Raw genomic sequence first — 144,179 nt, forward strand, 5'->3', positions numbered from 1 at the left:
CTCTCCTCTGGGAGTGGCCTCTCCCAGTCCGTGAACATATGTGTTGGCACCTTGGAGTTGCATCTGTATTATCCATTATTTGCTCCGGCCCCGGCCAGGCCGCCTCCTCCCCACTCACTGAGTTCCCTTTGGTCTGTGTTCTGCCCCCGGGCGTAGGGCCCAGTCGGGCCAGCCTGTCCTCCTTCCGAGTCATCTGAGTCACTCCTGTTGTTTCCCGCCCCGTCTCCGAACAGGTCCCGTACCAGGGTGTTCCACGCCAGTATTCTGGCTCCGCTATTGCCTTCTCCCCTCTGTGTGGCTCTCATCCAGACGGTCGTTTCCGCTATCGCCCATTTTTGTAGATCTGCCCACCAGCCCTCTGCCGAGGGTCCTTCACTCGTGTTCCATGCCATTGCTATGCGGCGCTTCGCCAGTATTGTCATCAGGTCTTTCATTTTTGCCACGTGTGCCATCTGCCTGTCCCCCCTCGGGAACAGGCCCAGTATATAAGACCTAGGTGACCATGCTTGCATATGGATTCCTGCCGTCCTCGCCTTACTCTTCACCATATTCCAGAACTCTGTTATTTTGGGGCACGACCAGAACATGTGCACCATGTCCGCTTGTTCTTCCCGGCAGCGTGGGCAGCTGGAAGTTTGTCCTTTTCTTATCTTCATCATTCTTTTGGGAGTTAGGTATGCTCTGTGGACTATGTAGATTTGCAGCTGCCTGAACCTGGCATTCCTAGAAACTTTTTTAGTGTATTGGAGGGTTCTATTCCATTCTCCTTCTTGGAAGGGCTGCTGGAGCTCCTCTTCCCATTTTGCTCGCACGTTCAGTGTCTTCCTATTAGTGGTACCCAGTAGTTGCTCATAGAGCCTGGACACCGTGTGTCCTCCTTCAGAAATGTCATACCAGGTATCCAGCGCTCCCCCAGTATTCTCTGCCTCCGCCTCTCGCATGGTTCCCCACCTCTTCTTCATTGCTTGCACTAAGCTGTTATACAGGATGAACTGGCCCTTGTGCACCTCTTGCTCCTCCACTAAGGACTGGAATCCGACCCACTGTCCTTCTTGCCACAGGTCCCCTATTTGGGCTACCCCCTTGTCCTCCCATTGTGCCCTGTACGTGGCCAGGCTTGTTATGCGGGTATCTACCAGACCCGCCAAGGGGATCTGTCTTGAGCAGGGGTCCTGCATGCCTTGCGTTTTCCAGGCTCTTTCCCATAGCGTTCGGCCTAGCAGGGCCATGCTAGGAAGAGACCTAGCCTGGGCAGCTGGCATCCAGAGGAGTTCCCTCAGGTAATATTGCCTGAGTGCTGGTCGGAGGAGAATTGCGTCGATGGAGGTGTCCTCCCCCAGCCATCTCACCACAAATTGGAGTTGTGCCGCTAGGTAGTAATGCAAAAAGTCCGGGAGTTTGATGCCCCCCCCACTCGTGGCTCCTCTGTAATGTAGTCAGTGCTACCCTGTTTCTCCCCCCTCCCCACAGGAAGGTCCTCACCAGGTTGTGCAGGCGTTTAAAGAAAGCTCCCGGGATGTTATAAGGGATATTGGTAAAGTAATATAGGAGCCGGGGCAGGACCGTCATCTTCAATAAGGCCGCTCGGCCTATCATCCCCAGTGGTAGGGTCTTCCAGAACTGCATAGCGTGCTCAATTTTATTCAGGGCCGCCTGCGTGTTGGCTATGTGTGTGTCCGCGGTATCGTGGTGAATGTTCACCCCCAGGTATCTAAAGGTGGTCGGGGACCATGTGAGGCCCAGGTGCGGCAGTTGATCTGGTGGTACTTTTCGCAGGCCCGCCAGGGGGAACAGTGAGGATTTCTCCCTGTTGACAGTGATTCCCGATAGTCTACCGAATGCTCCCAGTGCCTCGAGTAAATCTCGTAAGTGGGTGCGTGGGTCCTGGACGTAGAGCAGTATGTCGTCTGCGTAGATCGATATCTGGTGTGTCACCCCGTCAATTGCTATGCCCGTGTCCATATAATCCGTTCTTAGGAAGACCGCGAATGGCTCCAAAGCTAGGATATATAACATTGGTGACAGCGGGCACCCTTGTTTCGTACCTCGCCCGAAGCTCCATTCCCCGGAGACCACCCTACCCGTCTTGACCCTTGCTCTCGGGTCTTTGTAGAGCAACTTTATCCATTGAAGGAACCCCTGCCCTATCCCAAAGTGGGCGAGTGCTCCCAAAAGCCAGTCCCAGCTCACCGAATCAAATGCTTTAATCGCATCTAGGGAAGCTACTGCGCACTCCCGGTCTGCTTGGTTAGTCCTATCAATGACGTAATGGAGTCTCCGGAGATTCCACGTCGTGTTTCGTTCAGGTACATACCCTGTCTGATCAGTGTGGATCAGGGTGGGTAGCACTCTCTTGAGCCGGTTAGCTAATGCCGCTGTCAGGATCTTGGAGTCCTGGTTTATCAGGGAAATTGGTCTATAGGACCCACACTCGAGGGGTGGTTTCCCTGGTTTAAGTATCGGCACTATAATGGATTCCGACATGCTATTCGGGAGCCTCCCCGTCTCATATGCCTCCTCCAGTGTTTCCAGCAATCTAGGGGCTAAACTGTCTCTGTACTTCTTATAGAATTCCCCCGGTAGCCCGTCTGGCCCCGGGGTCTTCCCTGTCGGCAGTTGGGTGATTACTTCCGCCAGTTCCTCCACTGTGAGGGGAGCATCCAGCATTTGGGCCTGTTCCTCAGTGAGTTGCGGGAGCCTGATTTCCGCAAAGGCGTCCTCTAGGTCCCCCTCCTCCCCCTCTTGGACTTTTGTGTACAGTTTCTCGTAAAATTGCGAGAACACCTCGTTTATACCTTCCTGGGACCTTACCTCCTCCCCTTGACTATTCTGGATTGCATTAATTGGTTCCCGCTTGGCCTCCTGTTTGGTTAGCCAGGCCAGGAGCCTGCCGGGCTTATCCCCCTCTGCATGCAGCCTCTGTATGTACTTCCCGTAATCTAGGCGCCCCAGTCTTTCCCAAGTCTCCATGCACTGTTGCCGCAGGGTGGTGAGGTCATCCTGATCTCCTCCGTTCTCCCCTGCCCATTTCTCGGCCCTCTCAATCTTTCTTTCTAACGCGTCCAGTTGGGTCAGGGTTTCCCTCCTGAGTCCTCCCGTCTTCCCCATTGCCGCACCTCTGACCACAACCTTAAGGGCCTCCCAGATCGTCACCATGCTGTCCACACTACCCGAGTTATGCTCAAAGTAGTCTTCTATCGTGCTTTGGATATGTTCCTGGAATTCCCCGTCCAGCAGTGCTTCTGCCCTTAGTTTCCATGTGGGCGTGGGGGCCCCTCTGTGTGTATGTGCCCATGTGACTCTCAAGGGGGCGTGATCAGACAGGGTTCGTGCATGTATATGTGCCCCAGTGAATTCACCTAATGTTTCCCTTCCCGTGAAAAGGTAATCAATCCGCGTGAATGTCCCATGCGGAGCACTGTAGTGTGTGTATCCCCTTTCCCCCTCATGTACCTTCCTCCAGATGTCCTCCAATTCCAGCTGGTCCAGTATCTTCCGCAACCTCCGTGCTGGTGGCGCTGGTCGTCTGTGCTTATCGTCCGACCTGTCTAGTCGGGGGTCCAGTGTGCAATTGTGGTCTCCAGCCCAGATGATCGTAGCGTTCCTGTACGGGGCCAGCCGGGGCGTGAGTGACTCAAAGAAGGCTGTTGCGTCATGATTGGGGGCATAGGTGTTCACCAGGCACACCTCCCGGTTCTCCAGCATTCCGTGGACGATCAGGACCCTACCCTCAGCGTCCTTTTCCTGGTTGATGAGCTGGAATGGGGTGCCCGGGGCGATCCAGGTCATCACCCCCCTTGCATAATTAGAGTACGATGAGCTGTACATCTGACCTCCCCATTTTTTGGCCACCTTGGTTTGTTTTTCGACCGTCAGGTGCGTCTCTTGCAGCATTGCAACGTGAGCTTTCGTTTTGTTTAACCAGGTGTAGACCCTCAGCCTCTTGACGTATGCATTTAGCCCTCTAACATTCCATGTGACGATGTTTAGGTCATCTCGGTTCTTATGGGGCAGGTGTTAGTGGCCCTCTCCGTCCCATGGGCCCGTTCACTTTCATGTCCTTTTGACATGTCTCTTTCCGGGGGTCCTCATCCCGCGTCTCTCCCGTGGTACTTTGTGCGGTTCCCGCATCCTCCATCTTCCGCGTTTCCCAGGGGTGTAGCTGCTCTTGCGGTTCTTGGATCCGTTTTTTCCTGGTGTTTTCCTTCAGTACGCTTCGCTGACCCCTGGCGCCCGGGGTCCGCCTCGCGTGTCCGCCTTCCGTGCCTCTGCCGTGGTTTCTCAGTCTGTCATGTCCTTTTTCCCTAGTGCCTTCACCCCACAAACTTAACCTCCTAACAACTGTAACTAAAAACAACACTAACAAACGCCCAGCCTCCCTCCCCCTGCTCGGGCCCCACCGCTCTCCAGGTGTCGCCTTCCTTTCCTCAGGCTTACTTGTCGCGGCGTAGTGCCTTAGAACTGGCACTATAAACATTGTCTCTGCTTGGGGTTCCTACTGTGGGTCTTGGCGGTCCAGTTCCGGAAGTCTTGTGCTCCCAGTTTATTCTTGGTTTAGGCCTTGAACTCGTGAGCTGTTGGTTATCCTGCTCCTTCACTTTTCCATTGGGAGTATCCCTGTGTCTTTAAGTTAGTTGCAGTGAAGTGGTGTAGCAACCTGCGGTTCGCTGCAGTGTTCCTCAGATTTTTTCCCCCATCTTCAATCTCCTTCTCTGTCTCGTCGGGGGGCTTCTCTGTTCCGTCTGTTCCCCTCTTCCGGCTGTGGGAACCCCTGTTGGTCCATCCACAGTTGGGCGTCCGCTGTGGTCTCAAAGATCTGTGTCCTTCCGTTATGTAGCACTTTGAGTTTTGCCGGGTACAGCAGCATGAACTTCACGCCCGCTGCTCGAAGGCGGTCTTTGGTCGGCCAGAACTGAGCTCTCTGCCTTTGCACTAGCGCCGTGTAGTCGGGGTAGATGGTTATCCTGGCTCCATTCCGGGTTATGACTCCTCCGTCTCTCGAGAACGCCAGGATTTTTTCCCTGTCTTTAAAGTTCATGATCTTTGCGATCATTGGCCTCGGTGGTGCCCCCGGGCGTGGTCTCTTTGTTAATGCCCTATGTGCCCTTTCCACAACGAAACCCTGGGACAGGGTCCCGGCACCCACCGCTTGGATTAGTAGGTTCTCGATGTAGTCCGTGGGATCTCTGCCTTCCTCCCCCTCCGGCAGCCCCACTATGCGTACATTGTTGCGTCTAGCCCTGCTTTCCGCGTCTTCGGCTCTGCGTTCTAGCGTTCTGATGCGTTCCAGTGCCTCTGACATTTGAGTTTGGGAGGCGGTCATGTCCGCTGTATTGCTCTGTACCTGTTGTTCTACCGTTGTCACTCTCTCTGCCAGGTTTCTCGTGTCCTGCCGAAGGAGCCCCACGTCTACGATCACTGCATCTAGCTTGCCTTCTATCGAAGTCTTTAGTGCTTCTATGGCGTCCAGGATGCTCCCTTCCACCTGTTTGATCTCTCCCTGCGCCACATGTGACGTTACCGTGTCCATTTCAGCCGCCTCAGGCTGCTGATCCTCATTCTTGCGGGCAAATGACTCCATGACCGTCTGCCTCCCCCTACCACCTCTTGGTTTGTCTGGCATGTTGGTTCCAATTGCTGTGTGCCAGTGCGCGGGTCCTGCTCATGCAGTTTCGTGGTAGTAGCCTTGGGCCGGGGTCTGTATTATGGTCCTCCTCTCGTGCGGTTAGCTTCACCCCGTCTTCCGTGGGGTGGTGTACCCTGGCTGTTTCTTCCGTGCGGGTGTATGTGGGAGTAGGCCCGCCGGTAGGCCCCCGCCAGTTGTGTGACTCGTGGCTCTTCTAGGGTCTCTGTCAAAGCTGTTTGAGTGGGCTGTATCCTCTTACGTATGTCCTGTGACCCCCCAGGGCGGGCGTTCGGCCCACCTCTCTGGTGTGGCTCTGCCGTCTATCGCCGTCCGCCCCAGCATATGTCGGTGGAAACTGGCCTCCCGCAGGGGCCCGTCACAGACGCATCACCCTCCTCTTCAAGTGAGTGTTCCGGTCCCCAGGTCGGGGTCGGACACTCCGTTCATCCCCTTCGTCCTCTGGCCTCGGGGGTCTCGGGGTCTCCTTTCCTTACCCCGGCCGGGGCTCTCAGCGCCCGACTACCAGTCTTCGTTCGGGCTCCGCCACCCGTGCCTGCTGTGTGCCTGTCCTAGCACGGCGTTACGGTGCGTCCTCTGGCCTCCTTCTGCGGTGTTCCGTCCCCCGCAGCTGCCAGTCCTCCAGGGCGCTCCCGGCTGGTGCTCTCCACGTCCTCACCTCCAGCCCCCCTTTGCTGTCTATCGGGGGGGGGCGCACCCTCCAGTCCTCCGGCGCCGCTGCTGCCGCCTGGTCCTTTCCCGCTCTGCCACGGCTTGTGCTGCGGTCCGTGGGCGTCCGCGCCTCCTCCGTCTGTCTCGGCACAGCGCTGCGGCGCTTCTCTCGATCTCCTCCCTTCCCCCGGGCGGCTCGGTGGTCTTCGCTAGGCTGGCTGTCCGCCAGCGGCGCCGCAGGGTCCTGTTTTCCTTCCTCCCGCGCCCGCCTTCTTCTTGGTGGCGAGCGGCTAACTCAGCGAGGCGCGTCCGCCATTTTGCGTGGCGGAGTCGCGTATCTCGCACTCTCCGTTTTCAGCCTTCTCGGTCCCGATTTTCCTCGGACTTTCTCCTGCGTGTTCTCTGGGCGTTCCGATGCCTTCCCTAGCTCTTCCTCTGTCGTTTTCCTTCACTTTTTGGCCTTTTCCAGGATCTATCTCCGGATCGAGCGGGAGCTCCTGAAGACTAGCTCACGCTCGCATGGCCGCCAAGCCACGCCCCTCAGCAGCAGCAGCTTGTGAAGGCTGTCCGTGTGTGGATTACATGTCTGGCAAATACAATAAAATGCATCACATGCCTATGTCAGTAACAGTGAATCGCATAATTGCTGCACCGGCTTCCCTCTAAAAGGTAGACACGAGTACTCATGGAGCATGTGATGCTCACTTCGCCTGGATGAGGCAAGCCTAAACTGGAGCCAATTCAAGCTCTTCACACAGCCATTGCAAATACCATCAGGATTTCAGTAGTAATTTTGGGATGATTTGTTGCTTGCAGTGCTGGGAGCCTCTACTGATCCCTTCTCTGACAGCCGTTCACGTGTAAGGTGTCACTATTGACCTGGCAACTCAATTCCTGCTGGATGGGTAGGCATGCCTGAATGTGAAGATCTCCCTTGCCCTGACCTGCCGTACCAGCCTCGATGGTGGCCATCTTGGTGTGTAGTACATGTAACACCTGCATCAACAAGTGACTCCATGGTTGATATAGAACATTACTCATGGGATTCAAATAGTGGTCAGTTAGCAATGGAACTTAGGACAGAGCAGACCCTGGGGTGGCCTTACTCTTGTTTCAACACCTGTAAATGTACTTACAAGTGTAGCGCAGCTCCATAATTTGTGTTCAAGGAAGATCACTGGGGTGGACAAAACATTCAGTCTCTTCTAAATGGCGGTGGTACCATTATGCTCTAGTGGTTTGGTCTTCCCCCTCAGTCAACGCTGCATGTGGTGAACTGCTGGTGTTCAGCAGAGGAGCACAATGCAATAGATATCCAATGTGAGCCCCCATTCTACCAATAGTGCTGAATTTCCTTGAAGATCATTAGGGTCTGGACAAAGGTATGTCTGTCCTGGTTAGGCAATTAGGACCGACCATTGGATCTCATCATTTGAGCCATTAACATGAGTCCTTAAGCAATGGATCCAAGTTTGGCATGGTGAGGGGAAACAAAATGTGTTTTTCAAACAATGCAGTGTTCAACGTTTTTCAGAAAAAAAAAAACAATAAAGTATGTTAGTTCTGTGAAACAGTACAGGGGTTTATCTATTGATATTGATTGGACCTCCATTTTGGATCTTTTAGTACCTCTGCCCAACCTTTTTTAGGACACAGCCAAACACGAACAATACGTCCACCAAAGCAAAGGAGAGAAAACAGGGTTTCCAGGGAGACTGAATTATTTCAAAACACGCAGGAGGAACTACACAACCAACCCAATCTTCAACCTCACCAATATCTCACTTACCAAAGCACAGTTGAGTGTTCTGTCGAAAGGCCTACATTTTGTGCCCACACAAGTGTCCTTTAACCAGATCAAATTGGAACTTAGAAAGCCTTGAGTCGTATAGACCTATACAAATCTTTGAGCAAGGAGACATGGAAGACACTGCAATTACCAGTTTCAGCACCAAGTCCAAGTTTGTTCCCAAAGATTCATATATTCCACCACAGATTCTCTTTTCAGAAGATGGTGCTGAAGGAGTTACCAGCCGGCTATTGCAATTTGGGCAGGTACTGCAACATGTCCAGGCATGAGCATGGCTGCAAACAAAGATTAGGTAATCAAACCTGCAGATAAGGGCAGTGGTATCGTCCTAGTACGTAATGAATGGTTGGAGCACAGGTGGAGAATGATGCCCACTACGCACAAGTTACAACAGATACCACAGAACACCTTTGGTCTGCTATATATTGGAACTTTACAAGCAAGGCTTAGCAGAGGGCTCACCCAAGGAAGGTATTTGAATGTTTAACTCCCAGTGTAGAGTTCCCATGATCTATGCACTCCCAAAACGCATAAATCAGCCACCAATCCTCCAGGGAGACCAATGAAGTCACTTTGTGGCTCTATTCTGGAATGATTGGCCAGTATATAGATTTTTGCGACCAATATCAGGTCATACTCAAGAGATTCAACATCTGTCAATACTCTTGAAGGAATTACTTTACACCAACAATCTTTGTCACTCTTCATATTGCAGCATTGTACACCAACATCCCGCAGAACTAAGCAATTGAGGGTTATGCAGAATAGATTGAATGCCAGACCTCTGCCACAAGAGATTCCAACCACTTGCATTCCTGTACTTTAAATCGCCCTTTGCAAAAATGTGTTAGTCTTCAACACATTGTTCCTCCAGAAGGAAGGCACTGCCAGGGGAGCCTCATTTGCCCAGTTTGTCAAATCTCTGTATGGCAGAGGTTTAAGAACTAAGTCTTCCACAACGAACCATATTTAACTTCCATAACCTACAGGCAGCAATATATAGAGATTCTTTATTTGGGTGGTCAGAAAGAAGGGTTGTCGGTGCCATCCAGATTTGGACGTCACAATTTCAGTACACAAATACCATTCCTGAATCTGACCATAAGCCACAGGGAAGGTGTAATTTACACCAATCTGTTCTACAAACCAATGACAGAAATACACTGCTGCTCTAGGGCAGTCACCATCCAAGGACATTGCGTGACAGCCTACCTTATGGACAATTTCTCAGATTACGATGGAATTACACACATCTAAGTGATTTCAAGGACCAGGCTCAGGACCTGGCAGAGAGATTGGGACAGAGCAGGCACCCCCACAAGATCGTGAAATGTGCAGCAAAAAAAGGGCCCGTTTTCCAACCGCAATTTACTTTTGGCCCCTAAAGACCCCTTATAACCCAGAGACAAATTTGCGTGACTACCTTTTCATCCCAAACAAATAAAATACAGAAATTGATCAGGAAATGTTGGTGACTGCTCACAGACAGGATGTACATCACAAATGCCACTGTTTGCCCCTTATATTTGGGCTCTGCTTAATTGCAAAGTGGTACACTCTAGATTTCGATCTAGAGATGGTGCAGTACAAGCTACTCTTACCACATACAAATGCCCCACACCAGGTTATCAGGGCACTGCCCATGCAGCAACTGCACTTTGCGCCTTCACCAAGAGAACTACCCTTTCCACACACCACCAAGTCAACTGGGCCGTATGCCAGTTTACCAATTGTAATTCTAAAAACATGATTCACATTACCTCATGCCTTTGTAATTTGCTTTATGTGGGCAGGACTATGAGAAAGATCGGAACTCTGACTGGGGAACATCACAGTAGGATCAGAAACTCAGCCAATGCACCCTTGGTACAACATTTCCAGGAACATGATCAGACCCGGTGACATGAAAGGATAGATCAATTGAAACCAGGCCCGTTTTGCAAACCCTGCTAAACTTTTAAAACTGGAGCAGGCTTGGATCACTACTTTAGGACTCATTAATGGCCTGAATGATGGGATCCAATGGTCAGCCTTGATTACCCAATCAGGATAGATAAATACCTTTGTCCAGACCCTGATCTTCATTGAATCTTAAGAAATTCAATACCATTGGTAGAATGGGCCTCTCATACTGGATTTCTATTACATCATGCTCCTGGGCTGGACACCAGTGGGTGCCCCACATGTCAATGACCAAGGAGGGGAAATACTACCAACTAGAACATAAGGGTACCACCATTTAGAAGGGAGCAAGTTTTTCAGCCACCCCTGTGATCTTTTTGACCACGGAAATGAAGGAGCCGCAGACTGGCTCCCTCAGATGTGGACATTTTACATGCACTATGCACCTCTGCTTGCACTAACAGAGCTACACTTGTTTCTACATTTACAGGTGTCAAACAATGGGAAGAGTAAGGCCCCCTCAGTTATAAGTTCCATTGCCCAACTGACAACTACTTGAACCCCACGTGTGATGTTACATATTCATCATGGGGTCTTGTTGATGCGGGTGGTCAATTTATACCATCCCTACACCACCTCGGGATGGCCAGAATGGAGGCCGGTAGTCCAGGTCTGGGCAAGCAGAGGAGATCTTAACTTTCAGCCCCCCCCCCCCCTCCTCGCACAGATTCCCATCCAAATGAAACTGCATTGCCAGGACATCTCATTGCATGCAAACAGCCATCCAGCATCAAGGGCAACAAATCCCAAAGTCACTGCCGAAACCCAGATAGTATTTGCAACAGTCACATAGGTTGCAGAGCCTGAATTGGCTCCCGTTTAGGCTCACTTCCGCCAGAAGGACCAAGCATCATAAGCTCCATGAGTACCGACATGTACTTAAAGATCCTTGTTTGGTGTGGGCGCTGGCAGTTGTTGGTAGTCCAATATTTGATATTCTTGATACTTATTCAAAGTTATTGACAATTCAGTCTTGAGTTGTTGTACAAGGTATTTTAATGTTCTGATATAGCATGACAATTCTGGCATCTTGTGGCATGTGTGGTGATACAAAAAGCCAACACACTTTTCAACCGTAGTCTTTATCAAGGCAAAAAAAGATGGTCGAGCAGGCTTGTGATGGAGCAGGTAGGCAAGTCACCCAAATAGGGTACTGGGTTGAGGCTTGTTAGCTCATGTATCTGGTTGTAGCTACAACTAGTCGTAACGCGCCAGAATTGTCATGCTATATCAGAACATTAAAATACCATGTACAACAACTCAAGACTGAATTGCCAATAAGTATCAAATATTGGACTACCAATAACTGCCAGCACCCACACTAAACAAGGATTTGTCACCCCACCTAGTACCAAACCTCTTGGGAACCCTGGAGTTTGGTTCCCAGAGAAACGATGTGCCAGGCTGCAGGCAAGACCCTTACCTTGGACTTAACTTGTGCGCATAGGACCGGCTGTCCAGACAAAACTCCAAACCCTTTGAAACCATGTACCTAAAGATGTGAGCCTGTACAACAATTATGCAATCCATGCATTACAGGCACATAAGCGAGATGTGACATTGTTAGGTTTTACTGCAGTACCCAACATGTAGTCCACAAATGGGTAGCCTTCACATGCCGCTACTGCTGGCTGATAAAGCACATTTAACAACTTAACAGGCTTGGTCTGTTGCCTGATCCAGTACCAAACCAAGTTCAGGTGAAGCTGTTTGTGCCCAGGGGAAGACAAGTCACAGCAGCATGTAGGTCTTTGGACAATCACATTTGTCTGGTATGACTTTAGTTGCAGAACTGGCTGGTCCTCGTCACTGGTGTGCAACCTAGATTGGTAACTGACAGAACATGAATTGATACACCCAAATCTTAATTGTCCTCTATACCGTCTTGTTTTTGGCAAACATCCCTGACTGTATCCCAGACCATCTTCCATGCTTCCTTTCTTGCCCTGGAAAAAGCCTTGTGACCCATATAGTTGTTAGTGACAGCAGATAGTTGGCACAAGTCAACCGGTCTTTGCAATTCGAACTATGAGACATTTTTATTTACAAACTATAGTGACATGTGGTAAACTCACTCACCCCCAGGTTTAACAGAAATGGCAGTGTTCCAGTCCTTGCTGGATTTGTATTTCAGATAATGGGAGCTGATCAGTTTTGAGCCTCCAATGTGGTTCCTGTTTTGGATTAGTTTCATTTGTATGTAGGTTTGTTTCACCATGTGTTCATACGAGTGGTTGCGTGAATGATGGATAGCTGCACTACCCCCTCAAGACAGATTGCGAGGGCAGGGAATAAAAATCAAAATTGAAGTGTCCCCCCCCCCCATTTGTGTGGATTGGCCTTACATTTTGAGTTTGTACAATAATTTTAGTAAAACTGTCTCAAAACAATGCAGTGTTTAACATTTTTGATAACATGTAGTAAGTTAGTTCTGTGAAACAGTACAGGGGTTTATCCTATTCTGTTTGTTTCTTGGCCCCTGTCCTTCAATAGTGGGTTGACCTACATTTTGTAGGTTAGAGCATACCAGCCTGTCATCAAGGAGAGAAGGATGTGGTGGTCAACTGCTGAACACAGCCAAGAGGACAAAGAGGCATTACTCACCCTTACAGCTCCATTGTGCCTACCACCTGACTTCTAGCACACGTAGACTGCTGCAACAGAAACCTTTAGTAAAGACAGTCTAGTGTGTAAAGAAACCAGGCTGAAGTGGCCCCATGCCCTCCCTCTGGCTCTGTTAACAATGATAAACAACTCACAGCATAAAGCGATCACAAAACCCTAACAGGACACCCAATGAGAATGGGGACTGCTCCACCCAGAGCTCCGAGCCAAGAGCTTAATGCTAGAATGACACATTGAACAGTTTAAATTTTAACAGTACTGGATCAATCTCACCACGCGAAGGTCCATGAGGTCATGCCACCCTCTGCAGCCAGGACACTGGATCCTGGTGAAGATGCATCAGCAGGAGTCAGTGATCAGCAGTTTCCAGTTCTCACTATGAACTCTGCTGTCAAGCAGGATGGGATCCTGGCTTGGAGCCACATCGCACTACTGCAAAGTCCCCACTCCAGGGATTATCACCCCCAATTTTCTTTGGCCACTCCAGAGTTGCTGAGACCATGAACACCCAATCTGACACCTCCAGCCCAGTGCAGAACCATCCCGTGTTTTTGGAGCAGATCTATACCAGAGAGCAATGGCCCGACCCACAATCAACCTGTATGTTCACATGCTGCAACAAAACCCACAACTAAGTCTTCACCGCTGTGACAGCACTACAGGAGCTACTGAACTCCTTTACCAGGCGTCTCAGCACCAGCGGGAACTACCCCCAATCTAATTTCCCTTGCTGTCACAATTTTCAGAGTTTGTTGTGGTAGCTTGGATATTGTCTTGGAATCTGGAACGTGGGGAGGGATCTATGAAAGGAGGAACAGTTGGTAGGGTAGTTGAAGGAAGGAGCTGTGACTGCTGTTGGTAAGGTTTAAGTCACAAGAGCCGGTGACTTACCTCAATTTGGCAACAAGCACTAGCAGAGCAGACCCACGTAGTGTTGCCTGCAGCAGGATTTCAAATCTGAAGATCTGTTGTAAGAGCCTCACCCTTTTTGAACTGATGGTAGGCAGAGCAAAACAAGACTGAGGGGATCAAGTCAGGCGCAGCGGAAGCCCCTTCATCCCTACAGGCGCTCAGTTCATGTGTACAGATATTTGAATTAGAGATACATGACACGCGCACAAGGCGCTGCCAGTAAAGGCAGCAACACTGTACGAAGGGCATTAGAAGAAAGGACCTTACAGCATCAATTTACACAATGCCATTTTGGAAAACTAAGAAAATATTAAGTCACTTTGCTCTTCCTCGCCTCAGTGGAAAAATAAATATTTGGGAGGGGGGGTGAGCCATACCAGGATTACACACAGAAGTACAATGGCAATGCAGGGGATTACCGTTCATCCCCCCCAGAGAGTTTTCTTCCAATGTAGGATAGCTGACTGAGCCAGGACTAGAATACTGGCAAAATTGTGGCACGCGATCTTTCTGAAGAAAAAAAAGAAACTACTACATCCGTTAGGTCCCAAGGAACAACAGAAACAGAATTGCCAGTACTGACTGATTTAGATGCCTGGGACATGAAAGCACAGACAATGTACTGGAAACTAATGCTGCCATAGATTTAATTTTATACCAGGTACAGAGAAGAAATGGAATATTATGTTTCAGCAATGAATAAATGGGCATTGACCTGTGGGGCTTGGCACTGGTATAACAGAAGAATTGATATGTGATCAAATACACACCAAGGGTTCAACAAGGACAGATTGGATGATGGAAGACCCATCTTTACAAGCAGCTGTGCAATCGTGAAGAGAATTGAACACTCAGATGTTCAAGAGAAATAAGACAAAGAAATAAGCAAAAACAGGTAGATGAAAATAAGGAAGAAGTGCCAGGTGGAAAGGAGCAGCCACAGGTGGCAGTTAAGAGAACCACAAGATTGAGAAAACGGGGTTTAATTCCAAGAATAGGACCCGAGAAAGCAACAGTTTGAAGAAATAAGGTTCACCATGAAAAACATACAATAGACAAGATGGCAGTGATGGAGATAGATGTTTCAGATGTGGAAGGCTAGGACATGACACATCTAGAAATTGTCCTGCAATTAACAAGATATGCACAGCATGTAAAGGCAGGGAGCATTTTGCAGTAGCAGGTAGAAGCAAGAAAAGAATCAGAAATTCAAGAAGATTCAGACTCCAAATAAGAGGGTAGTAGTTGTGCTTGCCTCAAGATGTAATGACCAACAATGATTTAAAGTGTCCCAAGTGTGATATAATAGAAAATTGGGCGTTGAGTTGGTGGATAGTTCGCCATATACAATCACAGAAAGCAAGTGGTGAATGTTAAGCTCTGAGGGTTTAAAAAGTCACCGAACCCAGGAGGTTTTGAAGCATCAAGGATACATTTGAATGGATATTTTATAAGTAATGTGCAGTTCAAAGAACGCTGAGCCAATATCAAAATGTGGCCAATAAAGCAGTGACTGTTTTAGGATGGAAAGGCTACGTTTGGACCCATGCGAAAGGGAGTCAGTGCTATATGTAAGACACAAGGCGGTGAGGTTGTCTAGACGAAGTTGGGGTTACTAAGGATATGTCCATAAGATCATTGGAAAGCCTAATGTGATACCAGTAGTACAGGCAAAACCTGTTCCTTTTCTAATCTCTCCAACTCTGCTCCCAACTTGTCCAACGCAAATGGAAGATGTGATTAAGAAGGTAGCATCATAATGATGAGCTAATAGTAGCAGTGAAGAATGGCAAAGAGTTTGTGTAGACTTGAGATCTAAACAAACATATCCAGGTGGATAATTACCCAATGCCTGTTATAGGCGAGATGTTGAACTAGAGGGAGCAGATGCATTTGCCACATTGGATTGATCTAACACATCTAATCAATTTGACAGACGATTCTAGAGATTAGATGGCTTTCATTACTGTTTAGATATATGCTGTTTGAGCTCACTTCAGCAGCTGTGTTTCAAAGAGCGATGACCCAGGTGTTAAGAGATCTCAAATGAACATTAGTAGATCAGGGCAATAATTGTATTCGGAAAGGGATCTAAAGAACATGAGATTGAATTTGGTGCTAGACATTAGCCAGGAAGGGTCTTAAAAAGCAAGCGTAAATTCAGAGAAAGTGGAGCACTTCTGTCATAGTAAGTGGAAAAGGGCATCAAAAGTACATGCATTGAATGCCATAAAAAATGCTCCCAGCACAGTAGACCAGGGGAGTGCGAGTCAATAAGGTTCCAAGTAGTACTTGTATGACTGCCAACCCTCTCCCCTCCGCATGGCAGCACTTATTGCTTTTATTTATTCCATTTATTTTCTTTACTGTCGTTCCAATGTACTGCTCGGCCCTCTTTCCCCATGCACAATCTCAATGTCACCTGGCCTAATAAGATTGTGGTCCATCTTCCTTCTGTTCACCTCCCTTGCCTCGTGCTGCCTTGAAACACTTGTGTATAGGCACGTTATAAATGCCATATCGTGGAACCTATAAAGAGGCCATTAAAAGGACCAACGTTTGATTGGAATGAAAGGTGTATGGAAGCTTGAGACATTAAGGATAGAATTTGTAATGCCATTAACTTCGGTGGGTTTGTTGGAAGAAAGCAGTACTCGCTGTAGATGCAAGTAGTGTAGGATTGGGTGCATGTTGACTCAGATGGAAGATAAAGGTAATTTGTTATGCGTCAGGGCAGTGAGGGAAGTGTAAGGAAGATATTCAGTAATTGAGAGAGCTTTTGGCATGTGAATGGGGCATAATGACTTCAAAACGTTTGGGGAAATAGGCTTATTTTGTGTACAGATCACAAGCCTTCGTAGAATTGTTGACAGTGATAGGTTTGTCTAAGGCCACACCAAGGTTAGCGAGACTTAAGGTTATGATTTCACAGTCAGGTATGCTCCAGTAGCAGATTTTTCACAATTGAGAATTAAGAAATCAAAGTAGAAGAGGACGTAGTGGTAGCAACTGTTAAAGATGTTTTATCAAGGAGTGAGTGGTTGAGTAGTTTACACAAAGATGAAGTACTCAAAGTAAAGGCGTTTACGGTTAGATGTTGGCCACCTAGGAATGTTCTTTAGAAGGTGGAGTTATAAAGGTGACACATGGTGCCACCAGAAGAATTGGTGTCATGTTTGATAGAAAAGGCTTGTGAGGGGCCTCCAGGGCTTACTATAACTAAACATAATGTAAGAGCAAAGTACTGGGGGTCAGGCATGGATTTAATGGTGGAGTTGAAGAAATTGTTGTGTCAGAATTCTGGTAAGAGCTGCAAAGCATGGAAACTACAACCCTCGAAAGAAAATAAAAGCATGCTAAGGGATATCTATCCTCTATAAAAAGGAAATACTGACGGCTAAACAGGAAACTTACAACACTAGAATAGCCCAAGCCAACTCTAGTATGAAGGAACTCTTCTTCTCCTATCCCAGTGCCAGACAATTGTGTCAAAGACATTATGGTGCACTAATATTCAGCAAGCCTTGGCTAACGAAGCGACTACACTCCAGTCCAAAATTGCCAAGAAAAATCCTCACTTAGTCTGGATACCATGCCTAAAATAACTACCGCCCCTCCTAAAAATAACACTCCTCGCTTCAAGTTCTCTAAAGTATCCATTATTGAGACTGAAAAAATCATACTGTCACTCAATCCATCAAATTGCCAGGGAGACCAATGCCCAGCCCAATTGATAAAAGGACGCAGCTAGAGACAAGGCTCCCTTCATCTCAAAACTTAATGCCTCATTCGCAACAGGGTCTATACCAAGTAACCTAAAAAGAATCCTGGGTACTCCCACTGCTTAAAACAGACCCTAGACCCAGTCATTCCCACAAATTACCGCCCAATTACCACCGTGCCATTCCTCCTAAAAATCATAAAGTGGCATACTCACGAATACAGACACCTAGAAACCAACCACCTGCTAGGAGTACGGCAGTCTGGCTTCCGTCCACAGCACGGGATCGAAACAGCCCTTTTAGACCTAAAGGCACAAATTGACAAGCTAAGGGATCAAGGGAAACCAGCCCTACTCCTCCTCCTGGACCTATCCGCTGCAGTCGACCTCGTCGACCACAAGGTCCTTTGTAGGCACCTGGCTGCGCACTTCTCTGAAGCTACAGCATGGATCCAGTCCTTCCTCAATAATAGGAGGATGAGAGTCTCAGCGGCAGCAGACCCCATCCCCATTACATGCGGCGTGCCCCAAGGATCATGTGTCTCTCCTACACTCTACAATATCTTCACGAAGCCCCTTTTCGATGATCTGGACCTGCTTGGTATCACCTACACCAACTATGCAGATGATACTCAGATTCTCCTACCACTTAGAGATTATGACAAGGATTTGGCCTTGGTGAACAGGGTGTATCTCATCATCCAGGCATGGATGGCCACTCACGGACTATGCCTGAATGACGACAAAACTGAAATCATCCTTGGCACACCCTCTACCCTAAAAAACTGGGCCCCAACTATTCCTCTTTCAACCGTGATAACAATCAAATCACCTCCGCTCACGCAGTCAAAACTCTGGGTTTCTATCTGGACTCCACCCCATCTTTCAACAAGCAGGTCAATGCAATGGCCTCCGCCACCGCTTACACCTGCAAATTGGTAAGAGCAGGCAAACCCTTCCTATCCAACAATAGCTGCATCACACTTGCTAGAGCTCTCGTTTTATCAAAGCTGGACTATTGCAACTCGCTCTACATTGGGGCCAATAAGGAAGTTATCAAAAGAATTCAAATCCTGCAGAACGCGCTTAGAGCAGAATTAGGTAGTCCCAGAAGAGCCCACATCATTGAATATAGAAGAGCCAATAATTGGCTTTCAACTCATGAGAAGATCCAGCTAAAAGTAGCCTCCCTTGTTTACAAATGTCTAAAGAATGCCGCACCTCGATACCTCTCCACGAGAATAAATCCTACAAGACTCACCAGGTCCTCAAACACTAATAACATCACAACACCCAGATTCAAGTTGTCCAGAGTTGGTGGCTGTAGCAACCAGGTCAAAGCAGCTCAACTTTGGAACTCCCTACCATCCACCTTGCGGACAGATCAACCATACCCCACTTTCCGACACAACCTTACAAAGTGGATCAAAGACACGGATAAACAATAGACTACCAACTGCCCTGACCTATTCCACATGCCCTGCCACCATTTGCATGTTTGCACATACCTACCTCTCAGCACTTACCGCCCGAGTAGGGTTGTAAATACTTGTGCCATTATTTCTTTGCCTGTATATACTTTTGTCCTCTCATTTGCCCTGTGTTCTGTAACTAAGCTGTTAGCTGTAACTAAGCTGTAGGTTGTCATATGCAATGCACCCGGTTACCCCTGGGTCTGGTGCGCAATACAAGTAATAAAACAAACAATCTTCAATTCAGAAAGTAGAAACTCGGTGGCCAAACCTAATGTAGTTTGGGAACAGTTGGGGATAGATAGTGGGAGGATATTGCAGAATTGGGAGAGGAATGAGATCTAGTAGTGATAATTGTTCAGGGTGGATTGAGGCCAAATAAGAACAAGTTTTCAAAAGGGTCTGTCATCCAAGGAAAATAGTGAGTGACTGGTGTACAGGTCAAGAGCATGGAAATGCATGTAAAGATGGGAGTTGAAATGTGTCACTTTTTCACGCCCAAACAAAAGGAGTGGAAAGATGCAACAGGGTGATGGTAGAAGCATTGGCGCACGCAGTGAAATGTGAAAAAAAGCAATGGAGCAGAAACTATGGTGTGTGAGAACATCAGTATGTAAGGATTCTGGAAATTCACCATTCGCCATTATGAGGGACAGGGAACCCAACACTAGTTTAAACACTGAACGGGTCAATATGCGAAGATTTGAAGGAATTTCAAGATTCCAGTAAAAGGAGTTCTAATGATTGCAGGTTTAAACCAGGAGACTATGTAAGTGTAACACAAGGGTGCGCCTCCCAGGAAAAGGGGGGAGGTTCTACATTTTCTGATCCAGTAAGGATAAGGTATTTGGGCAGGTCTGTTAGAATCAAAGACTGGGCAGATTAAGTAGATGGGAGATGGAATGAGAAACAGATGAAGTCAGATTGTTTAAAAAGGAATACAAGGATGGTAGAAGATATGGACGAAGTGGTGAGAAATGTGGGTAGCAATAGGTTTGAGAGTGACCAATTATGGTAGCATAAGAGGGAAGCAAATGGTTGGAACAGAGTAGGTTATGAAAAATATCCCATTTGTTATGCTGGATTGCATAGAATATTGTGGCGATTTTGATGCAGACCTCCTGCATGGACCTAGAATGTATTGTTCATGATTTTCAGATAGTATTCCACATTCATGTACGCCATGTTCGGTTTTAATTTTTTCCAGAAACATTGTGTTTTAGGTTCATTTTTGTCATTTTGTTTGTGATGAGGGAATGTTGTGGTAGCTTGGATATTGTAACATGGGTAGGGTTCTGTGAGGGACAGTTTGAGCTGGGGAGTTGTAAGGCACTGACAGCCGCTGTGTTTAAAAGGTTTAATTAAGTCACAAAAGTCAGTGACTTCAGTTTGTCACCCCTGAATCGTGCACTCTGGTACCGCCTGGTATCCTTCATTGGTATTGCAAAGTTTTGAACAAATGGCGACTGGTCAAGTTACTCACCACTGTGTCTTACTCAGACTATGAATTCACTGATGTTTTTGCCCCTGCTGCTCTCACAAGTTACCTTTTCGCTTAGCGACTATAACCCTCAGTCTGGCTCTAGTGCTTGTAGATGTTCTACCAGTATATGCACTACAAAGTTCTGTGCTCCTTGAAGACTACGTCAGTGACCCTGATCAAAATGACTGGCCGTACCAAAGCTTCTACCCCCTGCATTCCACCGCCCGAGTTGAACATTGTCCAAATAGCTCCCACTGTCATCGTAGGGAAGTCTGAAGAGCCTCACCAGAAGAGCAAAAGAGAAGCCTCACAGACAGTACCTAGTCTGGATCTATTTCAGTCATGCTAGTGATACACAATTTACATTAATATCACATTTTTGTACTCTATGCCATGAGGGCCACAGAGCGCATCCCAGGACAAACCCCACATTTGAACCTCTTGGCAGTACACCTGCCTTTTCAAGCCGATAGCACACCCCCTGCAATCTGTAGTCCCAGTTTCCCAGCTCACCCATTCCTAGCAAGTGGGGAAGATCTTGGATCTTAACGACCCAGTCCATAGTCTCACCCCCACACTGTTGGCCCACTGTCACAGAGGGCTTACTGGAAACCTAAGGTTTCCCCCAGACCATGTACAGGTCAATCCAGCCACACTTCACCCATCCTCTGCAGCAACTTGTCTCCTAGGCTATACCAATCCACCAACTCTATGTCACTTTTGGCTTTGACTGCAGAATCTCACCCAATCCGAGTACTCAATTATTCCAGAACTATCTGCAGAAAAAGAGGCTTCCCCTCGTTTGCCTGAGGGAGATTTTTTATTTTTCATTTATAACCTGCTTAATACCAGTGAGTGGTTTCTAAGCGTGGGATCGGGATTCAAACCCATGTGCCGCATTGTGTCTTACTTACAAGACAAACATTGCCTTCGGGCTATCCTTCCTCCAGTTACATGGGGCATATTCTGCCCGCAGTAAGTCACACCCCACTCTCCCTGCTGTACCCCATTCTAAGGGGATGACAGATTGAGAGTCCATCAGAGTGAAAATAAACCAGAATAGATTTGATTCCGTCCCAGCTGGTTGAGGGCATGCCAATGCTGCATCATTGCTGTTGTCCCACAAACATCCAGCCATCTGAACTCGGTACTCCAGAACAGTATGGCTCTAGATAACATGCAGGCCTCACAGGGAATGAGTGTAGTTGTATAAAAGCACTGCACATTTATACCACATTACACAAGCAATATCACAGATTCGACAGAACAATGAATCCACAGGGTCATTTGGGTACTGGATTTTTGTGTTATTACAACCTTTCGACACATAGCAGATCCTGCTCTCAGCTGTGTCATACTTAGGGTTGTCCTGCCCATCAATAGTTCTGATCAAGAACATGCACGTTGCGACATTTACAAACTGTAACTGTTTGTGTGAGGTTACTGAAGACACCATTTGCCATGCCCAGATGTTAGGTGCTCCATTAAAAAAAAATGGAGGTAATGAGACTGGAGTGAAGGTCTCATCGGTGGTGACTGGAGGGAAAATGAGCAATAAAGTATAATCATGTATCCCCGTTAATGTCACCATTATATTCAGTTTGCCATTCACCAGGTATAAACCAATGTCTCTAGCCTGCATGGAACATGGTACACTGCACATGCCACCTTTACAAAAAGCCCATGCCCACCACTAAGGAAAAGACTATTTGTCCTAGTAAAGCACATTCTCTGCCCTCACCTTTTACTGAAAGGCAGCTTTAGCTGTCATGCCAACCCATTACAAGGCCTCTGAGCATTGTCATGGATACAAATCTTAGGCAGTATATTCACCTTTAACTGTATTACCACATGCTGCCCTGTGTTCGAGATACCGTAGAAGGGTTTCTCAGTCCACAAATTTGCAAGGTGTGACCTTTCCCGGCTGAGATCTCACCCTGCCCCCTTCAATTGAAACGGGGGACCACCAGAATTGTGAACAGTCATTTCCGACCACAATCCTCTCTCTTGCCTGCACCAGGGCAGGCAAGTGTCTGTGACCAGACAAGCCAACCACTTTAATCATTGCCTCACCTCCACTAATATTACTATTCACAGAAATTGGTTCATATTGTCCACAATGGGTTGTAACCTGCAGTACTGTCCAAATTATTGGGGTTGTCCCTGATTTGGGAACTTTCACCAATGTCTTAAGGTCCCATGGTGTCAAGGGACATTAATCGCAACGAGAAGACGATGTTCTCCATCCTCATGCCCAGATGGAATCGGTCTGATGGGAGCTTGGAGATGCTATGGGTCCTTCCCATACACTACCATCCCTGGTTATAGATTGGGCATATGAGGGAGACTGCCCCATGGATGCCTGGACCCCGCCCACTAGGCACTGCCGACATGGGGCACAGGCTGTGCCTCAACCTGCCTAGGACCTCAAACTAGTGAAACATTTCATTATATCTTCTGTTGTCTCACTAGCCTGATCTTCAGTTCTCCCATCTTTGTCACCCCTCTTAAATTACACATGATCTCCCTCCTGCCTCTTTGGTCCTCAGTTGCTTCTTCCAATCATGTGGCAAATGCCCACCCCCCCCCCGCCCCCCCGACATGCACACTACAGATTAGCTTTGTGCCTTCTGCCTCCAAAGCCCAGTCCATAATATTGGAAATTGGGTCCTCTTACATAAATACATCTAGTTAATATATTCACAAGGCCTACTAAACTGCATGTAAATTGTGGACATAACTGTTGAAATCACAAAAATGTGATTTTTTTTAATCAATCCAATATGTTATGTTCTTCCTCTGAATTTAAATAGTAGGTCCATTTTAAAGTTCAATGACTGAGCACTGCGTGTCTTCAGTTTGGAGTGGAAGAGCTTTAGATTGAAGCTCAATTCAGAATCAATTCTGAAATATAATCCCTCATTCAATTTTGGATAATTTTATATCAAAAACCTAAGAACCAAGCAGAATTATATATTGAAATAAGACCACTGACCTTCCAAAAATAGCTGGTAGGCGTATTAGTGTACATGACACGACTGCCATTTATAAATTAAATTTCAGAGTATAGTATAAAAATTGTCCAAGATCCTGGTCAATTAAAAACAGGAAAATTGTGCTTGCAGCACTCCCTCTATTTACAAATCAAGGTCAAGAAATTTAGGAAAAGTAATCCAAGAGTTCTGAATAAAGCAAATGTTCACAATATTTATACAAATTTAAATTCCATTGTGTAAGTCATTAAACATTACAGAAAATATTCACTCAAAGATGTTGAGATCCTGGGTAGAGAATACCTGTCAATGTTCAAGGGTTCCCCACTTACCAAGAAGCCCCTTTCAATATGAACTCCTGGATTGAAGTCCTCATTCATCCTTCAGGGGTACATAGGTCTATCTAGACCAGTTCACATTGCATTCATTTTCTAGTCATGAGCATTGTACCACAAAAGGACTGAATATCAATTGGACTAAGGTATTCAGGTTCTGATTTGTATTCAGTCCATCTTTCTCACATTTGGGCAATGTTCGGCCTAAACAATATTGGTCACAAGAGTAAACAATACACGTTTTACAAGTAGCATAATGATTCAGATATAGCCTTGAGGGTGGCAGATATTGCAAGGCATGGGCACATGTGTCCGTTAACTTGAACCAATTGGTGCTTTTATGCAATCATAGGCGGTTTAGGAAATCATCATGAGGGTCCAATTAAATGATATTCAAATTCTAGAAAGGAGACAGATACAATCTCACCACATTGTAGAGGAGCAGGTGAATGCAGGGAATCGCCTACCTCCTATATGTTAGAAGTCTGAGTCTGCACCATGCTTAACACCAGCAGTTGTGACCATACCAATATTTGAAAGATACCCACTGAGAAATCCCCTGAAGAGATGACAATCTGGGGGAGGAACTCCATGAAGGAATATGAAAAAGAGCAAAGTGGGAAAGACTAGCGTGACACCCTGAGAAGATTAAGAGAATGTATGTATCTCATGGAAACTGATGAAGTTAAAGTAAACTTCATATGCGAGAATATTGCATGTGACATAACTGTACAGATGCAGCAACGCAAGTAATCTTAGCTATATGTAGTGAATAGCCCACAGGTGGAGCTGCCAATGCACAGAAACTGGACATCGGTGCTGAATGCTGAATAGTCCAAAAATGTGGTCTCCCGTCACATGGAACAAGGATGGATATAGGAGTTCCAGAAATGGTGCGTGCTCGCACTCATTCCCAGAGACAATATTCTGCAAGGCCAAGGTATCTTCATGGCAGAAGGCATGGTGATGAGACAATGGGCTAATTGGGTGGGGCGGTAGTCAAGTCCACCTCCCGACACCTGGATATGAGCTACGTGAACCGAATTTTCTAGACATAACACGAGCATGCCAAACAATAGAGGGCCATATAAGGAGGGCCTTCTAGTTTGAGAGCCAATGATACACTGTACTATTGTACAAGATGACATGTTTTAGAGGTAGAAGTTGTCCACCTGACAGAATCCCAATCAACCCCACCCCTTATACGTTCCCCTTGAGCCTATCACAACCCTTGCCATGTAGTACACATTTATTGTATAAAGTATATTTTATAGAGAACTCAAGCAAACATCTGTTGATGTCCATTGTAACTCCGTTTAAGATATTGCTATTAAAACAGCAAACCTTAACCATCTTCCCGAGTTGGCTCGATTATTTGGTGCCAGGATTATTCTGCATCCCAGCCATTGCATGCATGTTATCCAAAGGGCTCCAAGATCAGCATGAAAATGCTGAGTCAAGCTCTTGCCCTCATAAAGCTTAGTGGATAACTTCTAGTATGGACAGTCCGATAGTTTCATCTCTTTTGTTGAAAATGAGACCAGAGACATGAATTGGCTGTAGGTCAAGTTATTTTTTACCCGTAATAGGAGGCAAGTATGTACATTTTTCATGTGGGTGTGACATTGTATAAATCATTTTAACATCTAGAAAGTTAAACATGGGGTGTCAATTTTCAGAGTGAAGTACACACCGAAATTAAGAAATTAAGTTAAAATCACATATCCCAACTAACTCCTTAATTCTGAAACTGTAGCACCTTCTCCATGCCAATAGTTTGTGGCCAACATTCAAAATTCCAGAGTGGTTTTCGAAACGGTACATGAAATAGTTCAGCATAGACTGCCATTGCCGACACCATTGATATTCCAGAAACTTTGCATTTGCTATCAAACCAAAAGGTTAAAATTGTAACCATGTGCTGGAAAGGTTTCCTGTTGTAGGAACAGCCATTCCAGATTTGCCCCACAGTAGAATTGAATTGTATAAACCATGGACGCCTAAAGAAAGGGCTCAGGTCGTACCTGAAGTCTGTTCAGATACACGTGACAAGTCTTATATTCTTTGGCCTATGGGCTGTAAAACCCAAATAGGTCACCAGTGGGTCAATGACAATGGCATCAAATGGTAGATGGGCAGTGGTCAACGGAGTGCACCCATGAGCAGTGTTCCCTCTAAGCTGTGCGCTTGTCCAGCTTCCTTCTGGGTGCCGCCCAGAGGATTTTTAGCAGCGCACAGATAATTCACCTTTTACTTTTTTTTTTTAATAAGGCACAAGTCACAGCAATTACTTCACATTTTCTCTCTTAAAATAAGCAACTAATCTTGATATTCTGCTCATTTGCATTACAATATTATGCAAGAGTAACCGTAAACACCCATAATCCCTAACAGCAAACTACACACATACGAGGTTAAAAACTAATATGAAAAACTGGCTCCATGAACAGAAGAATCTAACCAAGATATACCTGCACATATTAACCGAATAATGTTCCCTCCCCACCCATGACTCCAAGCTTGATTCTACCACACTTTCATCACTAACCTCTGCCCCAGAACAAATTAAGATGGTACACCGGACAACCTTGACTCTTCATCTTGGATCTGCGAAAGACTAGCAGAGGTGTACCTACATTCACATGTTTTATGTTTGTTGTAATATGAATAACATTGACATGCCAGAATTTCTGTTTCTCATTGTGCCTTACCAAACGCATCACCCACACGATACACTCCAACTACCTGCTCAAATATTGGATACCGACTGCAAGTAAGCAGGCTACCTGATGTGTAACCTTATCCCATACTTCCTCTTCTTTCTGTCACGCAAGTGTTTTGAAGCGGCCCCCTTGCAAGTTAACACATTATAAAAAACTCAATTAATTTTCCCTGTAAGGATTTTGAGAAGACAAATGTGATGCTCATTGTCTCCTACTGTTGTATTACTAACATTACCCTATACATGGAGAGCAACATTGCAATATAATTTACTTTGCCTACAAAGGATAGTGGGTATGGACTATGCCCGGGATTGCTTGTCCATAGCATCAGGGCACCAGATATTCAGACAGGAGAATGCTTTTCAAACAATCTGCCTTGTTTCCAAGTGTTCAGAGTTCCTTTGGGCATAGACCTTCACACATTTTATGGTAACTCGCTGCTATACAAAAACGGTTTCACTGAGCACTGTCTAATCCTACACAATGATAAGGGTGGAGTATGTTGCAAACAATCTTGCATGCGCTGCAAAGAATTGAGTACTTGCAGAGTCATGACATTCTTAAAATGCACAAAATATGTTGAGGCATTAAATATGCCTTGCTTGCAAAGTGTTGTGGGTCGGCAAATATCCCATTGACTGTTTACTGCTACTATCCCTCACTTTTTACAGTGCTCGATCAACTAGTATTGGAGACTAGCGTAGGGGTCAGGCAAGGGTATGGGTGGAAGAGCACAGGTCATGAACAAAGCAGCACATTTCGGCAGTACACTGAAGGAAATGTGTTGCTTGTTTGCTAAAGGATAGGAAATTCTAGTACCCGTCTAAACAGCTCCTTCCTTTTCTTTCTGTGCTCAGCTGCTGAGGGCTTTTCAATATAACCATGTGCTCTGTATGTATCGTCTCAAGCATCCCCCTGCATCCTATTTAATTGATAGGAAAGAATTACAGAAGAAGAAAGAAGTCACTCAATCAGTTGCATCTCAATTAAAAGGCATATATATGTGACTTTCTTCAGCAGGGCTCCATAATAAATCTCAGTAAGGCACTTTAATTTTATCTAGGTTGTGGTTGCGGAAGGGTCGGCAAAACTATAGACTTTATTATGTGCCCTGTAATTTAACTTCCTATGTCAGGGGTATAAGCAGGGCTCTAATCAGATTTTGCTCCCTTCTTGTAATCAAATGATTTTTCAGGGAGCAAAAAAGTAATTAGCTCTGCCACTAGGTATACTTTCTGCTTATTAAAGATGTTCTTCCCCTTAAAATTCCTGTTGGGATCAGGCATTATTATTAGAGTTCCTTCCTATAACACTTCTCTACTGGTCACAAATTTAAAAAATGATCAGTGGAGCTTTGTGGGTTGAAGCAACACCATTTTCATTGTTTCTCGTTTTTACTGGGCACATTTTCATTTTTTTAGTGAGTACAAATGGATGGTGTATATGTCTCTTAGCTGTAATGCTGGTTTTATCACTACCCACAGGACACGTAATGTGGATAGTAAGCAGAGGCACAGGAATGTTTTATTATATTCTGCGGTGCAGTTATTCTGCTGCAATAATCATCCTTACACATTAGAAGCATGTTATCCTGGCCCTTAATTACTTCATTAAAGTGGCACTTGAAACTCCTATCAGTATGTTTGACACATTGCTTTTAATTGCCATTAATTCATTGGCAAATGTATTCTGTCAGAATCTGACAGCCACATCAGTTAAGAGATTTGTGTTTTGTAGTACATATTCATGATTTTTCCAGTGGCATAAAACATTTGCAAGGAACTGTGCCAGATGTTTAAGTCTTGGACTGGTTGTTGAGTTTTCTGTTTAATCACATTACATATTTTATTTTAGCCTATGTGTTTGGAAAACGTGTTGCAAGATTTGTCAAGAATTGCAGTGGCTGGGAAGAGGAAATTCCTTTTCAACTCTTCTGCGACGGTAGTTCACTAAATACGCATGTACACAAAGTGTCTTACCTCATTAGTCAGTTGCACACATGGAAAATAATGCACTAACAGCAAATCAGTTCCGCACATAGAGAAATATTTAGAGGGAACATTGCCCATGAGCCTGGCTCCATGCTTTTAAGACCTATGGAGGGGCTACTACAGGCAACAGTAGTTAGTAGCAATCTAAACAGCAAAATAGATCAGTCCAAAATGTCCTTTCAAGTAAACTATGTACTTTGGAACACCCCTGAGAACAATATGCTAGAACAGACGATGTTACTGTCCTTCAATTACCCAATGTTTCAAAAGATGATAGGTTTGCAAAACTCAGTGCCACAAAAAATGGGCCAAGGAGTCAATTAGCATTTAATACCTGTGGTTGTCCAGCTCAAACCAGGCAGATAGTGGTGCAGGTCAAAAGGTGCTGCAGTTAGTGTAATTGAAACGGGGTGCAGGTGACCTGTTTGAAACAGTATGTCAGAGAAGTTGTCAAGCAATGCAGTTCAGACGGCTCACCAGTGTCAGTTCAAGATGTGCCAAACCGGTGGGTCCACTCCCTCCACCTTAAAAGGCAACATCTGCAGCAAGCTTGCTTTAGGGGTCCAATCACCATTCTTGGAACACATGGACGTTGCCATCTATCAGACCCAAAGTGCTTTGTGCTACAGGAAGACTAGGCAGTGTGAGCTCGAGTAAGGCACCACCATCTTGTCACCGTCTAAACAATCCCCTTTTCTTCTCAAAGGCCCTTTGGCATTACATTTATTTTGCAAATGGGGTGCTCTTGGATTCCTGTTCACAGGACAGGTTCCTGTAGAGTGAATGTATAGAGGGTGTTAACTGCCCACAAAAGCAACAAAAAGGCAACCCCCAGGGAAGGTCTTTATAGGTGCAGCAAAGAGCCTGGCTTGGGGTGAATACACCATACATCTAGAGATGCACTCACAGGACCGACACATGATACATTGATGTGGTTTACATAATTGAGAGCAATTCTAGCCACCATCCCTCGTAATCAGGTATGGTTTTATTTAAAGTCATGCCATCAGGAGAGCAACTCGTGTTCATAGCTTAAAGGCAGCCCCTGTGCTACAGAGACTTGGCTGTTGCTGCAGCAGTCACATGGGCACCTGCTCTGTGCCAATGTAGAGCAAGGACTGCAGAACGGCCTGATGTACATATACTTTTGTCAGAGGTTATGACTGGTGACATGATTAGCAGAATACTCCAAGCCCACATTTTATAATCAATAAGTGAGGACGAGGCGATGACAATTCTACTTGTACCCCTCCCAACTGAGAAGACCCTCAACAATTGTGCTCTAGACCTGAATGCTAAAGGGCACGGGTAACCCTTCCAGCAGTCTTTAGAGAGGTAGGCAGAGGTTGGTGCTAAACTGCACTTCAAACTACTACTGGCATGACGTAAGGTCCACAGAAGCGTAACCATCCCCCCCCCCAAACAACCCCCCCCACCTATGATTGGCTCTACAGATAAGGGCCGTTGGCCACATTTACTTGTACAAGGCATATACTCCCAACAAAATCAAATTGGAAACTGATCATGTGCCCCCTGCCCCCCCTCCGCTGCCCCTGGCCCCCCGTTCCCCCACCGCCCCCTGCCCCTCTCTGCACCTTCACATTCCCCCAACCCCCATAAGGGACAACACAGCCTTGTGAAAGGAGTTACAATTCACTCCCAAGCTACAGTTCAAGGAATCTGCATCTAGGTGCAGGACCCCATAAACTGCTACGTTTGCATTTAGGTAAAGCCAAGTGTGCCTAACAAAAGTGCGACCAGTCATATTACCCACTTTAAAGATGTATGCCAGTTGTAGGAATGTTACACTGCAAGTAGTGTTTTCAGAACCACATACATGCAAGTTGGCATCGAGCCGAAACCACTCGAGCTTTGAAGTAAAGTCTGCACACAAGGACTGGTTTTCAGTGCAAGGTTGTTAATCCAACATTTGTGATTTAAATCCGGGGGGGGGGGTAATTACACTGAAGTGCCTGGAGAGGTACTTGCCAATCTACACACTTGGTCCCACACAAGCCTCGCCGTTAATCTGAGCAGCAGCACAGCATTGTTGGGAGCTCATTTGCACAGGTTCCATCACAGGTCAGCCTCGAGTTGGCCAGGCAAATCAGGATTTGTGGATGAGAGCTCTGAGGCCTATGGTCAGGCAAGGGAAGTCACACTATGGCGTCTCCTGCAACAAGCAATAGCCCTACCAATTTGGAGTGCTGGAGGCAGACGGAAACCCAGGTCTTTCTCCATCAAACAGCAACTAGAGGTGGTGTAGCAACATTGCGTTAAGCAACATGTGAAGATTCAGTAAAAGACTGCTGCAGCAGATTCTCTGCCCGAATGCCGTCCTAAGGGGATAACCGCATAGCTTTCTGTGGGAGACCACGCATCACAAGGGCAGAAATAACTGCAGCAGTAATGGGGTTATGCCTATTGAAGTGGTACCAGGTAGGCTTATTACTACTACTTTTCCCCTCAGACACAAATGTGGCTGATGAAACATTTATTCAAACAAATCTCCCAGTCCCCCATGCCCTCAACCTCCCTCCTATTCCTCTGCTTCCCCCACCCCAGCCTCCCAATCATGCCTCCACGAGAACAAGGGAATAAAGAGAATTTTATTTCCATTTACAACTCAAAGACCATGGTTTGCTACAAACACTTCAGGCAATCTTCAAAACCTCTTCCAACATTTTACCAATGCCATCAAAAATCTCATGTATAGGGGCTTTGCACATAAAAGCACAAGTGGTAATTATTTTGTTTGCCTGGTCGACATGGCATTCATGCACATCTCGGTTAATGTGTTTGGATCCAATTTCTTTAATAGCCGACGCTGTTTCTGCATCAGGAAACCTGCAACAACAAAAAATATCAAAGTTGGATATAAGGTGCATGTCCATACAAAAAAATAATAAAGCACAAGTAGCGAGTTAACAAAATACTTGACAACGGTTGTGGTATTCATTCACTCCTGTGTACAAGGTCTGTTGTGTGCGGGAGCAGACCATGCAGGTTTGGGATGCAAGAGCAGTTTCTCTCTACAGTTACTTTGTTGATAATGTTAACAAGGCATAAAGTGTGACCCAGAGAAAGTATTCAAAACATTGTGGGTATATCAATTTGCAAATCATGCAGAGAACGACATACACTTAACAAAGACTGCCAAATAACCTTAGGTCACCACAGGGTTATAATTAGAGATGCATTTTGAGCTTATATTATACACTGAACTCTGCGTATTGGCCCGATGGTTATTGTACTGGAGGCTGCGTACTGCCAGGACATGTGATCTGTGGAATTGGCAATTACATCTTGGATAATTACGTAGTGCAATTAGTGTTGCTATGATCGGGTGTAATACACCTTAAGCCTCAAAGAATGATTTGGCCCTTGTAGGTGGATGGATTATGCCATTTAGGCTAAACCGCCTACCCGCCAATGGGCCCGAAATTGCAAATTCCTCGGGAAGACAGCATGTCGAATGTGTTGTGAACCTTTGGCAGTCGAAACTGGCAGGCATGCGTTGACATCCTGTAGTAGAATTGCCTGGAGCCTTATGAAAAATGTGTATAACATTGTATCCGTCGTGAGTTACTGCAGGTATATTTCCTTGCATGTTGCTTTGTATACGTGAGGGGCGAATGTCAGTCAGAAGTGATGTCATAAGTTGGATGTGATATGGTGCATTGTGGATGTGAAAAGTTCCAAAATATAAAGCGTACACTGCCAGGACAACACCAAGATTACTAAATTGAAACTTAGTATGCAATTCACGCGAGTGGGTGCAGCCATTTCAAGTGTATGAAAAGTAGCAGAACTAGGTTCACTGCCGGCCTGCCCCAGTGCCCCCACAAATCCGCCCCCTCCCATCAGCAATCCAAACACCTCCTATTTAAGGAATGTTCAGGGCACTGAACTGAAAGTAACTTCCCAGTTTTAACAAAAAAAACTGGCAACGGAGTATAGGAAAAGTAAAAAAAAGATCAGGGGAGAGAGAGAGGGGGGGGCCGGTCACAGGCCAATGTTATTCCTTCCTCATTAAAATATAGCAGAATATGAACCCACACCTTTAGAACGGGCACTACGACAGCTATGGAGATGCACTTTTGTGCAAGTACCATAATCAGTCTTTCAATGCCGGTTTGTGCAGAACCCAGACACCTGTGCCAAGTGAGCACTCACTGCTGCACATCGAGTGGTGTAGTGCATGAAGCATGTACTAGATGGTGAATTCGGTCCAATCGAGTTGACCCAGAAACCCTTCTTTTGGTCAGCAATGTACCCATTTGTCAGTCACTGGGGCTTGCTTGACCTGTAATTGACGGGGCTTAAGATAAGGTGCCTTTTCATTAAATAAGCAAAACAAGTTGATGCATCTAGTACCATTTGTTGGTGCCGACAGTCACATGTTAGGATGTGATCATCAGTAAACAGGCTTGGCCATTAGCCCACTGGGGGTGGGGAAGTGCGGGGGGGGGGCGGATGGGCGTGGTGAGGAGTTCGTAGGGGCAGCAGAAGAGAAGAAAGATCACACTAAAAAAACTGGTGTGAAGTGGGGCATAGGTACCTAAAAATCACAGTTTGGCAGGCACAGGAAGATACGGTCATAATGCTATCTGGCTAACGGATGGCAACCGCTAGAAAATGGTGTGGGAAAATAGAGCTTGGCAAATGCCTACTGAAATACACGAGCCACCACTGTTGGCCAATGCTTGTAGTTCAGTTACATTTTTATGCCTGGTAGTGCATTTACGCTTTAACTCGAAGACGACTTAGAAATAGGCTTTTACTATGGTTCGATGTTACGGATTGATCAAGCTAGTACCAGGTAGGAAGTGTTTCGGGATGGGGGGGGGGAGGGATTGCCATGAGCAGTCAAATGGTGGGTAAATAAGCAACGATTAGTAGTTCAGCTTACAGATGACACTTATGCCAAAACAGTCAGCTCAATCTATGAAAGCAGCAATGCACCAACGCCCCCAAACATAGGTACCATCAGAACTACTCATTTGCTACAGAAGCTGCTATGCAAACTAATAGTTTGTGTAATCAATTCACACCAAGACCTTAAACTTGCTGCTAGACAAATAACTGCTTTCCAGCTGGTTAAGTGCCATCATACCTTTAGCAAATAGCCAAGCCTCTGTCTAAATAGAAACCATTACTCAACTGCTTTTGACAGACCCATTTAGGAGACGTGTCATGCAAGTAAATTCCTCAAGGGAATAACTTGCAATGGATGAGTCGATCATGGATGTAGATTGATAAGAGTACCAGGCGCAGCAAATTCTGAAGACAATACCAATTTAAAACCGAACTACTTGAATATTGCAAATATTAAATCTCAAGACCCAACTCATGCAAACAATGCTGGATTTAATGTTCCATTTCATTCTTCTGAACAATCTACTTTGAGCTTATTGTATACACCTTCAAAATGAACCAGTTTGAAAGGCTTTACTAATGGTCAATTTTCTCCATCTAAGTGGAGATGGAGCCAGGCTCGTTTCAAGGAGGGGTTTGGTAATAGAGTACCAATTGTGAAGAGGCTCAATAAAGTACATGGGAAATCCTGAAACCCTCACGTAAACTGGGACAATTTGGGGAGTGGGCCACCATGGTCCAATGCCTGCAGACCCATACGAAGAAACAGGCTTAACCCCAGTGTTATGCCTTGCCTAAGGGAAGGCATGTACTGATTGGCCCAGGGAAACCAGTGGGTGTATACGTAAGGTGGAGATCATAGGTGGTAGGCAAGGAGGAAGGATGGAGGGGATTGCTAAAACAGGAGAGGGATTGGATGATGAGAAAAGGTGGTTTTGCATGTGCTTGCAATTGAGTGGTGGTAGTGAGTGGATGGAAGAGTGAAGGGGATGACTACTAGTGCAAAGAGGGTCGTTGTAGTGAGGAAGCGCAAGCAGTGGGGAGTGGTATGGATGGTGCAAGTTGGAAAGGCGAGCGCAGTACATTGGACATCAAAGATTGAATGGCCGAAATGAGACAATCACTCCATTCTAAATTCTTCAAACAAGAGGTCCTTTCTTACTATTCCCCCCACCCTCCATTTTGCCACTCTGCTCTTCCACTTCAGTTCCTTGCAATTGGATTTTTTTCTAATCACATTTCCTTTTTTTATTTGAGCTTTACTCAGTGAAAACTGAGTTTTGTCAATCTCCTTGTATTTCTGTACACACATTAAATCATAAATAAAATCATAAAAATACCTCCCTCGAAAGGCTGGCCCGGCCTGTCGCACGAAAACAGCGACCTTATCCTGAAACCTAGTGGGCATTATTCCTGAAAGTCGATGTTCTGTATCGGGGCCCCCCTCAGTCTTAAGGGTATTTATCTGGTCAAAAATCGATGATTTTGGCCAGAGCAAAGGTCCATCTTGTCTTTTCTCCCGAAATAAGTCTGTTCCAGATTTCCTCTTGGTAGATCCACATATTTTCAGCCAAAGAAGGGAGGTATGCTTTTCTAATTTCAATTGTGTAGGGACACTCGATCACGAGGTGTTTTCTCGTCTCGATAGTGTCGATTTTACATAGCCGGCAATGTTTCAGTTCCTACCCCTCTAATAGTTATGATCTCTCTCGTGGGGAGGAGGTTGAGCCTTGCTCTCATGACTAACGTTCTCGATCTTCTTGTTTGGAAAACTTAGCACAGTACAATAGGGGTTTTTTCCCCCCTCATTGAAGGTGGGGGAAGATGTTTCAGGAGTTTATTTCCCACCGCTTTTTCTGTTGTCCCGATCCAATCCATATCTTCCATCTTTTTTTGATTTGTTCTGGATTTCCTTTTCTGCTCGTTACCTCAATACGAAACTCACTCCAACTATTGTTTCTAGTTGCTCTTTGGCTTCCTGTTTCCGATCAATATCCACTCAAATCTATTTTGTCTGCTTGCGATTTCATTAACTCTGCACCTCCGAGTTGGCCGTTTTCACTGCTGACAAGCTTGTGTCTGGTCTTTAAATCTTTTCATAATCTTGCTCCACCCTACCTTTCCTCACTAGTTTTTATCCTACCACAAACTCTTCGATCTCCTCACTGTTCCTCATTCCGTGTGTTCAGTACCATCTGAGCTTTTATATGCTCCTTCATTGGGACGTGCTTCTACTTGCTCTACACCCTCATACCATTCGGTTACGATCTCAGCCATTTTGTTATCTTCGAGTCCTTACTGTCTTCTCCATGTTGACGCAAGGCAAGTGCTCTATAAATAGAGTACAAAGTAAAAGTGGTATACCTTAGAGAAGGAAGAGTAGGTGGTAGTGGAAAAGGAGTGAGACAGAAGGAACATAACGAGAGGATGAAAGTCACAACCCTTAAACCACATCCAGGGCAATAGTTTGTTAGGACCCCCAAGATGGAGCCAGATAATCATAAAGCTGGCTACTGCCAGGGAGGAGGGCAGTCTGGGTAGGGTGTGACTGCCAATCCCTAGGTTTGAGAGACTGCATCACTATTCTGCATGAGAGAGTGGCTTCACTGGCTTGTCTGTTCAAAACAGTCGATGTGACACCTACACAAGAAAATCTAATCCAAGCACCACAAGCTATTGCACAAAGTGATCAATATATTTAATGCTGGTTCAAACACGTGAGCCAACTCCTGGGAAGCAATTGGTCTTCATTTCTGGTACACAATGAATGATCCATGAAAGGATTATTGCATATCTTCTGAAACCCATCCTGCTATGAGCCACTGCGTCCTGAATCAAAGTTTAAATGACCCAAAGTAGCATTACTCAATTTATCTATGCTTCCATCAGCCAACTGACCTGACCTCACAATGCAGAAACCCCCAGTACCCCATGAGTGGCAATCCTTTATGGGCGACATTATTAACTGGTCCCCTGCATTGCGCGGAATTAGCTAGATGCATCCATTTTTAAAACGAACAGATCTGAATACATGTTAGTCCCACAAGCTTGGAACATATTTTTTGTATTGGTTTTCCACAAATACAAACACCACAGGAGTCAGATGCCACCCAGGCCACATTAACACATTATCCAGAGGCAAGTTTCCCAGCATAGCCACATCAAGGCATCACTGCAACCCCACCATTCCTCAAGCATTCAAAGACAATGAACTTGCTCAGTTCTCTGGAGATCTTGCATGCAATAGTTCAGATGAAGGCAGTCATGAACACCACGTCTTTATTTTGGGAGGGGGCTTGCCCATAACATGGCAATTCTCCTGCAGGCAAAATGCCTGTAAGCCAACGGTAGGCACCTCTTATTCACCCAATAGCACCAGACCAATTCCCCCTCCTAATACCTGGCTATAACCAAACAGGACCATTCCAGATGTAGAAAAGGCTTGACTGCTCCTGCACCAGAGACAAGTCATCTGGAGTATCTACAAAGCGTCTACGCAATTTTGCCAGCATATGGTATAACTAATGCATAAAATTATAAAATTAAAGTGAAGCAATTGCAATCTGGAATAACGAAACCTTGTGTCTGCAGTGCCACATAATCCAGTCGTGGCTCTGTTCAGCGACCTCCCACCTCCATCTAGGTCCACTCACCCACCCGCCCCCAAACACCTCGCCAAATACCACAGGCGAGACAGGGCCCTTGCATGGATGGAACTCATCCAGTTAAAGACTCGAGGTTGCTTCTCCTCTCCCCCTCCATAGTTGCATCTAGGTGGGAGTTTTAACCTGCTTTATTCCTGGAATAGGAGTTCCATCGATGGAGGAACAGTCAGTGGAGGGCATCGATTTTGCCCGGGGAAGGAGTAGGTCTTCCCATCGTTGAGGCAAAGGCCATAGATAGCCATCCAGTTAAAATTGGAGTCCACCCCAGAGGACTGCTCCCTGATCTGAAGTGTGTGCTTGTAGTACTCCCTGCTCTCTGGTACTGCCATCTGTTCTGTCACATTATCCTCACCCCTTCTATTGCTTCATCCTTGGCTGAGTGCCCTTCCTAACGTGCTATCCCGTTCTTTGGTACAAGATTCATTTTCAGCAAATGTTGGTTTCCATTGCTGAATTAGTTCGGGATGCTCATGTTCCCCTGAAATGAGCGGCAGCAGAGTTACTGGGGCCCACACAAGTGGTGCAGATCGAGATCCTGGCACAGGCCGGGAAGTGCGATGCTGACCAGGCATGCAAACAATTACATTAGCACAGATACTGGCTGCAGAACACTCCTGATGGCTTGTAGTGCACCGGGAGACTGGCTGCAGTCCCCCATGGGTGGGAGCCACAAGCTGGTATGGAGTCAGGCCATGGCCTGCTCTGAAACTCAGGAGTAACCCAGTGCTGAAGCAGGGAGTGGAGCGACCTGATCCTAGTGCGACAGGGACTGGCTGTGGCGCTGTGGAGCACGTTTAGGTCTCTGCTCTAGAACGCCAGGGGACACATACTTAATATTTGGCCCAAAGCATTGGTGGATTGCCCGCGAGACTGTCAGAAACAGTGGGGACTCGCATCTTCTGGGAAGATTAAGCTGGTGTTGTCTGGTCCCCCTTCCCCACTGACTGTACAAGGCTGTCCTGGTGTGGCTCACTGCTTGGTGAAGGATTGGTCAGAATCGTGGGAAATGCAGATAAGGAGGCTTCACGGGCAAGACCAGACTCTTGCAGGTGGAACATTAAGTGCAGGGGGTGACGTGTTGGGGGCAGGGAGAACAGACTGGCTGGATATTAGGGAAATCCTATTACAGGTAAAAAGCCGGCATAGGGGGCCCGATCATCTAACCACCTGGACACTCATAATGACCTGGACTAGGTGGAGCAGTTTCTGGTGTGGTCAGACAGGGTCCTTGACACCAATCTTGGGCGTCCCTCTTCCAGTTGATGTCTAGGAATTGTCTGATGTGATTCTTGAAGCTGCTGCATTCCATAAAACACCAAAGTGGGATCTATGGCTCCCATCCTCCCTAAACCAAGTCTGCACACCAGAGTTTGCTTCGCCCACAGGGCCTTGAAGTGGTTGGGATGGGTGAACCAATCACAAATTCTGCACCAACGCTGGAAAGCAGCTCCAGTGATAAGGATTCCACAGCCCAGTAGTTCCTTCACCAGAAAAGCTGACCGTGGGACCTCCAGAAGTACCAGAGTACATGAGGATGGCAGCACTTGGAGACAGGAGCTGGGAGCAAAGGCCAGATAGACAGCAGAAGCAGGTTGCCCCGTAAGAAGGAATCAGTGGCTGCAAGGGAGGGTAAATCAGGACAACAAATTGTGGCGGCTTTATGGCAGGGAGCATCAGTAGGCAGGTGGTGTTAGGTAGGAACATCAGGAGAGTAAAAACAGAAAACAGACAATCTGGAGGCAGATGATGCAAAGTAAGGCAGAAGTATCCTAGCGCTAGGAGTTTGAGCAGTGAGGTGCCCAAAGGGGCAATGAACGAAGGACCCAAAGCCCAGCAGACGAGAGACCCGACTCAGGAATATTTCCTCAAAAGTTGAAAGGAGTGGCCCCAGGAGGAAAAATGCACAAGAGTACGTTCATCCAGAGCCTAATCAAAGTAGTACAGGAGGACTCGAGAACAGCCATCTCCATTGCTTTGAGAGAAAGCTACAATTTAAGCATGCCCCCTTAAGGTTCAGAGGCTACTTCTGCCTGCTTGACAGGCTGCCATTATCACAAATGAAGACCAATCCTGTTGTGATCAGCCAATTTTAAGGTCCTGTATGTCATCAATATATTGCTCTGCAGGTGATGGGTGGAATGGGTTTCCAATAAATACAGCATTCTGCTTTCGTGTCAATTTTAAGCCTCCTCCTGTAGGCATATGTGGACGTTGGGAAGGAGATGGGAGTGCCAAATGAATAAGGTAAGTGCCATGGGAAAAGCCAGAACCCTGGGGACACCACATGTGGAGCATGAAGGAGGCGGTGCCCAGGAGGATGCGAGTGGTCCATTAGGAAAGGTCAGACACTCAGTGCCTGATGAAATACCAAGGGTATCGGAGCCTTTGTACGAGGATGAGTGGTTGACTGTAGAGATCAAGTAGTAGGAGGACAGCTGGGGCGTGGAGTGCAGGGATGAAATCAGTTCATAGGAGCAGTTTGTGCTTCTGGATGCACAGAATCCAGATTGCTGGTTGTGGAGACCACCAACATTGGTGTGCAGGTCTGGGCAAGCGCCTTCAGTTTCCCCAGGTATTGGGTGATAGAAGTAGGACGGTAGTTGGCTGGACAAGTAAGGTCTACGAAAGGTTTTTCCAAGAGAGGGGTGCACAAGGAGTGCTTGAGTGAGGGGGAAGATCAGTGGTGAAAGCGATGCAGAAATCAGCAAGTGCAGGGGCAAGAGCCACTATTGTCCTTGATGGTTCTGGATGAGCAGTGGAAGAACCTTGGAGGAAACCGGTGCGACGGATGCGAAGGAGGGAGTGGGAGGAAAAAGGGGTGGGATGGATTTTGCAGGTGCTTAACAAGGGTTCTCAGGATGTCCTGAGTTGTGTGGCCAAGTGCGGCCAGTGCATTGAAGGATTGGCTAGATCCCTGCAGATTTTGAAAAGTTCAGTCATGTTATTGGATGCACCAGAAACCAGTGCCTGAATGTGGTCCCTTATGTGGGCTAGTAGATTTAGGCCTTGCTGCTACAAACATCTACTTGAGGCTCCCCTAGCTGGTAACATTTAAGCAGGGTCAAGGTTTGAAACTTCTACATTTAGTAAATGCATGGTCATCGACTCATTCCCTTGCTTGGGTATTCATAGGTCTACACCAATGCATAGGACCCTTTTGTCGAACAGGGACTTGGCAAAACCCATGGCATGCCCATGTTGGGTCAGAAAGCAACAGCACACAGCTCCCCTTTGCTTTTCATCATTAATGCTGAGTTACATGTTTGAGGTCAGTCAAATCCTTAATACAGATGGAAAGTTCAATGCTACCAACTGTCAGGATATCAGCCAGTCACATTTGCAGCACTGCTTTAAGCAAAGCATGCACCAAGTTTATTTTGGTGACAATGATGGATGGCATGCTCTTTGTACAAACAGAATGCAGACAATATTCCATTACACAGCAATGCCTTATGCATACAAGATAAATGCCCACCAAGTCTGGCGAAGAGCTGGTAGCCCCTTGAACAGGATTACTTTTTGCCAACATACTGTTGCCTCAGTGTCCATTGACAACTAAGTCAGCCAATTAGTAGCAGCATGGGCTGTGGCCAGTTGCATTACTCGTGATACACATGTAACCCTTTGACACTGAATGACAGCATCTACTATTTGGAATAAATTAGTCATGCTACCATCTGGTTTCCATTCTCTGGAGAGAATGGATTGATATGGCTATAGGGTTACAAGACTTGCATACTCAACCTCAACTACAAGCATGGGATTGCTCCTGGAGGCACGACAAACTGCCTTATGTGATTCTATACCAAAGGCATTGCACAACCAACGTACTGCAGAATAATCACCTTGTGGTTACTCCTCCACATTGCAATCATGTTTTTCCTTTACTCAATTTAGGTGCGTGACATGTGGTATTCCAAGGGATCACTGGCTGGATCTCATTGCTTGTGTTGCCATCAGCTGCCATGGAAGTGGGCCGTGGTCAAACTAGTATTTCCTTCAAAGCAACCAAGGAATGTTGGACACATGCCAAAATGGCCTTGTTTCACCTTTTACTTGCGGGATGTGTGAAAGATGTGGTGTTGGTGGTCTGCATTCGTGTGGCAAACAGACAGTGGATGTCCTTGGCAGGAAAACCGGTGTCTTAGACTAAGATTAACTCACCAGCCTGAAGACCAGTGAAGGCCCCGGTTGTTGGTATTCAGTAGGTCTAAATGAGTAGGTTTAACAGACAGAATATTTGAGCGATCAGTTGCACACAACTTCGTATTGGCCAAACTGGAAGCTAGGTCTCCGACAAGATACTATGCCCTCTGGCAGCACAGACAGGAACAAGGTGAAGCACAGCAGGTGCATTCATTTGGCAATCTGGCACAACACTCTGTAAACTCAAGGTCACCCTGTAAATAGGGAGCAGGTAAGGAACTAGAGCACCAGTTTAGGGCCACAACGTTAAAGGGTCAAGTGGGGACATGGTCTGCAGTTAGCCAAAAAGCACACATTGACCCAAGAACACAGATATATTCATACCATGGATATGTTCATGGGAGAGTGCCACAGTAGCAAACAACCCAGTCTGGTAATGTGGGCAAAATGCAAGACTGCGGCTTGGCTACAGCACCAGAAAGATGTGCACGATTATCCCTTGGCACAGTAGAGTAGCTTTGTAGCTCAGAGGGTCTCAGAAGAGCAGAGGCAAGATGGGAACCGCAACAGTATAGTGGCAAGTGAGCCGGGTCCAATTGCTGGTTAGCACATCTGCCAGGCAAACTCGCACAGTTAGGATAACTGGGTGAATAAATAACAGGGTAGATTATGCAGATCTGGAACCCCAACCCTCCAAAAAGGTTCTGGTCTATACATCAGGCCTTTTCCACACGATATAAAGGCTTAGGCCATGACAATTTGTGGGGAAACTAGATGGTAGCAAACTTGCGAATCCCTTATGATGCTTCCAGGCAGAGGTGCACAGTCCTACGACAAACAGAAAATTGTTGCAGGTCCCAGATCCGGCAATTCTGTGCCAGTTGCTTTAATAGTTGAAAATAATGAACGTGCCCCTGTAGTAATTTGGAGATCCAAGCCATAGCAATCCCAAGTGCCACTAGTGTTAATGAAGGGTGAAATTTCAGGCATGTGCAGCACAAGTTCCCCCTTAACTTTGCCCACTTATCAGATTCCCTGTGTTGGCTCCAACTAAACAGGGATCTGCTACATCAGCTCACCCTTCCTTGGAGTGGTCGCCAGGCAAGTGGGGGGGGGGGTCAACAGAACCCTTGGCAAAGCTCAGGTACCACCCAGCATGTGAGGCTAGAGGAGGCCTTGTGTTGTCCCATCTTGCTAGGTGGCCCCAGGCAGGCCACAACCACCAGGGTAGCTCCCGCTAATGCTACTAAACTTTCAACCTTAATTTGCGGCTCAATCACACCATGTCTCTGCACCCCCACCACTCCAGTACCAACAGTTGGCTGTTGCAGATGTGCCTGTGATAGATCAGGCTGGTGTGTTCCCTGCAGAGGAAGTATGGCCTGGCCACCCTTACTTTTCAGGGTGGCCTCAGCCACCACATGGGTCACTCATTGCATCCTGCACATTTTTTGGCTCCACCCAGGTCACTCCCACAGCCATTTTTCATTTTTGGCAGCTCTGCTGGTATGGAGACCACCTCCATGCAGCCCTTTACTTTAGGTTGTCTCCCATGACAAGGGACACTGCTGCATCCATGTGGCCTGTTGCTTGGCAGCCATCACCCAGGTTGCCCCAGCAGAGCAGCCAAGGACTTCCTCCGGTTAACCCAGGCTGGCGAGGTCAACCGGGTACTCCCATTCACCACTTCACCAGGGAGAGCTCACCTTCCAGGCTGTGACTGGCATATGCAGCCAGACGACTTTTAAGAAGGGTTTGCCACTAGGAAGTCCGTCTGGGCACAGCCAGCCTGGTCAGACCCCACCCCTACACAGCACCTTGGCTGCCGTTTGAGCCCAGACAGCTTCATACTACTGGTACTATCCAGTCAGCCCCCAGGCAGGGTGACACCAGCTAAGGCCCAGGGCAGCTGAGTTGCCCCGGCACAGCCAGGTTTACCCAGAGGGCTCCCCACTGATGGTGCTGGGGCCACAAGACAGCACCATGGTTGCTGCCAGGTGACTTTACTTTCTTCCTCCACTTCTCTCCAACTGTCCTATTCATTACACCGGATTAGTTCTCCTGCCCAAGTAGGAGAGTTAATCTATTCTTCACTCCCCCTCCACCCATTAAATATTCCATACAGTCTCATGGTGGGCTGATGCTGTGTCTGCATCTTCTAGGCATTACTGGGGAAAGCATGTAGGGCTCACCCACTAGCCAGGCCACACATGCACAATCTCGCTGCACCACCCTTGGCAGGCAAGATGTAAGGGATGTGTACTAGCTGGTACATTTGTAGATGTACAAAAAATTAGAAACTGCAATTGCAACATAATCAGTAAACATGAGCAAGGTTACCGTACAACCACCAATTCCCCCACCCCCCAGCGCAATGTAGAATACAGTGGCATGTATACGTTTATCCAACCAATGCACCACAACTATCTATCAATATACAGGAATTAACAATGCTCTTTGTAAGATTTCACAGGATAGTGACAAACCGCGTTGGAGGAAAGAGTCACCAGGGACAATACTAGATTGACATAGGCAGCTGTCGATCAAGTGCTACAATGGAGGCATAGAAAGGGAGGAGTGAAATGGTTACCTAGAAGGAAGAGTAACCGAGGCAAGAATGTAGGCTGAAGACAGAACAATGGGTCTCAGGGGCATTGGACGTTTGCAACACCCAGAGACATGGAAGTAGTCAGGGGAGAGGCCAAGGGACACCACAACTCTGGGCAGTGACCTGGCAAGCTATAAAGCAATATGCCAGTATGGAAGCCATCACAACTCAGCAGATATAACATACAAAAGCTACCAAAGATCAGGCAGAGGTTAGCCTCTTTTACCTGGCCATTATGCCAATACACAGTTCCTAGCATTGATGCTCCAGTACTAGATGATATTCCATTCAAAACGTTGCAACAATATGGGTACCTGCCCATTATGTCAGCAAGGCAACAGAAATCCCTGGCAGAAGGGCGCTAATCAATAAGCCCTTAAAAGTGAAAGATGGACCTTGATCAAGGAGTTGCCTAAGGCATTGTGTACCATTGCTGGGGCCGACAAGCACGAAGCAAGAGTTTTACTAGGTGAACCTTCACAAGCTAGTATCCAGTGTAATGAAAAATATAACAAACCTCTTAAATGACACCTAACGGAAAAGCCAAATTGTAAAGTATGGGTTGGGTTAAGGGATTAAAAGGGGTGGCGTTAGTAGGGGAGGGTGAAAAGGCAGCAGACATGGGGCCTTGGGAACCCCCTCCACCAAAATACACTTGAGTGTTCTTTCGGGCGTTGTAAAGACATGGAACTGTATCCTGGTTGACATGTAGTGTAATATTACAGATTTAATTTGAGCATCCCATTGTGGTTAATGTAGGCATGGATGGTGGCACAGCTCCTTGAGCTACAGTCCCGTCAGAGTATATTAATTGAGAGTTGGTGAAATAAAGGAAATCTCCCCCACCCAACTTTGTTCCTCCAGTGTGAACAGCTGCAAAATGTTCAAGTCCCTAGTTTAGGGATTTATAATCTAGAGATTATACTGTATTTACACATTGCAGATCCCCTCAGGACAAGGAGCCAACATTGTTCATACATTACAGAACCGTTTTTAAAATGGTAGTGCTACAGTATGCAGTATCACAACAAAAACGCCAGCTACAAGGTATGCTTACCTGCCATCTATGTTCTCATCCTTGCCAACTGTCACTTCACAACCTGGGAAAACTTTAGCAGCCAGCACAGGAGCAATGCAGCACAAACCAATGGGTTTCTTGGCTTTGTGGAAATCCTGTAGCGTAGATGTCACTTGGTCATGAACTGTGCATGCTTTGCCTTCAACTGCCCACGTGGACAAGTTTTTTGCCACACCAAAACCACCTGAAAGTTAAAATAAAGTTGACTAATGCTGAGAACTGTTTCAGGACATCGTTGCAAATGTGAAATTGCCTGTCGGACCCAAAGTTGCTAGAGACAAATCTAAGTGTAGGGCACCCAACTGGATACAGTGCATTTCAAGGACACTGCCTTCTAGGTTCCCTTCATGCAAGAAGGCCATGAAGCCAAGTTTCCCTATTTTCAGCCCCCCCCCCCCGCCCCCCACGACCATACAGTAATGGCCAGGCCAGTGAAGCCCTAACCATGTGCGAGAATATAGGATCACCTTTTGGTGGCACGCAACAGGTGAAGGAAAGCAAACCAACATTGCCAATTCACAAGGGGGAAGTGGTTAGCTAACAGGACCCACAGGGATACCAGAATTTAGGTTATATTCAGGTTTACACTACCAAGACCAATAAGATGGCGTCACTTCCCAAGAACTAGGAAAATTGCCCTGTAATGCTACAACCCAATATATTTAGGCAGGAGAGGGTTTTAAGGTTCAGTAAATATGGGGCAATGGCTAAACACCCAGTAAGTGGCCCATGGGGGTTTGGGGGGGGGGGGGGAGAGAGGGGAGATGACACAGCTGCGGACATGGGTCAGGTAACAAGTTTTACCCCACAGATGCTAAGGCAGCAACCTACCCTAGCGACAGCACAGGAAAGTCAGTTTCAGTGCCAGGTTTGAGACCAGCCAGCCCCAGAAAGGAAGCACAGCAGGATTCAGGAGCTATTTATAGCAAGAGATGAAGTGACCCTGCAGAAACACTACCTTGGGCCAAAGGGACCCCTGAGGTTAAGCATCACCAATACCCCACCAACCCAGGGCCCAAACACTCAAGGTGGCAATTCCTGAAACACTGCTCACTAACAGTAAATATCAGTGAGTAAAGTTCTCTAGCAGTGATTTACAGAATTTGCCCACAATTAGCTTTGGCAGGAGTGGGATTCACCAGCCCAAGAGGAAAATAGTGAAGATTGGAAGACAGAAACAGACATGTTGAGCCGACAAGATGGGGCAGCGAGCAGACACTGTTGCAAGACAAGGTGTATGTGACCAATGAGGGCCCCAAACCACTGTTCGAGATTGCAGCTTCCAAACCAAAAGCACACAACCAAGGCAATTGGATGCACTAAAAACTGCCAACACAGCCAGCGAGAAAGGGGAGGTGTTGGACTAGTAGACCCCAAGAATTACAGTGAGCAGTAAAAACAAGGCAAGGGTCCCCCCCAAGATAAGCCAGTATGGCCAAACATTGTTCCAAAAAGCTTTGTGGCCAAAACCAATCCACCAATCTTTAGAGCTAAAAACAACTCCTGGAGAAGAGTGATGCCAGGTTAGACCCATTCCCTAGACATACCACAAGCAGCCCCCCACCCAATCACATGGGTGTGCACAAAGGTTGCTTGACCACCAAAACTGCCACTCAAAGGAATGGGCACACAATAGAGGGTGTAGTGCTGCACAGAAATAAACCATGTTCCAACAGCCATTTTAGTCCGGTCTCATTGTTACCTAACAAAGTTCCAGGGACAAAATGACAAGTGGGTACTAGAACCCTCCTAAAGCCAGGGTAGGTTATAATCTTCTTGGATTGACATGGGGGCCCTTGAAAAGCACCTAGTCCAAGGACCTATGTTGGCTACAATAGGACCATACACATTTTGGGGCCTCGGACCACCAAGACATTAACAAGGGGGGGGGAATAGTTTGCAATCCTAAAACTGGAAAGCCGAAAACCCTAAAATGAAATTCTGCCCCAACAGGTTTTAGAAATCTGCATACACAAACCCATGCTTCAACTCAGAACAGGGAGGGGGGGCAACATGCAGTTGGGTAAAGCTAGAATGCAGACATGTTCTTGGGAGCCTATTCGCTGTAAGGTGGGGAAAGCTATACTGGCATATGGGGCAACAGATGGCAGAGGAGACCATGCATTTAGTATCATTTAAGGGTAGGTGCCCAGTTTAGTCCATATGCCTTATACTCTAGATGGATCCTGCTGTACATAAATGTTGATGAAACTACAGATCTGAAAGCACACATCCATATTGTGGACTGTGCAGGCTGGGCCTAGGAGCCCTTGGGATCCACGGAGCACTCAGAATATTAGAGGGACCAAGCCACACTGGACACAACTTGAGCTACTGGTTGAAGGCCAAGCGTCTCATCCAGTCTGCAAAACATTGAGAAAGGGTCACTTGGTAGTCTAGGCAATGTGGGATGTCCCACACTTGCTTTGTTGGCGGGAGACAAGCCAGGTGCCATACACCTCCTCTACCAACAACGTTCATCAAGGCACAGGATATACCATGCAGGGGCCTACAGCCCAGTTAGAGCAGGCTACTGGGTGGCATGCATGGCTTACCTGAATGCAGTGCAGTAATATTGATTAGGTAACAGTGCAGGGAGAAAATTCCCACCACATAAGCAGGTGTAAGTGTTGGTAACAAACCTGCATTATTCAGAAACACTGCCAGCACCAAACTGAAAGTGCATTATATGAGCAGAAAGCAGGCGGTTACTAGTCTTCCACTGTACTCGCAATGCTTATTCTAGTGCTTGGTTGCAACTGCCAGGAATACCACAGCTTACGAGTAAGCTTGGCGCCCCCTTTCTAAAGAGGCAGGAGCACTCTGAAAAACCTCTGCAGCAGAAGCCCTGGCAAGGCTGTCTTCCTACCAATATCACAGTGCACTTTTAGTTAATGCAGCTGCTTAGAATGTATTTTTACAATGTGATTCTACCTTGTATACAAAAACTAGGCGTGCACTTTGTTGGAATATGTATTTTTACAACTAAAAATAAACCTGCATTCCTTTATATGCCTTCTGTAGTAGGATTTCTTATAAACCGGTCCCACTTCCTAGTGAAATCCCTACACAGATTGCCTTTGCAAGATCCGACCTCATCTCTGCACTCCCACCTCTTGTGTTGATAAGTTTATTTCACAAGGGCCACTGGGAGAGGACAACTCCTTGGAGAATGATTAGTACATGTATTCTTGGCATCCTCACACCGTCATTATGCAACCATTTCAATACATCTATACCCTTTTCCTTGCTAATCCATTTGTCCTTATAGGCCCACATCTTTGCTTCCAGTCACACTTTGTTTCAGCCACTAATCCTAAATCGACAGTGGCAGATAATTGCCAAGTCCAAAACCTGGGCCCATGCTTTTCATCCCATTTCAACTTCAGATTTATTGTAGCCGTCACCTCCTGCGCTATAATGTGTGCATGTATTTTTATATACACGTGTTCAAAACTACGGCATCCTTCATAATAGTTTCACCATTGAAAGAGCCTTTATCCACTGCACCAAAGTACAGCGCTTCATACAAAGTTGCACAATGTGCTCCCATATATGTTCACACAATCTTCATTATATTGCTACATGCACCACACTATACAAAACCCTCCACTAACTATCCTAGATACATGCAAAACTGCAACATTTTAACAATATCGCATCCATTCAACATGCATATGGTTACGTGAATCTCTCCTTCCCATTGAGATTAAATCTACCCCAATATCTTTACTCCCCTCACCTCCCCAGTCATTCCACGACTGCACACCTGGGTGTCAATCTCTGGTATGTCAGATTGAGACAGGTACTTATGTTGCCGTGCCACCCTACACCAAATGCGTGATACAACCTACCTGGGACAATTAAAGCATCAAACTCTTCAACTTTAATATCTGCCAAATCATGGATTTCTCCTCGTGCTAGTCTGGCACTTTCAACAAGAACATTCCTCTTCTCTTCTGTGGGGCTGCCTTTCAAGTGATCAACCACATGCATCTGGTCAATGTTTGGGGCAAACATTTTTACCTAAAGGCAGAAGTGGAAAAATAGTTTTTAAATTGGTGTGGGTTCACTGGAAGAGCAGTGTCATGTAGCAGTACTGGGCAACAGTGGTTTAGGAAATTATGCCTGCTAACATGATGAAATGTAAGTATTAGGACACAAGATATGTAGCCCTCACTAGGCATAATGGTTACATGTGATTTTCTCATTAAATTACATAGCATGTGTTTTGGTGTATCCCCACCCCCAAAAAAACCCTGTTTTCCAACTCACCTGTTTCAACCCCTTACCCCCAGCCCCATATACATTTTATACAAAAAGACAATTCTCTGTATTCACTGCATACTGCCATAATGTGGAAAGACATTCCTAGGGAATGGGCTGGGAGGGAGGTAGTGACTTGCAGTTGTAGGACCATGTCGTCAACGAAAAGGACTCAGGGGAGGAAGCAGATCACACTCCATCCCCCCACCCCACCGCTGTGGTGCTCTCCCTGACCCTGCAGGCTGTGAATGAGAGCCTGGGGTCGCCGTGTTGACATGACATAAGGAACTGAATGTACATGCTGAAGCCTTTTCGGCTTTAGCATATAAATTTAGCAGAGATGCCTTTGTGTCCTACAAAGGGCATGTCCAATTTGGCTACGAGCTTGTTGGAAAGGAGACTGCCGTTTCAAAACAAGCCCTCACAAAGTGGATTGCCGAGGATTGTTCGATCCTTGACCAACAAACCCCATGGTATTGATTTTGGGGTGGGGGCTACTCTAGGCCAAACAGCCCCCTCACCCCTAGAATGTGCAGGATAACTGCAGTTTTCCTGTGGGGGTGCCATTTTGCACAGATTTGCCCCCAAGGAAGGCAAAACATCTCACTTCATGTAGAGTGAGAAACTTGGGGCATTAGAGGGATGGTCCTGTGCCTGTAGGTCAGCACATGCAATTCCCATCCCTCCCTGGACGGAAAAGCTGCAATGCATCCCAACCAGAGCTCCAGGACAGCCGCTGGTGCCCAGCCTTGTGCACCTGCCTTCCATGTGGGTCGACTGTCTCTCTCCCCCCCCCCCCAGCAGCAATGTGTTACGGGAACCCTGCTGGGGCTCCCCAGGACAGCCATTGAGCTTGGGGGCAGGCACCCAAGCCCCAAATCTGGGTTGTCCACAATGCCAAATCCAGCCTTCCCCATATGTACCAGTGGTTTAGCATTTCCCATGCAGCCAGGTTAGTGCACCTACACATGTGCCGGTGCCATTTTTTCATGCGAGTACCATTTTTATTTGGAGACCAGCAGGAAGGTGGGGCATTGGTTTTGATGAGTTTTCTACACTGTTACACAACCCATTTCCCAAAAGTGGCCTACATTTAGTCACTGCCCGCTTTTGTATTTATTAAATTTTTAAATAATGCTTTAAGCCAAAGCGTTTTACAAGGCAGAGAATACATAAAGCATTGCATAACAAAACATGAAACAGTATATGGAACAATTACATGAGCAATATATGGTTTAACATGTGGATTATAGGACACTGGTGAGAGAAAAGAGTAAGGAAGTGTTAGGATGGTGATTGAGGAGGCAAGGTTTTAGAGAAGTGCAGAAGGAGAGTAGGAGGTGATGGAGCAGATTCCAGTGGAAAGGAGCAAGAAGTTGGAAGGAGCAGAAACAGGATGGATCTCAGGGAGGAGGAGTGAGTAGGACGAGCTCAGCAGAGTGAAAGTAAGGGAGGAAAGGTATGGTGGAGCAAGACCATAGAGGGATTTGAAGACGACTGAATTTGAGTTGGGAGTGAAAGGAGAGCCAGCCCAGAGAAGTGAGAAAAGAGATGGAATCGTGGAGAGAAAACGAGAGCGAATGGCAGAGTGGTAGATTGATTTAAGGAGGGGGCAGGGGAGACCGAAAAGAGTGCAGAGCAGTAGAAGAGTCTAAAGATGAGGAAGGAAATAAGGTAGTAGCATGGAAGGCTAGGGAGGGTCGGATTTAGCGGATGTTAGAGGTGTAAGCAGCAGGAGAATGGTGTGAAAGGGAGCCGTTACAGTTGGTGTAGGCCAAGATTGCAGGCATGGGGAGAAATGGGGAGTTGGGAAGGAGGAAAGAGGAAGGAAGGTGTTAGCAGGGAAGAATAGGACTTCAGTTTTGTCAGTATTTAGGGCAAGAAAGAGGGCATCCAGGATTTAATAGCAGAAATGCAGGAAGAGAGCGTGAGATGGTTGTCATGGGTAAGAGAAGCAGAGGAAAAGCTGGGTGTTCAGCGTAGAAGTGGTGAGATACACCAAAGGAAGATATGATAGGAGCTAGGAAGATATGATAGGAGCTAGGAAAGAAGTGTAGTGAGGAGAAAGGGGCCAAGGACTGATCCTTGTGGGGATGCTGTAGTTTAGAGAGTTGGTGGGCGAAGTGCTACCGCCCCAGGAGACTGCAAAGGTACAACTGGAAGTGAACCAGTTAAGTATGGAGTCTGAGGCCAAAGGACGAGAAAGACTAGTATAGGGTGACCAACAGTATCAAAGGCAGCTGAGAGGTCAAGGAGAAGGGAGCAGTGCTTAGAGTAGCAGGCAGAAAGGAGGGAGTTGAGAACAATCAGTGGAGTGGAATCCAGATTGAGTAGGTGGAGAAGAGAAAGGTTGGAGACTAAGGAGGAGTTGAGAATAGTCAATGGGTTCAAGTAGTTTAGATAGGAAGGGTAAGAGAAATGGGGTGCAAATTAGAAGCCAGGTGGGGGTTGGCCAAGGGCATTTTCAGGATAGGGATGATGGTTGCATGCTTGAAGGGTGAAGGAAAGGTAGCTAGGTAGGTCTTTGAGGTAGGTATAACAAGGGAGCACATTTTAGGAATGAGAGGAATGGGGCCAGAGGGAGAGGTGGTAGGGTAGTTTAAGACAGGAGATGGGCAACTTCTGACTGAGTTACAGGCGTGAAGGAGGACATGGTAGAGGATGGGCTGAGGGAAGAGGTGAAGGCGAGTGTAAGGGGAGTGGAGAATGTCTTGGCAAAGAAGTGTGCAAGATCGGTGGCTGAGAGGAGAGGCAATAGAATGATCAAGGGTAGGGGAGAGAAGATGAGTCGGAGTTTTGGAAGATTGGCGAGGGTGAGAATATTGAGGGGAGGTCAGAGAAGCATGTTCGTTTAGCAGAGTGAAGACAGTTATCGTAGAGGTATGATAGAAGTGGATTGGTTGGTAGAGGGGTGCTTGAGCCAACGTCGTTCGAGGCATCGCATGGAGGAAAGGTGACGAGAGGGCCATGGTTGGGCAGGTTTGCGATAGGGGCGAAAGAGAGTAAAGTAGGTCAAGAGTAGAAGTGAGGGTAGAGGTTATGGGTGAAGATGCCTCATTGGCCAAGAGAGGGAATAAGAGAAGGAGGCATAGAAAAGAGGGGTCAAAGTTAAGTAGGTCACGTGGAGGATAAGGGGGAAGGTGAAGATGAAGGGGGAGTGAGGGCGACAAAGTAAAGAGTGGTCAGTTGGTTTGGTAGGGTGGATATAGATGAAGCAGAGCATGAAGTGTTAAAGATAAGGTTAAGAGTGGAGACTGAAAGGTGTGGGTGGGGAAGGGAGAGGAGTAAGAAGGTAGGAGTAAAGTATGGAGAGGGGAATGGGGGGGGGGGTGATGGAGGTTAAAGTCACCCAGTACGATTGTGTGGAACCGGGGGAGATGAGGCTTAGGAGGTGGCCAATATCCTCAGAACGATCCGAGAGAGCCAGGTGGATGGCAAATGAGAAAATATGGCATGCAGGGAATTTCTTTTATACATGAACTCAAAGAGGAGTGGACAGGGAGAAGAGAGGCACCTAGGGTGAAAAAGTAGACCAATGCCACCTCCTTGGCCTGTGGATCGAGGGACAAGGGCAAAGGATGATTAGGAAGTGAGTGATGCAGGAACAGAAGTATTGTGGGGGATCCAGGTTTCAGTGATGGGAAGTGTAGGCAAGAATATGTCATGGACAGCAGTGGTTTTGTTGCAGACTGATCTAGTATTCCACAAGGTGACGTTGATGGTATTGAAGTGCTTGTCAATTTGTGGATAGATGAGGTTGAGGTGTTATATGGATGTGCCAGATGAACCATTTAGTTATGGAACCCCACACCTCCCCTCCAGCCGACCAGGCTCAGAGTAACAGGATGCATGAGGCATTGGTAGTCGTCTCAGAGGGCAGGTACAAGTTCATTCAATGGGCTGGCTTCGGGCGAGTCTCGACTGCCAGCATCTTCCACAGCAACACCCCCTGTCTCAGCTCCAGGCAACCCATAGGATAATACTGAACTGCAGATCTGTACAGGTTACAATATCCAGCCCGTAACCAGCAAGTCTCTCCGACATCCAAGCCAAAGAGCAGTACTGTGGGCAGCAATCTAAGCTGCAAGGAGAGGGATCCTGTATAGTGCAGTCTATGGGCACAGCAGTACAGATGGGCAATCAGCATGAACCCCGGCCACCCATCAGAGCCTCATGTAAGCAGAAGGGAGAGCTCCCATTATAACAGCAGTTAAAGTTCCCTTTAAGGGAATGGCAACCAGCTTGGCGCGAGGCGGCTAATATCCTGAAGCACTACATGCACAGAAATACAACCGGCCAGGGTCCCCACTACAGAGCAACACGGGGACAGGCAGAGCCTGCCCGCATATGCTGTGGCCGGGTCACTATGCGCTCTATGACAGCAGGAGCCACCTTACAGTCTCAATTGTGCGGTCCTCTCGTGTCCCACGTCCAAGGCTGGGGAGCCACACCAGAGAATGGCAGTGAAATTTCCACTATGACAGCTATCATATCTGGAGGTGTGGTCCAGCAGGACAATACAAAGGGGGGACCTAGCAAATATAGTTTGCTGTTGCGGATGAGGGGAGGTGAAGAACAGCCCCCCTGCCCCTACAATGGAGTCCACTCCTCTCAGGGTAAGGGAGTAGTGAAGATATTGGCGTGCGAGGCAGGGAGCCTGGTATGGACATTTGCAGGAGCAGCTTCCTGGTCCATGATCCCTCGGCGTGGTGCTCCGCTCGCAGGGGTCCAGGCACATGTCGGGATCAGCTGCCGGAGGGACCACAACAACCCAGCACCGCGGATATCCCTGGCTGCCACGTTACTGAAGCAGTGCCCACTGCTCCAACAGGTCCCAGCATGTTATTGCTAGAATGGCCGCAGGTCAAGCAGTTTGCACTGCTGCTCACTCTGCAGATGGGTGATGAGGCAGCAGTGAGCTGCCAGGAAGCGACGCTTCCCCCCTCCTCCAGTCTGATCGTCAGTACATGCGGCCAGGCAGGCCTCAGCTGGACGGCATCCTGTACCACTCCCCCGAATGCAGTTTCAAAAGGATTCCGTTCGGGAGATGCCCCATCTATAGATATGGCCACTTGCGATCTCTGGAGGGATAGTCAGCACCAGAAGACGGATAACTAAGGATGTCGGTGCCTCGGCTGGAGCTTCAGGCAGCCGCCATCTTGCTTAGCCACGCAACAGCCCCCCCAGGAGAGTTTATGAATGGTGGGTCGATGGCTGTGGTCTGGAGTTAGATCGGTGGTTGACTTTGAAGAGGGATCAAAGTCAGGTGGAACTGAGGTTGCTGGGGAGAAGGGGCAACCCAGTAGCTCGGACCAGTAGCCGTGCAAGGCCTGGAGACTGCAGGAGTGACGTTAGGCAGCTGAGGGAGGTGGGCGTAGCACCTCTGAAGATCCCAGAAACAGCTGTAGTGAGACGTTGCTGTGGGAAAGGAGCAGAGAAGGGGCTCCAGTGGTTTAAGAGGGTGGAGCAGTAGCTGTCAGAGAAGTAGGCAACCTGTTGGTCCGAGTCCGCACTGGGGGTTACCGTTGTATGAGCGAGGAAGGAGGTGGGTTGAGGCTGTGGGAATGGCGGGGCACTGCGCCTCTGAAGAGATTGGCAACAGTGGTCACAGTGCAGGCCTCGTTGTGGGCAAGAAGCAGAGGCAAAAGTAGTTGCAGGTGAAAGCCCGGGACTGCAGGGTGATCCAGTGGCCACCAGGCAGAGCAAGCCATCATGGGTCGATGGGACAGGAACCAGTCACTCCAGTCAGATTAGATAAGGCTGCCTGGTAGGTTGTAGCCGGGCGAGCTGGCGAGATGGGCAGATGAGAACAGAGCCTGCTTGCTCCAGTCACAAATAGATGTCACCTGGAAGGAGGTCGCCAACTAGTCAAGAGAGCAGATTCCAGATCCAAAGGGGAGTTTTAGAAGCTGGCGGGACTGTCTCATGCACGTAAAGCAGAGATGGTCTTCTTGCCGCTCACGAGGAAGTGAGCAGAGTTTGTAAATTGTGTTCTTGAACGGTGTTGCGATTTCTGAAAAGAGATTTTCCAGCGAGGCCAGATATGTAAAAAGCAGAAGCATGCTGAGCAGGGGGGAAGACTTTAGTTTATATTGTTCTCAAGTAGGTAGCTAGATTCAGCCTGAGCAGGAGAGACGCTGATCAGGCTTCCGAGCCACCTGCTGCAGTTTTTGCACAAATCACCTATCCTTCAAAAGGTCTGCCTGTGCTCATTTCCCTTATGCCAAGTGTGTCTAGGCAATCAGCATAAAAGTCCTGTATTATGGCTCAGTTTTTGGCTTGTGGTAGTGCCTGAACTGTGAAACAGTACAAACAATGTATACCGAAGAGTTGGAGGAATGCACCAGTGCATTGCTTTTGTCTCAACATATCCAGCACAAATTTTTCCCAAACTAGGGAATTTTAGGTACATGGTTGCCCGACCTGCACAAATGACCCATTCCTGAACTTGGAAAGTTGTCTACATCTGAGAAATTCATGCCTGTGTCCTCATTGCGCTTTCCTACCCTCTTTCATTCTGTCCAATCATGTACAGTTTTCAAAAAGGCAGAAAAATCTCAAACCTCATGACCTTATGAAAAAGGTTAGTTTCCACTCAAACCGCTTTCTGAAAGCTTGTAAAACGACAGAACTGCAAGCCATTTTCCTAGCTCCAGACTTCTCTGTACATTATATTGGCATATATTTATGTCGCCTCTACAGGGAAGCGGTGACATCAGCACGGCACCTGCTCACACACTGTAGCAGGCTCCAACTTCTGTATGAAAAGGGGACACCCACTACAATACAGCTGACCAGTTAGGAGTGCCATCTATTGTGCAAGATCTACAACTGCTGCTGATTTCACATTTGGCAAAAGGTGGAAAAACTGTACCTCCTTCCCTGCAAAGTCTAAAAAAAAAATCTATTTTCCAAAACATAAGGTATAGCCTCTGAAATAACGGATGCCATTCCTTAACCGTTTACTTGGGAACTTTTTTTTCCTTGTGCTGATCTAATTTTGATAGGTTGATATTTTATTTAAAAAATGCAATGCTGTGTTTAGTGGGAAGGTCTTTTGGCCAGACCAAAAAAATGAAGTCACTGATATTTCACACCCTTGCTACAGCAAACTGGGAATCACTGGTGGAGTTATGGGAGCAAATTGGCTGGGATATCACTTGTACGTTACAAGTGTTTGAATGTCCAAAAAAAGGGCTAAGCAATGAGCAAAAACCATCAGACATGGGTTAAAGCACAATTAGAGGACCCGAGGAAGCTAGATTTGCAAAATGAAAACCCAGAAACTTGCCTTTAGCACCAGCTTATCCATCCTGGTGCAAATTGTAAAGGCTTTGGACAGACAACCTTTTTGGCAACAAATTGCTTATTGGTCCATGCAGAATAGAATATTATGGAACTAATGGTCACTAGAACGTTCACTAAAACCAATGCAACAGGGATAGAAAAGCTGAGCATCTTACCACTTTCCTACATTTAGAAATGCACTGTATATGGCATGGTTCATAGAACAATCAGTGGGTTGAAGGGCTTTAACAGCACAATTTACATCTTAGTCAAGAGTCAAAACCCCAAGACCCTCCAGCTCACCTAGCTAATCAGCTGCCATAAGGCTTCTCATTTTAGATGTAGCGTTTCACTACTGAAGAGCTGCCATAAAGAATACATCTCGACTTATGGGGCAGATGACAAACCTTCATGAAGATGGGGAAATTGCGATTTTCACTGAAGAACGTGGTCCAAGTTCAATTTCTCAGTAGGGAAGCCTGACAATAGCTCAAAGGAAAGTCAACAGAATGGAACCTCCCTTTTCCACAAACATTTGTAATCCAGACACACATTGATTAGACTATTCACACAGAACCAACTAGGCTCTGAAGGGAGTCGATCACTAGATGGTAGTGCACAGAGGCTTCCTATTAGGAGCCAGGAATTGGCAACAAGTGGAAAATTGTAAATCAAGGAATTGATTCGGGCCTACAATTTCCTCATCCATAAAATCGTATATCTACCCAGCTCAAACAAAGGGGCCTAGGTCCCTTTTCTTGCTGCAGATCTAGTATAAAGGAAAGAGTTTGAGGCTGTGAATAAAAGGCCTGTCCCAAATAGTTGGCATTAGTTGTGGATTACAACGATTTGAGTTCATGTGGACAATTACCCTGTTGGAGTGCTCTGTATGTGACAATTACATCGAAACACAGAAGAGAATAACCCGGAGGTGGACTGTTTGCATTAGTGTCACCCGAATGGTCTCTTTGAAATTATGTTTTTTGAAATCACTTGAAAGAAATGCTGTGTGCTTCTAAATTTGTTTATCCTCAGCATTTACACTAAATAGGAACACTGGGTTAATGTTATATTTGAAATGTGTATTAAACATTGGTTTTCATTTTAACCTAGCATTGACAAGTCTTTGCCTTCATATTAAACCATTTAATCATTAATTGAATGCTCCTTAAAATGAGCAAGAGGTTGATTTGCCATTTTGAAAAATGGCAATTGTTAGGGCTTAGTGCAAGAAGGTTTCCCGTTGCCAACAGACTATTTAGCATTTTCTAGCTAAGGTCTGTGGCCAAGAGACCCTTCTTTAACATTGAATCACTTCAGCACATAGGACTAGTGCGTCTGCTAAAGTACCCCACTCACCTTATAAAGATAGGACTTTGCAAGTTATTAAGTTGTAGTGCCCCTGGCCCAACCTTTGTTTCTGGTTCAAGTAGAAATACAGCCATTTCAAGAGGCTGCCATTCATTTTGATCAAGAAGCCTTGCTTCAAGGATGTTGGCCTGGTTTACAATCCAACAATTTATGGTTAAGTGGACTAGAAATCAGGACACTTGAAGGAATTATATTCTGAAGTTAAAGAATATAATGCTTATATCTGCCCAATTCTCAACTGTGGGCCATACTGTTTTTACACCAGCAAAACCACCATTATAAGCATGTACTAGCAGCAAAGAACTAGTTACATTGGAGCGGTTTTGGTATACAAGTACATCATTTGATGATCTTTAGGAGAACAATTGTGTTATAATTCTCCCAGAAAGGGAAGAGGTGGTACACGAGGTGTGGGGCGACCAAGGCAGCATTGCATATATGGCACCATCTACTGCTATTTTTAGAAGCAAGAGGCAAATGATTTGCTAGGCTGGGCCCTAGACATTAGGGCCATGTGGTGAGCATTAAATAGTTGCAGTAGAGAGGCAGCAAGGGTCGGAGGGGGAACACCTGCACACAATTAGCTTACCATGTCAGGTGCAGTTTGTGATCTCAGATGAGGCATTGGAATAAGGGTTAACAGTTACCTTGTCAATTCATCTGTGGGCGCAGCATACATGGTGTTATTGGTAGAGAGATGGTCAGGTAGGTTAGGAAGTAGTGAGGGGGGCCACAAGCAGTAGGAAGTAATGATTGGCACCAAAGAGACATTTTCTGGTGAGCTCCGTGTGAATCCGACATGGGCATAGTTGAGGTAGGCAATTGCAGGGCATTTCAAGGGTTGAAACAGAAACCTCAAATATCACTTGTTAACAATTGAGGTATTAAGGTGATTTCAGAATGTTGAAGATTGACAAGTAGCTACATAGCTTTGGGGCGCATCCAGAGAAATGCTGCATTTGTTCATTTTAAGTTGATTTCTTCCCCCAACATGTTGTTACAATGATACTAAGAACCTCGAAGAGTGTCTTCCATGCATTTCAGGGACATGCCAATGTACAACAGGCAGTTTAAAATCAAGTGAAGCCAAATCAGGACTTGGTCGCTTCTGTGGGTACCAGTCTTTCTAGGAAGACTGTTTTACACAGTCCTGTAAAAAGCAAGATTTACTACAGAGCATGTATTCGAGTCAAGGATTAATTTATGTAATTCAGAATTCAAAGCTGCAAAGGTTCATCTTATGTTATTGTTGGTTCAAAGATAATTTGCAGGAATGTACAAAAGCTAGCAATTGGTCAGTGGATACATTACAGAAACATTGTACATGTTGGTTCCATGAGGAAAAGAGCAAAGGAATCGTCTATCAAGTTCTGGATTTCAGACACTAAGATTTAAGTTGGCAGTGATGCTGCGGTATATATGTTGGTTGGAAATGCCAGTGTTCAAAAAGGGTGAGGCTCAATAGGGACACAGTTGGAGCCTGTGTTAATGGTACGAGTTCAGGGCATCCTAGTTATAATTAACAGGGAACTCAAGGTTAGCCAAGACACAATCAAGGTAGCAATGGCAAGCAGTCAAGGCTTCTCAGGACAGATCGGGTAAGGGGCCCTCCGAGTCCACCTAATTCAAGTGTATAATACATAGGCCTTCTGAACACAAAAATGACATGGTTAGTAAATATAGTCACCATAGGTTTATATATCAAACATTGATCAAAGCAGGGAATTGAATAGATGCAAGTGATGGAACCAGACCACCAGTAAAATGTAAACAGTAAAACCCTAAGAATGGGGCCTGTGTGCCAAGGTCACAGGAGCCACAATGTTCTCACCAGAACGGTGCCTTTACGGGTCAGTTGCAATTTACTGTGTGTTGGTGATACAACTCACTTTCTTTCCGAGATATTGAATAGTCTGGGGGTGGGAGGGGGGTCATTCTTCCTCTGGGTACCCAGGAGTTGTGGGTTTGATTCTTGCAGGTTCAAGGATTCTTCTGGTTGGGTGCAGCTGCAAGAAGTAACCTCAGTCAAAGAAACACTAGATACTGCGATGAGAACAGAGAGTTCCTGAGTCCACACCCAGGTACGAACTTCTGTCAGAGGCAGCAACACTGAAATATTGTAGTGGCACAAGTTGGTGACGACATTCTAGGCTTGACCAAAGAACAGCGATGCTTCCGGCAAGGTTGCCCACAAAAGCTGGTCAGTCCACCAGGCACACTTCCAAAGGCAGGATCCTCAGGAAGGTGTAGAGTCAGTCCCATTAGGCCAAGGGCTGAAACACCACTCTGGGTCTGAGATCAGGTAGTCATAGGGAATTCACTGGGCTGGGCACAGAAAGGGATGCTGGGCTACTTAATGAATATCAGGTTGTGCTTCAATAACAGTGATATGAATAGTCTGCAGTGGTCAACCTATCCAAGAATCCAAGCTAGCAGCGGTGTGCAATGTTTCCTAGTACAATGTTTCCTAGTACTCTGAATGACCCGACCAGTTTTCCCCATCATAATTGAACAAAAGTGAAGCTGAACGCCTTCCCCATCAAAAGAATTAGAAAAGGTTTAAAAATAAGAGCAAAACTATGAGGGAAACAGTACCATGCACAAACAGCAGATTTTGCAGGAATTCGGTGAACCAATTGAGGATTTGGTCCACCAGAGCTAGGTAGTGAGGTTTGGAAAAAGTGAAAGCTCAGAGTAAGCAGCCTCCTTGATCAAAAAGTCATGTGCAATGTGGTGGGCTTTGTGGTAGTGTCTAGTGTCTAGTGTCACTGATCACTGCCCGGATGATGTGTAGCAAAATGCCAACACCTCCAAGGACGTTCACAGAAATTAGAAACCAAGGGAGTAAACATTGTTAATGCCTTCAGGATTTAGGTATAGTGACCAGATTGAAAATGTCATCTCAAATACTTTTTGGTCATTGAGGGAGGTCCTTAGACCCTCAATGGCATGAGACCAAGGCATATTTTCTCAGGTCTATCCCATATTTACAGTTTAGACTTTTTGGGGTACATCTGCAACTTGTCTATAATGGAAAGTGAGATTTGTAGGTAAGTTGGCTATGTTGCAGTAATGCCGCCTACCTTGAATACAAGCTCTGGTGGCACCATGGCCATAGGTAATTTATTGCAGTGTTGGGCTATATTGTCATGCAGGAAGTATACCAAGAGGACCTACAGGTGGTATATTTCAAATCATGGTGGCTTATGTTGAAGGTCCGATAGTGGAAAAATCGAAATCTACGCGATCGCATTTCAGAATTGCCATGGACTGAACAGAAGAATGCCACTCGTTAGGATCCAACAAGAAATAATGCTCAGACTGGCCACCCCCATATGGGCATAACCCTTAACTTACATTGCAAAGTCCAAAATACCACTACTAATTCATGGTTTTATGCAGTACTCAGGATAAGATTTTGAAGTATTTTACTTCAAGTTTAATTGGGGATTCTTAAGAGTAAAATTGTAATTCCAATTCTCACTGGGAGTATTTTATAAACCAGTAAAAATATGTTTAATGGAAAATGTGTAATTATTTCTTTGCACCTAGTTATTTATGCACATTAAAATATACCCCTATTACTGCCTATTCTGAAGTTTCTGTGGTACAAACATATCCATGGACTTTTGAGGTTGAAAGCAGGGGCACAAGGTTCTATGTGTCTTATTCCCCATTTGTGGTGGGAGTATTTTTACGGAATATTGGCAGATTAAGGAGACCGTTGCCATTAGACCACTTAGCTGCAGAGCAGACGCCTCCTCCGGAGACCCGTGTAGTCTGCATTGTACAGAAATGAGGCACCACAGCCAACTCCACATGGCACACAAACTGACACTGATCAGTATGCATTCTGCACTGTATGCATAACATTATGATATTACATGCAGGGTTGCATTGGAAGTATACTTGGCACAGGGGTGCCCCTAGGCAAGGGGTCCCAGCTAACCCTAACAGACTGGGGAGACTTACCCATGTGGGAGCATCTCACTTAACATTCTAATGATATGATTATCGCAACCATACACAAGTGTATCACAGCACAACGAGGCATGGAAGGGGTACAAGGGAGGACAAAAACAATGATCTTACTAGGCCCAGTGACATTGGGAACGCGCAAGTGTAGGGGAAGAGCAAGGGGCAAGGGAGGAATGAGAGCTGAACACGAGATCACAACAAGCAGAACGGCCAGCAGGTGGCAAGTGCAAGAATTTAGCGCAGACAATGGGTGTCTGCAGGTAAGGGGACTGTAGGGTTGCAGATACAGACCCAAGTGCAAGGGGTGCCAAGAGGCAGTGCGGGTATGCAGCTGAGTGGGCAGGGATCTGGGCCCAAAAATCAGGGTGGTCACATGCCCAGTGCAGAAAGATCAGCAGGGGAGAGGAAGAGAGAAGTTAGAAGCAAAGAGGAAGGTCTTGATGTGCTTCCGGAACCAAAGATGGTTACCTCAAGTTAGGCAGGGAGATGTTCCAGAGGGAGGCCCCAGCTGAAGAAAGATCTACCACCAACTTGTTGCTTGGCGAAGCAACTGACCCGGGGAGGTGGAGGAGCGAAGAGCTCGAGTAGGACGGCATTTCCGACCCAAGAGAAATGGGAAGGTATTAAGCCTTCTGGGGCCAGAGGGTCTGGAAATTAATCCTTGCAGCCAGGATTATGGCTTGCGAAATACGATGCCTGGGCTTAATGCCAAGGACAAGTTTTGCAGTCCTGTTCTGGATGAGTTGCAGAGGGGAGAATAGCAGCAGGCAGATTAAGAGGCTGTTGCAGTAGTCCAGCCTAGAGAACCAGAGCTCTAGAGACAGCAAGCTTCTCTTCTAGGGAGAGGAACCTCTGAGGAGGTGCAATTGGTACTTCTTGGAGAATTCAGATGTGTGGAGAAAAAGGAAAGCATGGAGTCGAACGACCTCAAGGTTCTTAGCCTCACAGGTGGGAGCAGGAGAGGGCTGAGGGAGGCTGGCCAGAGAGGAAAGAAGGTGCAGGAGTGCCAATGAGGTGGGTCTCTGTCTTACTGGCATTAAGTTAGAGGTTGTTGGCAGCACCACTCCTGGATTGCAGACAGTCAGATGAGGGAGAGGTGGAAGTAGTGTCATCCGTATAGTACTGAAAGTTGGAGCAGAGCAGCAATTAGTTCCAGGTATTGGTTGAAAAGCCAGGGAGAGAGGTTAAACCCCTGGGGAACACAGCAATTGGAAAGGGAGATAGAGCAAAGGAAGGACCCAATTTGGAACTGGGAAGGTTGGTTGAGAGAAAAGATGTCAGCCAGGCGAGAGACTATTCTAGTGCAGCCTCCCTTCATGCCTGAAGCCACCCACTGCTGTGAATTGGGCCAGGAGAATCATTCCAATCAAGACCCTGACATGCAAATACTAACACCCCATCATGATTTATTGCCTCAAAATGTCTGCATACGAATAGTTAATGACATTACATTAATAATTCAGGGCCTTTGTTAACAGTGCAGCCATAAACAGTTAGTTTCCTGTTCTGTCCAGCCCCAGCCCTTCATGTTGCATGGCGGAGGTGTGAAGCTTGATGTACAGACCTAGCAGATGTCAGGGGCACACCAGTACTTGCATATCATAGCCTGCCCTCCGCAGATGCAAATACTGCACTAAAAACAGAACTGGTTTGCTAGAATCAACGGTTATGCCATTGCGTTACATTCCCCATCCATCCCTTTGCATGGTATGGAAAACTCAACCCCCAAAGCCAACACCTACCTTTTTCTTGGTGGGAATTGAGGCAGAGAGACAGTTTGACTCTCCTTGGTAGTGAGTGCTTGCTGCTGGGGCTCCTGTGGTTATGCCCACATACAAAGTTAAGTCTTCTTCACACAGCACACCTTCAAACTCCAGAGGCAAAATAAATAAAATGGCTATCACTGCATGATTGACAGCAAATCCCCAGCAGCTGCGGATTTGGGTGCCTGACATTTTGGTACGCCTGTTTTGCTGCATGTCCACTTCGGCACAAGTGGGAGGCGCACTCATCTAGTGGAATTCAAATGGGACCTCCATAACTAACCTATTCCGGCAAGAAAGGGGATGTTCCAGCCACCGCAGGGGGCTGGAGAGACTTCCCACATAGTGTGGGTGCCCCCCTCCTTGTGGCTACGCTGGTCACTCCCCCTTCCACTCCTTCATGAGTGGAGGCGGGCCGTCCCCAGTGTGGGCCTTTCCAGCCCACTCTGGGGACTGTCTACAAATACAGAGGACTGGAGCACGGCCTCTTTTCCAGTCCATCGAATTAGTAGCTACAGGAGAGCAGGGAGATGTCGCTGGAAATCTGTACCAGATTCTATTGCAGGAAACTGGGAAATCACTGGAGAGCAGTGAGCTTGGGAGCATCTTATTGGGTAAGCACGGGGGTATTGAATAAGGGGCCCACACAAGGGCTCGGTTCCCGCCGTCTATCGGTGGTCAGTGGATAGATATGAGGGCTGGTTCCGGTTTAAAGGCAGTTGGTGTGTTCCTTTGTTCTCTGGGCAGTCCCCATGCAACTGTGGTTCCCCATTTTGGGGACCAGTGCGATGGTGTCAGTTTTGGGGGCATTTTGATCTGTCATCTGCAATACCTGGAGATTTTGGAAGCTTTGTTACCTGCTGCATGTCAAATCAGCATTGTCAAATACGAGCCGGCCCTCGGCTCTGCACGTGTGATTAGGTCTAGGCAAGGGTTGAAAACAGAGCTGGGATTGCCTTATTCATGTGAGGTGCAAGTTTATGTTCCTGAGTAGCTTGAGACCGGGATCGCCGTACTCAGTGCTTGAATGCTTAATTCAAACATACACTATGTGAAGAAGCGGTCCCAGGACCACGTGGCAGTACGTTGATGGTGGAAGCTGGTTTTGATGAGCGGACGAACCGTAGGGTTCGTAAATGGGGTGAGGACCAATGCATGGATGTTGGGATCCCGGAGGTGCGGGGGGGGGTTAGTATTACAAAAGCTGTATGAATGGGAGGGCAGGTCCCGTGCTGCATTGTTCTGTATGTGTACGGGGAAGCCATTAAAGTGGTTATTTTTTTTTTTTTTTGTTTTATTGGTTAATCATAGATAAACCTTTAACAAACCTCAAATAGCCTCAAATAAAAGTTCGAGAAACAAGAGTCCAAAGTTCCTCTACTAAAGTATTATTTGAGTTCCAATCGGCTTAGTTATCCTTCCAATGGAAGCCTTTTATCGTAACAGATGCGCCCAGTAGTCTTTAGGGCTCCTATCTCTCCTCCATTTCCGTTTCTTCCTGGTCCAGATTTAGGGATTCGACAAACTTTAGTGCGTCAATAGTACGACCCACCTTATCCGCTGTTAGAAGGCGTTCCCAGTATTCTTCTTCTGTTTCCATCGTGATGTTGTTTATATAGTTGCCCAAAAACGCTAATCGCTTTGGTATCAGAACCGGGCATGTTAGCATCACGTGTCGCACTGATTCAAGTTGGTCCTTCATTTTACAGAACCTGCAGATTGCTGATGCTTTTCCAATGAGCCTTCTTCTCAGCTTAACCTCTCGGGAATGCCAGATATTTAATCTACATCGTAATAGCAGATCTCTATAATGTTTAGATGGAAATTTCTGAAGATATGGTGGGAGAATATTTAATGCTTTGCGTTCCCAGACGATGTTGTGAGCCCAGTTTCCTGCCGATTTAGTGACCTGGGTTTCCTCCCAGTCTTTTTCCCGCAGGATTCTTTTGGCCTTGTCAGGATTGCACTTTAGAGTTTCCAGTGAGATACCTAGATGTTCTAAGGTATCCTCACATCTCTTCTTCCATTCTTGAAAAATTATGTCTTCATTAGGCATACCAGATCTTGCTAAAACATTAAATGGCTGTGCCGGTTTGTCCAAAATACACTTCCGAAATAATGAGAGAGATTTCCACACCGTGATTGAAACCATAGATTGAAGTCTAAGTTCCGATCTTATCAGAACTAAGGGCAGTGAATTCGGAAGATGTAAGATCCTTCTCCAAAAGTATGCCTCGCACAGATTCCAGCTTTCCCATCCCAAAGACAAAAGTGCCTCTGCTCCATATGTTAACACTGCAACCACCTTTTGCTTATAAAATGTGATAATTGGCTGCAGCGAAAATTTTCCATATCTATAGTGCAGTAGGATTCCTTGATTAGTTAGCGCTGCGAGTTTCTCTCGAATAAGGGCGTATTGTGCTTGTTCATTGCAATTTTTATTTATCCTATACCCAGGTAGATGGAAGTATCCACTTCTTCAAGTTTTTCTTGATCCAGCATCCATATCTGTCGTTTCCCTGCAGGTTTTTTTCCACGACTCGATTTCATGCACAGTATCATTGATTTCTTTACATTGATTTGCATGTCATTTTCTTTCAGGTATTTGTTGAAAGCTTCAATTCTCCGTTGTAGACCAATAGGGGTCTGGTCTGCAAATACCGCATCATCTGCGTATAACAACCACGGGACTTCCATACCGTTCACTTTTGGAGGGAACGCACGGATCCTTTCTTGGGATGTCTTCATATCCGCCATGTAGAGAACAAATAGAAAGGGAGCCAGAGCACATCCTTGTTTGATTCCCCGAGTGGTATAGATTTTTCTAGATAACCCTCCATTAGTAGTAATTTGGACCTGGATTGAGGTATTGGTATACAGCGCTTGGATTGCTGCCAACAGGGCGTTCGGGCATCCCCAGTTTCTCAATTTCGACCATAGTCGCTCTCTGTTGATACTGTCAAATGCCTGTTGAAGGTCAATGAAAGCCAGATAAGTTGTTACATTGTCTTTCAAAGCCTTAGCTTTCAAAAGGTTTAACAGGAACAAGTTTAGAGATGTCCCCACCCCGCTTATAAAGGCGGTTTGTCTTTCATCTAGTATCTTGATTCTTATGGCCCATTTTTTTAAGTTCATTAGTAGGATGGCCGCAAAGAGTTTCCCAATAGAGTCTAACAATGCTATTGGCCTATAATTTTTGGGGTTAGATCGATCCCCCTTTTTGAAAATGGGAACTATATACGCCTCCGTCCATGTTGTTGGAATTTGCCTTTTTTTTGCTATTTTTTTGAAAAGGGCATAGATCAAATCAGTCCAATCTCCGCAGTTCTCTTTTAGCTTTTTGTTGGAAATGCCATCCGGACCAGTTGCCCTAGAACTGCTGAGCTTTTTAATAAGCATCCGTATATCTTCTTTGTCGAACTCAAAATCCCATGCTGAACTCGTATTTCTTTTTTCTCGAGGTGTACCCATGGTTTTCCCCTTAAACAGTTCATTATAGTGCCGATACCAGTCCTCCTCTGAGACTTGATTTACACCTATTGCCGATTGATTTAGATCTCTATTATTAATTAAGTCCCAGGTACTTCTTGAGTTGTTGGTAGATCGTGCCGCCAGCATTTTTTCCGCGTCTCTTTGAGTTCTTATGAAGCGGGTCGAGCGCAGCCAGTTTTTATAGGTTTGCCGGCATTTCCGCAGGAGAACTTTCACCGGGGAATTTTCTTTTTTAATACGTTTAAGTTCTGCTCTATATTGCTTCCTTTTAGTGACCACAGAATCATCGTACGCATGCTTTCTTTCAATTTTATTCACTTTTGCTGGATCATACTTAACTACAAAAGCTTCCAGGAGCCATTTATATTCTACTGTCTCATCACCTTTGTTACCTGCTTCTTTAAAGTCTTTTACCAGCTTCGATATAACTTGATTTTTAAGTCTGTCGGTTTCTTCCCCAGGATACTTCTGTTTCCTTCCATTTTTTCATCGATGGTGGTAATGTAGTATTCCATGCTAGTTCAGTTCTCAAGAGGCTATGATCGCTATTTGCTTGTTTGATTATTGTAAATGTTTTGATCCAGGGTAGCGTGTTGTTTCCGACAAAGCAGTAATCTAAACAGGCCCCTGTTTTACCGCTATGCCATGTATTCGCACCCATTAGATCACCTTGCGTCTGACTATTTAACATCCTCATATCACGAGTACACATTTCCTTTGTCCAGAGACTTTCTTTACCTCTTAGATTTTCTATATCTCTTATTTTACCATTCTTGTCAAGGAGTTTGATATTCAGATCTCCGTTTAGTAAAATTAGCCGTTCTTTGTCTTCAATCATAGATTTATCTATTGCATTCATGATGGTTTTTAGATAATTTTTCTGGTTCGGCATATTTTCACTCCAATAGGTATTGATTAAAGTCATCGTCATTTTTTTTTTTTGTTGATCATTTGTCATGTTCTCAAAATCCTCCTTAGTGTGCTCTTTAAGGTTGATTGTTAATATCTGCACATAAGGATTTGGGATCACATGTTCCAAAACTTGTAGTGGCGAGTCCAATTTCTTTAATACCATGAGGCCTGCATAAGGTCTACCTCTAGGGCCTTTCTTAGCCGGATTAAAGTAGACTTCATAGCCTTCACACATAGGTGCTTCACGCAGCCACGACTCCTGGATCGAAATTAGGTCGTAGGCAGCCAGGAAGTCACTTTCCTTAGAGAATAAGTGTTGAAAGCCTCGGGTATTCCATGAGGCACAGGAGATCGGTCTTTGCTGGGCCTCCTCACTCTATTGCTTCTTCTTAGTGGTGCTCGTGTTCTTTGGTTCAGGCCGCTCATTCGCTTTCCGGCCTTTTTTGTTCAATGTGGAATTACCCTTCTTTGGGTTATCCAAGTTGTCCACCGTAAATCTCAGATTTTTCAAATTCTCCTCTGAGAACTTCATTGAGGTGGCATTTGCTTTCTGAGATTTAGTATCACTCTTTATTTCCACCTCCTTCACTTTGTCACTTAGTTTTCTGGGCCTTTTCCCCAATTCCTCCATAACTCGTCCTTTATTATTATAGTCCTTCACCATATATTTTTTATTATTGCCGTCCTCCCTCTCCACTTCCCTGGGTCTCCCTTTGCCCCTTGTTGTTTCTTTTGGGTTCCTCAGTTGACTACTGCAATCTACGTCCTCCAGTCGATAGCCCTTTAGTTTGAGGCAGTCTTCAGCTTTTAGGAATTTTTGTTTTACTTCCTTTGAGACGAGATGTAATATTACTTGATCCATCCTTCCTTCTTTTGGGAATTCCACAATTCTTATATCGTCAGCTGAGATCGCTCTGGAGTTTGTTTGCATAGAGACATCACGTAGCATCTATTCAATAGGACATTCCTCGGCCCCTTCGATGTAGTTCCCAGTTTCACAAGGTGGTCTTTGGTGGAGGGTGTTTGCTTATCAGTTAATAACTTTCTACTGGTCTTACTGCCCATACGATCTTTTTCTCTACTGTGACTCCTTTGTTTTAGACTATTCTTCCTTGGTTCAAAGTGGACAGTTTTTCCCTTATGAGCCAATTCTCTCCTTTTTTTCTTCTAAGGTTTTAAACCTCGAATCTTCTATTTCCATGTCATACTCATTCCAAGGCGAAATCATATTTTTCTATTTCTTCCCTAGGTTTACTAGATCGATCCTTTTTCTCAGTCTGCTTGTCCTTCAAGTGGCAATTCAGCTCGTCCCTATCCCAGTTGTCAATTGTTTTCCATTCTGACGGCGTGATGTTTCCCCACCCCTCTTCATCGCTGTTATTTGAGAGAAGATCGATTAAATCACTCAAAACGGCTGATTGTTCCAAGTCCTCCATTTTTTCATCTACTGAGCCCACAGATGTTTTAGACGCAGTTTCCCCCTCGGCTTCTATGCAATCCAAAGCACCCATCACGAGTTCTCTTCTTGGCTTCTTAGTACACTGTGGGTTTTCCCTTCTTGGTGGTGTTCTTAGATTCCTCAGGAATGCTCTTGATCCATTCACCTTTCGTTTAAGTATTTCGTTTTTGGTTTTTTTCCCCCTTTTCTTTAAAATTTGCAGACAAGGTTTCAGGTTGATGTTCCTTGGATTTATTACCCATACCTGCAAAAATAGCAAAGCTCAATTGCTCTTTTATGGGTAGCTTGTCTTGTTTTTGGCCCTCCTTACTGCTCGGGGAGATAAGGATTACATCACCACATCGCTGTTCTAGTTCGATGGGCTTAGTGACTTTTCCTTGTTTCAATTTCATTGGCCCGTTACCTCGGTTAGGCTGTTCTACAACTTGCAGGTCCAATTTGCTTTGTTTGTGCTGGGATCTCATCCATTTACAGTCTTCTAATACTGCTTCCATAAGGAGTGATTTATCACTAGCGTCCCTTCTGGCCAAGTCACCCAGACGATTTTGCCAAGTCTGAGTTTGTTCTGCTTCTGCTTCTTTACATTAATAATTCAGGGCCTTTGTTAACAGTGCAGCCATAAACAGTTCGTTTCCTGTTCTGTCCAGCCCCAGCCCTTCATGTTGCATGGCGGAGGTGTGAAGCTTGATGTACAGACCTAGCAGATGTCAGGGGCACACCAGTACTTGCATATCATAGCCTGCCCTCCGCAGATGCAAATACTGCACTAAAAACAGAACTGGTTTGCTAGAATCAACGGTTATGCCATTGCGTTACATTCCCCATCCATCCCTTTGCATGGTATGGAAAACTCAACCCCCAAAGCCAACACCTACCTTTTTCTTGGTGGGAATCTGAGGCAGAGAGACAGTATGAGACAGCTTGACTCTCCTTGGTAGTGAGTGCTTGCTGCTGGGGCTCCTGTGGTTATGCCCACATACAAAGTTAAGTCTTCTTCACACAGCACACCTTCAAACTCCAGAGGCAAAATAAATAAAATGGCTTTCACTGCATGATTGACAGCAAATCCCCAGCAGCTGCGGATTTGGGTGCCTGACATTTTGGTACGCCTGTTTTGCTGCATGTCCACTTCGGCACAAGTGGGAGGCGCACTCATCTAGTGGAATTCAAATGGGACCTCCATAACTAACCTATTCCGGCAAGAAAGGGGATGTTCCAGCCACCGCAGGGGGCTGGAGAGACTTCCCACATAGTGTGGGTGCCCCCCTCCTTGTGGCTACGCTGGTCACTCCCCCTTCCACTCCTTCATGAGTGGAGGCGGGCCGTCCCCAGTGTGGGCCTTTCCAGCCCACTCTGGGGACTGTCTACAAATACAGAGGACTGGAGCACGGCCTCTTTTCCAGTCCATCGAATTAGTAGCTACAGGAGAGCAGGGAGATGTCGCTGGAAATCTGTACCAGATTCTATTGCAGGAAACTGGGAAATCACTGGAGAGCAGTGAGCTTGGGAGCATCTTATTGGGTAAGCACGGGGGTATTGAATAAGGGGCCCACACAAGGGCTCGGTTCCCGCCGTCTATCGGTGGTCAGTGGATAGATATGAGGGCTGGTTCCGGTTTAAAGGCAGTTGGTGTGTTCCTTTGTTCTCTGGGCAGTCCCCATGCAACTGTGGTTCCCCATTTTGGGGACCAGTGCGATGGTGTCAGTTTTGGGGGCATTTTGATCTGTCATCTGCAATACCTGGAGATTTTGGAAGCTTTGTTACCTGCTGCATGTCAAATCAGCATTGTCAAATACGAGCCGGCCCTCGGCTCTGCACGTGTGATTAGGTCTAGGCAAGGGTTGAAAACAGAGCTGGGATTGCCTTATTCATGTGAGGTGCAAGTTTATGTTCCTGAGTAGCTTGAGACCGGGATCGCCGTACTCAGTGCTTGAATGCTTAATTCAAACATACACTATGTGAAGAAGCGGTCCCAGGACCACGTGGCAGTACGTTGATGGTGGAAGCTGGTTTTGATGAGCGGACGAACCGTAGGGTTCGTAAATGGGGTGAGGACCAATGCATGGATGTTGGGATCCCGGAGGTGCGGGGGGGGGGGGGTTAGTATTACAAAAGCTGTATGAATGGGAGGGCAGGTCCCGTGCTGCATTGTTCTGTATGTGTACGGGGAAGCCATTAAAGTGGTTATGGGGTAAGAATATAGCTGGCAGCCACAGAGCCCCTGTGCTTCATGGTACAATTTGATAGTATCCATTGTCTTGTGAGTGGGGGGCAAAGTGCTCTAAAAGTTGGAATTGCATGTCATGGCCCAGCAAAGCTGCCGTGCTACATGGTTTAATGTTGCTGGACAAGCATAATTCTGGAATTATGTATTGCATGTATCCTGGCTGTTTGTCCTTGGTTGAAGTGTCTAAACAAATTCCCATTCAATCGTACCATAGCTTGATCAGGACATGAAGTACACAACCGTGAGTGCACTGAATTACCAGGCTGTGCTGCCTCTGCAAGGGAATGTCCACAGCTGAAATGGTTGCAATCTTTGCTGCTCGGCGGCAGTTGCTAAAGCAATCTACTTGAAACCCCGCCGTCCCTGTACAAACCAAATGGCTTAACCCATGGCTGGGCGGCATTGGAAGGAAACAGCACAGCAAATCACCACCCATGTAAGCACTCGGAAAGAAAGCACCTAAAACCATCTCATTCCAGCCCATACCAATAGCCCACGGCGTGCAATTCATATAGCCAAATATTTAAAAATATTTTAATGCGGTGTCCCTTCCCTCCATGTGGCGTGATGCAGGCCCAGCAACAGTGCCCCCACCAGGTGGGGGAACATTCAGGTGTATTAAAACCTTAGCAATGCCCAATGTGCACGGGGCACATGCACCCAAGGAAAAGTGTGCAATTGTTGAAGGGTTGAAAACAGGGATGGGATTGCATCAATTCATGTAATGGAGCAAAGGGGGTTGCACGTTTTGATATGGTAGGGTACCAATGACACGCCTATACACCAGTTTTACAAGGTACTAGTGGGGCTGAAAGGAGTGGATTACCATGCGGTTTTGGGATTTACGCATCAGGTTTTGGGACGAAGGGTGCACAATACTCGTGCAATAGGTGGGATCCTCTAACAGTACAGTTGTGCGTCTTGACTAACGTGTTTAAGTTGGGGGCGCACAAGAAGCAAACCCGGTCAAGTTGCTGTGGTGCTGGTTCACATTTTTAGTCCCGTTCTGCACGCTGCATTAAGGTTTGTTTAATCTGCAGCAGAATTATGTGATAATGTTGGGAGAATCACGCCGCACGCTTCCTTCACCTGAAAAAGGACTTGATGGGGGAAATTGAATGCTAAACGGGTAGCGTTGACGGTGGCCATGTGGTGCTTTGTCAGCTGGAAAGTTTATTGCGGGGAGCTGCACGAGGCTTGGCCTATCGTACAGGCACTATGTTTATGTTCTACCATTTGTATGCAGGAAGCTGGTGGATCATACATTTTACCAATGTGGTACCTACACGCACACAATTTACTGTGATTGCACTTGGTCCTGGTGGCGTCTCCACCATGGTTTGAGAATGGTTTGGCCTGCACTTCTATTCGTGAGGCGCACTAGGGATGGGATTAGCAGGGTTAGGAAGGGGACGAAGTGCATGTAAAAACAAGGGTGTCGCTATTAGGCGCGCAGCAAAGGGGCCAAGCCAGGGATGGGCGACGGTCGGTCCACGGCCATATACAATGGCGTAGTGGCCACAGGGCCTGATGTTACTGCGTTTCTCAAGGTATGAGGTGTTTGTTTTGGGGCTGATAATTCTGCATCATGTTTGCGCTTTCAAACCACGGTGCAGGGAAGGGGTTTCAGGTGCGCAGTTCAGTGCAACAGGTTGCAGCAAGCGAATGCTTGCCGTTATGTTGGTTTTGGCCATATGAAAGGCACCGTGCTTCTGTGCGAAGGTGCTTTTGTTCAAGAGTAGTTTTGTCTCGTGTCTGTGCCAGTGGACAGTTAGCAGCGGTGCTGGTAAGTGGTGTTTGTTTTTTAACATGATTGCACAGCTGTGCAGTGGTCATTTCGCATCGTGTTGGTGCTTTCAAATGGTTGGAAAATGCAATGTGGGTAAGGGTTTCAAGTCCCCAGTTCAGTGCACCAGGTTGTACTTTAAGGGGGGGGGGTCAAACCGCGGTTGGTGAAAGTGGGTTCAGCGTGTTTCTATTGGTTTATAGAGGTGTGGGCATATTTATTTCTACACGAGCGGGATTAAGCTTTTAATTTTTGGGAACCGCAGGGCAGTGAAGGTTTCGTAATCTAAATACAGCAGGTTGTGCTTTTGGAAGTGGTAAGAACGGGTTTGGTGCTGGATGAAAACTAGCAATACATCATGTAGGGTCCTACAAGAGATTAGGATGTTTGAGGTGATGGGCATGTTATGACACGCTTCAATTGTCCAGCGCAAAGCTGGAAGGATACAATTGAATATAAGAGTGATGTAAAGTATGAAATAATTGGTATTTATAACGCGCCTATGCACATGGTTTCAGTGGCCTCGCAAGAAACAAGCCAGCGAGTTCAGGACAATGCCATTTGTTTTGAACCATGGGGTGTTGCCAGGTTGTTGGGTTTCAATATTACAATCTAAAGGCACACGTTTGTGCAGTTATGTACGTTGTAGGCATTCAAATATATTGTTTGTTAAACCACATGGTGGTGCGCCAGGCCTTTTGAAAGCGCTTGCATGGGCGCCTTGTTAGGGGCACTGCTGCATGTCCGAAAGGCGATGCAAATGGTCTAGCCCATAAAACTCTAGCTGGAGACAAATACTTGGGGAGGTGCCTATGAACAGTCCGTTTGACTATAAATGAAGCAGGTTGTATTCAGGTTTTCAGAAAGGCGGGGGCCTACAAAATTGCTACAGAGGGACGTGAGCTGCAGTTCACTGCAGGCCGCCACGCTGGGTAACAATGAATTTTAATATACTGTTTCAGGCAGTGGAATTCTCGGGGTTTAGTGTGGCACACCTCAATGTGCGTCATGTGATTTTTGCACAAGTAGTAAGGGCTTGATACCATGTGGTCTATACTTGGGCAAAAGTGTTTAACATATGGGAACAACAATTTTTATTTTGTACCAAACAGGTCTATAGGGCAGCTGGAAAGGACCACTTTTTTAGGGTGAAGTTACAGTGGACAGCACTTACTCATCGATAAGGTGTTTGTGGTCAAAATGCACTCCTGTTAAAAAAAAAACAGCAGCAAGAAAGGTTTGTGAAAAGTGCGAGAGGAGGAGTGGGGGTCAGAAACAAGATGTTGGGAGGTTTAAATTGAGGAGACCATCTTAATCCCTGGTTGGCACTTGAAGTAAGGAAGGCAATGTACAGTAATTAATTTTTCACCCAGCTCCAGGTTGGCGCAGAAATGTCAGAGGGTCACCAGACAGGTTTTCAAGGGTGGAAATTTTGACTAATGCACCACCTGTTCTATCCCAAAGGGGATTCAGTGAATGACTGGTTAGACCAGGGTAAATGTTCAGTACACTGCCTCATTTGATCGGCCTGTGCCACCACAGGCCGGGCGGGGGGGCTCTTAGCAAAAGAGAACATTGAATCTGCATCACTTAGACTCCTCCCGGAACACCGAGAGTTTGTTGGGTTTTCATTGGGAGGGCCTGTAAGTGCAGGCCAATAGTGTCTTCTTATTCCGAGGCTTTCAGTACATTTGTTGAATGGGTCGGTGACATGATCCATTATCTGGATTATTTCTTGTTCATTGAGCAAGAGGGTTCTGGGGATTGTATGCAAGCTCTGTCCTCATTTCAAGGGTTGATGGCTAGAATTGGTGTCCCGTTGGCACCAGGGGCCCACTGAGTTTTTTTTTGGCATTGAGAGGCCTCTGTTTTGAGCCATTGGGAAGGACTACTTGTAGGGTGAAGAGGGTACAGCGGACAGCACACATGCATTTGTAAGGTGTTCTGTATGGTTCATAAAGACAAGCCTGTGGACAAACTAAAATGAAGGGAATTATCAGGAGCTAACTAAAGGAGCAATTTCTTAAACAGATTGGGAGGTTTAGCAACAGGGTTTGGGGATCTGGAACAAACAGGCAGCGAGGCTTGAGTGGTGGAGTTAAATGTATGGTAATTCTTTTTCACCCAGCTTCAGGTTTCTAGGACATGTCTCAGTTGGAGTCACAGGACATGTTTTCACAGGTTGACATCGTTATTTTGAAATTCAGATGAATTTGGCGAGGCCAGATTGTTTCCATGGTTCCAAGAACAAAGTTGGACCAGAGGGAAGGAATGGGCAGACATACTGAATGAAGGACAAGGGCTGCTACCCAATCAGCAGACCATGATAGCACAAGTGTGCAGTTCAACACCCCCCTACTTAGTGATGTACCTCTAGTCAATGGGCCAACTCCTAAGAGGGCATCCAGGACCAAGCAGGGTGAGGCAGTGGTGTTGGTGCCAGTAAGTGCACTGGTGGGATCAGGGTTGGGGTCCAAAGTAGACTAACCCAAAAGAGACGGATGGTTGGAAAGTGCAGGGCGGCACAGCCTGTGGTCAGCCCTCTACAGCAACCATTTGAACAGTGTCCTGCATTGGAGGACTCACACCAACGGTGCCTTACCTTCCCCAATGGGCAATAAGGGGAATGGGTAAGGGTTGCCTCTGGGTCTGCTGTGGTGGCTCAGTTAGGGGGGAGGATTACAAGGGGGTAGCCCTGCGAGTAGCCCAACACTAGCAGTTGTCCCAGCGCCCTCAAAGAACACATCCACACGGTGGCCGCCCAGCAACCAGTTGGGACAGCAAGAGCACCCAAAACTCACTTTGGCCATTAGGGGAGGGGGTCCACAGTCCAGTGGGTTGCAACTTCCATGTGTGGGATGGCTTGGCACATGCCTAAGGATTATAAAGGAAGAAACTGGGAAAGGGAGCAATGTGACACAAGGTGCATTCTCGAGACCAAAAACGCAGGACCAGATCTTAACATTAGTGGGGGCGAGGACAGAAAGAGGAGTGAGATGGTAAGACCAGAGGAGAACATACGGAATTGGCAGAAGTCTGGGAATTGGCGGGTTGGAGAAATTCTCAAGAGGGGGCCAGGCTTTAATGACAGAAGGGAACAACTGAGTACGAAAAATCAGGGTCTACAGCTTGGATTAATTATGATACAGCATTTAGGAGGATGGCCTGGGAATCGGACATGGAGGTGGGACGACAAGGATGAGGACGCATGGACTAAGTTTATGAAAGTTAAGGATAGGACCACCCTGCCTATTGAAGTAGGGAGCAAGGTGGCCATATAAGGACCAAAAGAAGGAGTGGCAGCCATCTCAGCCACCCCCTCCAAGACAGGGAGGAGGGTGGGGTGGGGGAAACCAGGCCAACATGGTATCCATGGAAGGAAATCAGACCAGATGGGAGGGACAAAGCAAACTGGGAATTGAGGGAGAAAAAAAAAATATAAAGTGTAGGTCATTCAATAAAGGGTCCTGCACCTGGGGAAGCAAGTGCCGTTTCTATCAATGTTTTAGGTGTGGAGGCAGCCACCCATTAATTTCCTGCTCCAAAACTCAGGGGGGTGGGAACTCTGGGCTGAAGGAGGACAAAGGGGCAATGAGGTGGCTTGGTCTATGGGCCCACACCCGGTGGACAGAGGGGTGCCCCTTGAATTTCTGCAGGAATGCCTGAGTGCTGGGATAGGCAATTACTGTGGAGAGGGTTCTCAGGATTCAGGATGACTTATGAAGGTCCCTTGACTGGACGGATGACAAGAAAACTCCCAGTGGCACTACAACACCAAATAAGTGTTATTGTAAGTTGTTGGAGCATGGGGCACTGGGGTAGCAGGCAGCCACCCGCAAAGTGTGGCAGAGTTCGGGGCAGTCCCCCGGCTAGAACTGTGGGTGGTTTCCCAATGGCTGTGCTCAAGCCAAACTCGAACAGGCATTGGATCCTTATGGACACTGGAGACTCACCTTCATGTGCAGTGGCCTGTCAGCGCCTTGCGACATGCATGGAGGCGGCAAGGGGACACCGGAACATTCAGACTTTTTTCCCCCCACTTTTTGGGGGGCTAGGAGTTTGTGGTATAGATGGTCATGAACCATGATGCTTTAGGGCTGGGACTGCCCCCTTTGTGTTATGCTCCAATAAACTGATCTGTGTTACCATAAATACTGTTGTCTGAATATAATTTACTGGCAGCTCAGGTTTTGGTGCCCAAGGTATGTCATCCTCACATGCCAATGGGGGCTGACACAGCTATGGCTATGTTGGCCCGAGACCTGTCCAGAATGGGTTACACTGCACAAGTAAATTCAATGGGGCAGTGTGGTGATTTGGAACACCTTTAGTTTTCCCAGCTAAAAAAAGGCTAGTACTGCCCCCATTCAACTATGTTGAAACAAAGGCTTTATAAATTATGTATGTCATGTGTGCATGCGTGTACACAGCACGATGCACGTGCCTTTGTAAATGTTCTAACTTCTAATAGACAACCCTTGTACCCATGCGATATTTCTACACTGTCCACTTAATTAATCCAACTATTGCTGCCCCCAATACACCCCCCCGCCATGTGGGGTGCATTGAAAGGCACGAAGGCAGGATGTTTTGCAAGCAAAAGTCATTTGGAAAAGGCCTAACTGTAGCTAACAAAGGAAAAGCTGCATTTTAAATGCAAAAGGAATCCCTTTCACAGGAAAAACGATTTTTAAACACTGATGAACTGCCTTGTACGAGTAGTTTGATAAAGTTTGAAAAGAAAATTGTTTCCATGAAAAAGTTTGTCGGCCCAACGTAAACTTTTGGCTTGTGGGTGGGCAAACTTCAAAAAAATTCCCACTGCAAGTCTGGATGTTATCACCACTCCAATTACAACTGCAAAAGTGTGGAAAACCCAGTGTTTCACAGAATTGCTGGCTATGAAGGCAGTGATAGCAGGCAGTTCCCCTTGGCTGGACTGTGAAGACTGGGGCTACAACTTAAAAACCGAGAAAAAAAACTCTGGTCATAGGCTGGCCCAGGGAGGCAGATGGCTGGATGAAGCAGATCTCCCAATTGCTGAACATACAGATTTGCAATTAATTTTTTTTTTGTTCAAAAAAGGACCAACTTCTTCCTCAGCAACCATATGTACCGTTTCATTTTTTGGGGGCAATTTGCAGGCGATGAGATTAGGGAACTGCAATTAACTAGGTTCCTGGCTGAAAATGTCCCGAATATAAGTTGGGTTGGTAAACTGGTGAAGGGTACCAAAAAATTGTTGCTCTTTGAAAACAATTCCCAAATGACCATGCAACATGGTGTAGACCCGGCCATCTTATTTAACTCCCCATGATTAGTGCAATCAGAATACGGCTTTCCACAACCAATCCCGACTGGGAGTTGTCCAAAACTAAGCAGGGTACTCCTTCAAGATAGGAAAGTTGGTGGTGTCATTGCTGCTACATAAATGGGACTGCACTAAGACAGCTGTTGAAATGTACAAAAGAGTGCTGCTGCAACCTACAATCCGACACCTGCCAGAAGACACCAAATGGAATTGCATCAGGGTGGAGCCGTCTATTGCTAGGAAGGCATAAATGCTGTCTGGGTCCGATGAGTGATGCCATCCTTGAGTGACCAACCCCCTGCCCTATCTTTCCAGATTGTCCAGACAAGCAGCCGGCGGTCCAGGAATGTAAACAGGCTTTCTATGGAAGTTGAATTGAGCCCTGGGAAAGTAGAGTCTGCTTGCCTTAAAAAAAACTTTCCCTTAATCAGGGCCAGGGGGCAAAACTAGATCTTTAGCCAAATACCCGCACTACAGGGTGGTTCAAAAACAAAGCTGGTTTTCCAGTATTCACTGAAAAAATGTATTGGGTAATCTTTTTGTCCTATTGACCTACTTTAGGAAGAGGGGCAATTTTGGCCAACTCCCCCTAACGCAGCCTTTTCAGTGGAGGAGGTCTGAAATCCAAATCATGTACATTTGTCCTACCCCCAACAGACCAGTAAGGGGGTCTGAAAAAAACAAATTGCTTTAAACCAAAAATCTTGAAATTGAAATGCTAGCCTTCAAAATTGCACAGCACTTAACTGAGCAGCGTTAATTAGGTCTTGACGTGAATTGTACAAATTAAAGAATTGAGATTTGTGTTCTTTTCAACTCAATTGTGATTTCTGTTGAGAAGTTTGTGTTGTGCCACCACATGACGTGTACATTTCTATTAATTTTAATAGAAATATACAAACATCTTACACTGGCCTGGGTCTTGGCTTGTGGTTAGTTCAGGGGGGGAAATCCAAGGGACATGGTGTCTGAAGTAGGGCCGAGGGCTGAATAAATACTGTTAAACTGTTGTGCGACACCTTGAGTGGTAAGTGAAAAACTCCCATGTTGAGGGATGCCTCAACCGCGTGCCGGCAGCACCCCCCCCACCGACCATGTTATAGGATAGGTTTTTCTGAGAAGAAAAAAAAACGACCCTAATGGACAACTAAACAAGGTTGTGGTCATTAAAGAGCAGCATACTAATTGGCATAACTACCAGGAATGTAATAGTCCATGCACAAAAATATTGGATAACATATCCAAGCCTCACAAGAAAAAAAAAAAGGGATTACAGCTGAAGATTTGAGCTAATGTATTGTACAGGACAACAGACAAATCGGAAGCTAGTACATTTTGTGATGCACTTGACAACTATGGCACTGCACTCAACCGAGGATAGAATAGCTGCTTGCCAGATAGTCATACAAAAATTGAACAAAATAGATGCTCCAGTTCACGAGATCAGCAATTTCCATCAAAGCCACAGTCTACAGCCAGTTAGACTGGCTCTACCACATTTGCCCCAACACAAGGAAGAAGCAACTCACCTCACATACTGCAAAGGGTCACTCAGATTTATTAACATGCATTGAAAACTGCATGCTAAAATATTAGAACTAATGTCTCTAGTGGTCATCACCCAGCATTAAGACATCCAGCTAGAATTAAGGTCCTGCAGACAATATACAGCAAGAATGAATAACTTCCCACCTTCCTTTGTGTAAAAGTAACCAAAATATCTAGCGCACTGCCCGACCAAAAATGCCTTTCCAAACAAACGAGACATGGAACATCCCTTGGAATAAGTCTACTATTGTAGACAAAGCCTCAGACAAGCAAGTCAAGGAACTATCAAATTGTCAAAATTGGGTCCCAATGCAAAAATGCTTAAGTAGCAGAAACGTCCCAGGAAATGCGGTAAGAACCGACAGGCATACCAGCTTGAACCATAGTTCACCTGCTTGAGCCATTAGGTCATTGCATGCAGCCTCATGCTCCCATTCATCAATTTGCACCTTTCAGGGGCCAATAGCCCTTGCACTGGTGCCTGCGCCATCGACCTCAATTGCCATTATAGTTCTACTGTGATGAGAGCAACTCAACTGACAAACGTGTTACGAGCCAGGTAGGTTTTGGCCAGCAGGTAAAGGTCACATGCAAAGTCTGGATTCACTGTCCCCGGACTGCGAAGCAGAACAGTCCTTAAAAATAGGGACAGTCGTGCGATACACGGGAAAGGCCACCCTTGCTCACTACAAAGTGAAGTCACTTGGTCCACAACAGTTTAGCCATTCTTCTGATGAAGAAGCGGTAGGTGCACTGTCTCTGCAACACTCTACCCATAGCCTGCTCACATAATGGCCTCCAGTACAAACACTATGCAGGAGGGAGTCCATGGGTTTAGGGACACTTTCGTTGAGGCATAAGGATGTTACCTGCTGTTTTTATCCACGCCCAGAACAGAAGCTAAAACCTTGAGCACCCTTCTGTGGTGAGAATACTGCATTAATGCCACTTTTCTTTGTGTTGGGCTTTCTGGACACCAATAGCTTGTATACCACCCCTCTGTGGGTGCTAACACCCAAGTCATAAACCAGGCAACAATGGCATATTAATTTTGACATGCTCAACACCAGAGCTGTATACAGGTTAGGGCCTGAGCGGGCAAGGCCCACCCAATTTCTGTAGCTGTGTGGGCATTTACAGAGGTTATGTCACTGCAGTGGGCCCAACACCATTAAATTCAGGCCCCACTTGAGACAATCCTGGCTACGCCTCAGACCACTGAAGCACAGGACTAGGATTCGAACCTGTGTTGTCTGCTTCCAAGACAAGCATGATGCCCCCAAGTGTCCTCCCAGCCAACTATTGCTAAAGGCGCAACATTTTCCAACTGCCACAAAATTGTTCAGAAGCAAATAAAACCTGACTGGACTAAGGTGGTGTAATCTTTTTACCCAAAGTATTATGGAGGCAGATGGAGTAGAGGATTTGAACCAGTGATTGCAAGTCAAACAGTGCCGTACACAAGGGATTTAGAGCTACGCTGACTGTTACACAAACTTTCCTTGGAGGGGAGGGGGGGGTGTAGGCTTGCAATTAATTAATATCACTAGGAAAACTCAATGGGTTGGTACATACCTGGTGACTACTTGAAAATGTGTCATCTGGGCAAATTAGTGCCTGGAAAAGTTCCTATACACAAGCCAAAACTGCTGGGATTGCCAAAGTTCGTTTTTAACATGTCTAGTGCAAGAATCAAGTGGCAGAGGGTACACAGAAGTGTGTATTACACCAGCAGCACACTAATTTACAGCAGTAATTAATCAGACTTCTTCGAAGTACAGTGAGACCATTGTTGATGTTACTGCTTGATCAAGGATATGTTCTGGGTGGGGAGGGTGTGTAAAAGGTAGTGGGTGCTCAAGGTATTTGTACGGCCAGTCAACCAACCGACATCATTAAGAAAACCAAAACATAAATACCTTGGAATGCATAAAACTAAGTACATGATCCAATATTGTTTCAGAGATCATTTAGTCCTAGCCATCTTCTTAGATCGAACAAATAGAAAATGTATAAGATCCTCATTCAAGTGCATGGGCCATCTAGTTTAGTCTTTGCAGGCAACAAATGTAGTTTTATCCGTTACACCTGAAATTTGTTTTTTTAAGATTAGTTTGCATAACAGTACAGTCAACACTATAAAGCCTTCGTGAGGACTGCTTCACAAAGCCAGACAGTTCTATCAAAATCTTTTGCAGCATGCATCTCGAGTAATCTACATCAAGGGGCACTCCTTTAAACCCCACCCCCTACTTAAGACAATGTTCGAGTCCCAAAGGTACTTAGGGAGGTGGTTTTGAGGGCTCAAATTGAACTTAAGAGGAAGAAATCTGAAAACTAAAAATCTGGTCTGCGTCGACAGCCTATACTAGCTAGGCACACCCAACTCCTGTCACCGAGTTTGCAGGTGACGAGCCTGCCAGTTTCCTTAAACTGGTTAAGCGCAAGCTGTACAGCAAGAGAACCCCCATAACTTTCTTCCATGTGGACTTGCCGAGTGAGTTTTAACCTGAAACAGAGGCTTTTATCCAGTCTCCCTCCCCCACAGAGATGATAAAGCCACAAGACCCCTAAAGCTTGCTGCAGCCCGCTTTGCATATTCCCACTGCAGTCTTGTGAAAACACAAGCCCCAAATATATATAAAATGTAACCATGACTGCTAGTGAGTTATTTGTCCCATATACTAAACTTTCCAAAGACTACCTACCATCTTTATCACCACATTTAATTTCAGACCACAGCCCCTGTAAACCAAATCTGTATTTAAGAAGCTTGGTTATAGAGGAATAACCCTCGCTGATGCATCATGTGGGTAAAATACAAACAAGGTAAAGTGGTGCCATCAGACAGCCCTAACCCCAGTTAGTAAAAAGGACTCTGGGTATTAGTTTAACCCTACAGAAACTCGCTGCTATTATCATATGCACCAGCTGAATTAGCTTCAGCCACCATAAGGGAATAGTTAGAAAAGCTGCTGCCTCAGATCTTAAACATTTATTAAGGTATTCAATTGAACTATTGTAGAGAACCCTTTCTAAATCCAGATTTCATCTCTGGCAATGTCATTTTCTAGAGCCAATCTGCAGCCTCCTGCAGTGATAGTCCTCCAGATGTCTATCAAGCAATAAAGAGGGTCCACAACTGCACCCTTTTAAAACAGGGGACAAGCAAACTGCTCTTCCAAGATACTGGGCACTAAACCAAGAGGTTCAGTACTGGAGTTTACCATTCTGGGAACCATATAGAAGAATTTTGCCTTACCCTTCAAGGATAGTTGGCCATTGGGTCCTGTGCGCAAGGGATCTTTTCATGGGGCCACAACTCGGATCACCCTCCCCTTTTGATACCAGTTTCCAGAACGCTTTCACAGTTTCCTGTATTGCCTGGTCCAGCTGCTCCCATAGTTCAATTAACAGTTTTCTAATATGCCCATTTTGTGTGTCGCATTCTGCACCAAACCAGGCTGCATCATATGCTTTATTCCCGTCTCCATGGGGAACGCGTCCATTTACTATGAATACAACACAGAAGCTGTTTGAAGGAGGAGGAAACTATACAACCAGGTACACCACCGAGGGTACATACCCCTTGTATTTCTGCACCCTGAAGGATACTTGCTACCCCTTTCCCAGCTGCCCTTGAGGCCGGGAAGTTAATTAGGCCATCCGGCTTATATGGTCTTTGTGCACGGATACCTGCAACTAGCGGGGTTTGATTGTTCTAAACCCTGTGAAACAAACAATCCCCAATACCATAAATGGGAGATTACTTATTACCCGATTTGAAAATGGATTTAGGCGTATATTGCCTTGGCATCTGGCATTTAGTTCAACCATCAGATGATCAAAAAGCACATTCAGCTTTTAAGGTCTTGGGCAGCATCAAGACTGCTTTTCGGTATGCTGCTCTTTTCCTCGATGACTCAGATTGAGTGTAGGCATGATTGAGCGTAGGCATGATTGAGCGTAGGCATTCCCCAATTGAGCATTGAAATCTCCTAAAGCACTCAAGCTATGACCCATAGACGTCATCTCTCCCCAAGCAGTGCTTCAAAAGCAATTGGTACTTGTGACACCCAATACCAAAAACTAATGGCAAGCAACTAAGTAGCCGACAGCATGGGTAAAACCATTGAAATTGAGTAAGATGTTCACGACAGCGTTTGCAGATGCTTTTGGTAGAGCTAGCCCTTTGCAGAGAAAGGAACTTCTGAAAAACTAAATTCCCCCCAAAAAATGTCAAATTACTGCTCCCCTTTACAATCAAGGACACTCGATCACACAGTATACAAAGTAAAGCCTACGGGCAGTGATGGATATGCAACTAAGTGGAAGGGGCAGAAGCAGCAAGAGCAAAGGAAGTGACGCAACGTGAAGTTGGATTCATTACAGGTGACATCACTACTACACCATTTTAAAAAAAGATAAAAATGTGCTGCAAGCAATATGTAATACAAGCGAAACGAAGGTTTGTGGCGCAGGAGATAAAACCAGCTCCTGTGTATGTAGCATCATCCAGTAGGCATGAACTATTGCCGGCTATGTTGGGCTCCCCAAGGCAACTGGTGCCATAAACCTAGTCATGACATCGTTTTCTGAATTTGCATCCAGAAGACATTTAAAGCTGCATGGGTTGTATATAAAAAGGGACACAAGTAGAGGTCACACCTGAAGTTATATTTGTAGCAAGCTGTGTACTAGCTCCTGCTCGCCAGGTTATAACCAATATCCAGGAGGAGCCAATTTTATCCCTGCTCATGAAATCTTGCATAGGAGGAGAAGTACACTCGGCTACCATGAATCCGTTCTATTGAGTGTACTAGATGTGGTCTAATGTCATGTTTGTAAGGAAGCTCTTCAGGTAATAAGGGAAAGAAGCCGCAGGTAAATCGCTCCAAGCAATTTAGAAGCCTGGAATATCATTTACAACGAAAGTTAAAATCTGCATGAATACCAGCATGCCTCAGTATATACGCACACACTTTTTAATGTAAAACTGCTGCTAGAACCCACAAGATATGCCCACAGTATAGAATATATATTTCACCAAATAACGAACGGACGGACACTAAAAGCATGCCTACATTTTTCAGCAAAATGAGATACTGACTATCTGGCATGAATAAGAATCACATGTTTTAGTAGTGCCTAATAACTACAGGTTGCAGTAGGATTTATCCAGCATTTAGTATGTTTCGCCTGCTACGAATCCAGCCAAATAAGCAACGTTTGCATCCGTACTGCCTTTACACCAGTAAGCATCATTTCCACAGTAAATGCACAACTGGTCATTCATCTTGTGTGCAGCATCTGACGTCCGATTTCAACTGCCACTCAACTGAAGCGCGCCTCTTTAATGCAATGGAGCATAAGGTTTTCAAATATATAAGTTGGTGTATCGTCAAACTAAACCATTCTACTAGAGTTCCTTCGCCAATGAAGACAAAATTGCTTGTATACGTTTCAGGATACCCAGTGTAACTAATTGGGAATGAATATTGCTTTGTGTGGTGAATACATAGTCAGACGAAGATTTTTCACCATCCAGGTGATAAACTGAGCGAGGCTTTCCTTAACACACTTTGGCGGCTTACTGTCTGCAGTTAAGTTACATGTTCCGAGGATAAATATTTGACTATGTATATCCATTACTTGAGAACAATTTAGAGATAAAATGAAAGTACAACACGTCAAATAAAAATCGCACAAAATATAAAATCGCAACCCCCGCCCCCACTAACCCCCTGAATAAAACGTTAAGTGCGGTTCACCTTCGCAATTTATTATGGAATTCTGCCTCGCCAGCAGGAGATTAGGGAGGCAGGCAACCAGGACAGCACTTGAAAGAAAACAGCGGTTATTTTAGGATAGTGCTAAGAGTCAACCCTTTGCATTCTGGACTACTAGATCTGCTTTTTAAAATCAATAGCAAGTACGACAACACAGAATTAGCATTTAGCTCTCAACCATTTGGGTCGCGAAGGCGGGTGAAAACACCCGATTTTAGTTTTGGCGGGTGAGACGCCCATTGAAATGAATGGGCGTGCTGGAGGCTTGGCGGGTGAGTCAGCTGTTTACAAGGCGGGTGACACCCGCCAAAAGCGTGAGAGTTGAGCTATGATTTCAGCACAACGACAACCTTTTGCAAATAACGCATGAATAGCAATGACAACTAAAACATGAAATATTCACAGAGGGGCCAACGCACAATAAAGGTTTCTGGGTAAGCAAGGGGGGGGGTTTACGCAGCTCAGCAGGGATACAATAACAGTTAAAAGACCGCACATTCAATTCCCAGCAGGAGACAGAGTGCTCTGTTCCACACAGGTTAAATAGGAACTCCGCCCTGTACTAGACGAGAGCATAGGAAGTTCTTTCTATAAGAGTAGCGTGGGGGCGGGAGAAGGGGGGGCATTGGGAAATTGCATAGTCCGCCCACGTGCAGCCCCACCCTGCTGGTTAAATATGTTGTAGAGGAAGGCTCACAAAGACCGTATAGCGGGGACGAATACATGAAAATACATTACCTCGGCCTTCCGGCGACTAAGATGAACTAACACCGCTGAGGTTTCGTGGATCTCACTGCCGTCAAACACGCCGCAGCCTGCCAGCACCACAGCCACGCACTTATTAGCCGCCATGACGCGTGCAAAAAGATATCCGTTCAGCGGACAAAAAGTTGCTACGGCGCTCGTCCTTGAGGCAGCTTAAATACTTAGTATCGCGCTAAAAATAGAAGAAAGACTGGTCTGACACTAAACTTCTGCCCTTAGCTGTTGGTGCTTGGGTCGTGTCCATGTTAGAATGGAAGAGATGTTCATATGCCACGGGACTGGGGGGTGTCTCACCTGGTAAACATTAGGCATTGCAGACGGGCTCACATCTCCTTGATTGACAATAGTTTCCCATCTCGGCGTGGAACACATAATTCTCTATGTTTTTATTTTTATATTTATTAAGTGCATTCGGTTGAGCATTTGTCCCCTTTTACTATGTTAAAAAAGCAAATAATACAATATCACAAAATCAAGCAACAATGTTGATTAAAATACATTTAATATATATTTGAACTATATACTAAAAACATCAGAATGTGCTATGGTGTGAATGGGTTTTCCAGTACAGAATCATATACTATTGAAGTGATTCTGCTTTTAAGATTCTTAACATTAAAGTGACATCTTTTCGGCCACTAATTGCCATATATGATAGGTTGCCGTAGCAAATTGTAATGACTCAGCGCTAAAAATCGTACTCCACAATTTGGGTACACTGTTTACACCAATTTCAAAAAGATAACGTGCTACCATAGCCTCCAATGCACTGAACCATACACTTTCAGAAAATCTACTGAAGTGTCTAAGAGCCCACCTTCCTAGAGGGAACGGTGTAAAACCCGGAACAGGCCGGAACGGGCCAGAATGGTACCCTAATATATAAAATGGCAACAAAACTCATCTGAAAATGATGCAAACACACATCAAGAACATTTTGAAATGGCAAAGGATGAACAATGTGCTGTCATTAACCCATTACTGCCCAAAATCTACATTTTAACACGAAAAAGTACCCGGAACGGGCCGGAACGCTACCCTAATATATAAAACGGCAGCAAAACTCACCTGAAAATGATGCAAACACACATGAAGAACATGTTGAAATGAGAAAGGTGCACCAATATGCTGTCATTAACCCATTATTGCCCAAAATTTACATTTTATCACGAAAAAGTACCCGGAACGGGCCGGAACGGTACCCTAACATATAAAATGGCAGCAAAAATCACCTGAAAATTATGCAAACACACATGAAGTACATTTTGAAATGAGAAAGGTGCACCAATATGCTGTCATTAACCCATTACTGCCCAAAATCTATATTTTCACACGAAAAAGTACCCGGAACGGGCCGGAACGGTACCCTAACATATAAAAAGGCAGCAAAAATCACCTGAAAATTATGCAAACACACATGAAGAACATTTTTAAATGAGAAAGATGCACCAATATGTTGTCATTAACCCATTACTGCCCAAAATCTACATTTTGTCACGAAAAAGTACCCGGAACGGGCCGGAACGGTACCCTAACATATAAAAAGGCAGCCAAAATCACCTCAAAATGATGCAAACACACATGAAGAACATTTTGAAATGAGAAAGGTGCACCAATATGTTGTCATTAACCCATTACTGCCCAAAATCTACATTTTATCACGAAAAAGTACCTGTAACGGGCCGGAACGCTACCCTAATATATAAAACGGCAGCGAAACTCACCTGAAAATGATGAAAACACACATGAAGAACATTTTGAAATGAGAAAGGTGCACCAATATGCTGTCATTAACCCATTACTGCCCAAAATCTACATTTTCACACGAAAAAGTACCCGGAACGGTACCCTAACATATAAAAAGGCAGCAAAAATCACCTGAAAATTATGCAAACACACATGAAGAACATTTTGAAATGAGAAAGGTGCACCAATATGTTGTCATTAACCCATTACTGCCCAAAATCTACATTTTATCACGAAAAAGTAACCGGAACGGGCCGGAACGGTACCCTAACATAGAAAAAGGCAGCCAAAATCACCTGAAAATGATGCAAACACACATGAAGAACCTTTTGAAATGAGAAAGGTGCACCAATATACTGTCATTAACCCATTACTGCCCAAAATCTACATTTTCACACGAAAAAGTACCCAGAACCGGCCGGAACGGTACCCTAACATATAAAAAGGCAGCAAAAATCACCTGAAAATAATGCAAACACACATGAAGAACATTTTGAAATGAGAAAGGTGCACCAATATTAACCCATTACTGCCCAAAATCTACATTTTCACATGAAAAAGTACCCGGAACGGGCCGGAACGGTACCCTAATATATAAAATGGCAGCAAAACTCACATGAAAATGATGCAAACACACATTAAGAACATTTTGAAATGGCAAAGGATGAACAATGTGCTGTCAATAACCCATTACTGCCCAAAATCTATATTTTCACACGAAAAAAAACCCAGAACGGGCCGGAACGGTACCCTAACATATAAAATGGCAGCGAAAAGCACCTGAAAATGATGCAAACACACATGAAGAACATTTTGAAATGGCAAAGGATGAACAATGTGCTGTCATTAACCCATTACTGCCCAAAATCTACATTTTAACACGAAAAAGTACACGGAACGGGCCGGAACGCTACCCTAATATATAAAACGGCAGCAAAAATCACCTGAAAATGATGCAAACACACATGAAGAACATGTTGAAATGAGAAAGGTGCACCAATATGCTGTCATTAACCCATTATTGCCCAAAATGTACATTTTATCACGAAAAAGTACCCGGAACGGGCCGGAACGGTACCCTAACATATAAAATGGCAGCAAAAATCACCTGAAAATTATGCAAACACACATGAAGTACATTTTGAAATGAGAAAGGTGCACCAATATGCTGTCATTAACCCATTACTGCCCAAAATCTACATTTTCACATGAAAAAGTACCCGGAACGGTACCCTAACATATAAAAAGGCAGCAAAAATCACCTGAAAATTATGCAAACACACATGAAGAACATTTTGAAATGAGAAAGGTGCACCAATATGCTGTCATTAACCCATTACAGCCCAAAATCTACATTTTCACATGAAAAAGTACCCGGAACGGGCCGGAACGGTACCCTAATATATAAAACGGCAGCAAAACTCACCTGAAAATGATGCAAACACACATGAAGAACATTTTGAAATGAGAAAGGTGCACCAATATGCTGTCATTAACCCATTATTGCCCAAAATTTACATTTTATCACGAAAAAGTACCCGGAACGGGCCGGAACGGTACCCTAACATATAAAATGGCAGCAAAAATCACCTGAAAATTATGCAAACACACATGAAGTACATTTTGAAATGAGAAAGGTGCACCAATATGCTGTCATTAACCCATTACTGCCCAAAATCTATATTTTCACACGAAAAAGTACCCGGAACGGGCCGGAACGGTACCCTAACATATAAAAAGGCAGCAAAAATCACCTGAAAATTATGCAAACACACATGAAGAACATTTTTAAATGAGAAAGATGCACCAATATGTTGTCATTAACCCATTACTGCCCAAAATCTACATTTTGTCACGAAAAAGTACCCGGAACGGGCCGGAACGGTACCCTAACATATAAAAAGGCAGCCAAAATCACCTCAAAATGATGCAAACACACATGAAGAACATTTTGAAATGAGAAAGGTGCACCAATATGTTGTCATTAACCCATTACTGCCCAAAATCTACATTTTATCACGAAAAAGTACCTGTAACGGGCCGGAACGCTACCCTAATATATAAAACGGCAGCGAAACTCACCTGAAAATGATGAAAACACACATGAAGAACATTTTGAAATGAGAAAGGTGCACCAATATGCTGTCATTAACCCATTACTGCCCAAAATCTACATTTTCACACGAAAAAGTACCCGGAACGGTACCCTAACATATAAAAAGGCAGCAAAAATCACCTGAAAATTATGCAAACACACATGAAGAACATTTTGAAATGAGAAAGGTGCACCAATATGTTGTCATTAACCCATTACTGCCCAAAATCTACATTTTATCACGAAAAAGTAACCGGAACGGGCCGGAACGGTACCCTAACATAGAAAAAGGCAGCCAAAATCACCTGAAAATGATGCAAACACACATGAAGAACCTTTTGAAATGAGAAAGGTGCACCAATATACTGTCATTAACCCATTACTGCCCAAAATCTACATTTTCACACGAAAAAGTACCCAGAACCGGCCGGAACGGTACCCTAACATATAAAAAGGCAGCAAAAATCACCTGAAAATAATGCAAACACACATGAAGAACATTTTGAAATGAGAAAGGTGCACCAATATTAACCCATTACTGCCCAAAATCTACATTTTCACATGAAAAAGTACCCGGAACGGGCCGGAACGGTACCCTAATATATAAAATGGCAGCAAAACTCACATGAAAATGATGCAAACACACATTAAGAACATTTTGAAATGGCAAAGGATGAACAATGTGCTGTCAATAACCCATTACTGCCCAAAATCTATATTTTCACACGAAAAAAAACCCAGAACGGGCCGGAACGGTACCCTAACATATAAAATGGCAGCGAAAAGCACCTGAAAATGATGCAAACACACATGAAGAACATTTTGAAATGACAAAGGATGAACAATGTGCTGTCATTAACCCATTACTGCCCAAAATCTACATTTTAACACGAAAAAGTACCCGGAACGGGCCGGAACGCTACCCTAATATATAAAACGGCAGCAAAAATCACCTGAAAATGATGCAAACACACATGAAGAACATGTTGAAATGAGAAAGGTGCACCAATATGCTGTCATTAACCCATTATTGCCCAAAATGTACATTTTATCACGAAAAAGTACCCGGAACGGGCCGGAACGGTACCCTAACATATAAAATGGCAGCAAAAATCACCTGAAAATTATGCAAACACACATGAAGTACATTTTGAAATGAGAAAGGTGCACCAATATGCTGTCATTAACCCATTACTGCCCAAAATCTACATTTTCACACGAAAAAGTACCCAGAACCGGCCGGAACGGTACCCTAACATATAAAAAGGCAGCAAAAATCACCTGAAAATAATGCAAACACACATGAAGAACATTTTGAAATGAGAAAGGTGCACCAATATTAACCCATTACTGCCCAAAATCTACATTTTCACATGAAAAAGTACCCGGAACGGGCCGGAACGGTACCCTAATATATAAAATGGCAGCAAAACTCACATGAAAATGATGCAAACACACATTAAGAACATTTTGAAATGGCAAAGGATGAACAATGTGCTGTCAATAACCCATTACTGCCCAAAATCTATATTTTCACACGAAAAAAAACCCAGAACGGGCCGGAACGGTACCCTAACATATAAAATGGCAGCGAAAAGCACCTGAAAATGATGCAAACACACATGAAGAACATTTTGAAATGGCAAAGGATGAACAATGTGCTGTCATTAACCCATTACTGCCCAAAATCTACATTTTAACACGAAAAAGTACCCGGAACGGGCCGGAACGCTACCCTAATATATAAAACGGCAGCAAAAATCACCTGAAAATGATGCAAACACACATGAAGAACATGTTGAAATGAGAAAGGTGCACCAATATGCTGTCATTAACCCATTATTGCCCAAAATGTACATTTTATCACGAAAAAGTACCCGGAACGGGCCGGAACGGTACCCTAACATATAAAATGGCAGCAAAAATCACCTGAAAATTATGCAAACACACATGAAGTACATTTTGAAATGAGAAAGGTGCACCAATATGCTGTCATTAACCCATTACTGCCCAAAATCTACATTTTCACACGAAAAAGTACCCGGAACGGTACCCTAACATATAAAAAGGCAGCAAAAATCACCTGAAAATTATGCAAACACACATGAAGAACATTTTGAAATGAGAAAGGTGCACCAATATGCTGTCATTAACCCATTACAGCCCAAAATCTACATTTTCACATGAAAAAGTACCCGGAACGGGCCGGAACGGTACCCTAATATATAAAACGGCAGCAAAACTCACCTGAAAATGATGCAAACACACATGAAGAACATTTTGAAATGAGAAAGGTGCACCAATATGCTGTCATTAACCCATTATTGCCCAAAATTTACATTTTATCACGAAAAAGTACCCGGAACGGGCCGGAACGGTACCCTAACATATAAAATGGCAGCAAAAATCACCTGAAAATTATGCAAACACACATGAAGTACATTTTGAAATGAGAAAGGTGCTCCAATATGCTGTCATTAATCCATTACTGCCCAAAATCTACATTTTCACACGAAAAAGTACCCAGAACGGGCCGGAACGGTACCCTAACATATAAAAAGGCAGCAAAAATCACCTGAAAATTATGCAAACACACATGAAGAACATTTTGAAATGAGAAAGGTGCACCAATATGCTGTCATTAACCCATTACAGCCCAAAATCTACATTTTCACATGAAAAAGTACCCGGAACGAGCCGGAACGGTACCCTAATATATAAAACGGCAGCAAAACTCACCTGAAAATGATGCAAACACACATGAAGAACATTTTGAAATGGCAAAGGATGAACAATGTGCTGTCATTAACCCATTACTGCCCAAAATCTACATTTTAACACGAAAAAGTACCCGGAACGGGCCGGAACGCTACCCTAATATATAAAACGGCAGCAAAACTCACCTGAAAATGATGCAAACACACATGAAGAACATGTTGAAATGAGAAAGGTGCACCAATATGCTGTCATTAACCCATTATTGCCCAAAATTTACATTTTATCACGAAAAAGTACCCGGAACGGGCCGGAACGGTACCCTAACATATAAAATGGCAGCAAAAATCACCTGAAAATTATGCAAACACACATGAAGTACATTTTGAAATGGCAAAGGATGAACAATGTGCTGTCATTAACCCATTACTGCCCAAAATCTACATTTTAACACGAAAAAGTACCCGGAACGGGCCGGAACGCTACCCTAATATATAAAACGGCAGCAAAACTCACCTGAAAATGATGCAAACACACATGAAGAACATGTTGAAATGAGAAAGGTGCACCAATATGCTGTCATTAACCCATTACTGCCCAAAATCTACATTTTCACACGAAAAAGTACCCGGAACGGGCCGGAACGGTACCCTAACATATAAAAAGGCAGCAAAAATCACCTGAAAATTATGCAAACACACATGAAGTACATTTTGAAATGAGAAAGGTGCACCAATATGCTGTCATTAACCCATTACTGCCCAAAATCTATATTTTCACACGAAAAAGTACCCGGAACGGGCCGGAACGGTACCCTAACATATAAAAAGGCAGCAAAAATCACCTGAAAATTATGCAAACACACATGAAGAACATTTTTAAATGAGAAAGGTGCACCAATATGTTGTCATTAACCCATTACTGCCCAAAATCTACATTTTGTCACGAAAAAGTACCCGGAACGGGCCGGAACGGTACCCTAACATATAAAAAGGCAGCAAAAATCACCTGAAAATTATGCAAACACACATGAAGAACATTTTTAAATGAGAAAGATGCACCAATATGTTGTCATTAACCCATTACTGCCCAAAATCTACATTTTGTCACGAAAAAGTACCCGGAACGGGCCGGAACGGTACCCTAACATATAAAAAGGCAGCCAAAATCACCTCAAAATGATGCAAACACACATGAAGAACATTTTGAAATGAGAAAGGTGCACCAATATGTTGTCATTAACCCATTACTGCCCAAAATCTACATTTTATCACGAAAAAGTACCTGTAACGGGCCGGAACGCTACCCTAATATATAAAACGGCAGCGAAACTCACCTGAAAATGATGAAAACACACATGAAGAACATTTTGAAATGAGAAAGGTGCACCAATATGCTGTCATTAACCCATTACTGCCCAAAATCTACATTTTCACACGAAAAAGTACCCGGAACGGTACCCTAACATATAAAAAGGCAGCAAAAATCACCTGAAAATTATGCAAACACACATGAAGAACATTTTGAAATGAGAAAGGTGCACCAATATGTTGTCATTAACCCATTACTGCCCAAAATCTACATTTTATCACGAAAAAGTAACCGGAACGGGCCGGAACGGTACCCTAACATAGAAAAAGGCAGCCAAAATCACCTGAAAATGATGCAAACACACATGAAGAACCTTTTGAAATGAGAAAGGTGCACCAATATACTGTCATTAACCCATTACTGCCCAAAATCTACATTTTCACACGAAAAAGTACCCAGAACCGGCCGGAACGGTACCCTAACATATAAAAAGGCAGCAAAAATCACCTGAAAATAATGCAAACACACATGAAGAACATTTTGAAATGAGAAAGATGCACCAATATTAACCCATTACTGCCCAAAATCTACATTTTCACATGAAAAAGTACCCGGAACGGGCCGGAACGGTACCCTAATATATAAAATGGCAGCAAAACTCACATGAAAATGATGCAAACACACATTAAGAACATTTTGAAATGGCAAAGGATGAACAATGTGCTGTCAATAACCCATTACTGCCCAAAATCTATATTTTCACACGAAAAAAAACCCAGAACGGGCCGGAACGGTACCCTAACATATAAAATGGCAGCGAAAAGCACCTGAAAATGATGCAAACACACATGAAGAACATTTTGAAATGGCAAAGGATGAACAATGTGCTGTCATTAACCCATTACTGCCCAAAATCTACATTTTAACACGAAAAAGTACCCGGAACGGGCCGGAACGCTACCCTAATATATAAAACGGCAGCAAAAATCACCTGAAAATGATGCAAACACACATGAAGAACATGTTGAAATGAGAAAGGTGCACCAATATGCCGTCATTAACCCATTATTGCCCAAAATGTACATTTTATCACGAAAAAGTACCCGGAACGGGCCGGAACGGTACCCTAACATATAAAATGGCAGCAAAAATCACCTGAAAATTATGCAAACACACATGAAGTACATTTTGAAATGAGAAAGGTGCACCAATATGCTGTCATTAACCCATTACTGCCCAAAATCTACATTTTCACACGAAAAAGTACCCGGAACGGTACCCTAACATATAAAAAGGCAGCAAAAATCACCTGAAAATTATGCAAACACACATGAAGAACATTTTGAAATGAGAAAGGTGCACCAATATGCTGTCATTAACCCATTACAGCCCAAAATCTACATTTTCACATGAAAAAGTACCCGGAACGGGCCGGAACGGTACCCTAATATATAAAACGGCAGCAAAACTCACCTGAAAATGATGCAAACACACATGAAGAACATTTTGAAATGAGAAAGGTGCACCAATATGCTGTCATTAACCCATTATTGCCCAAAATTTACATTTTATCACGAAAAAGTACCCGGAACGGGCCGGAACGGTACCCTAACATATAAAATGGCAGCAAAAATCACCTGAAAATTATGCAAACACACATGAAGTACATTTTGAAATGAGAAAGGTGCACCAATATGCTGTCATTAACCCATTACTGCCCAAAATCTATATTTTCACACGAAAAAGTACCCGGAACGGGCCGGAACGGTACCCTAACATATAAAAAGGCAGCAAAAATCACCTGAAAATTATGCAAACACACATGAAGAACATTTTTAAATGAGAAAGATGCACCAATATGTTGTCATTAACCCATTACTGCCCAAAATCTACATTTTGTCACGAAAAAGTACCCGGAACGGGCCGGAACGGTACCCTAACATATAAAAAGGCAGCCAAAATCACCTCAAAATGATGCAAACACACATGAAGAACATTTTGAAATGAGAAAGGTGCACCAATATGTTGTCATTAACCCATTACTGCCCAAAATCTACATTTTATCACGAAAAAGTACCTGTAACGGGCCGGAACGCTACCCTAATATATAAAACGGCAGCGAAACTCACCTGAAAATGATGAAAACACACATGAAGAACATTTTGAAATGAGAAAGGTGCACCAATATGCTGTCATTAACCCATTACTGCCCAAAATCTACATTTTCACACGAAAAAGTACCCGGAACGGTACCCTAACATATAAAAAGGCAGCAAAAATCACCTGAAAATTATGCAAACACACATGAAGAACATTTTGAAATGAGAAAGGTGCACCAATATGTTGTCATTAACCCATTACTGCCCAAAATCTACATTTTATCACGAAAAAGTAACCGGAACGGGCCGGAACGGTACCCTAACATAGAAAAAGGCAGCCAAAATCACCTGAAAATGATGCAAACACACATGAAGAACCTTTTGAAATGAGAAAGGTGCACCAATATACTGTCATTAACCCATTACTGCCCAAAATCTACATTTTCACACGAAAAAGTACCCAGAACCGGCCGGAACGGTACCCTAACATATAAAAAGGCAGCAAAAATCACCTGAAAATAATGCAAACACACATGAAGAACATTTTGAAATGAGAAAGGTGCACCAATATTAACCCATTACTGCCCAAAATCTACATTTTCACATGAAAAAGTACCCGGAACGGGCCGGAACGGTACCCTAATATATAAAATGGCAGCAAAACTCACATGAAAATGATGCAAACACACATTAAGAACATTTTGAAATGGCAAAGGATGAACAATGTGCTGTCAATAACCCATTACTGCCCAAAATCTATATTTTCACACGAAAAAAAACCCAGAACGGGCCGGAACGGTACCCTAACATATAAAATGGCAGCGAAAAGCACCTGAAAATGATGCAAACACACATGAAGAACATTTTGAAATGGCAAAGGATGAACAATGTGCTGTCATTAACCCATTACTGCCCAAAATCTACATTTTAACACGAAAAAGTACCCGGAACGGGCCGGAACGCTACCCTAATATATAAAACGGCAGCAAAAATCACCTGAAAATGATGCAAACACACATGAAGAACATGTTGAAATGAGAAAGGTGCACCAATATGCTGTCATTAACCCATTATTGCCCAAAATGTACATTTTATCACGAAAAAGTACCCGGAACGGGCCGGAACGGTACCCTAACATATAAAATGGCAGCAAAAATCACCTGAAAATTATGCAAACACACATGAAGTACATTTTGAAATGAGAAAGGTGCACCAATATGCTGTCATTAACCCATTACTGCCCAAAATCTACATTTTCACACGAAAAAGTACCCGGAACGGTACCCTAACATATAAAAAGGCAGCAAAAATCACCTGAAAATTATGCAAACACACATGAAGAACATTTTGAAATGAGAAAGGTGCACCAATATGCTGTCATTAACCCATTACAGCCCAAAATCTACATTTTCACATGAAAAAGTACCCGGAACGGGCCGGAACGGTACCCTAATATATAAAACGGCAGCAAAACTCACCTGAAAATGATGCAAACACACATGAAGAACATTTTGAAATGAGAAAGGTGCACCAATATGCTGTCATTAACCCATTATTGCCCAAAATTTACATTTTATCACGAAAAAGTACCCGGAACGGGCCGGAACGGTACCCTAACATGTAAAATGGCAGCAAAAATCACCTGAAAATTATGCAAACACACATGAAGTACATTTTGAAATGAGAAAGGTGCTCCAATATGCTGTCATTAATCCATTACTGCCCAAAATCTACATTTTCACACGAAAAAGTACCCAGAACGGGCCGGAACGGTACCCTAACATATAAAAAGGCAGCAAAAATCACCTGAAAATTATGCAAACACACATGAAGAACATTTTGAAATGAGAAAGGTGCACCAATATGCTGTCATTAACCCATTACAGCCCAAAATCTACATTTTCACATGAAAAAGTACCCGGAACGAGCCGGAACGGTACCCTAATATATAAAACGGCAGCAAAACTCACCTGAAAATGATGCAAACACACATGAAGAACATTTTGAAATGGCAAAGGATGAACAATGTGCTGTCATTAACCCATTACTGCCCAAAATCTACATTTTAACACGAAAAAGTACCCGGAACGGGCCGGAACGCTACCCTAATATATAAAACGGCAGCAAAAATCACCTGAAAATGATGCAAACACACATGAAGAACATGTTGAAATGAGAAAGGTGCACCAATATGCTGTCATTAACCCATTATTGCCCAAAATGTACATTTTATCACGAAAAAGTACCCGGAACGGGCCGGAACGGTACCCTAACATATAAAATGGCAGCAAAAATCACCTGAAAATTATGCAAACACACATGAAGTACATTTTGAAATGAGAAAGGTGCACCAATATGCTGTCATTAACCCATTACTGCCCAAAATCTACATTTTCACACGAAAAAGTACCCGGAACGGTACCCTAACATATAAAAAGGCAGCAAAAATCACCTGAAAATTATGCAAACACACATGAAGAACATTTTGAAATGAGAAAGGTGCACCAATATGCTGTCATTAACCCATTACAGCCCAAAATCTACATTTTCACATGAAAAAGTACCCGGAACGGGCCGGAACGGTACCCTAATATATAAAACGGCAGCAAAACTCACCTGAAAATGATGCAAACACACATGAAGAACATTTTGAAATGAGAAAGGTGCACCAATATGCTGTCATTAACCCATTATTGCCCAAAATTTACATTTTATCACGAAAAAGTACCCGGAACGGGCCGGAACGGTACCCTAACATATAAAATGGCAGCAAAAATCACCTGAAAATTATGCAAACACACATGAAGTACATTTTGAAATGAGAAAGGTGCTCCAATATGCTGTCATTAATCCATTACTGCCCAAAATCTACATTTTCACACGAAAAAGTACCCAGAACGGGCCGGAACGGTACCCTAACATATAAAAAGGCAGCAAAAATCACCTGAAAATTATGCAAACACACATGAAGAACATTTTGAAATGAGAAAGGTGCACCAATATGCTGTCATTAACCCATTACAGCCCAAAATCTACATTTTCACATGAAAAAGTACCCGGAACGAGCCGGAACGGTACCCTAATATATAAAACGGCAGCAAAACTCACCTGAAAATGATGCAAACACACATGAAGAACATTTTGAAATGGCAAAGGATGAACAATGTGCTGTCATTAACCCATTACTGCCCAAAATCTACATTTTAACACGAAAAAGTACCCGGAACGGGCCGGAACGCTACCCTAATATATAAAACGGCAGCAAAACTCACCTGAAAATGATGCAAACACACATGAAGAACATGTTGAAATGAGAAAGGTGCACCAATATGCTGTCATTAACCCATTATTGCCCAAAATTTACATTTTATCACGAAAAAGTACCCGGAACGGGCCGGAACGGTACCCTAACATATAAAATGGCAGCAAAAATCACCTGAAAATTATGCAAACACACATGAAGTACATTTTGAAATGGCAAAGGATGAACAATGTGCTGTCATTAACCCATTACTGCCCAAAATCTACATTTTAACACGAAAAAGTACCCGGAACGGGCCGGAACGCTACCCTAATATATAAAACGGCAGCAAAACTCACCTGAAAATGATGCAAACACACATGAAGAACATGTTGAAATGAGAAAGGTGCACCAATATGCTGTCATTAACCCATTACTGCCCAAAATCTACATTTTCACACGAAAAAGTACCCGGAACGGGCCGGAACGGTACCCTAACATATAAAAAGGCAGCAAAAATCACCTGAAAATTATGCAAACACACATGAAGTACATTTTGAAATGAGAAAGGTGCACCAATATGCTGTCATTAACCCATTACTGCCCAAAATCTATATTTTCACACGAAAAAGTACCCGGAACGGGCCGGAACGGTACCCTAACATATAAAAAGGCAGCAAAAATCACCTGAAAATTATGCAAACACACATGAAGAACATTTTTAAATGAGAAAGGTGCACCAATATGTTGTCATTAACCCATTACTGCCCAAAATCTACATTTTGTCACGAAAAAGTACCCGGAACGGGCCGGAACGGTACCCTAACATATAAAAAGGCAGCAAAAATCACCTGAAAATTATGCAAACACACATGAAGAACATTTTTAAATGAGAAAGATGCACCAATATGTTGTCATTAACCCATTACTGCCCAAAATCTACATTTTGTCACGAAAAAGTACCCGGAACGGGCCGGAACGGTACCCTAACATATAAAAAGGCAGCCAAAATCACCTCAAAATGATGCAAACACACATGAAGAACATTTTGAAATGAGAAAGGTGCACCAATATGTTGTCATTAACCCATTACTGCCCAAAATCTACATTTTATCACGAAAAAGTACCTGTAACGGGCCGGAACGCTACCCTAATATATAAAACGGCAGCGAAACTCACCTGAAAATGATGAAAACACACATGAAGAACATTTTGAAATGAGAAAGGTGCACCAATATGCTGTCATTAACCCATTACTGCCCAAAATCTACATTTTCACACGAAAAAGTACCCGGAACGGTACCCTAACATATAAAAAGGCAGCAAAAATCACCTGAAAATTATGCAAACACACATGAAGAACATTTTGAAATGAGAAAGGTGCACCAATATGTTGTCATTAACCCATTACTGCCCAAAATCTACATTTTATCACGAAAAAGTAACCGGAACGGGCCGGAACGGTACCCTAACATAGAAAAAGGCAGCCAAAATCACCTGAAAATGATGCAAACACACATGAAGAACCTTTTGAAATGAGAAAGGTGCACCAATATACTGTCATTAACCCATTACTGCCCAAAATCTACATTTTCACACGAAAAAGTACCCAGAACCGGCCGGAACGGTACCCTAACATATAAAAAGGCAGCAGAAATCACCTGAAAATAATGCAAACACACATGAAGAACATTTTGAAATGAGAAAGATGCACCAATATTAACCCATTACTGCCCAAAATCTACATTTTCACATGAAAAAGTACCCGGAACGGGCCGGAACGGTACCCTAATATATAAAATGGCAGCAAAACTCACATGAAAATGATGCAAACACACATTAAGAACATTTTGAAATGGCAAAGGATGAACAATGTGCTGTCAATAACCCATTACTGCCCAAAATCTATATTTTCACACGAAAAAAAACCCAGAACGGGCCGGAACGGTACCCTAACATATAAAATGGCAGCGAAAAGCACCTGAAAATGATGCAAACACACATGAAGAACATTTTGAAATGGCAAAGGATGAACAATGTGCTGTCATTAACCCATTACTGCCCAAAATCTACATTTTAACACGAAAAAGTACCCGGAACGGGCCGGAACGCTACCCTAATATATAAAACGGCAGCAAAAATCACCTGAAAATGATGCAAACACACATGAAGAACATGTTGAAATGAGAAAGGTGCACCAATATGCCGTCATTAACCCATTATTGCCCAAAATGTACATTTTATCACGAAAAAGTACCCGGAACGGGCCGGAACGGTACCCTAACATATAAAATGGCAGCAAAAATCACCTGAAAATTATGCAAACACACATGAAGTACATTTTGAAATGAGAAAGGTGCACCAATATGCTGTCATTAACCCATTACTGCCCAAAATCTACATTTTCACACGAAAAAGTACCCGGAACGGTACCCTAACATATAAAAAGGCAGCAAAAATCACCTGAAAATTATGCAAACACACATGAAGAACATTTTGAAATGAGAAAGGTGCACCAATATGCTGTCATTAACCCATTACAGCCCAAAATCTACATTTTCACATGAAAAAGTACCCGGAACGGGCCGGAACGGTACCCTAATATATAAAACGGCAGCAAAACTCACCTGAAAATGATGCAAACACACATGAAGAACATTTTGAAATGAGAAAGGTGCACCAATATGCTGTCATTAACCCATTATTGCCCAAAATTTACATTTTATCACGAAAAAGTACCCGGAACGGGCCGGAACGGTACCCTAACATATAAAATGGCAGCAAAAATCACCTGAAAATTATGCAAACACACATGAAGTACATTTTGAAATGAGAAAGGTGCACCAATATGCTGTCATTAACCCATTACTGCCCAAAATCTATATTTTCACACGAAAAAGTACCCGGAACGGGCCGGAACGGTACCCTAACATATAAAAAGGCAGCAAAAATCACCTGAAAATTATGCAAACACACATGAAGAACATTTTTAAATGAGAAAGATGCACCAATATGTTGTCATTAACCCATTACTGCCCAAAATCTACATTTTGTCACGAAAAAGTACCCGGAACGGGCCGGAACGGTACCCTAACATATAAAAAGGCAGCCAAAATCACCTCAAAATGATGCAAACACACATGAAGAACATTTTGAAATGAGAAAGGTGCACCAATATGTTGTCATTAACCCATTACTGCCCAAAATCTACATTTTATCACGAAAAAGTACCTGTAACGGGCCGGAACGCTACCCTAATATATAAAACGGCAGCGAAACTCACCTGAAAAAGATGAAAACACACATGAAGAACATTTTGAAATGAGAAAGGTGCACCAATATGCTGTCATTAACCCATTACTGCCCAAAATCTACATTTTCACACGAAAAAGTACCCGGAACGGTACCCTAACATATAAAAAGGCAGCAAAAATCACCTGAAAATTATGCAAACACACATGAAGAACATTTTGAAATGAGAAAGGTGCACCAATATGTTGTCATTAACCCATTACTGCCCAAAATCTACATTTTATCACGAAAAAGTAACCGGAACGGGCCGGAACGGTACCCTAACATAGAAAAAGGCAGCCAAAATCACCTGAAAATGATGCAAACACACATGAAGAACCTTTTGAAATGAGAAAGGTGCACCAATATACTGTCATTAACCCATTACTGCCCAAAATCTACATTTTCACACGAAAAAGTACCCAGAACCGGCCGGAACGGTACCCTAACATATAAAAAGGCAGCAAAAATCACCTGAAAATAATGCAAACACACATGAAGAACATTTTGAAATGAGAAAGGTGCACCAATATTAACCCATTACTGCCCAAAATCTACATTTTCACATGAAAAAGTACCCGGAACGGGCCGGAACGGTACCCTAATATATAAAATGGCAGCAAAACTCACATGAAAATGATGCAAACACACATTAAGAACATTTTGAAATGGCAAAGGATGAACAATGTGCTGTCAATAACCCATTACTGCCCAAAATCTATATTTTCACACGAAAAAAAACCCAGAACGGGCCGGAACGGTACCCTAACATATAAAATGGCAGCGAAAAGCACCTGAAAATGATGCAAACACACATGAAGAACATTTTGAAATGGCAAAGGATGAACAATGTGCTGTCATTAACCCATTACTGCCCAAAATCTACATTTTAACACGAAAAAGTACCCGGAACGGGCCGGAACGCTACCCTAATATATAAAACGGCAGCAAAAATCACCTGAAAATGATGCAAACACACATGAAGAACATGTTGAAATGAGAAAGGTGCACCAATATGCTGTCATTAACCCATTATTGCCCAAAATGTACATTTTATCACGAAAAAGTACCCGGAACGGGCCGGAACGGTACCCTAAAATATAAAATGGCAGCAAAAATCACCTGAAAATTATGCAAACACACATGAAGTACATTTTGAAATGAGAAAGGTGCACCAATATGCTGTCATTAACCCATTACTGCCCAAAATCTACATTTTCACATGAAAAAGTACCCGGAACGGTACCCTAACATATAAAAAGGCAGCAAAAATCACCTGAAAATTATGCAAACACACATGAAGAACATTTTGAAATGAGAAAGGTGCACCAATATGCTGTCATTAACCCATTACAGCCCAAAATCTACATTTTCACATGAAAAAGTACCCGGAACGGGCCGGAACGGTACCCTAATATATAAAACGGCAGCAAAACTCACCTGAAAATGATGCAAACACACATGAAGAACATTTTGAAATGAGAAAGGTGCACCAATATGCTGTCATTAACCCATTATTGCCCAAAATTTACATTTTATCACGAAAAAGTACCCGGAACGGGCCGGAACGGTACCCTAACATATAAAATGGCAGCAAAAATCACCTGAAAATTATGCAAACACACATGAAGTACATTTTGAAATGAGAAAGGTGCACCAATATGCTGTCATTAACCCATTACTGCCCAAAATCTATATTTTCACACGAAAAAGTACCCGGAACGGGCCGGAACGGTACCCTAACATATAAAAAGGCAGCAAAAATCACCTGAAAATTATGCAAACACACATGAAGAACATTTTTAAATGAGAAAGATGCACCAATATGTTGTCATTAACCCATTACTGCCCAAAATCTACATTTTGTCACGAAAAAGTACCCGGAACGGGCCGGAACGGTACCCTAACATATAAAAAGCGAGCCAAAATCACCTCAAAATGATGCAAACACACATGAAGAACATTTTGAAATGAGAAAGGTGCACCAATATGTTGTCATTAACCCATTACTGCCCAAAATCTACATTTTATCACGAAAAAGTACCTGTAACGGGCCGGAACGCTACCCTAATATATAAAACGGCAGCGAAACTCACCTGAAAATGATGAAAACACACATGAAGAACATTTTGAAATGAGAAAGGTGCACCAATATGCTGTCATTAACCCATTACTGCCCAAAATCTACATTTTCACACGAAAAAGTACCCGGAACGGTACCCTAACATATAAAAAGGCAGCAAAAATCACCTGAAAATTATGCAAACACACATGAAGAACATTTTGAAATGAGAAAGGTGCACCAATATGTTGTCATTAACCCATTACTGCCCAAAATCTACATTTTATCACGAAAAAGTAACCGGAACGGGCCGGAACGGTACCCTAAAATAGAAAAAGGCAGCCAAAATCACCTGAAAATGATGCAAACACACATGAAGAACCTTTTGAAATGAGAAAGGTGCACCAATATACTGTCATTAACCCATTACTGCCCAAAATCTACATTTTCACACGAAAAAGTACCCAGAACCGGCCGGAACGGTACCCTAACATATAAAAAGGCAGCAAAAATCACCTGAAAATAATGCAAACACACATGAAGAACATTTTGAAATGAGAAAGGTGCACCAATATTAACCCATTACTGCCCAAAATCTACATTTTCACATGAAAAAGTACCCGGAACGGGCCGGAACGGTACCCTAATATATAAAATGGCAGCAAAACTCACATGAAAATGATGCAAACACACATTAAGAACATTTTGAAATGGCAAAGGATGAACAATGTGCTGTCAATAACCCATTACTGCCCAAAATCTATATTTTCACACGAAAAAAAACCCAGAACGGGCCGGAACGGTACCCTAACATATAAAATGGCAGCGAAAAGCACCTGAAAATGATGCAAACACACATGAAGAACATTTTGAAATGGCAAAGGATGAACAATGTGCTGTCATTAACCCATTACTGCCCAAAATCTACATTTTAACACGAAAAAGTACCCGGAATGGGCCGGAACGCTACCCTAATATATAAAACGGCAGCAAAAATCACCTGAAAATGATGCAAACACACATGAAGAACATGTTGAAATGAGAAAGGTGCACCAATATGCTGTCATTAACCCATTATTGCCCAAAATGTACATTTTATCACGAAAAAGTACCCGGAACGGGCCGGAACGGTACCCTAACATATAAAATGGCAGCAAAAATCACCTGAAAATTATGCAAACACACATGAAGTACATTTTGAAATGAGAAAGGTGCACCAATATGCTGTCATTAACCCATTACTGCCCAAAATCTACATTTTCACACGAAAAAGTACCCAGAACCGGCCGGAACGGTACCCTAACATATAAAAAGGCAGCAAAAATCACCTGAAAATAATGCAAACACACATGAAGAACATTTTGAAATGAGAAAGGTGCACCAATATTAACCCATTACTGCCCAAAATCTACATTTTCACATGAAAAAGTACCCGGAACGGGCCGGAACGGTACCCTAATATATAAAATGGCAGCAAAACTCACATGAAAATGATGCAAACACACATTAAGAACATTTTGAAATGGCAAAGGATGAACAATGTGCTGTCAATAACCCATTACTGCCCAAAATCTATATTTTCACACGAAAAAAAACCCAGAACGGGCCGGAACGGTACCCTAACATATAAAATGGCAGCGAAAAGCACCTGAAAATGATGCAAACACACATGAAGAACATTTTGAAATGGCAAAGGATGAACAATGTGCTGTCATTAACCCATTACTGCCCAAAATCTACATTTTAACACGAAAAAGTACCCGGAACGGGCCGGAACGCTACCCTAATATATAAAACGGCAGCAAAAATCACCTGAAAATGATGCAAACACACATGAAGAACATGTTGAAATGAGAAAGGTGCACCAATATGCTGTCATTAACCCATTATTGCCCAAAATGTACATTTTATCACGAAAAAGTACCCGGAACGGGCCGGAACGGTACCCTAACATATAAAATGGCAGCAAAAATCACCTGAAAATTATGCAAACACACATGAAGTACATTTTGAAATGAGAAAGGTGCACCAATATGCTGTCATTAACCCATTACTGCCCAAAATCTACATTTTCACACGAAAAAGTACCCGGAACGGTACCCTAACATATAAAAAGGCAGCAAAAATCACCTGAAAATTATGCAAACACACATGAAGAACATTTTGAAATGAGAAAGGTGCACCAATATGCTGTCATTAACCCATTACAGCCCAAAATCTACATTTTCACATGAAAAAGTACCCGGAACGGGCCGGAACGGTACCCTAATATATAAAACGGCAGCAAAACTCACCTGAAAATGATGCAAACACACATGAAGAACATTTTGAAATGAGAAAGGTGCACCAATATGCTGTCATTAACCCATTATTGCCCAAAATTTACATTTTATCACGAAAAAGTACCCGGAACGGGCCGGAACGGTACCCTAACATATAAAATGGCAGCAAAAATCACCTGAAAATTATGCAAACACACATGAAGTACATTTTGAAATGAGAAAGGTGCTCCAATATGCTGTCATTAATCCATTACTGCCCAAAATCTACATTTTCACACGAAAAAGTACCCAGAACGGGCCGGAACGGTACCCTAACATATAAAAAGGCAGCAAAAATCACCTGAAAATTATGCAAACACACATGAAGAACATTTTGAAATGAGAAAGGTGCACCAATATGCTGTCATTAACCCATTACAGCCCAAAATCTACATTTTCACATGAAAAAGTACCCGGAACGAGCCGGAACGGTACCCTAATATATAAAACGGCAGCAAAACTCACCTGAAAATGATGCAAACACACATGAAGAACATTTTGAAATGGCAAAGGATGAACAATGTGCTGTCATTAACCCATTACTGCCCAAAATCTACATTTTAACACGAAAAAGTACCCGGAACGGGCCGGAACGCTACCCTAATATATAAAACGGCAGCAAAACTCACCTGAAAATGATGCAAACACACATGAAGAACATGTTGAAATGAGAAAGGTGCACCAATATGCTGTCATTAACCCATTATTGCCCAAAATTTACATTTTATCACGAAAAAGTACCCGGAACGGGCCGGAACGGTACCCTAACATATAAAATGGCAGCAAAAATCACCTGAAAATTATGCAAACACACATGAAGTACATTTTGAAATGGCAAAGGATGAACAATGTGCTGTCATTAACCCATTACTGCCCAAAATCTACATTTTAACACGAAAAAGTACCCGGAACGGGCCGGAACGCTACCCTAATATATAAAACGGCAGCAAAACTCACCTGAAAATGATGCAAACACACATGAAGAACATGTTGAAATGAGAAAGGTGCACCAATATGCTGTCATTAACCCATTACTGCCCAAAATCTACATTTTCACACGAAAAAGTACCCGGAACGGGCCGGAACGGTACCCTAACATATAAAAAGGCAGCAAAAATCACCTGAAAATTATGCAAACACACATGAAGTACATTTTGAAATGAGAAAGGTGCACCAATATGCTGTCATTAACCCATTACTGCCCAAAATCTATATTTTCACACGAAAAAGTACCCGGAACGGGCCGGAACGGTACCCTAACATATAAAAAGGCAGCAAAAATCACCTGAAAATTATGCAAACACACATGAAGAACATTTTTAAATGAGAAAGGTGCACCAATATGTTGTCATTAACCCATTACTGCCCAAAATCTACATTTTGTCACGAAAAAGTACCCGGAACGGGCCGGAACGGTACCCTAACATATAAAAAGGCAGCAAAAATCACCTGAAAATTATGCAAACACACATGAAGAACATTTTTAAATGAGAAAGATGCACCAATATGTTGTCATTAACCCATTACTGCCCAAAATCTACATTTTGTCACGAAAAAGTACCCGGAACGGGCCGGAACGGTACCCTAACATATAAAAAGGCAGCCAAAATCACCTCAAAATGATGCAAACACACATGAAGAACATTTTGAAATGAGAAAGGTGCACCAATATGTTGTCATTAACCCATTACTGCCCAAAATCTACATTTTATCACGAAAAAGTACCTGTAACGGGCCGGAACGCTACCCTAATATATAAAACGGCAGCGAAACTCACCTGAAAATGATGAAAACACACATGAAGAACATTTTGAAATGAGAAAGGTGCACCAATATGCTGTCATTAACCCATTACTGCCCAAAATCTACATTTTCACACGAAAAAGTACCCGGAACGGTACCCTAACATATAAAAAGGCAGCAAAAATCACCTGAAAATTATGCAAACACACATGAAGAACATTTTGAAATGAGAAAGGTGCACCAATATGTTGTCATTAACCCATTACTGCCCAAAATCTACATTTTATCACGAAAAAGTAACCGGAACGGGCCGGAACGGTACCCTAACATAGAAAAAGGCAGCCAAAATCACCTGAAAATGATGCAAACACACATGAAGAACCTTTTGAAATGAGAAAGGTGCACCAATATACTGTCATTAACCCATTACTGCCCAAAATCTACATTTTCACACGAAAAAGTACCCAGAACCGGCCGGAACGGTACCCTAACATATAAAAAGGCAGCAAAAATCACCTGAAAATAATGCAAACACACATGAAGAACATTTTGAAATGAGAAAGATGCACCAATATTAACCCATTACTGCCCAAAATCTACATTTTCACATGAAAAAGTACCCGGAACGGGCCGGAACGGTACCCTAATATATAAAATGGCAGCAAAACTCACATGAAAATGATGCAAACACACATTAAGAACATTTTGAAATGGCAAAGGATGAACAATGTGCTGTCAATAACCCATTACTGCCCAAAATCTATATTTTCACACGAAAAAAAACCCAGAACGGGCCGGAACGGTACCCTAACATATAAAATGGCAGCGAAAAGCACCTGAAAATGATGCAAACACACATGAAGAACATTTTGAAATGGCAAAGGATGAACAATGTGCTGTCATTAACCCATTACTGCCCAAAATCTACATTTTAACACGAAAAAGTACCCGGAACGGGCCGGAACGCTACCCTAATATATAAAACGGCAGCAAAAATCACCTGAAAATGATGCAAACACACATGAAGAACATGTTGAAATGAGAAAGGTGCACCAATATGCCGTCATTAACCCATTATTGCCCAAAATGTACATTTTATCACGAAAAAGTACCCGGAACGGGCCGGAACGGTACCCTAACATATAAAATGGCAGCAAAAATCACCTGAAAATTATGCAAACACACATGAAGTACATTTTGAAATGAGAAAGGTGCACCAATATGCTGTCATTAACCCATTACTGCCCAAAATCTACATTTTCACACGAAAAAGTACCCGGAACGGTACCCTAACATATAAAAAGGCAGCAAAAATCACCTGAAAATTATGCAAACACACATGAAGAACATTTTGAAATGAGAAAGGTGCACCAATATGCTGTCATTAACCCATTACAGCCCAAAATCTACATTTTCACATGAAAAAGTACCCGGAACGGGCCGGAACGGTACCCTAATATATAAAACGGCAGCAAAACTCACCTGAAAATGATGCAAACACACATGAAGAACATTTTGAAATGAGAAAGGTGCACCAATATGCTGTCATTAACCCATTATTGCCCAAAATTTACATTTTATCACGAAAAAGTACCCGGAACGGGCCGGAACGGTACCCTAACATATAAAATGGCAGCAAAAATCACCTGAAAATTATGCAAACACACATGAAGTACATTTTGAAATGAGAAAGGTGCACCAATATGCTGTCATTAACCCATTACTGCCCAAAATCTATATTTTCACACGAAAAAGTACCCGGAACGGGCCGGAACGGTACCCTAACATATAAAAAGGCAGCAAAAATCACCTGAAAATTATGCAAACACACATGAAGAACATTTTTAAATGAGAAAGATGCACCAATATGTTGTCATTAACCCATTACTGCCCAAAATCTACATTTTGTCACGAAAAAGTACCCGGAACGGGCCGGAACGGTACCCTAACATATAAAAAGGCAGCCAAAATCACCTCAAAATGATGCAAACACACATGAAGAACATTTTGAAATGAGAAAGGTGCACCAATATGTTGTCATTAACCCATTACTGCCCAAAATCTACATTTTATCACGAAAAAGTACCTGTAACGGGCCGGAACGCTACCCTAATATATAAAACGGCAGCGAAACTCACCTGAAAATGATGAAAACACACATGAAGAACATTTTGAAATGAGAAAGGTGCACCAATATGCTGTCATTAACCCATTACTGCCCAAAATCTACATTTTCACACGAAAAAGTACCCGGAACGGTACCCTAACATATAAAAAGGCAGCAAAAATCACCTGAAAATTATGCAAACACACATGAAGAACATTTTGAAATGAGAAAGGTGCACCAATATGTTGTCATTAACCCATTACTGCCCAAAATCTACATTTTATCACGAAAAAGTAACCGGAACGGGCCGGAACGGTACCCTAACATAGAAAAAGGCAGCCAAAATCACCTGAAAATGATGCAAACACACATGAAGAACCTTTTGAAATGAGAAAGGTGCACCAATATACTGTCATTAACCCATTACTGCCCAAAATCTACATTTTCACACGAAAAAGTACCCAGAACCGGCCGGAACGGTACCCTAACATATAAAAAGGCAGCAAAAATCACCTGAAAATAATGCAAACACACATGAAGAACATTTTGAAATGAGAAAGGTGCACCAATATTAACCCATTACTGCCCAAAATCTACATTTTCACATGAAAAAGTACCCGGAACGGGCCGGAACGGTACCCTAATATATAAAATGGCAGCAAAACTCACATGAAAATGATGCAAACACACATTAAGAACATTTTGAAATGGCAAAGGATGAACAATGTGCTGTCAATAACCCATTACTGCCCAAAATCTATATTTTCACACGAAAAAAAACCCAGAACGGGCCGGAACGGTACCCTAACATATAAAATGGCAGCGAAAAGCACCTGAAAATGATGCAAACACACATGAAGAACATTTTGAAATGGCAAAGGATGAACAATGTGCTGTCATTAACCCATTACTGCCCAAAATCTACATTTTAACACGAAAAAGTACCCGGAACGGGCCGGAACGCTACCCTAATATATAAAACGGCAGCAAAAATCACCTGAAAATGATGCAAACACACATGAAGAACATGTTGAAATGAGAAAGGTGCACCAATATGCTGTCATTAACCCATTATTGCCCAAAATGTACATTTTATCACGAAAAAGTACCCGGAACGGGCCGGAACGGTACCCTAACATATAAAATGGCAGCAAAAATCACCTGAAAATTATGCAAACACACATGAAGTACATTTTGAAATGAGAAAGGTGCACCAATATGCTGTCATTAACCCATTACTGCCCAAAATCTACATTTTCACATGAAAAAGTACCCGGAACGGTACCCTAACATATAAAAAGGCAGCAAAAATCACCTGAAAATTATGCAAACACACATGAAGAACATTTTGAAATGAGAAAGGTGCACCAATATGCTGTCATTAACCCATTACAGCCCAAAATCTACATTTTCACATGAAAAAGTACCCGGAACGGGCCGGAACGGTACCCTAATATATAAAACGGCAGCAAAACTCACCTGAAAATGATGCAAACACACATGAAGAACATTTTGAAATGAGAAAGGTGCACCAATATGCTGTCATTAACCCATTATTGCCCAAAATTTACATTTTATCACGAAAAAGTACCCGGAACGGGCCGGAACGGTACCCTAACATATAAAATGGCAGCAAAAATCACCTGAAAATTATGCAAACACACATGAAGTACATTTTGAAATGAGAAAGGTGCACCAATATGCTGTCATTAACCCATTACTGCCCAAAATCTATATTTTCACACGAAAAAGTACCCGGAACGGGCCGGAACGGTACCCTAACATATAAAAAGGCAGCAAAAATCACCTGAAAATTATGCAAACACACATGAAGAACATTTTTAAATGAGAAAGATGCACCAATATGTTGTCATTAACCCATTACTGCCCAAAATCTACATTTTGTCACGAAAAAGTACCCGGAACGGGCCGGAACGGTACCCTAACATATAAAAAGGCAGCCAAAATCACCTCAAAATGATGCAAACACACATGAAGAACATTTTGAAATGAGAAAGGTGCACCAATATGTTGTCATTAACCCATTACTGCCCAAAATCTACATTTTATCACGAAAAAGTACCTGTAACGGGCCGGAACGCTACCCTAATATATAAAACGGCAGCGAAACTCACCTGAAAATGATGAAAACACACATGAAGAACATTTTGAAATGAGAAAGGTGCACCAATATGCTGTCATTAACCCATTACTGCCCAAAATCTACATTTTCACACGAAAAAGTACCCGGAACGGTACCCTAACATATAAAAAGGCAGCAAAAATCACCTGAAAATTATGCAAACACACATGAAGAACATTTTGAAATGAGAAAGGTGCACCAATATGTTGTCATTAACCCATTACTGCCCAAAATCTACATTTTATCACGAAAAAGTAACCGGAACGGGCCGGAACGGTACCCTAACATAGAAAAAGGCAGCCAAAATCACCTGAAAATGATGCAAACACACATGAAGAACCTTTTGAAATGAGAAAGGTGCACCAATATACTGTCATTAACCCATTACTGCCCAAAATCTACATTTTCACACGAAAAAGTACCCAGAACCGGCCGGAACGGTACCCTAACATATAAAAAGGCAGCAAAAATCACCTGAAAATAATGCAAACACACATGAAGAACATTTTGAAATGAGAAAGGTGCACCAATATTAACCCATTACTGCCCAAAATCTACATTTTCACATGAAAAAGTACCCGGAACGGGCCGGAACGGTACCCTAATATATAAAATGGCAGCAAAACTCACATGAAAATGATGCAAACACACATTAAGAACATTTTGAAATGGCAAAGGATGAACAATGTGCTGTCAATAACCCATTACTGCCCAAAATCTATATTTTCACACGAAAAAAAACCCAGAACGGGCCGGAACGGTACCCTAACATATAAAATGGCAGCGAAAAGCACCTGAAAATGATGCAAACACACATGAAGAACATTTTGAAATGGCAAAGGATGAACAATGTGCTGTCATTAACCCATTACTGCCCAAAATCTACATTTTAACACGAAAAAGTACCCGGAACGGGCCGGAACGCTACCCTAATATATAAAACGGCAGCAAAAATCACCTGAAAATGATGCAAACACACATGAAGAACATGTTGAAATGAGAAAGGTGCACCAATATGCTGTCATTAACCCATTATTGCCCAAAATGTACATTTTATCACGAAAAAGTACCCGGAACGGGCCGGAACGGTACCCTAACATATAAAATGGCAGCAAAAATCACCTGAAAATTATGCAAACACACATGAAGTACATTTTGAAATGAGAAAGGTGCACCAATATGCTGTCATTAACCCATTACTGCCCAAAATCTACATTTTCACACGAAAAAGTACCCAGAACCGGCCGGAACGGTACCCTAACATATAAAAAGGCAGCAAAAATCACCTGAAAATAATGCAAACACACATGAAGAACATTTTGAAATGAGAAAGGTGCACCAATATTAACCCATTACTGCCCAAAATCTACATTTTCACATGAAAAAGTACCCGGAACGGGCCGGAACGGTACCCTAATATATAAAATGGCAGCAAAACTCACATGAAAATGATGCAAACACACATTAAGAACATTTTGAAATGGCAAAGGATGAACAATGTGCTGTCAATAACCCATTACTGCCCAAAATCTATATTTTCACACGAAAAAAAACCCAGAACGGGCCGGAACGGTACCCTAACATATAAAATGGCAGCGAAAAGCACCTGAAAATGATGCAAACACACATGAAGAACATTTTGAAATGGCAAAGGATGAACAATGTGCTGTCATTAACCCATTACTGCCCAAAATCTACATTTTAACACGAAAAAGTACCCGGAACGGGCCGGAACGCTACCCTAATATATAAAACGGCAGCAAAAATCACCTGAAAATGATGCAAACACACATGAAGAACATGTTGAAATGAGAAAGGTGCACCAATATGCTGTCATTAACCCATTATTGCCCAAAATGTACATTTTATCACGAAAAAGTACCCGGAACGGGCCGGAACGGTACCCTAACATATAAAATGGCAGCAAAAATCACCTGAAAATTATGCAAACACACATGAAGTACATTTTGAAATGAGAAAGGTGCACCAATATGCTGTCATTAACCCATTACTGCCCAAAATCTACATTTTCACACGAAAAAGTACCCGGAACGGTACCCTAACATATAAAAAGGCAGCAAAAATCACCTGAAAATTATGCAAACACACATGAAGAACATTTTGAAATGAGAAAGGTGCACCAATATGCTGTCATTAACCCATTACAGCCCAAAATCTACATTTTCACATGAAAAAGTACCCGGAACGGGCCGGAACGGTACCCTAATATATAAAACGGCAGCAAAACTCACCTGAAAATGATGCAAACACACATGAAGAACATTTTGAAATGAGAAAGGTGCACCAATATGCTGTCATTAACCCATTATTGCCCAAAATTTACATTTTATCACGAAAAAGTACCCGGAACGGGCCGGAACGGTACCCTAACATATAAAATGGCAGCAAAAATCACCTGAAAATTATGCAAACACACATGAAGTACATTTTGAAATGAGAAAGGTGCTCCAATATGCTGTCATTAATCCATTACTGCCCAAAATCTACATTTTCACACGAAAAAGTACCCAGAACGGGCCGGAACGGTACCCTAACATATAAAAAGGCAGCAAAAATCACCTGAAAATTATGCAAACACACATGAAGAACATTTTGAAATGAGAAAGGTGCACCAATATGCTGTCATTAACCCATTACAGCCCAAAATCTACATTTTCACATGAAAAAGTACCCGGAACGAGCCGGAACGGTACCCTAATATATAAAACGGCAGCAAAACTCACCTGAAAATGATGCAAACACACATGAAGAACATTTTGAAATGGCAAAGGATGAACAATGTGCTGTCATTAACCCATTACTGCCCAAAATCTACATTTTAACACGAAAAAGTACCCGGAACGGGCCGGAACGCTACCCTAATATATAAAACGGCAGCAAAACTCACCTGAAAATGATGCAAACACACATGAAGAACATGTTGAAATGAGAAAGGTGCACCAATATGCTGTCATTAACCCATTATTGCCCAAAATTTACATTTTATCACGAAAAAGTACCCGGAACGGGCCGGAACGGTACCCTAACATATAAAATGGCAGCAAAAATCACCTGAAAATTATGCAAACACACATGAAGTACATTTTGAAATGGCAAAGGATGAACAATGTGCTGTCATTAACCCATTACTGCCCAAAATCTACATTTTAACACGAAAAAGTACCCGGAACGGGCCGGAACGCTACCCTAATATATAAAACGGCAGCAAAACTCACCTGAAAATGATGCAAACACACATGAAGAACATGTTGAAATGAGAAAGGTGCACCAATATGCTGTCATTAACCCATTACTGCCCAAAATCTACATTTTCACACGAAAAAGTACCCGGAACGGGCCGGAACGGTACCCTAACATATAAAAAGGCAGCAAAAATCACCTGAAAATTATGCAAACACACATGAAGTACATTTTGAAATGAGAAAGGTGCACCAATATGCTGTCATTAACCCATTACTGCCCAAAATCTATATTTTCACACGAAAAAGTACCCGGAACGGGCCGGAACGGTACCCTAACATATAAAAAGGCAGCAAAAATCACCTGAAAATTATGCAAACACACATGAAGAACATTTTTAAATGAGAAAGGTGCACCAATATGTTGTCATTAACCCATTACTGCCCAAAATCTACATTTTGTCACGAAAAAGTACCCGGAACGGGCCGGAACGGTACCCTAACATATAAAAAGGCAGCAAAAATCACCTGAAAATTATGCAAACACACATGAAGAACATTTTTAAATGAGAAAGATGCACCAATATGTTGTCATTAACCCATTACTGCCCAAAATCTACATTTTGTCACGAAAAAGTACCCGGAACGGGCCGGAACGGTACCCTAACATATAAAAAGGCAGCCAAAATCACCTCAAAATGATGCAAACACACATGAAGAACATTTTGAAATGAGAAAGGTGCACCAATATGTTGTCATTAACCCATTACTGCCCAAAATCTACATTTTATCACGAAAAAGTACCTGTAACGGGCCGGAACGCTACCCTAATATATAAAACGGCAGCGAAACTCACCTGAAAATGATGAAAACACACATGAAGAACATTTTGAAATGAGAAAGGTGCACCAATATGCTGTCATTAACCCATTACTGCCCAAAATCTACATTTTCACACGAAAAAGTACCCGGAACGGTACCCTAACATATAAAAAGGCAGCAAAAATCACCTGAAAATTATGCAAACACACATGAAGAACATTTTGAAATGAGAAAGGTGCACCAATATGTTGTCATTAACCCATTACTGCCCAAAATCTACATTTTATCACGAAAAAGTAACCGGAACGGGCCGGAACGGTACCCTAACATAGAAAAAGGCAGCCAAAATCACCTGAAAATGATGCAAACACACATGAAGAACCTTTTGAAATGAGAAAGGTGCACCAATATACTGTCATTAACCCATTACTGCCCAAAATCTACATTTTCACACGAAAAAGTACCCAGAACCGGCCGGAACGGTACCCTAACATATAAAAAGGCAGCAAAAATCACCTGAAAATAATGCAAACACACATGAAGAACATTTTGAAATGAGAAAGATGCACCAATATTAACCCATTACTGCCCAAAATCTACATTTTCACATGAAAAAGTACCCGGAACGGGCCGGAACGGTACCCTAATATATAAAATGGCAGCAAAACTCACATGAAAATGATGCAAACACACATTAAGAACATTTTGAAATGGCAAAGGATGAACAATGTGCTGTCAATAACCCATTACTGCCCAAAATCTATATTTTCACACGAAAAAAAACCCAGAACGGGCCGGAACGGTACCCTAACATATAAAATGGCAGCGAAAAGCACCTGAAAATGATGCAAACACACATGAAGAACATTTTGAAATGGCAAAGGATGAACAATGTGCTGTCATTAACCCATTACTGCCCAAAATCTACATTTTAACACGAAAAAGTACCCGGAACGGGCCGGAACGCTACCCTAATATATAAAACGGCAGCAAAAATCACCTGAAAATGATGCAAACACACATGAAGAACATGTTGAAATGAGAAAGGTGCACCAATATTAACCCATTACTGCCCAAAATCTACATTTTCACATGAAAAAGTACCCGGAACGGGCCGGAACGGTACCCTAACATATAAAATGGCAGCGAAAAGCACCTGAAAATGATGCAAACACACATGAAGAACATTTTGAAATGGCAAAGGATGAACAATGTGCTGTCATTAACCCATTACTGCCCAAAATCTACATTTTAACACGAAAAAGTACCCGGAACGGGCCGGAACGCTACCCTAATATATAAAACGGCAGCAAAAATCACCTGAAAATGATGCAAACACACATGAAGAACATGTTGAAATGAGAAAGGTGCACCAATATGCCGTCATTAACCCATTATTGCCCAAAATGTACATTTTATCACGAAAAAGTACCCGGAACGGGCCGGAACGGTACCCTAACATATAAAATGGCAGCAAAAATCACCTGAAAATTATGCAAACACACATGAAGTACATTTTGAAATGAGAAAGGTGCACCAATATGCTGTCATTAACCCATTACTGCCCAAAATCTACATTTTCACACGAAAAAGTACCCGGAACGGTACCCTAACATATAAAAAGGCAGCAAAAATCACCTGAAAATTATGCAAACACACATGAAGAACATTTTGAAATGAGAAAGGTGCACCAATATGCTGTCATTAACCCATTACAGCCCAAAATCTACATTTTCACATGAAAAAGTACCCGGAACGGGCCGGAACGGTACCCTAATATATAAAACGGCAGCAAAACTCACCTGAAAATGATGCAAACACACATGAAGAACATTTTGAAATGAGAAAGGTGCACCAATATGCTGTCATTAACCCATTATTGCCCAAAATTTACATTTTATCACGAAAAAGTACCCGGAACGGGCCGGAACGGTACCCTAACATATAAAATGGCAGCAAAAATCACCTGAAAATTATGCAAACACACATGAAGTACATTTTGAAATGAGAAAGGTGCACCAATATGCTGTCATTAACCCATTACTGCCCAAAATCTATATTTTCACACGAAAAAGTACCCGGAACGGGCCGGAACGGTACCCTAACATATAAAAAGGCAGCAAAAATCACCTGAAAATTATGCAAACACACATGAAGAACATTTTTAAATGAGAAAGATGCACCAATATGTTGTCATTAACCCATTACTGCCCAAAATCTACATTTTGTCACGAAAAAGTACCCGGAACGGGCCGGAACGGTACCCTAACATATAAAAAGGCAGCCAAAATCACCTCAAAATGATGCAAACACACATGAAGAACATTTTGAAATGAGAAAGGTGCACCAATATGTTGTCATTAACCCATTACTGCCCAAAATCTACATTTTATCACGAAAAAGTACCTGTAACGGGCCGGAACGCTACCCTAATATATAAAACGGCAGCGAAACTCACCTGAAAATGATGAAAACACACATGAAGAACATTTTGAAATGAGAAAGGTGCACCAATATGCTGTCATTAACCCATTACTGCCCAAAATCTACATTTTCACACGAAAAAGTACCCGGAACGGTACCCTAACATATAAAAAGGCAGCAAAAATCACCTGAAAATTATGCAAACACACATGAAGAACATTTTGAAATGAGAAAGGTGCACCAATATGTTGTCATTAACCCATTACTGCCCAAAATCTACATTTTATCACGAAAAAGTAACCGGAACGGGCCGGAACGGTACCCTAACATAGAAAAAGGCAGCCAAAATCACCTGAAAATGATGCAAACACACATGAAGAACCTTTTGAAATGAGAAAGGTGCACCAATATACTGTCATTAACCCATTACTGCCCAAAATCTACATTTTCACACGAAAAAGTACCCAGAACCGGCCGGAACGGTACCCTAACATATAAAAAGGCAGCAAAAATCACCTGAAAATAATGCAAACACACATGAAGAACATTTTGAAATGAGAAAGGTGCACCAATATTAACCCATTACTGCCCAAAATCTACATTTTCACATGAAAAAGTACCCGGAACGGGCCGGAACGGTACCCTAATATATAAAATGGCAGCAAAACTCACATGAAAATGATGCAAACACACATTAAGAACATTTTGAAATGGCAAAGGATGAACAATGTGCTGTCAATAACCCATTACTGCCCAAAATCTATATTTTCACACGAAAAAAAACCCAGAACGGGCCGGAACGGTACCCTAACATATAAAATGGCAGCGAAAAGCACCTGAAAATGATGCAAACACACATGAAGAACATTTTGAAATGGCAAAGGATGAACAATGTGCTGTCATTAACCCATTACTGCCCAAAATCTACATTTTAACACGAAAAAGTACCCGGAACGGGCCGGAACGCTACCCTAATATATAAAACGGCAGCAAAAATCACCTGAAAATGATGCAAATACACATGAAGAACATGTTGAAATGAGAAAGGTGCACCAATATGCTGTCATTAACCCATTATTGCCCAAAATGTACATTTTATCACGAAAAAGTACACGGAACGGGCCGGAACGGTACCCTAACATATAAAATGGCAGCAAAAATCACCTGAAAATTATGCAAACACACATGAAGTACATTTTGAAATGAGAAAGGTGCACCAATATGCTGTCATTAACCCATTACTGCCCAAAATCTACATTTTCACATGAAAAAGTACCCGGAACGGTACCCTAACATATAAAAAGGCAGCAAAAATCACCTGAAAATTATGCAAACACACATGAAGAACATTTTGAAATGAGAAAGGTGCACCAATATGCTGTCATTAACCCATTACAGCCCAAAATCTACATTTTCACATGAAAAAGTACCCGGAACGGGCCGGAACGGTACCCTAATATATAAAACGGCAGCAAAACTCACCTGAAAATGATGCAAACACACATGAAGAACATTTTGAAATGAGAAAGGTGCACCAATATGCTGTCATTAACCCATTATTGCCCAAAATTTACATTTTATCACGAAAAAGTACCCGGAACGGGCCGGAACGGTACCCTAACATATAAAATGGCAGCAAAAATCACCTGAAAATTATGCAAACACACATGAAGTACATTTTGAAATGAGAAAGGTGCACCAATATGCTGTCATTAACCCATTACTGCCCAAAATCTATATTTTCACACGAAAAAGTACCCGGAACGGGCCGGAACGGTACCCTAACATATAAAAAGGCAGCAAAAATCACCTGAAAATTATGCAAACACACATGAAGAACATTTTTAAATGAGAAAGATGCACCAATATGTTGTCATTAACCCATTACTGCCCAAAATCTACATTTTGTCACGAAAAAGTACCCGGAACGGGCCGGAACGGTACCCTAACATATAAAAAGGCAGCCAAAATCACCTCAAAATGATGCAAACACACATGAAGAACATTTTGAAATGAGAAAGGTGCACCAATATGTTGTCATTAACCCATTACTGCCCAAAATCTACATTTTATCACGAAAAAGTACCTGTAACGGGCCGGAACGCTACCCTAATATATAAAACGGCAGCGAAACTCACCTGAAAATGATGAAAACACACATGAAGAACATTTTGAAATGAGAAAGGTGCACCAATATGCTGTCATTAACCCATTACTGCCCAAAATCTACATTTTCACACGAAAAAGTACCCGGAACGGTACCCTAACATATAAAAAGGCAGCAAAAATCACCTGAAAATTATGCAAACACACATGAAGAACATTTTGAAATGAGAAAGGTGCACCAATATGTTGTCATTAACCCATTACTGCCCAAAATCTACATTTTATCACGAAAAAGTAACCGGAACGGGCCGGAACGGTACCCTAACATAGAAAAAGGCAGCCAAAATCACCTGAAAATGATGCAAACACACATGAAGAACATTTTGAAATGAGAAAGGTGCACCAATATGCTGTCATTAACCCATTATTGCCCAAAATTTACATTTTATCACGAAAAAGTACCCGGAACGGGCCGGAACGGTACCCTAACATATAAAATGGCAGCAAAAATCACCTGAAAATTATGCAAACACACATGAAGTACATTTTGAAATGAGAAAGGTGCACCAATATGCTGTCATTAACCCATTACTGCCCAAAATCTATATTTTCACACGAAAAAGTACCCGGAACGGGCCGGAACGGTACCCTAACATATAAAAAGGCAGCAAAAATCACCTGAAAATTATGCAAACACACATGAAGAACATTTTTAAATGAGAAAGATGCACCAATATGTTGTCATTAACCCATTACTGCCCAAAATCTACATTTTGTCACGAAAAAGTACCCGGAACGGGCCGGAACGGTACCCTAACATATAAAAAGGCAGCCAAAATCACCTCAAAATGATGCAAACACACATGAAGAACATTTTGAAATGAGAAAGGTGCACCAATATGTTGTCATTAACCCATTACTGCCCAAAATCTACATTTTATCACGAAAAAGTACCTGTAACGGGCCGGAACGCTACCCTAATATATAAAACGGCAGCGAAACTCACCTGAAAATGATGAAAACACACATGAAGAACATTTTGAAATGAGAAAGGTGCACCAATATGCTGTCATTAACCCATTACTGCCCAAAATCTACATTTTCACACGAAAAAGTACCCGGAACGGTACCCTAACATATAAAAAGGCAGCAAAAATCACCTGAAAATTATGCAAACACACATGAAGAACATTTTGAAATGAGAAAGGTGCACCAATATGTTGTCATTAACCCATTACTGCCCAAAATCTACATTTTATCACGAAAAAGTAACCGGAACGGGCCGGAACGGTACCCTAACATAGAAAAAGGCAGCCAAAATCACCTGAAAATGATGCAAACACACATGAAGAACCTTTTGAAATGAGAAAGGTGCACCAATATACTGTCATTAACCCATTACTGCCCAAAATCTACATTTTCACACGAAAAAGTACCCAGAACCGGCCGGAACGGTACCCTAACATATAAAAAGGCAGCAAAAATCACCTGAAAATAATGCAAACACACATGAAGAACATTTTGAAATGAGAAAGGTGCACCAATATTAACCCATTACTGCCCAAAATCTACATTTTCACATGAAAAAGTACCCGGAACGGGCCGGAACGGTACCCTAATATATAAAATGGCAGCAAAACTCACATGAAAATGATGCAAACACACATTAAGAACATTTTGAAATGGCAAAGGATGAACAATGTGCTGTCAATAACCCATTACTGCCCAAAATCTATATTTTCACACGAAAAAAAACCCAGAACGGGCCGGAACGGTACCCTAACATATAAAATGGCAGCGAAAAGCACCTGAAAATGATGCAAACACACATGAAGAACATTTTGAAATGGCAAAGGATGAACAATGTGCTGTCATTAACCCATTACTGCCCAAAATCTACATTTTAACACGAAAAAGTACCCGGAACGGGCCGGAACGCTACCCTAATATATAAAACGGCAGCAAAAATCACCTGAAAATGATGCAAACACACATGAAGAACATGTTGAAATGAGAAAGGTGCACCAATATGCTGTCATTAACCCATTATTGCCCAAAATGTACATTTTATCACGAAAAAGTACCCGGAACGGGCCGGAACGGTACCCTAACATATAAAATGGCAGCAAAAATCACCTGAAAATTATGCAAACACACATGAAGTACATTTTGAAATGAGAAAGGTGCACCAATATGCTGTCATTAACCCATTACTGCCCAAAATCTACATTTTCACACGAAAAAGTACCCGGAACGGTACCCTAACATATAAAAAGGCAGCAAAAATCACCTGAAAATTATGCAAACACACATGAAGAACATTTTGAAATGAGAAAGGTGCACCAATATGCTGTCATTAACCCATTACAGCCCAAAATCTACATTTTCACATGAAAAAGTACCCGGAACGGGCCGGAACGGTACCCTAATATATAAAACGGCAGCAAAACTCACCTGAAAATGATGCAAACACACATGAAGAACATTTTGAAATGAGAAAGGTGCACCAATATGCTGTCATTAACCCATTATTGCCCAAAATTTACATTTTATCACGAAAAAGTACCCGGAACGGGCCGGAACGCTACCCTAATATATAAAACGGCAGCAAAAATCACCTGAAAATGATGCAAACACACATGAAGAACATGTTGAAATGAGAAAGGTGCACCAATATGCTGTCATTAACCCATTATTGCCCAAAATGTACATTTTATCACGAAAAAGTACCCGGAACGGGCCGGAACGGTACCCTAACATATAAAATGGCAGCAAAAATCACCTGAAAATTATGCAAACACACATGAAGTACATTTTGAAATGAGAAAGGTGCTCCAATATGCTGTCATTAATCCATTACTGCCCAAAATCTACATTTTCACACGAAAAAGTACCCAGAACGGGCCGGAACGGTACCCTAACATATAAAAAGGCAGCAAAAATCACCTGAAAATTATGCAAACACACATGAAGAACATTTTGAAATGAGAAAGGTGCACCAATATGCTGTCATTAACCCATTACAGCCCAAAATCTACATTTTCACATGAAAAAGTACCCGGAACGAGCCGGAACGGTACCCTAATATATAAAACGGCAGCAAAACTCACCTGAAAATGATGCAAACACACATGAAGAACATTTTGAAATGGCAAAGGATGAACAATGTGCTGTCATTAACCCATTACTGCCCAAAATCTACATTTTAACACGAAAAAGTACCCGGAACGGGCCGGAACGCTACCCTAATATATAAAACGGCAGCAAAAATCACCTGAAAATGATGCAAACACACATGAAGAACATGTTGAAATGAGAAAGGTGCACCAATATGCTGTCATTAACCCATTATTGCCCAAAATGTACATTTTATCACGAAAAAGTACCCGGAACGGGCCGGAACGGTACCCTAACATATAAAATGGCAGCAAAAATCACCTGAAAATTATGCAAACACACATGAAGTACATTTTGAAATGAGAAAGGTGCACCAATATGCTGTCATTAACCCATTACTGCCCAAAATCTACATTTTCACACGAAAAAGTACCCGGAACGGTACCCTAACATATAAAAAGGCAGCAAAAATCACCTGAAAATTATGCAAACACACATGAAGAACATTTTGAAATGAGAAAGGTGCACCAATATGCTGTCATTAACCCATTACAGCCCAAAATCTACATTTTCACATGAAAAAGTACCCGGAACGGGCCGGAACGGTACCCTAATATATAAAACGGCAGCAAAACTCACCTGAAAATGATGCAAACACACATGAAGAACATTTTGAAATGAGAAAGGTGCACCAATATGCTGTCATTAACCCATTATTGCCCAAAATTTACATTTTATCACGAAAAAGTACCCGGAACGGGCCGGAACGGTACCCTAACATATAAAATGGCAGCAAAAATCACCTGAAAATTATGCAAACACACATGAAGTACATTTTGAAATGAGAAAGGTGCTCCAATATGCTGTCATTAATCCATTACTGCCCAAAATCTACATTTTCACACGAAAAAGTACCCAGAACGGGCCGGAACGGTACCCTAACATATAAAAAGGCAGCAAAAATCACCTGAAAATTATGCAAACACACATGAAGAACATTTTGAAATGAGAAAGGTGCACCAATATGCTGTCATTAACCCATTACAGCCCAAAATCTACATTTTCACATGAAAAAGTACCCGGAACGAGCCGGAACGGTACCCTAATATATAAAACGGCAGCAAAACTCACCTGAAAATGATGCAAACACACATGAAGAACATTTTGAAATGGCAAAGGATGAACAATGTGCTGTCATTAACCCATTACTGCCCAAAATCTACATTTTAACACGAAAAAGTACCCGGAACGGGCCGGAACGCTACCCTAATATATAAAACGGCAGCAAAACTCACCTGAAAATGATGCAAACACACATGAAGAACATGTTGAAATGAGAAAGGTGCACCAATATGCTGTCATTAACCCATTATTGCCCAAAATTTACATTTTATCACGAAAAAGTACCCGGAACGGGCCGGAACGGTACCCTAACATATAAAATGGCAGCAAAAATCACCTGAAAATTATGCAAACACACATGAAGTACATTTTGAAATGGCAAAGGATGAACAATTTGCTGTCATTAACCCATTACTGCCCAAAATCTACATTTTAACACGAAAAAGTACCCGGAACGGGCCGGAACGCTACCCTAATATATAAAACGGCAGCAAAACTCACCTGAAAATGATGCAAACACACATGAAGAACATGTTGAAATGAGAAAGGTGCACCAATATGCTGTCATTAACCCATTACTGCCCAAAATCTACATTTTCACACGAAAAAGTACCCGGAACGGGCCGGAACGGTACCCTAACATATAAAAAGGCAGCAAAAATCACCTGAAAATTATGCAAACACACATGAAGTACATTTTGAAATGAGAAAGGTGCACCAATATGCTGTCATTAACCCATTACTGCCCAAAATCTATATTTTCACACGAAAAAGTACCCGGAACGGGCCGGAACGGTACCCTAACATATAAAAAGGCAGCAAAAATCACCTGAAAATTATGCAAACACACATGAAGAACATTTTTAAATGAGAAAGGTGCACCAATATGTTGTCATTAACCCATTACTGCCCAAAATCTACATTTTTTCACGAAAAAGTACCCGGAACGGGCCGGAACGGTACCCTAACATATAAAAAGGCAGCAAAAATCACCTGAAAATTATGCAAACACACATGAAGAACATTTTTAAATGAGAAAGATGCACCAATATGTTGTCATTAACCCATTACTGCCCAAAATCTACATTTTGTCACGAAAAAGTACCCGGAACGGGCCGGAACGGTACCCTAACATATAAAAAGGCAGCCAAAATCACCTCAAAATGATGCAAACACACATGAAGAACATTTTGAAATGAGAAAGGTGCACCAATATGTTGTCATTAACCCATTACTGCCCAAAATCTACATTTTATCACGAAAAAGTACCTGTAACGGGCCGGAACGCTACCCTAATATATAAAACGGCAGCGAAACTCACCTGAAAATGATGAAAACACACATGAAGAACATTTTGAAATGAGAAAGGTGCACCAATATGCTGTCATTAACCCATTACTGCCCAAAATCTACATTTTCACACGAAAAAGTACCCGGAACGGTACCCTAACATATAAAAAGGCAGCAAAAATCACCTGAAAATTATGCAAACACACATGAAGAACATTTTGAAATGAGAAAGGTGCACCAATATGTTGTCATTAACCCATTACTGCCCAAAATCTACATTTTATCACGAAAAAGTAACCGGAACGGGCCGGAACGGTACCCTAACATAGAAAAAGGCAGCCAAAATCACCTGAAAATGATGCAAACACACATGAAGAACCTTTTGAAATGAGAAAGGTGCACCAATATACTGTCATTAACCCATTACTGCCCAAAATCTACATTTTCACACGAAAAAGTACCCAGAACCGGCCGGAACGGTACCCTAACATATAAAAAGGCAGCAAAAATCACCTGAAAATAATGCAAACACACATGAAGAACATTTTGAAATGAGAAAGATGCACCAATATTAACCCATTACTGCCCAAAATCTACATTTTCACATGAAAAAGTACCCGGAACGGGCCGGAACGGTACCCTAATATATAAAATGGCAGCAAAACTCACATGAAAATGATGCAAACACACATTAAGAACATTTTGAAATGGCAAAGGATGAACAATGTGCTGTCAATAACCCATTACTGCCCAAAATCTATATTTTCACACGAAAAAAAACCCAGAACGGGCCGGAACGGTACCCTAACATATAAAATGGCAGCGAAAAGCACCTGAAAATGATGCAAACACACATGAAGAACATTTTGAAATGGCAAAGGATGAACAATGTGCTGTCATTAACCCATTACTGCCCAAAATCTACATTTTAACACGAAAAAGTACCCGGAACGGGCCGGAACGCTACCCTAATATATAAAACGGCAGCAAAAATCACCTGAAAATGATGCAAACACACATGAAGAACATGTTGAAATGAGAAAGGTGCACCAATATGCCGTCATTAACCCATTATTGCCCAAAATGTACATTTTATCACGAAAAAGTACCCGGAACGGGCCGGAACGGTACCCTAACATATAAAATGGCAGCAAAAATCACCTGAAAATTATGCAAACACACATGAAGTACATTTTGAAATGAGAAAGGTGCACCAATATGCTGTCATTAACCCATTACTGCCCAAAATCTACATTTTCACACGAAAAAGTACCCGGAACGGTACCCTAACATATAAAAAGGCAGCAAAAATCACCTGAAAATTATGCAAACACACATGAAGAACATTTTGAAATGAGAAAGGTGCACCAATATGCTGTCATTAACCCATTACAGCCCAAAATCTACATTTTCACATGAAAAAGTACCCGGAACGGGCCGGAACGGTACCCTAATATATAAAACGGCAGCAAAACTCACCTGAAAATGATGCAAACACACATGAAGAACATTTTGAAATGAGAAAGGTGCACCAATATGCTGTCATTAACCCATTATTGCCCAAAATTTACATTTTATCACGAAAAAGTACCCGGAACGGGCCGGAACGGTACCCTAACATATAAAATGGCAGCAAAAATCACCTGAAAATTATGCAAACACACATGAAGTACATTTTTAAATGAGAAAGGTGCACCAATATGCTGTCATTAACCCATTACTGCCCAAAATCTATATTTTCACACGAAAAAGTACCCGGAACGGGCCGGAACGGTACCCTAACATATAAAAAGGCAGCAAAAATCACCTGAAAATTATGCAAACACACATGAAGAACATTTTTAAATGAGAAAGATGCACCAATATGTTGTCATTAACCCATTACTGCCCAAAATCTACATTTTGTCACGAAAAAGTACCCGGAACGGGCCGGAACGGTACCCTAACATATAAAAAGGCAGCCAAAATCACCTCAAAATGATGCAAACACACATGAAGAACATTTTGAAATGAGAAAGGTGCACCAATATGTTGTCATTAACCCATTACTGCCCAAAATCTACATTTTATCACGAAAAAGTACCTGTAACGGGCCGGAACGCTACCCTAATATATAAAACGGCAGCGAAACTCACCTGAAAATGATGAAAACACACATGAAGAACATTTTGAAATGAGAAAGGTGCACCAATATGCTGTCATTAACCCATTACTGCCCAAAATCTACATTTTCACACGAAAAAGTACCCGGAACGGTACCCTAACATATAAAAAGGCAGCAAAAATCACCTGAAAATTATGCAAACACACATGAAGAACATTTTGAAATGAGAAAGGTGCACCAATATGTTGTCATTAACCCATTACTGCCCAAAATCTACATTTTATCACGAAAAAGTAACCGGAACGGGCCGGAACGGTACCCTAACATAGAAAAAGGCAGCCAAAATCACCTGAAAATGATGCAAACACACATGAAGAACCTTTTGAAATGAGAAAGGTGCACCAATATACTGTCATTAACCCATTACTGCCCAAAATCTACATTTTCACACGAAAAAGTACCCAGAACCGGCCGGAACGGTACCCTAACATATAAAAAGGCAGCAAAAATCACCTGAAAATAATGCAAACACACATGAAGAACATTTTGAAATGAGAAAGGTGCACCAATATTAACCCATTACTGCCCAAAATCTACATTTTCACATGAAAAAGTACCCGGAACGGGCCGGAACGGTACCCTAATATATAAAATGGCAGCAAAACTCACATGAAAATGATGCAAACACACATTAAGAACATTTTGAAATGGCAAAGGATGAACAATGTGCTGTCAATAACCCATTACTGCCCAAAATCTATATTTTCACACGAAAAAAAACCCAGAACGGGCCGGAACGGTACCCTAACATATAAAATGGCAGCGAAAAGCACCTGAAAATGATGCAAACACACATGAAGAACATTTTGAAATGGCAAAGGATGAACAATGTGCTGTCATTAACCCATTACTGCCCAAAATCTACATTTTAACACGAAAAAGTACCCGGAACGGGCCGGAACGCTACCCTAATATATAAAACGGCAGCAAAAATCACCTGAAAATGATGCAAACACACATGAAGAACATGTTGAAATGAGAAAGGTGCACCAATATGCTGTCATTAACCCATTATTGCCCAAAATGTACATTTTATCACGAAAAAGTACCCGGAACGGGCCGGAACGGTACCCTAACATATAAAATGGCAGCAAAAATCACCTGAAAATTATGCAAACACACATGAAGTACATTTTGAAATGAGAAAGGTGCACCAATATGCTGTCATTAACCCATTACTGCCCAAAATCTACATTTTCACATGAAAAAGTACCCGGAACGGTACCCTAACATATAAAAAGGCAGCAAAAATCACCTGAAAATTATGCAAACACACATGAAGAACATTTTGAAATGAGAAAGGTGCACCAATATGCTGTCATTAACCCATTACAGCCCAAAATCTACATTTTCACATGAAAAAGTACCCGGAACGGGCCGGAACGGTACCCTAATATATAAAACGGCAGCAAAACTCACCTGAAAATGATGCAAACACACATGAAGAACATTTTGAAATGAGAAAGGTGCACCAATATGCTGTCATTAACCCATTATTGCCCAAAATTTACATTTTATCACGAAAAAGTACCCGGAACGGGCCGGAACGGTACCCTAACATATAAAATGGCAGCAAAAATCACCTGAAAATTATGCAAACACACATGAAGTACATTTTGAAATGAGAAAGGTGCACCAATATGCTGTCATTAACCCATTACTGCCCAAAATCTATATTTTCACACGAAAAAGTACCCGGAACGGGCCGGAACGGTACCCTAACATATAAAAAGGCAGCAAAAATCACCTGAAAATTATGCAAACACACATGAAGAACATTTTTAAATGAGAAAGATGCACCAATATGTTGTCATTAACCCATTACTGCCCAAAATCTACATTTTGTCACGAAAAAGTACCCGGAACGGGCCGGAACGGTACCCTAACATATAAAAAGCGAGCCAAAATCACCTCAAAATGATGCAAACACACATGAAGAACATTTTGAAATGAGAAAGGTGCACCAATATGTTGTCATTAACCCATTACTGCCCAAAATCTACATTTTATCACGAAAAAGTACCTGTAACGGGCCGGAACGCTACCCTAATATATAAAACGGCAGCGAAACTCACCTGAAAATGATGAAAACACACATGAAGAACATTTTGAAATGAGAAAGGTGCACCAATATGCTGTCATTAACCCATTACTGCCCAAAATCTACATTTTCACACGAAAAAGTACCCGGAACGGTACCCTAACATATAAAAAGGCAGCAAAAATCACCGGAAAATTATGCAAACACACATGAAGAACATTTTGAAATGAGAAAGGTGCACCAATATGTTGTCATTAACCCATTACTGCCCAAAATCTACATTTTATCACGAAAAAGTAACCGGAACGGGCCGGAACGGTACCCTAACATAGAAAAAGGCAGCCAAAATCACCTGAAAATGATGCAAACACACATGAAGAACCTTTTGAAATGAGAAAGGTGCACCAATATACTGTCATTAACCCATTACTGCCCAAAATCTACATTTTCACACGAAAAAGTACCCAGAACCGGCCGGAACGGTACCCTAACATATAAAAAGGCAGCAAAAATCACCTGAAAATAATGCAAACACACATGAAGAACATTTTGAAATGAGAAAGGTGCACCAATATTAACCCATTACTGCCCAAAATCTACATTTTCACATGAAAAAGTACCCGGAACGGGCCGGAACGGTACCCTAATATATAAAATGGCAGCAAAACTCACATGAAAATGATGCAAACACACATTAAGAACATTTTGAAATGGCAAAGGATGAACAATGTGCTGTCAATAACCCATTACTGCCCAAAATCTATATTTTCACACGAAAAAAAACCCAGAACGGGCCGGAACGGTACCCTAACATATAAAATGGCAGCGAAAAGCACCTGAAAATGATGCAAACACACATGAAGAACATTTTGAAATGGCAAAGGATGAACAATGTGCTGTCATTAACCCATTACTGCCCAAAATCTACATTTTAACACGAAAAAGTACCCGGAATGGGCCGGAACGCTACCCTAATATATAAAACGGCAGCAAAAATCACCTGAAAATGATGCAAACACACATGAAGAACATGTTGAAATGAGAAAGGTGCACCAATATGCTGTCATTAACCCATTATTGCCCAAAATGTACATTTTATCACGAAAAAGTACCCGGAACGGGCCGGAACGGTACCCTAACATATAAAATGGCAGCAAAAATCACCTGAAAATTATGCAAACACACATGAAGTACATTTTGAAATGAGAAAGGTGCACCAATATGCTGTCATTAACCCATTACTGCCCAAAATCTACATTTTCACACGAAAAAGTACCCAGAACCGGCCGGAACGGTACCCTAACATATAAAAAGGCAGCAAAAATCACCTGAAAATAATGCAAACACACATGAAGAACATTTTGAAATGAGAAAGGTGCACCAATATTAACCCATTACTGCCCAAAATCTACATTTTCACATGAAAAAGTACCCGGAACGGGCCGGAACGGTACCCTAATATATAAAATGGCAGCAAAACTCACATGAAAATGATGCAAACACACATTAAGAACATTTTGAAATGGCAAAGGATGAACAATGTGCTGTCAATAACCCATTACTGCCCAAAATCTATATTTTCACACGAAAAAAAACCCAGAACGGGCCGGAACGGTACCCTAACATATAAAATGGCAGCGAAAAGCACCTGAAAATGATGCAAACACACATGAAGAACATTTTGAAATGGCAAAGGATGAACAATGTGCTGTCATTAACCCATTACTGCCCAAAATCTACATTTTAACACGAAAAAGTACCCGGAACGGGCCGGAACGCTACCCTAATATATAAAACGGCAGCAAAAATCACCTGAAAATGATGCAAACACACATGAAGAACATGTTGAAATGAGAAAGGTGCACCAATATGCTGTCATTAACCCATTATTGCCCAAAATGTACATTTTATCACGAAAAAGTACCCGGAACGGGCCGGAACGGTACCCTAACATATAAAATGGCAGCAAAAATCACCTGAAAATTATGCAAACACACATGAAGTACATTTTGAAATGAGAAAGGTGCACCAATATGCTGTCATTAACCCATTACTGCCCAAAATCTACATTTTCACACGAAAAAGTACCCGGAACGGTACCCTAACATATAAAAAGGCAGCAAAAATCACCTGAAAATTATGCAAACACACATGAAGAACATTTTGAAATGAGAAAGGTGCACCAATATGCTGTCATTAACCCATTACAGCCCAAAATCTACATTTTCACATGAAAAAGTACCCGGAACGGGCCGGAACGGTACCCTAATATATAAAACGGCAGCAAAACTCACCTGAAAATGATGCAAACACACATGAAGAACATTTTGAAATGAGAAAGGTGCACCAATATGCTGTCATTAACCCATTATTGCCCAAAATTTACATTTTATCACGAAAAAGTACCCGGAACGGGCCGGAACGGTACCCTAACATATAAAATGGCAGCAAAAATCACCTGAAAATTATGCAAACACACATGAAGTACATTTTGAAATGAGAAAGGTGCTCCAATATGCTGTCATTAATCCATTACTGCCCAAAATCTACATTTTCACACGAAAAAGTACCCAGAACGGGCCGGAACGGTACCCTAACATATAAAAAGGCAGCAAAAATCACCTGAAAATTATGCAAACACACATGAAGAACATTTTGAAATGAGAAAGGTGCACCAATATGCTGTCATTAACCCATTACAGCCCAAAATCTACATTTTCACATGAAAAAGTACCCGGAACGAGCCGGAACGGTACCCTAATATATAAAACGGCAGCAAAACTCACCTGAAAATGATGCAAACACACATGAAGAACATTTTGAAATGGCAAAGGATGAACAATGTGCTGTCATTAACCCATTACTGCCCAAAATCTACATTTTAACACGAAAAAGTACCCGGAACGGGCCGGAACGCTACCCTAATATATAAAACGGCAGCAAAACTCACCTGAAAATGATGCAAACACACATGAAGAACATGTTGAAATGAGAAAGGTGCACCAATATGCTGTCATTAACCCATTATTGCCCAAAATTTACATTTTATCACGAAAAAGTACCCGGAACGGGCCGGAACGGTACCCTAACATATAAAATGGCAGCAAAAATCACCTGAAAATTATGCAAACACACATGAAGTACATTTTGAAATGGCAAAGGATGAACAATGTGCTGTCATTAACCCATTACTGCCCAAAATCTACATTTTAACACGAAAAAGTACCCGGAACGGGCCGGAACGCTACCCTAATATATAAAACGGCAGCAAAACTCACCTGAAAATGATGCAAACACACATGAAGAACATGTTGAAATGAGAAAGGTGCACCAATATGCTGTCATTAACCCATTACTGCCCAAAATCTACATTTTCACACGAAAAAGTACCCGGAACGGGCCGGAACGGTACCCTAACATATAAAAAGGCAGCAAAAATCACCTGAAAATTATGCAAACACACATGAAGTACATTTTGAAATGAGAAAGGTGCACCAATATGCTGTCATTAACCCATTACTGCCCAAAATCTATATTTTCACACGAAAAAGTACCCGGAACGGGCCGGAACGGTACCCTAACATATAAAAAGGCAGCAAAAATCACCTGAAAATTATGCAAACACACATGAAGAACATTTTTAAATGAGAAAGGTGCACCAATATGTTGTCATTAACCCATTACTGCCCAAAATCTACATTTTGTCACGAAAAAGTACCCGGAACGGGCCGGAACGGTACCCTAACATATAAAAAGGCAGCAAAAATCACCTGAAAATTATGCAAACACACATGAAGAACATTTTTAAATGAGAAAGATGCACCAATATGTTGTCATTAACCCATTACTGCCCAAAATCTACATTTTGTCACGAAAAAGTACCCGGAACGGGCCGGAACGGTACCCTAACATATAAAAAGGCAGCCAAAATCACCTCAAAATGATGCAAACACACATGAAGAACATTTTGAAATGAGAAAGGTGCACCAATATGTTGTCATTAACCCATTACTGCCCAAAATCTACATTTTATCACGAAAAAGTACCTGTAACGGGCCGGAACGCTACCCTAATATATAAAACGGCAGCGAAACTCACCTGAAAATGATGAAAACACACATGAAGAACATTTTGAAATGAGAAATGTGCACCAATATGCTGTCATTAACCCATTACTGCCCAAAATCTACATTTTCACACGAAAAAGTACCCGGAACGGTACCCTAACATATAAAAAGGCAGCAAAAATCACCTGAAAATTATGCAAACACACATGAAGAACATTTTGAAATGAGAAAGGTGCACCAATATGTTGTCATTAACCCATTACTGCCCAAAATCTACATTTTATCACGAAAAAGTAACCGGAACGGGCCGGAACGGTACCCTAACATAGAAAAAGGCAGCCAAAATCACCTGAAAATGATGCAAACACACATGAAGAACCTTTTGAAATGAGAAAGGTGCACCAATATACTGTCATTAACCCATTACTGCCCAAAATCTACATTTTCACACGAAAAAGTACCCAGAACCGGCCGGAACGGTACCCTAACATATAAAAAGGCAGCAAAAATCACCTGAAAATAATGCAAACACACATGAAGAACATTTTGAAATGAGAAAGATGCACCAATATTAACCCATTACTGCCCAAAATCTACATTTTCACATGAAAAAGTACCCGGAACGGGCCGGAACGGTACCCTAATATATAAAATGGCAGCAAAACTCACATGAAAATGATGCAAACACACATTAAGAACATTTTGAAATGGCAAAGGATGAACAATGTGCTGTCAATAACCCATTACTGCCCAAAATCTATATTTTCACACGAAAAAAAACCCAGAACGGGCCGGAACGGTACCCTAACATATAAAATGGCAGCGAAAAGCACCTGAAAATGATGCAAACACACATGAAGAACATTTTGAAATGGCAAAGGATGAACAATGTGCTGTCATTAACCCATTACTGCCCAAAATCTACATTTTAACACGAAAAAGTACCCGGAACGGGCCGGAACGCTACCCTAATATATAAAACGGCAGCAAAAATCACCTGAAAATGATGCAAACACACATGAATAACATGTTGAAATGAGAAAGGTGCACCAATATGCCGTCATTAACCCATTATTGCCCAAAATGTACATTTTATCACGAAAAAGTACCCGGAACGGGCCGGAACGGTACCCTAACATATAAAATGGCAGCAAAAATCACCTGAAAATTATGCAAACACACATGAAGTACATTTTGAAATGAGAAAGGTGCACCAATATGCTGTCATTAACCCATTACTGCCCAAAATCTACATTTTCACACGAAAAAGTACCCGGAACGGTACCCTAACATATAAAAAGGCAGCAAAAATCACCTGAAAATTATGCAAACACACATGAAGAACATTTTGAAATGAGAAAGGTGCACCAATATGCTGTCATTAACCCATTACAGCCCAAAATCTACATTTTCACATGAAAAAGTACCCGGAACGGGCCGGAACGGTACCCTAATATATAAAACGGCAGCAAAACTCACCTGAAAATGATGCAAACACACATGAAGAACATTTTGAAATGAGAAAGGTGCACCAATATGCTGTCATTAACCCATTATTGCCCAAAATTTACATTTTATCACGAAAAAGTACCCGGAACGGGCCGGAACGGTACCCTAACATATAAAATGGCAGCAAAAATCACCTGAAAATTATGCAAACACACATGAAGTACATTTTGAAATGAGAAAGGTGCACCAATATGCTGTCATTAACCCATTACTGCCCAAAATCTATATTTTCACACGAAAAAGTACCCGGAACGGGCCGGAACGGTACCCTAACATATAAAAAGGCAGCAAAAATCACCTGAAAATTATGCAAACACACATGAAGAACATTTTTAAATGAGAAAGATGCACCAATATGTTGTCATTAACCCATTACTGCCCAAAATCTACATTTTGTCACGAAAAAGTACCCGGAACGGGCCGGAACGGTACCCTAACATATAAAAAGGCAGCCAAAATCACCTCAAAATGATGCAAACACACATGAAGAACATTTTGAAATGAGAAAGGTGCACCAATATGTTGTCATTAACCCATTACTGCCCAAAATCTACATTTTATCACGAAAAAGTACCTGTAACGGGCCGGAACGCTACCCTAATATATAAAACGGCAGCGAAACTCACCTGAAAATGATGAAAACACACATGAAGAACATTTTGAAATGAGAAAGGTGCACCAATATGCTGTCATTAACCCATTACTGCCCAAAATCTACATTTTCACACGAAAAAGTACCCGGAACGGTACCCTAACATATAAAAAGGCAGCAAAAATCACCTGAAAATTATGCAAACACACATGAAGAACATTTTGAAATGAGAAAGGTGCACCAATATGTTGTCATTAACCCATTACTGCCCAAAATCTACATTTTATCACGAAAAAGTAACCGGAACGGGCCGGAACGGTACCCTAACATAGAAAAAGGCAGCCAAAATCACCTGAAAATGATGCAAACACACATGAAGAACCTTTTGAAATGAGAAAGGTGCACCAATATACTGTCATTAACCCATTACTGCCCAAAATCTACATTTTCACACGAAAAAGTACCCAGAACCGGCCGGAACGGTACCCTAACATATAAAAAGGCAGCAAAAATCACCTGAAAATAATGCAAACACACATGAAGAACATTTTGAAATGTGAAAGGTGCACCAATATTAACCCATTACTGCCCAAAATCTACATTTTCACATGAAAAAGTACCCGGAACGGGCCGGAACGGTACCCTAATATATAAAATGGCAGCAAAACTCACATGAAAATGATGCAAACACACATTAAGAACATTTTGAAATGGCAAAGGATGAACAATGTGCTGTCAATAACCCATTACTGCCCAAAATCTATATTTTCACACGAAAAAAAACCCAGAACGGGCCGGAACGGTACCCTAACATATAAAATGGCAGCGAAAAGCACCTGAAAATGATGCAAACACACATGAAGAACATTTTGAAATGGCAAAGGATGAACAATGTGCTGTCATTAACCCATTACTGCCCAAAATCTACATTTTAACACGAAAAAGTACCCGGAACGGGCCGGAACGCTACCCTAATATATAAAACGGCAGCAAAAATCACCTGAAAATGATGCAAACACACATGAAGAACATGTTGAAATGAGAAAGGTGCACCAATATGCTGTCATTAACCCATTATTGCCCAAAATGTACATTTTATCACGAAAAAGTACCCGGAACGGGCCGGAACGGTACCCTAACATATAAAATGGCAGCAAAAATCACCTGAAAATTATGCAAACACACATGAAGTACATTTTGAAATGAGAAAGGTGCACCAATATGCTGTCATTAACCCATTACTGCCCAAAATCTACATTTTCACATGAAAAAGTACCCGGAACGGTACCCTAACATATAAAAAGGCAGCAAAAATCACCTGAAAATTATGCAAACACACATGAAGAACATTTTGAAATGAGAAAGGTGCACCAATATGCTGTCATTAACCCATTACAGCCCAAAATCTACATTTTCACATGAAAAAGTACCCGGAACGGGCCGGAACGGTACCCTAATATATAAAACGGCAGCAAAACTCACCTGAAAATGATGCAAACACACATGAAGAACATTTTGAAATGAGAAAGGTGCACCAATATGCTGTCATTAACCCATTATTGCCCAAAATTTACATTTTATCACGAAAAAGTACCCGGAACGGGCCGGAACGGTACCCTAACATATAAAATGGCAGCAAAAATCACCTGAAAATTATGCAAACACACATGAAGTACATTTTGAAATGAGAAAGGTGCACCAATATGCTGTCATTAACCCATTACTGCCCAAAATCTATATTTTCACACGAAAAAGTACCCGGAACGGGCCGGAACGGTACCCTAACATATAAAAAGACAGCAAAAATCACCTGAAAATTATGCAAACACACATGAAGAACATTTTTAAATGAGAAAGATGCACCAATATGTTGTCATTAACCCATTACTGCCCAAAATCTACATTTTGTCACGAAAAAGTACCCGGAACGGGCCGGAACGGTACCCTAACATATAAAAAGGCAGCCAAAATCACCTCAAAATGATGCAAACACACATGAAGAACATTTTGAAATGAGAAAGGTGCACCAATATGTTGTCATTAACCCATTACTGCCCAAAATCTACATTTTATCACGAAAAAGTACCTGTAACGGGCCGGAACGCTACCCTAATATATAAAACGGCAGCGAAACTCACCTGAAAATGATGAAAACACACATGAAGAACATTTTGAAATGAGAAAGGTGCACCAATATGCTGTCATTAACCCATTACTGCCCAAAATCTACATTTTCACACGAAAAAGTACCCGGAACGGTACCCTAACATATAAAAAGGCAGCAAAAATCACCTGAAAATTATGCAAACACACATGAAGAACATTTTGAAATGAGAAAGGTGCACCAATATGTTGTCATTAACCCATTACTGCCCAAAATCTACATTTTATCACGAAAAAGTAACCGGAACGGGCCGGAACGGTACCCTAACATAGAAAAAGGCAGCCAAAATCACCTGAAAATGATGCAAACACACATGAAGAACCTTTTGAAATGAGAAAGGTGCACCAATATACTGTCATTAACCCATTACTGCCCAAAATCTACATTTTCACACGAAAAAGTACCCAGAACCGGCCGGAACGGTACCCTAACATATAAAAAGGCAGCAAAAATCACCTGAAAATAATGCAAACACACATGAAGAACATTTTGAAATGAGAAAGGTGCACCAATATTAACCCATTACTGCCCAAAATCTACATTTTCACATGAAAAAGTACCCGGAACGGGCCGGAACGGTACCCTAATATATAAAATGGCAGCAAAACTCACATGAAAATGATGCAAACACACATTAAGAACATTTTGAAATGGCAAAGGATGAACAATGTGCTGTCAATAACCCATTACTGCCCAAAATCTATATTTTCACACGAAAAAAAACCCAGAACGGGCCGGAACGGTACCCTAACATATAAAATGGCAGCGAAAAGCACCTGAAAATGATGCAAACACACATGAAGAACATTTTGAAATGGCAAAGGATGAACAATGTGCTGTCATTAACCCATTACTGCCCAAAATCTACATTTTAACACGAAAAAGTACCCGGAACGGGCCGGAACGCTACCCTAATATATAAAACGGCAGCAAAAATCACCTGAAAATGATGCAAACACACATGAAGAACATGTTGAAATGAGAAAGGTGCACCAATATGCTGTCATTAACCCATTATTGCCCAAAATGTACATTTTATCACGAAAAAGTACCCGGAACGGGCCGGAACGGTACCCTAACATATAAAATGGCAGCAAAAATCACCTGAAAATTATGCAAACACACATGAAGTACATTTTGAAATGAGAAAGGTGCACCAATATGCTGTCATTAACCCATTACTGCCCAAAATCTACATTTTCACACGAAAAAGTACCCAGAACCGGCCGGAACGGTACCCTAACATATAAAAAGGCAGCAAAAATCACCTGAAAATAATGCAAACACACATGAAGAACATTTTGAAATGAGAAAGGTGCACCAATATTAACCCATTACTGCCCAAAATCTACATTTTCACATGAAAAAGTACCCGGAACGGGCCGGAACGGTACCCTAATATATAAAATGGCAGCAAAACTCACATGAAAATGATGCAAACACACATTAAGAACATTTTGAAATGGCAAAGGATGAACAATGTGCTGTCAATAACCCATTACTGCCCAAAATCTATATTTTCACACGAAAAAAAACCCAGAACGGGCCGGAACGGTACCCTAACATATAAAATGGCAGCGAAAAGCACCTGAAAATGATGCAAACACACATGAAGAACATTTTGAAATGGCAAAGGATGAACAATGTGCTGTCATTAACCCATTACTGCCCAAAATCTACATTTTAACACGAAAAAGTACCCGGAACGGGCCGGAACGCTACCCTAATATATAAAACGGCAGCAAAAATCACCTGAAAATGATGCAAACACACATGAAGAACATGTTGAAATGAGAAAGGTGCACCAATATGCTGTCATTAACCCATTATTGCCCAAAATGTACATTTTATCACGAAAAAGTACCCGGAACGGGCCGGAACGGTACCCTAACATATAAAATGGCAGCAAAAATCACCTGAAAATTATGCAAACACACATGAAGTACATTTTGAAATGAGAAAGGTGCACCAATATGCTGTCATTAACCCATTACTGCCCAAAATCTACATTTTCACACGAAAAAGTACCCGGAACGGTACCCTAACATATAAAAAGGCAGCAAAAATCACCTGAAAATTATGCAAACACACATGAAGAACATTTTGAAATGAGAAAGGTGCACCAATATGCTGTCATTAACCCATTACAGCCCAAAATCTACATTTTCACATGAAAAAGTACCCGGAACGGGCCGGAACGGTACCCTAATATATAAAACGGCAGCAAAACTCACCTGAAAATGATGCAAACACACATGAAGAACATTTTGAAATGAGAAAGGTGCACCAATATGCTGTCATTAACCCATTATTGCCCAAAATTTACATTTTATCACGAAAAAGTACCCGGAACGGGCCGGAACGGTACCCTAACATATAAAATGGCAGCAAAAATCACCTGAAAATTATGCAAACACACATGAAGTACATTTTGAAATGAGAAAGGTGCTCCAATATGCTGTCATTAATCCATTACTGCCCAAAATCTACATTTTCACACGAAAAAGTACCCAGAACGGGCCGGAACGGTACCCTAACATATAAAAAGGCAGCAAAAATCACCTGAAAATTATGCAAACACACATGAAGAACATTTTGAAATGAGAAAGGTGCACCAATATGCTGTCATTAACCCATTACAGCCCAAAATCTACATTTTCACATGAAAAAGTACCCGGAACGAGCCGGAACGGTACCCTAATATATAAAACGGCAGCAAAACTCACCTGAAAATGATGCAAACACACATGAAGAACATTTTGAAATGGCAAAGGATGAACAATGTGCTGTCATTAACCCATTACTGCCCAAAATCTACATTTTAACACGAAAAAGTACCCGGAACGGGCCGGAACGCTACCCTAATATATAAAACGGCAGCAAAACTCACCTGAAAATGATGCAAACACACATGAAGAACATGTTGAAATGAGAAAGGTGCACCAATATGCTGTCATTAACCCATTATTGCCCAAAATTTACATTTTATCACGAAAAAGTACCCGGAACGGGCCGGAACGGTACCCTAACATATAAAATGGCAGCAAAAATCACCTGAAAATTATGCAAACACACATGAAGTACATTTTGAAATGGCAAAGGATGAACAATGTGCTGTCATTAACCCATTACTGCCCAAAATCTACATTTTAACACGAAAAAGTACCCGGAACGGGCCGGAACGCTACCCTAATATATAAAACGGCAGCAAAACTCACCTGAAAATGATGCAAACACACATGAAGAACATGTTGAAATGAGAAAGGTGCACCAATATGCTGTCATTAACCCATTACTGCCCAAAATCTACATTTTCACACGAAAAAGTACCCGGAACGGGCCGGAACGGTACCCTAACATATAAAAAGGCAGCAAAAATCACCTGAAAATTATGCAAACACACATGAAGTACATTTTGAAATGAGAAAGGTGCACCAATATGCTGTCATTAACCCATTACTGCCCAAAATCTATATTTTCACACGAAAAAGTACCCGGAACGGGCCGGAACGGTACCCTAACATATAAAAAGGCAGCAAAAATCACCTGAAAATTATGCAAACACACATGAAGAACATTTTTAAATGAGAAAGGTGCACCAATATGTTGTCATTAACCCATTACTGCCCAAAATCTACATTTTGTCACGAAAAAGTACCCGGAACGGGCCGGAACGGTACCCTAACATATAAAAAGGCAGCAAAAATCACCTGAAAATTATGCAAACACACATGAAGAACATTTTTAAATGAGAAAGATGCACCAATATGTTGTCATTAACCCATTACTGCCCAAAATCTACATTTTGTCACGAAAAAGTACCCGGAACGGGCCGGAACGGTACCCTAACATATAAAAAGGCAGCCAAAATCACCTCAAAATGATGCAAACACACATGAAGAACATTTTGAAATGAGAAAGGTGCACCAATATGTTGTCATTAACCCATTACTGCCCAAAATCTACATTTTATCACGAAAAAGTACCTGTAACGGGCCGGAACGCTACCCTAATATATAAAACGGCAGCGAAACTC

At 43.2% G+C, this 144,179-nt stretch overlaps 1 protein-coding gene across 1 annotated transcript; it reads right to left on the reverse strand.

Annotated features, from left to right (window-relative positions):
• Window positions 1-30,910: 30,910 nt before the first annotated feature.
• LOC138528347 (glutamine amidotransferase-like class 1 domain-containing protein 3, mitochondrial) lies at window positions 30,911-86,815 on the reverse strand. Its single transcript, XM_069639881.1, has 4 exons — window positions 86,625-86,815; window positions 48,552-48,723; window positions 44,677-44,881; window positions 30,911-31,169 (listed from the first exon to the last, which is right to left on the reverse strand). Exons 1-4 carry the CDS (start codon window positions 86,736-86,738, stop codon window positions 30,977-30,979), a joined length of 684 nt encoding a protein of 227 aa, XP_069495982.1. The 5' UTR covers window positions 86,739-86,815; the 3' UTR covers window positions 30,911-30,976.
• Between the last annotated feature and the right edge of the window lie 57,364 nt (window positions 86,816-144,179).

This window comes from Ambystoma mexicanum, chromosome 7q (assembly GCF_040938575.1).
Source record: "Ambystoma mexicanum isolate Mex_15411 chromosome 7q, UKY_AmexF1_1, whole genome shotgun sequence".
In the NCBI taxonomy this organism is placed as follows: Eukaryota; Metazoa; Chordata; class Amphibia; order Caudata; family Ambystomatidae; genus Ambystoma; species Ambystoma mexicanum.

Bases quoted from the DNA above. Each gene is read 5' to 3' on its own strand.
- LOC138528347 (XM_069639881.1), bottom strand. From the start codon at position 86,738: ATGGCGGCTAATAAGTGCGTGGCTGTGGTGCTGGCAGGCTGCGGCGTG. The intron at 44,882-48,551 runs GTAGGTTGTATC...TTTAACTTTCAG, and splicing joins TGATGCTTTAATTGTCCCAG to GTGGTTTTGGTGTGGCAAAA. The intron at 31,170-44,676 runs GTAAGCATACCT...TTGTTGTTGCAG, and splicing joins GATGAGAACATAGATGGCAG to GTTTCCTGATGCAGAAACAG.